The 129642-nt window shown below is 34.0% G+C and overlaps 6 protein-coding genes across 7 annotated transcripts; 3 read left to right on the top strand and 3 right to left on the bottom strand.

The window, feature by feature from the left end:
• Positions 1 to 15739: 15739 nt before the first annotated feature.
• LOC100370044 (ubiquitin carboxyl-terminal hydrolase 32-like) lies at positions 15740 to 72643 on the bottom strand. The gene is made up of 29 exons (XM_006811162.3): positions 72475 to 72643; positions 72185 to 72312; positions 51516 to 51621; positions 45636 to 45754; positions 43700 to 43865; positions 41959 to 42090; positions 40720 to 40827; positions 40213 to 40328; positions 39943 to 40107; positions 39066 to 39233; positions 38175 to 38504; positions 37691 to 37831; positions 36408 to 36534; positions 35778 to 35977; positions 34313 to 34394; positions 32201 to 32420; positions 31924 to 32029; positions 30790 to 30963; positions 29863 to 30037; positions 29047 to 29198; positions 27727 to 27853; positions 26330 to 26604; positions 25090 to 25286; positions 24278 to 24364; positions 23184 to 23304; positions 22463 to 22654; positions 20440 to 21102; positions 19272 to 19364; positions 15740 to 19069 (listed from the first exon to the last, which is right to left on the bottom strand). The coding sequence occupies exons 1-29, from the start codon at positions 72530 to 72532 to the stop codon at positions 18899 to 18901; spliced, it is 4899 nt and encodes a 1632-aa protein (XP_006811225.2). The 5' UTR covers positions 72533 to 72643; the 3' UTR covers positions 15740 to 18898.
• Positions 72644 to 79145: 6502 nt separating this feature from the next.
• Positions 79146 to 90847, bottom strand: LOC100369597 (SAGA-associated factor 29-like). 2 transcript variants are annotated; one of them, XM_085491527.1, is made up of 9 exons: positions 90737 to 90847; positions 89431 to 89596; positions 88543 to 88618; positions 87406 to 87478; positions 84140 to 84328; positions 81669 to 81851; positions 81042 to 81144; positions 80240 to 80308; positions 79146 to 79605 (listed from the first exon to the last, which is right to left on the bottom strand). In XM_085491527.1, exons 2-9 carry the CDS (start codon positions 89593 to 89595, stop codon positions 79489 to 79491), a joined length of 975 nt encoding a protein of 324 aa, XP_085347653.1. In that variant the 5' UTR covers position 89596; positions 90737 to 90847; the 3' UTR covers positions 79146 to 79488. The 2 variants fall into 2 exon arrangements, with proteins under 2 accessions (XP_085347653.1, XP_002730459.1); XM_002730413.3 differs by having other exon boundaries at positions 81051 to 81144.
• A 212-nt stretch (positions 90848 to 91059) lies between these two features.
• LOC102802240 (TLC domain-containing protein 3A-like) lies at positions 91060 to 95731 on the top strand. The gene is made up of 5 exons (XM_006811170.1): positions 91060 to 91190; positions 93236 to 93322; positions 93497 to 93596; positions 94492 to 94587; positions 95420 to 95731. Exons 1-5 carry the CDS (start codon positions 91060 to 91062, stop codon positions 95729 to 95731), a joined length of 726 nt encoding a protein of 241 aa, XP_006811233.1.
• Positions 95732 to 100706: 4975 nt separating this feature from the next.
• LOC102801338 (ceramide synthase-like) lies at positions 100707 to 106746 on the top strand. The gene is made up of 4 exons (XM_006811164.3): positions 100707 to 100768; positions 102719 to 102923; positions 104306 to 104401; positions 106233 to 106746. The coding sequence occupies exons 1-4, from the start codon at positions 100707 to 100709 to the stop codon at positions 106551 to 106553; spliced, it is 684 nt and encodes a 227-aa protein (XP_006811227.3). The 3' UTR covers positions 106554 to 106746.
• An 8057-nt stretch (positions 106747 to 114803) lies between these two features.
• LOC100369747 (malectin-B-like) lies at positions 114804 to 122518 on the bottom strand. Its single transcript, XM_002730414.4, has 4 exons — positions 122090 to 122518; positions 117287 to 117466; positions 115589 to 115646; positions 114804 to 115099 (listed from the first exon to the last, which is right to left on the bottom strand). The coding sequence occupies exons 1-4, from the start codon at positions 122438 to 122440 to the stop codon at positions 114879 to 114881; spliced, it is 810 nt and encodes a 269-aa protein (XP_002730460.1). The 5' UTR covers positions 122441 to 122518; the 3' UTR covers positions 114804 to 114878.
• Positions 122519 to 122756: 238 nt separating this feature from the next.
• LOC100370190 (PAXIP1-associated glutamate-rich protein 1A-like) lies at positions 122757 to 126866 on the top strand. Its single transcript, XM_002730417.4, has 3 exons — positions 122757 to 123444; positions 123775 to 123866; positions 126644 to 126866. The coding sequence occupies exons 1-3, from the start codon at positions 123062 to 123064 to the stop codon at positions 126832 to 126834; spliced, it is 666 nt and encodes a 221-aa protein (XP_002730463.1). The 5' UTR covers positions 122757 to 123061; the 3' UTR covers positions 126835 to 126866.
• Positions 126867 to 129642: the final 2776 nt, after the last annotated feature.

Here is a 129642-nt window from a genome sequence, read left to right as displayed (position 1 = left end):
AGAAAGCTGAATATCGCAGCTGAAAAATTTGTTTAATTGCTGCCTGGATATTTGTTGCTTCCTTCGCCGTTGCTATGGGTCTTTTGCATAAACTATACTTTAATGATGTACGATTTACATTCATTATTATTGTCCTGTTTATTGTTATAAAATAATCAAGGAACCCTTTCGGGGAAAAATACAAGGTATTATATAAAAATGTCATAACAAATGAAGGAAATTAATTGTTTTAAATGTCTAGTCAAGACTTATGTATCCTCGGGGGCGGCGGTTGAGACTCCCCTGGACAGTATAACAAGATTAGCCCTACGTGTGTAACATATTTAAATTTGGTTGTTCAGGATTACTTCAAAGTTGAGTTTGTGTTGTTTTCTCGAATTTGCACCGGCTCTACCGGCGTTCCACAGCAGCGCGAAAAGATCCCATAGAAATGCATGTACAGTGGTGCGCGTCTTAGCAACGTGGAACGCCTTGTGACGTAGCTCCGCCCCGGAGGATAGTGAACCATGTTGAAATATTCCTCATATATGTGGATAGCTGTTCACACCTCTTATTAGCCCCGCAAGGCACCTATGTATTGGAACGACGGATGTCTATAACTATGGTGCATCAGCGGCCACACGGCCTATGTATTACACGGGTCAATTTCTGATCCATGTCCATGCCCTCCCTGAAACGCTTCGACCGACTTTCACGGAAGGTGTCACTAAAACCAATGTTTTTATGGTCAAATAGTCCCTTCTGGTCAAATATTTTTGAAACTGTGTGCCATGTCGTAAACTTGAAATGCTCAGACCGATTTTCACAAAATTCGCTACTGACAACGGAAAGGTGTGTCACTAAAACATACAGATACACGTCAATTTTGGAGAAGGGTCTGTGCATGTCAAGTATGTTTTCTTTGGAACCAAAAAGTGTCATTTGCACCCTATTTTTGGAATAAAAAAACCCACTGGAAATAGACTTTGATTGTAAAATTAAGTCTATCAATATATGTACTGTGTATTACCTGTATGAAATAGGCCAATGCAATGCCAAAGTTGTTGTGAGTTAGCTTTACTTTAGCTATTCACGTTTGAAAACAGCGCTTCTGGATACAAAAATTAAATCCAAAAAGAAATTTTGGCATAATTTTTGACCTATAAACGAGTTGCTTGATTCTGATTCACTACCACGAGTATATTGTCATAAGTTTCAGTCTTTTTGTCTTTTTTTTTTATTTAAAAATAAACATATTTTCCGAGCAGTTAACCCAATTAGACTGGGGAAAAAACAGTAAACACGAAAGTCAAGTCGCACGCAAAAAAAAGACATCTGTTGCCGGTAACCCTGGATCAGATCTATTTCTCAAATTTTTCTTTTTCAAAAATGTCATTATATCTAAAAAAAAAAAAATGATAACACGGAAAAGCTGACGGCATGTTTTTCGCTCCCCGAAATGGGCTCGCGATGATGCAAAAGTAAAACAGATAATACTATTACGGATGCAGTCAAGCTAACGAGCGGATAACATTTATTTATTTATTTATTTATTTATTTATTTATTTATTTATTTATTTATATATATATATATATATATATTTCGGTCCCAAAAATAACAATTACAAGAACCAGACAATTAAATTGAAAGGCAAGATGAATATAATAATAAAAAAGGGCCTTTGTAAAAAAAAAAAACATTATTAACTAAAAAATGTTAAAATAACCAATTAATTTAGATTTAAATTGTGAAATTTGCTAAAAAGATCAATGGCATTATTAATTTTGCTACGAGGACTGTTCTGGGTAAAAATAAATTGTTTCCTAATTTAAGTTCGTGAGTCGATATGACGATAATATTGCCAAACATCTTAAATAACGAGATGATAGGTGAAAGGAAATTTCTGCTACACTGTAAGGTTTTTTGTTATTTAAACATTTGTTAAGAAAATTAAGATCAGATATCTGCCTGCATTTTTCTAGACGATGAAATCGAAAACATAATTTAACATAACATAACATAACATAACATAACATAACATAACATAACATAACATAACATAACATAACATAACATAACATAACATAACATCATAACATAACATAACATAACATAACATAACATAACATAACATAACATAGAAACTTGATAAACCTTTTTCTATACTCGTTTTAACTTTGTGAAAACTCGTATTCTAAATGAGTTGTGGGCGAAGAGAAAAGAAATGGATGATGAAAGCATGATGTAATAGAATTTTCAAACATGTAAACACAGTCGGTGGAATCGACAGTAAATTATATGTAATTTACGTATACTACATCAAAGGCCGGTAGTCGTCGCGCCACGCATGCACAATACATATGGGTCTCATTGAAAAAAGAAAGATGGCAACTTTGACTGTTGCGCAGATCAACGAGTACAAACTGAGATGTTACTAAGCTTTAATTAGATATTTTTAGGTGATTGGAAGGTATCGAAGGAGTCACCAGCAAGGTCAAACCTCATTCTTGTGAAGTCCATGGGAAAATCAATGTTTATCAAATCAAATGTCGCACATTCACAGCGCAACGACCACCGCCCTTTAATATGAATAGGGCATATGCTCAAATAATTGCCTAAGGTAGAAGAGTTTGATTGTTTTGCAGGATATGCCCCCAACGACCCCCAGACGATAAATACCCACCTGGCTTGAAATAGCCTTAGGACAATTTGATTCAGAAATGTTCACAGTTGATTGCTTTTAAGACAATGTTTTACTATATCGTCTTAAAAAGCGAGAAGTGATCACTGCAGCGGTGTTCTCTCACGTACGAAGACGATAAATCACATTTACTAACCTGTGGTTAAACTATATCTAGGAGGAGTTAAACCATCTATACTACCCATAAGACACACTGACTTTGGGAAATGGACTATGAAATACTGTGGATTCAAAGTATATGACGGAAATAAGGTTATTTCGTATGGTGATTTCTAGCTACCAACAATTGACTGATCAATTCTTTCAATTCCTATATTATCAAACATTATTGGAGTATATAGACAGTATTCGACTACATAATTACGCAATTAACCAGCATGCCACAGTAACAAATATGACAAATAATATTCTTGATTCAGTCCTTTCAACTATTGTTTATCTACCTGTTCACACTGCACATTTACATGTCTATTATTTGTTTAGATATTCCGAGAATATATTTGCCACTCGTCGGGAACTCAATAACTTTAAGATGCCCGACCTTCTTCATAATGCCTCTCTTTGGCGCTCTATTATTTCTGACTTTTCGGATAATGATTCCTGCAACCTTTTCTACGATCAATGTTTTGACATTCTTAAAGATCACCTTCCGCTAGATAATTAAGAAACCTGTTTCAGTTTTAAAAGTTTGATAAAGAAGTGTATGACCACAAGGACACCATCCTTAAAAACAAACTATTCTTTGTATAACTGTCAAAGCTTCAATATAAGTCAGAACAATTATAGTTATCATCAATATCTGACAACGTATCCTTTAAACCAAATCGTTTTCGGTCGTTACCTCAATCTCGTAAGCTGTTGTAGGGCATCATTTGGTGATGGTTACCCTTAACAGCGCCGAGGTCTGTTCTGACTAGACTGTTCTGACTGTTCTGACTATGAGAAACATGTTCTGTTCAATACATTTTTGGCTCTGTATTTAAGTATACTTAATTTAGCAGAAGTGAAACATCTGCGCAGTGAGAACGGAACAATTCAAAACGACAATATCAAAATGTTGCGGTCGCATGAGTACAATCTAAGATTTTATGGTATTCAGGAAGACAGGGAAGGCAAAGAATTAGAAAAGAAAAGAGAAATATTTCAAGATAAATTTGGACTGGATCCACACGCCGTTGAAATGCCCACCGGGTTCCGGCATGGCCGCGTAAAATCGACTGTTCAAATCCAGAAAAGTATTAGGTGAATCTGCGATATATGGGAAGGAAGATTGGTGTCAACATGATTACAATAAAAGGCGGGAAATGCTGCCAATTATGTGGAAACCTACAGCGAGGGGAAAAAACCAAGATTTCAGAATGGCACACTATTTATTGATGGGAAACCATATGAAGAACAGAATGACTGAAATCGCTGTTTGAAAGACGTTTAACATGGTTGAAATCAAGAGCACTCCATTACCATGAACTCGCTAAAAAATGTTATAGTTTGGGCAGTAAGACCCTGAGTAACCAATGTTCACGGGACAGGTAACATTAAAGATAATGTATGCTTTGAAAATTTGTTTGATAAACTGGGTTAAAGCAAAGTAGATGTTTACCCTGAAGGGATAAGTTTTGTCTGGGGCTAATGGTGACATTGTTCTGTTTGGATAGCATTTTATGATGTTTATGGGTTTGTTGGTTATGCCTCTGTGGGGTATTCCTAGTCCTTATTATGGTAAGGACTTGCCTTTTAATTTGGGAGGGTTTGTTTTTCCCTTGTCTTTTGGTTAGTTGTTTGGATTCTTGTTAGCATGGAGGTTAAAGTTACCCCCATGTTGTTGGTGCTTATTCTTAATACAAAGAAAAAACAATTTATTATGCAATCAATATCTAACTTGAAAATATTGTCGCTAAATGTGAGGAAATTTGGTAACTACAAAAAAAGGAAGATGGTATTTAGATGGCTAGCTAATATATTATAATGCTACAAGAGACGCATAGTTGTAATAGATGTACAAAATATTGGGATAGAAGAGTAACATAATGTTCCCGCATGGAACTAACAGCACTAGAGGGCTTCTAACAAAATTTAGAAATAGTTATTATGACATACAGAAAGTTTGTGCGGGTCCAGAGGGCAGATACTTGATTATTGAGGCTCATGTAGCAGAGAAACCCTTATACTTGTAAATTCCCAACGACCAAACAAACCATGTGAACTTTCTTAAAGAAATAATTGAAAAACTTAGACCATTTGCTCCTGATCCGGATGCACATATTGTATGGGGTGGTGACCACAATATTGCTCTAGACACTCAATTAGATAGAAGGGGTAGGAATCCTAAACCTTGGACTAAATCCATTGAACTTATGTGAAACAATTGAGGCTTTCGATTTGATCGATGTATGGAGAGTAATAAACATAGATAAGCAAGAATATACGTTTTCACCCAGAAACTATTCAAAGTAGAATATACTGTTTTTAATCAGTGACACATTTCAAGCAGATACCCATAATACAGGTATTGAATCTTGTGCATTCTCAGATCATGCAGCAATAACTTTGGAATTATCTTGGGATGAAACTAAGAGGGAACCATCATATTGGAAAATAAATAACAGTTTGTTACATGATATGTGGAATTAATCAATGGTAATATAATACTTGGGTAACTGAAGGTAGTGATCTGACAGACGATGGAGTGGAATGGGATTGGATCAAATACAAGATCAAACAAGCATCAATTGAGTTTATTAAGAGAAAAGCAAAATAACACGGGTCAAAGGTAGCTCAACTAGAAAAAGAGCTAAGTGAATTGAATCTCATTGTTGACCCAACAACTGTAGATGCCCAAAAATTGAGAGTGTCAGGGATGCATTGCAACACGAGTATAATTATGCTACAGAAGGATGTATTATTAGGTCACGTTCAAATTGGTACGAGCTGGGTGACAAATAATAAATATTTTTTGCAGCTTGAAAAACGTAATCAAAAGAGATCTCAGATCAATAAAATTATTGGAAGCAATAATGAATTAATCAGCAATCCAGCCTTAATTAATAAAGAAATCAGGTTATTTTATGAGCAATTGTATACTTCCACTGTTAAAGATTCCGATTGGGGTGGGTGTAGATTTTCTAATATCCCAAAATTAACAACAGAGAAATCAGATATCTGAGGGTCTCATTATCCAGGATGAGGCATATATTGCACTGAAGTCATTTGCATCTTTCATCAGATTTTTATAAAAAAAAATTGGCCATTGGTTGGTACATATGTTGTCAATTCTCTTAATTTTGCCTTAGAGAAGGGTGAATTTTCACCATCTCAGAAACAGGGTGTGATAACATTGCTGGAAAAATGGTAAAGATAGACAGTTTATAAAAGATTGGAGACCAATATCATTGCTAAATGTTGATTATAAAATTGGCACCAAAACGCATGGAAAAAGTGTTACCATTTATAATTCATAGGACAAAATCTGCATTTGTCAAAAATAGGAATATTCAGGACGTTGTGCGACTCATTGATGGTGTAATGGGCTACACACATAAATGTAATTTAGACCTTTGGAAGCCTTTAACTTTGGTGAAAACTTTATTAAGTGGATAAAAACTCTGTATTCTAATATTATGAGTTGTATTATGAACAAAGGTAGTAGTACAGGTTATTTTGATTTACACAGGGGAATGAGACAAGGGGACTGTATTTCACCAATATTTTTTATTGTAGCACTTGAAATGCTGTTAATTACTGTTAATATTGTTAAGTGAAATATGTGGCTTTTGCGGATGACTTAACATGTCTGGTATAGGATGTTCAGTCAGCAATAAATGTACTAGATTTGATTGAAATATTTTCACTTTCATCAGGTCTAAAGATTAACATGAATAAAAGTGAAGCATTGTGGTTAGGAAAATGTAAGAACAACATGTCAAAACCACTCCCTGTCAGATGGCCAGTTCAGCTAATTAAGATTGTTGGTGTATATTTCTCACGTGAATTGGATGCATCCTTGAAGCTCAATCTAGCCAATGTAATAGAAAATATGAAAAACAGTCTCAACTTTTGGAAATCCAGAGGTCTGACCTTGTTAGGGAAGATACTAATCATTAAAACTATGGCAATGACCAGAATTCAATATACCATGAACGTTATTGATGTACCATCAAAGTATCTCAAAGAGATTAATGCATTGTTATTTAAATTTCTGCCAGAAATACAATTATAGGTAGTTTTGAAAAAGCAGGCTTTCAATGCCTGATATTCATGCTATTTATGCTGCTCAGAGAATATTTGAATTGGCTGAGAAGGCTATGTGACGAAACAGTGATGCATCCATGGAAGGTGTTTCTTACAATAAAACTTAAATCTGTGGGTGACATGACCTTTTTATTGAAATGTAACTTCGATTCCAATTGTTTGCCAGTTAGAATCCCTGGGTATCTTAGAACCATGTTGGATATGTGGACATAACTTGTTTCGGATATATAACCAGCATAAATTACTGAAATTTGTGATCAACTTATATGGAACAACAAAAACATTCTGAATGGTGGTAAATCTGTATACAGGAACTTTGTAATGCAGGACTTTTTTACGTCAAACAAATGTACAGTGAGACCAGTCAGTTATTGTCATGGGAGGATAATTTGGAGAGAGGGGTTCCTAAATAGTATATTGAAAAGGTTTGGTTTGATTGGGTGTGTCCCTCATAACCTCAAGCTTAAATCGAATAATGATGAAATTGTAAACCCATTGGAAGAGCCTTGTAAATTTAAACATGGTATCAATACACTGGACATTAAAAACTGCACAACTAGGAATGTTAGTCAAAGTATAGTGGACTATAAATTTATTTCCCCTCGTCCCGAGACATTTTTCACAGTGTTACTAAATATCTCTAATTTACTAAGCTGGCAGCCTGTGTATCAACTACCTCTTCTGATAACTATAGACACGCGGCTTAGAGAATTCCAGTTCAAGATAATTCACAACATTCTTATCACAGATACTGTGTTACATAAAATGAAACCACCCAGGGCTGATTCTGATCGGTGTACCTTTTGTTCTTCTCATGGTGAGACACTGTTACACCTATTCTGCCAATGTGAAATTGTTGTGGACTTTTGGGAAACTTTTTATATGCTTTGGGGTAGAAATCTAGGTCTTCATGCATCTCCGAATGCACAGCAAATACTACTTGGGGATGAATCTTATACATGCTTATCAAATTTCCTTATTTTGATTGCAAGGCGTTTCATATATATAATAATCAGAATCCAGATTTTATTGCTTACACAAAATATGTACAGTATTTCCAAGAAATTGAGTATAATATAGCTGTTAGAAGAAATAATCTTACTACTCATATTAAGATAATGGGGGAATTTTCTGAAAAAAATTGTCCAGGTCGCTTCATAATTTGTGGATTTTATTTTGCATAAATTTAATGTACAAAGCAGGTAAATGAGATGTGCATTTTTCTTTACGAAGATCCAAATCAATTTTTTTTTTAAATACAAAAAAAAAGTATACTTAATTTAAGATTTTCCCACCATATCGCCAAAAAAACAACAGTTTGTTCCGTGTTAATATTAACGTCAATTAGTTAGAAATGAATTATTTGGTATTTAATCTTGCAAGATAATTAAATCGGCTGTAACGACCTTCCTAGCTTATGTTTGAGGTACTGTGCATGTGAGCTTGTCGTTCCACTCACTATCTTGTTTGCTTGCTCAATTAACAAAGGTGTATTGTCTGATTTGTGGAAATGCGCCAATATTATACCTATTTTCGAAGCAGACCGTCGGTCCACGTTTGTCTAAGATCTTTTAAATAATTGTATACCACTAATTAAGTTACCATGTTCACAATTTTATCTCACCCAGTCAGCACGGCTTTGTGCCAAGTAAATCGTTTGTCACAAATTCATCTACTCCCTTGCATACGTTTATAATTGCTATTACAAAAACAACACAATGTGATATTATTTGAGATAAAATTTGAAAAAAGAAAAAGTTCTTAAATTATTGTACTTGTTATAAGTTGCTTATATCAAAATCAAAACTAGAATATGCATCCATTATTGGAATATCAATAGAAAGAGTACAAGAGAAATGTTTCTTTCTACACAAACGTTGACAAAAAATAGAAGAATAATTTCAAATACAGTATTTTTATATAAATGTTTAAATTTAATATCATTCAGTTTTATGTTTCTAGATTCAAGTACCATTGGGTGAATAATAAATACATAAAGATTCATAGATAAAAAAAAAATACGTTCATTTGATTCAAAGTTATCAAAACAAATACGTGAAAAACAGGCAAGATTTTCTTTAGATAAATCCAAACTCTATAGACTATGCATCATAAAACAAGGGACATAATGGGGTACATTAAACTCTCAAATATTTATTGATAAAATATAACGGATGGGAAGCTGTTTTCGTTCAAACAAAATTGGCACATATCATCTGCTGTTCAGGGCATGAGAACAATGTGAGTGACCGGACATAGTGTAATGCGTTTACTGCATGAACCGTTTTTACTGGAAATGAAAGCCAATTCTAGTCCTGTTGCGCTTGTTGTCAATTCATCAGGAGTTTCTTTCAGTTTATTTTAAACCATGCAAAAAAATGACTATCACAATTTAATTTGATTTATAAATGTATGTTTTTATAACTGTCACCTCCTAGGTAAAACAACAAAAAGTTGCAGAGTTTCGTGTTATGTGTTGTATGCTAATTGCATGATTTGTCTATCCCACCTCATGAGTGAATTACATTGCAAATCATGGATACTAGTCAACAGATGAAGCCGTGAGAAAAAACTGCTTCCCAGTATTCTCAGGCCAGATTTTAAAACAAGAAAACTCAAGAGGGGTTCTCTATTCTAAACATGACTGGATATCCCATGAAATATTCATTTAGAACCACTGGTTTTAATATATTTAAGATTTATCCCTGCTTGTTTGTGTAAATTTCTGAAATCGTCTTTTACCAAAACGAACGATGTCTTGATAGAGGTATTTGTAGAAATCCCTGATTCATTTCAGTATTGGCTGCCATTTATATTTACATATTATTTAGTTGAACATTGCTGCATAAGTATGTTATGTAACATTTATGTGTAGAGTAACAAACGAGTGATAGGGAAAACAACCCACTTGGTACAATCATCAGAATTTGCATGGCTTGGAAGATTGGAGACCAAGTTCAACTCCCGGGTATTTAAATTCAGCATACATTCAGATGATGGCTAGATAGCATTCATGTGGTGACAAGAGAACATTCAGTTGATGGCTAGATAGCATTCATGTGGTGACGAGAACATTCAGATGATGGCTAGATGGCATTCATGTGGTGACAAGAGAACATTCAGATGATGGCTAGATAGCATTTATGTGGTGACAAGAGAACATTCAGATGATGGCTAGATAGCATTCAGGTGGTGACAAGAGAACATTCAGATGATGACTAGATAGCATTCATGTGGTGACAAGAGAACATTCAGATGATGGCTAGATAGCATTCATGTGGTGACAAGAGAACATTCAGATGATGGCTAGATAGCATTCAGGTGGTGACAAGAGAACATTCAGATGATGGCTAGATAGCATTCATGTAGTGACAAGAGAACATTCAGATGATGGCTAGATAGCATTTATGTGGTGACAAGAGAACATTCAGATGATGGCTAGATAGCATTCAGGTGGTGACAAGAGAACATTTAGATGATGGCTAGATAGCATTCAGGTGGTGACAAGAGAACATTCAGATGATGGCTAGATAGCATTCAGGTGGTGACAAGAGAACATTCAGATGATGGCTAGATAGCATTCATGTGCTGAGAAGATAACATTCAGTTGATGACTAAATAGCATCCAGGTGGTGACAAGAGAACATTCAGTTGATGACTAGATAGCATTCAGGTGCTGACAAGAGAACATTCAGATTATGACTAGATAGCATTCAGGTGCTGACAAGAGAACATTCAGATGATGGCTGGTAGCATTCATGTGATGGCTACATAACATTCAGGTAATGACTAGATAGCATTCATGTGCTGACAAGATAGCATTTAGTTGATGGCTAGATAGCATTCATGTGGTGACAAGAGAACATTCAGATGATGACTAGATAGCATTAATGTGCTGACAAGATAGAATTCAGTTGATGGCTAGATAGCATTCATGTGGTGACAAGAGAACATTCAGATGATGGCTAGATAGCATTTTTGTGGTGACAAGAGAACATTCAGATGATGGCTAGATAGCATTCATGTAGTGACAAGAGAACATTCAGATGATGGCTAGATAGCATTTATGTGGTGACAAGAGAACATTCAGATGATGGCTAGATAGCATTCAGGTGGTGACAAGAGAACATTTAGATGATGGCTAGATAGCATTCAGGTGGTGACAAGAGAACATTCAGATGATGGCTAGATAGCATTCAGGTGGTGACAAGAGAACATTCAGATGATGGCTAGATAGCATTCATGTGCTGAGAAGATAACATTCAGTTGATGACTAAATAGCATCCAGGTGGTGACAAGAGAACATTCAGTTGATGACTAGATAGCATTCAGGTGCTGACAAGAGAACATTCAGATTATGACTAGATAGCATTCAGGTGCTGACAAGAGAACATTCAGATGATGGCTGGTAGCATTCATGTGATGGCTACATAACATTCAGGTAATGACTAGATAGCATTCATGTGCTGACAAGATAGCATTTAGTTGATGGCTAGATAGCATTCATGTGGTGACAAGAGAACATTCAGATGATGACTAGATAGCATTAATGTGCTGACAAGATAGAATTCAGTTGATGGCTAGATAGCATTCATGTGGTGACAAGAGAACATTCAGATGATGGCTTATACCATTCATGTGCTGAGAAGAGAACATTCAGATGATGGCTAGATATCATTCATGTGCTGAGAAGAGAACATTCAGATGATGGCTAGATATCATTCATGTGGTGACAAGAGAACATTCAGATGATGGCTAGATAGCATTTTTGTGGTGACAAGAGAACATTCAGATGATGGCTAGATAGCATTCAGGTGGTGACAAGAGAACATTCAGATGATGACTAGATAGCATTCATGTGGTGACAAGAGAACATTCAGATGATGGCTAGATAGCATTCAGGTGGTGACAAGGAAACATTCAGATGATGACTAGATAGCATTAATGTGGTGACAAGAGAACATTCAGATGATGGCTAGATAGCATTCATGTGGTGACAAGAGAACATTCAGATGATGGCTAGATAGCATTCAGGTGGTGACAAGAGAACATTCAGATGATGGCTAGATAGCATTCATGTGGTGACAAGAGAACATTCAGATGATGGCTAGATAGCATTTATGTGGTGACAAGAGAACATTCAGATGATGGCTAGATAGCATTCAGGTGGTGACAAGAGAACATTTAGATGATGGCTAGATAGCATTCAGGTGGTGACAAGAGAACATTCAGATGATGGCTAGATAGCATTCAGGTGGTGACAAGAGAACATTCAGATGATGGCTAGATAGCATTCAGGTGGTGACAAGAGAACATTCAGATGATGGCTAGATAGCATTCATGTGCTGAGAAGATAACATTCAGTTGATGACTAAATAGCATCCAGGTGGTGACAAGAGAACATTCAGTTGATGACTAGATAGCATTCAGGTGCTGACAAGAGAACATTCAGATTATGACTAGATAGCATTCAGGTGCTGACAAGAGAACATTCAGATGATGGCTGGTAGCATTCATGTGATGGCTACATAACATTCAGGTAATGACTAGATAGCATTCATGTGCTGACAAGATAGCATTTAGTTGATGGCTAGATAGCATTCATGTGGTGACAAGAGAACATTCAGATGATGACTAGATAGCATTAATGTGCTGACAAGATAGAATTCAGTTGATGGCTAGATAGCATTCATGTGGTGACAAGAGAACATTCAGATGATGGCTAGATAGCATTTTTGTGGTGACAAGAGAACATTCAGATGATGGCTAGATAGCATTCATGTAGTGACAAGAGAACATTCAGATGATGGCTAGATAGCATTTATGTGGTGACAAGAGAACATTCAGATGATGGCTAGATAGCATTCAGGTGGTGACAAGAGAACATTTAGATGATGGCTAGATAGCATTCAGGTGGTGACAAGAGAACATTCAGATGATGGCTAGATAGCATTCAGGTGGTGACAAGAGAACATTCAGATGATGGCTAGATAGCATTCATGTGCTGAGAAGATAACATTCAGTTGATGACTAAATAGCATCCAGGTGGTGACAAGAGAACATTCAGTTGATGACTAGATAGCATTCAGGTGCTGACAAGAGAACATTCAGATTATGACTAGATAGCATTCAGGTGCTGACAAGAGAACATTCAGATGATGGCTGGTAGCATTCATGTGATGGCTACATAACATTCAGGTAATGACTAGATAGCATTCATGTGCTGACAAGATAGCATTTAGTTGATGGCTAGATAGCATTCATGTGGTGACAAGAGAACATTCAGATGATGACTAGATAGCATTAATGTGCTGACAAGATAGAATTCAGTTGATGGCTAGATAGCATTCATGTGGTGACAAGAGAACATTCAGATGATGGCTTATACCATTCATGTGCTGAGAAGAGAACATTCAGATGATGGCTAGATATCATTCATGTGCTGAGAAGAGAACATTCAGATGATGGCTAGATATCATTCATGTGGTGACAAGAGAACATTCAGATGATGGCTAGATAGCATTTTTGTGGTGACAAGAGAACATTCAGATGATGGCTAGATAGCATTCAGGTGGTGACAAGAGAACATTCAGATGATGACTAGATAGCATTCATGTGGTGACAAGAGAACATTCAGATGATGGCTAGATAGCATTCAGGTGGTGACAAGGAAACATTCAGATGATGACTAGATAGCATTAATGTGGTGACAAGAGAACATTCAGATGATGGCTAGATAGCATTCATGTGGTGACAAGAGAACATTCAGATGATGGCTAGATAGCATTCAGGTGGTGACAAGAGAACATTCAGATGATGGCTAGATAGCATTCATGTGGTGACAAGAGAACATTCAGATGATGGCTAGATAGCATTTATGTGGTGACAAGAGAACATTCAGATGATGGCTAGATAGCATTCAGGTGGTGTCAAGAGAACATTTAGATGATGGCTAGATAGCATTCAGGTGGTGACAAGAGAACATTCAGATGATGGCTAGATAGCATTCAGGTGGTGACACAAGAACATTCAGATGATGGCTAGATAGCATTCATGTGCTGAGAAGATAACATTCAGTTGATGACTAGATAGCATTCATGTGGTGACGAGAACATTCAGATGATAACTAGATAGCATGCACGTGGTGACAAGATAGCATTCAGTTAATGACTAGATAGCATTCATGTGCTGACAAGATAACATTCAGATTATGACTAGATAGCATTCAGGTGCTGACAAGAGAACATTCAGATGATGGCTGGTAGCATTCATGTGGTGGCTACATAACATTCAGGTAATGACTAGATAGCATTCATGTGCTGACAAGATATCATTCAGTTGATGGCTAGATAGCATTCATGTGGTGACAAGAAAACATTCATATGATGACTAGATAGCATTCATGTGCTGACAAGATAGAATTCAGTTGATGGCTAGATAGCATTCATGTGGTGACAAGAGAACATTCAGATGATGGCTTATACCATTCATGTGCTGAGAAGAGAACATTCAGATGATGGCTAGATATCATTCATGTGCTGAGAAGAGAACATTCAGATGATGGCTAGATATCATTCATGTGGTGACAAGAGAACATTCAGATGATGACTAGATAGCATTCATGTGCTGACAAGATAGAATTCAGTTGATGGCTAGATAGCATTCATGTGGTGACAAGAGAACATTCAGATGATGGCTTATACCATTCATGTGCTGAGAAGAGAACATTCAGATGATGGCTAGATATCATTCATGTGCTGAGAAGAGAACATTCAGATGATGGCTAGATATCATTCATGTGGTGACAAGAGAACATTCAGATGATGGCTAGATAGCATTCATGTGGTGACAAGAGAACATTCAGATGATGGGTAGATAGCATTCATGTGGTGACAAGAGAACATTCAGATGATGGCTAGATAGCATTCATGTGCTGAGAAGAGAACATTCAGATGATGGCTAGATAGCATTTATGTGGTGACAAGGGAACATTCAGATGATGGCTAGATAGCATTCAGGTGGTGACAAGAGAACATTCAGATGATGGCTAGATAGCATTCATGTGCTGAGAAGATAACATTCAGTTGATGACTAGATATGATTCAGATGGTGACAAGAGAACATTCAGTTGATGACTAGATAGCATGCACGTGGTGACAAGATAGCATTCAGATAATGACTAGATAGCATTCATGTGCTGACAAGATAACATTCAGATTATGACTAGATAGCATTCAGGTGCTGACAAGAGAACATTCAGATGATGGCTGGTAGCATTCATGTGGTGACTACATAACATTCAGATTATGACTAGATAGCATTCATGTGCTGACAAGATAGCATTCAGTTGATGGCTAGATAGCATTCATGTGGTGACAAGAGAACATTCAGATGATGACTAGATAGCATTCATGTGCTGACAAGATAGCATTCAGTTGATGGCTAGATAGCATTCATGTGGTGACAAGAGAACATTCAGATGATGGCTTATACCATTCATGTGCTGAGAAGAGAACATTCAAATGATGGCTAGATATCATTCATGTGCTGAGAAAAGAACATTCAGATGATGGCTAGATATCATTCATGTGGTGACAAGAGAACATTCAGATGATGGCTAGATAACATTCATGTGGTGACAAGAGAACATTCAGATGATGGCTAGATAGCATTCATGTGCTGAGAAGAGAACATTCAGACAGTTGCTATATAGCATTCAGAGGGCACTATGATGATGTGGTGGTAGGTAACATTTGGAAAATTGCAAGGCAACATTTCAGTGAAAAAATGAATCATTGACAATAACAAAATTTGATTTCCACATTTCACAAAACATCACGTATTTTATTCATTCTCTCACCAAATTACAAGTGTGTACATAATATTCTGAAGACACAATTGACAATACATCATTTGTCCCATCTGGTGAATGAATGATCATGCTGAATCTTGTGTTCACAAAGAAATTCTCTACTAAACACCAAAAAAAAAAAGATAACTGAACCAAAACTTCACGCTGGTTATAGTATTTACATTGTCGTGGTAAATGGAATTAAAAATAGTAATCACACTGTACAAATTTATACAAATTAGAAAAAAAATCACAAAACGTAATCACAATTGACCTCACTCTTAAAAAAAAACAATGTTCTTAGCAACTCAAAGTCATTATTCCGATTTTAATATCCAGCTTAAATACATTGCACTTTATATATGGTTGCTGTTTTCTCACACTCTTGATAATACTCAATACAAAAGTATTCTTTCTGTATATTGATTACATATACATGCTTTGTGTTATTTCCCATACATAACACCTGCACCTCAATGGTCATTTATATCAACAAACATCTTAATACAAAATGTTCTGGACATTATTCTGATTCAGATTGTTGACATAGTAAAATTAAAACATTCTAGAAAGCTGACAGATGAAACCAATAATGAACGTGATATTTTTGCACATTCAGTAAATAAATCTTGAATATTAAAACATGTACAGTTGACAACCATGGTAATCTTGTTTTAATGCATCATTCATGAAAATAATTCGGCTTTTAATAGTTTTTTTTAAGGGAATGTGCAATTTAACCCAATGACCCCCTCAAGCCTCAGCTAATTAGCCATTCCAGGCTACAGCTTGGTATTCCACTCACACCATCAAGATGTTTCAGAGCAATATACTAAAAGAATTCTGAGGGTAAAATCTAGATTCCTTTTTGAAAAAGGCGCTTAAAGATTACTTAAGTTTAATGCAATCTGTTCTTACCATAATTCTGGGGTCCGCAGAAAATAAAAGGCTTTACACTAACTATGACGTTTCAGTCACAAAGCATCTTGGGAAGTATCCAATGAGTAGTGGCATTCAACACAATGTGTTGCAGTATTCCAAGCTTTGGATAAGTAGATATATTCACACATATACCCTGGGACATTTGAATAGTAGTGACTTAACTGATAAGTAGAGACAACTCTACACATACCCTAGCAAATTGTGATAGTGGTGGCTTTCAACAGGCTTCAGACAAGTAGACAACCCGCACATTGTTTCTAGAAACTTGGAAAACTAGTGCCATCCATACAAACATCCTTGGACATTGTGATAGTAGTTGCACTCATCATAGTACCTGGGGCTTCTGAACCCATAAACATACCCTAGGATACTTTGATAGTATTGGCTTTCAACATAGTCCCTTGGACTTCAGACAAGTAGAGGCAATCATATAGAGATGCTGAGGCATTGGGAAACTGGTACCCATACACAAACACTGAGACATTATGATAGGAATTGCTTTCATCAGTCCAAGAGGCATTAGACAAGTAGAGGCACTCGTACAGAGACCCTATTACATTTTGTAGGCAGTAGCTTTCAACATAGTGGTCATTGGAAGTGTGGTGATACCTAGACAGAGTCCATGGATCTTCAGATAAATAGAGCTACAGTTCCTGGGATGCTGCAAGAGTGGTGGTACTCATACAGAGACCCAGGGCCTGCAGAAAGATGAATATACTAACTCAAACATGGGAGCTTAGTGACATTCAATAGTGGCATTCAGCTCAGTTTCAGATAAATAGTAACATGCATAGACGATTTCCAGAACATTGAGTGCACATTTCACAGCATGTAGGGATACATCATGATACTTGGATAGTTTCCTGAGAGAGAAAGGTTTTATTGGCACCCAAAGTCAAAGGATTTTCACTCACAAAAGAACCCAATCTTATGAGAATTAAAGAACAGATTTGCACAATTTTAGTGATTTGTATGGTCGTTTCCTTAGTGACTATTTACATAATTCAAAACATTAGGGATGGGGGAGTAATATAAAACAAAATTAAAAAAAAAGTCAGAAATTAAAATATTGTTCCCGCTGTAAATTGTTGTACTTTAAAGAAAAAGTTTTTTAAACATTATCTGTAAATCTGCTCTTAAAATCCAAGCAGAAAAATTGTACTTCATTAAAAGAAGACTATTTTTCTTCCCCATCGCCTCTACCAAATACTAGTCAATACATACTTCCTGTGGTCAGAATACATTTGTAACTCACTTATTCACAGACACTTAGGGGGCTCATCATGACATATGCAAAATGAACATCTGGGTTTTACTAGCATTGTGCAATCGCAGCACAGGACACAACATACATTGTTTCATCCAGGACTCACTTATTAAATATCAGGGCTGGTAATCTTAACTTTTTCATGGAATTTTAACTCTGTGAAAACACAAGTTTTATTGTTCTTATCAAATTCTCAGTATTCTAGTCATTTGTTTGTTCGATAATTTCAAAACCAAACAGAAGAAATAGTCTTTTCTGCCTGTAAGCATAACTCATGGAAAAACAGATATTGCAATTATATAAGAGAGGTTTTGATTGGTTGCCAAACCCAATAAACAAGCAATGCAAAGTTTGGATAGCCAATCAATGACAATATTGTATACTATATAAAAGATATTGAAGAATGCTGGTGATGAAAATAAATGTTAGAAACAGCATTCCAGGTTAACAATTTGCATATATGTAAATAAGCTCTTTTACAATACAGTGTGAGAACATATGTACACCAGTTAAGACTTGCAAACCAAAATCCAAGTCACATTGACTAGCTAATTGAGAATCCAGTCACAATAATGAAGCATTTCAAATCTGGCAATGCTAAGAATGATACATGGCATAGGACTTGATTGAAGTGCATTACATCAATTCCAATTTGTCGATCACACTCACGCAGATAAATATGCCAATTGGGAACATAGTTAATTTACATGTAAGAATATTTCTCTACGCCCTCGTGAGAAAATCAGTGATATGAATACAATTCTGAGAATTCCCTTTCTGTACACAACTAGCCATGAAAAGGCTGGTAAAAAATAGAAACAGAAGTGTCAATTATGCTGTCGCTAATCAGAATCACGTAGGTGACATCTTCACTGACATGAGTGAGCCACCACATTGCCGATAAACCATTTACTGAATATTGCAAACTTTCTTAAAATCTGATTCAAACTCGTCATCAATACTGCTCGTATCTGGTTCTTTGTCGGAGACATCAGGAAGGAAATCAGAGTAATTTAGTCCCTGTCTTTCATAGAACAGCATGTAAGCATTGTCTGTATCGATTAGTTCTTCCTTAATTTCCTGGGAAAAATAAACACAGTGTGTGAGAAATCAAAGATGTGCTGTTAGGTATGTCAAGAAACTGTGTTTTCTAACAATTTACAGTTTATTGCCACAATTTTTGTGATAATGCTTAGAATGCAAATTGACTTGTGATTGGTTAATTCCAGATGTTATGTAAACTGTAAACAGCCAATGGGAGACAGTGTAACATATTACTCACTTTGCAGGTACTGTCATTGTAAATATACCAGTTGTCATTTGGGTTGATAGCATAAGCGACATAATGCCCACCACCAAGGATTCCAGTATGGCACTGTAAAAATAAATAAAAGTTTCAAGTTAAGAATACAATTAGGTTACATTTTTCTGCATTTATATATCGGTACTGTAAAATATTTTATTTTTGCTATTTTCGCTGAAGGAATGATTGAGTGAAAATAAAATCCAGCGAATATACCTTTTTTTCTTATATTTTACATACAACACATCAGAAATTAGTGAAAATAATTTCCATACAAAAAGTCTTTTCAGCGGAAATTAATTCCAGCTAAATAAAAGTATTTTACAGTATATTGTCCATCTTTAAGGTTGTTCAATACAGTTTCCTGAACGTGGATAAGAAAATATTCTATAAATATTGTATCAGCAGCAGAGTGCGAATTACTAAAAAACAGCTGTATCTTTACAAATACTTCCCTAAAAGCATTTTTTTATTTTTCAAAAATATACTTCAAGACACATTGTTTCATTATTTTATGTTTTAAAAATTTGCCAAGAAAGGTTTTACTTTTTTCCTTGTAAAGTTCAAAGTATTAACACCGACGAAACTTAACATTGTAATCTGCATGAAGTAATAAAATATCACTATAAAATTTGATCCAAAATTTCTGACTTATACATTGTTTCAAAATATGGATTCTGATGTGAGACGACGACACGAGTGCGAACGTGGTAGAAACCATGGCAGTGTGTTCTTTTGTTTTAATTTTTATATTCATCCAATTAGAAGCTTCCCCACTAATTTTCAATGTATATCAAGGGCATACTGTAAGTTCTGTGTCATTCTTACAATTTGTGTTATATCACGTTGTAAGTCTCCAGATTGCCAGCAGGCTTTCTGTTAGTAAATAAATCCTGAGTTTATTACAAATCTTTCTACTGTGGTGATTGGTGCTGCTTGTGTAACAGATAATTTTGCATACTAATTTGTCGTTAGTTTGTATAATCGCAACGTATCGTCCCCCACATATGACTTTGTAGAACAGTAAAATATGAAAAAAATATCCAAAGACATTTACGAAACTGTACTGAGTAGCCTTTCTCATCATTTGACTGCTGCACTGTCGGTAATAAGGAAAGAGCAGAGAAATAATAAGCCCGATACTTACAGACAGAGAATACAGGTTGTAAATAGGTTTACTGAGATCTTCAATATCAGTATTACCAGCTGCAACTGGCAACAATGAACTGTCCAGAGGGTGGGACGCCGTAGGACTCAATGTCTTACTGTCTGATGTATTGTCTGTTTTTTCAGAATTTAGGGAATTTGTACTCAAAGTACTGCTTCCGTTTGATTGTTGGCTAATGTTGCTTGCAGTGCTGCCCCGCCCATTTACAACTTCCAGACTGTCCCTGCTACTCTTTTTCGGTGGGAGCGGGCTCACAGAGTTGTGTTTCCTTGTTGGCAAAGGACTGATGGAATTTTTTCGTATCCGCTTCGTCTTTGGTGAATCTTTGCACAGTTTGTTCTTGACATTTTCAGCGCTACCTTTCGTATTATCGATTTTGACAGCTGACAAACTGCTTGTGTTGGTTTCAGAGTTCACTTTATTCGATTCAGACAGTTCATCATCTACCGTCTGCACTGCGATTCCGTTCGGCACTGGCTGCTTCATGATTGGTGTGTTCTTGCATGAGGGTATTGTAAGATCAGTTGGGGCATTTTTAGCTATAAAACGACTTGGATCGAATTTTCTCTTGGGAAATTTGACAATCTTCTGCGACTTCACCCATCGTCCATTCACATATTGGAATCTTTTCATTTGAATAATCTACAAATAGTTATAAAAAAAAACATGTGTAAATTCGTGAAGTACCAGAATGTGTGACCTTTGACCACACATATACAATGTATGGTCACATATCTTGGTACTTTACACATGCAGTAATATGAGGTTATTACGAGGATATCGCAAAGTATGCATGAAGACCGTAGTTTCAAATTTGCATTTTCTAATATGGTAGGATGAAAATATCCAGTGCAATACCACAAATATACGGCACACTGTAACTTATGGCATGACAATGACAGATGTATAATAATAAACAATACTGAAGACACAAATAGAGAAGGTACATTCAAAAATACATACAGCTGTTTAGGTAAGGACACCATGAATATAATATTTCTGTGTATTTGTGTAAATGAGTGCATATTATCCTGCTGTGCACACATTGTTTTTATCGCAACAGCATTTTTTTTAGAACACCATTTTGTTCTTCCCAGACCTGGCATGCTATCAAAAATATCTACAAAAGAATGCGTTGTTGTTGATGACAATCTTTTTCTCACTGCAGCTGCTGTGAGGCAAAAGATCGTTGATGGATTGTGTGTGTGGCAAAAGGTGAGAAAACAAGACGTCTTTCACCAACAAGTTAAAGAGCAATATTTTAAAAAGGAATTGAGAGCCAAGGCATGGTGTCAACAATATCTAAAAATGAATGATGAATCTACGTCACTTTCATGGTCCGCAATTGCTGTGTTAGTGAAAAGATTTTTCTGATCGTGATTGATACATTCACGCTCACACAATTTGTGTTAATGGAGGGCACACCGCTAATTATACATAAAAAGTGATTTTTACCCATAATGCATTAATGATCTCGCATCACGCATATATCGAGTCCAAACTTAGCTGCGGTGCAACATTTGTGTTGATAAACATTAATTTTCCCACAATCCAATGCGCTCTTCTAATGAAAATCACAAATGCGAGTTTTGACCTGGGCGCGACTAGCACTAATTACCGCCAGTGACTCCTTCGATACCTTCACCTAAAAAATATCTAATTAAAGCTTCGTAACATCTCAATTTGTACTCGTTGATCTGCACAAGAGTCAAAGTCGCCATCTTTGTTTATATGAGACCCATATATCTCGCGCATGCGTGGCGTGACGACTACCGTCCTTTAAGCCGACATCAGGTTTAGGATTTTGTGTTACTATAAAATAATAAAAACAGTAAATCAAGAATTTTTCTCTTTGGATCAACAAAACTTACTGATTATCATTTTAGTAAATCTTGTTTATTTATTAGTATCTGTTACCATTTATTTTTACATATTCTACACACGACAAGCTATGTATATTAATCGCATCTTTGTAAGTACATCATTTCATCCACAAACTCACCAGTATGGGAGGAAGCCTCCAAAGTGCTAATTTCTTGGTGGCCTGTCGATGTTCTTTGCACTTAGAGCAGAACCACAGTTCATCTTCACCGAGTTCTTCCTCTTTGGTAAAGGCTTTCAGACACGTATCTAAGTCTATCGGTTCTGTCTGGAGCTTTCGACTCACTTCTACGCTGTCATGGTCCGCAACCACCTGTAAAAGGTGCACGTATAAGAGCTTAATTATAATTAGACTATCTGCCTGCGCAGGTCATGGCATAGCAGAGCAGACATCATATAAACTACTGTAAATTACATTAATTTCGCTTCGAATTCATTTTCGCTGAAGGAATGATTCAGTGAAAATAAAATTCCAGCGAATATACCTTTTTTTTCTATATTTTACATTCAACACGTCAGAAATCACTGAAAATAAATTTCATACAAAACTCCCAAAATGTCTTTTCAGCGAAAATTAATTCCAGCTAAAATAAAGTACTTTACAGTAACACAGTTTGTTCACAATAAAATGTTCTTGCTTTTCACAAATAATCCAATGTCAGTGTAACCACTTGTTAGTGTTAGCTAAAAATACTGTATCCTTTTTTTATGAAAACTTTATCAACTATGCATTCTACATCAAAAACAATTTTGTTTTATTTCATCAAATAAACACAAGTCATTAGTCAGGCTTTCACGCTATCCAAAGCATCTATGAAACGAATTAACAATGGGATACGTACTCTTTCCTGCGATGACTGATATCTGAGATGCAGCGCTGTCGGGTCCCAGTCTATCGCAATATATGCACTGCCGACTGCAAAGTCATCGTCAACACAATCAATTTTACAACCTCGACAAAACCTAAAGAAGAGCACAAGCATAACATAATTATAAACAGACAAAATAAAACAATAAACATGATTATCACTGCATCACATTTCAGTCCAGTAAGCCTTATGACAAACTCATTCAAATCAACAATTGGGGACACATAACAATTTTATTTCTACAGATATATGTACATACACACATATTTAATACACCGATTTAATCTCGCGAGAGACAACTGTTTGTAAATTTCAAGAAAAGTAAAGAAAAGAAATAATAAAACTGTACAATATATCAGAAGAGATGCTAACTTCCAGCCTCTGATGAGATCTCACATGGAGTGAGTTTACAATTTTTTAATCATGCGACATATATAATACATTACTGAGTCTGAGCAGATTGCAAAATGTTTTTAAACTGTAAAACCACAGTCCCCTATCTCAGGTATACCAGTAATCTAACAAATTAATTTTAGTTTCTGCAAAGATGTTACTTGCACAAAAGTACAAACGACTATTCTAGATCGGTGACATGCGTCTGTCAATCAATATTTCATTGGTACTGTAGTAACATTGAATCGCAGTGACTTTTGTGAAATCTGGTTCTTACAAAAACTTAAAAATAATCAAATCGCAAACAATTTCAGTGGTGAAAAAGCATGCAGAATTTCCCAGGGAAGGTTAAATATTTTATCCAGTCTATGAATGCTGATGAATTCCTGTGTTTATTTTTATCCTCGTGGTATAAAATACCCATGCTGTGGAATTAACAAACTATGCCTGGCCACAAAGCCACCAATATATTCTCAGAAGGAAATTCAGAAAAAAATTCAGATAATGTCAAGTTGATCAACCAACAGTAATAAAATTAAAATTATAAAAAAAATGCACCATAATGTATCATTCTACGAAAGCAGTAAAGTATTTCAGTAAACAAGTGAAACAATAAAAAGCAAATAATCAGGACAAAGGTAACATATGTAATGGATAGCATGTTGGAAACTCACCGATACCACGGACACCATGCGCATGTAATTCCATCTCGTTGTACAGCTTTAAGTACAAACGGATATTCATAACCCAGGCTATCATCACTGTAAACAAAACACATAAATAATGTAATACAAAGATTCCACAGACATGATATAAATAACTGTGACATCTGCTCAAGGTCACCTCGACCTAGACTATGTGGTCATTCATACATGTGGATCATAAAAACCAACACTTATGGTTCAATCACTCAAAAAAATATTATTTCAATTTTTCTTCCAATATCAATTCAATCACCTCCGAGAGAAATGTCCATTATTTATTATGCGCATATTTAATACATAAAATATTGCATTTGTTGTTTTCTTTAGTGCGACAACTACTCAAGGTCATCTCGACCTACATGTATATGATGAGGTTATTCAACGTCATACATGTAACACTTCAATAAGCCGGATTATTTTACGAGTGCTATCATTGGATTTTGTTAAAAATATAAAACCTACTTTAATAACTCAACAACCCAATTAACTGTCAATGTCAAATTAACGGAAGAATTATTGTAAAAACATATCAATGTATTTCAACTAAAATTACAGTATTTGTTTATTCTTTACTGCTATCATTTTCTTTATCAAGCTGTAGATTACAAGGACTCACTATCGATTACTGTTGTATATAGACATACATCCAAAGTCTTGTCAAAAAATCTACCGGTAATACACTGAAATTTAATATGTATGACAGAAAAAATGCTGCGTCTGCCTCATCCTGAAATTGTAGCATTTCAATCCACCCTTAATAATGATTGGAATAACCCACTCACCAGTCTTGTGCATGGTTCTTGGCACTTGCGCCATTCTCTGATGGGGGTAGTGGACTGACAAGCCTGGATACTTGGGTCCACACAGCTTTATAGAGATCGGACTGTCTGGTGGCGACGGTGCATGGTAGAATAAGTGGAGTCCCGAAAAGGCTTGGTCGTGTCTTTTGTGATGATAAAAAGTAGACGTCCATTCGCATCTATAATTATAAACAAAGTCGAATTAGCCCATTCCTGTTAATATTGAAAACTCACCACTGAGGGCGCCCTTTGACCAAGACACTTACATGCATTTTACATACATCAGTACAAAATTTGGCTAGTGCTGAATTTTACAATCAAAATTGTGTTGAAACTATTACTAGTAAAAAAAGTGTCTGAAAATGATCCAAGCACAAGAACAACTTCCAAAAACAATAAAACCTGACAAAAAATTTTGATTTTTGCTTTGAGAGGTGACAAAAGTAGAATTTTGTGATCAAAGGATAAAACATTAATGAAATTTAAAGTGAAGGGGTTAATTGAGTCCTTAACAATGATTAACAACAAACACTAAAATGCAAAGATTCACTACGTTCAATTACCCAACACAGACTCCGATCAGTCAAAATGACTATTTTGAACTGTACACATTAATCAGCGATTCAGCCAATGACGGAGAGATTATATCTTAGACCACAGTCCCTCTTGTGGAGCATCTACGTCTAAGCACAGTCCCTCTTGTGGAGGGACTGTGCTTAGACGTAGATGCTTATTTGTAAACAACAACACGCTACGGCGATCTACTGCAGCTTAAACAGATCAGACTGTCCAGTGACCACCATGTACAGTAGATGACAATGGCACCTTTGAATAGTGTAACTCACAAATTTGGCAATAAAGTAAACAAAAACTGGAGTAACAACAGACATATTTCTAACTATTGAAAAACATAGCCAAATACTCAGAGATTTACAAGTTCTTTATCATCAGCACAAGTTGTTTAGGCTTGATCTGCTGCATATAATGAACAACAACGAATGATTACATCAGTTCTATTTACAGTAAGATTCGGTAATCGTAACAAACGCTATTCATTATTACGATCTCATGAGACGTGGAGATCGTAATGAAGTCAAATAAATTAAAATTGCAATCATGCAAAAGGGAAACCATTCTTACAATAACGATCACTTTTTGTGAAGAATTTCGTCAATAAAAAGCTGGCATACTGAAAGACGCCAACTTGGAAAAGGAGACTCACCATTTTTCTGTGCATAGCTATAACGAATCCATCAAATGCATTACCAAGGTATGGCGTGGTATGGAGTCCACCATTGCTACTACTACTAGTAGTGTTAGGTACTTTGGTGTCTGTACTACCCGTGGTGACAATACCGCCATTGACCTTCTGCGTTCTATGCAGACTGCTCGTCTTTGCCGCATAATTGAGGTCTTCAGCATCTATCTCAGGAGGTGTTAAACCATTCACTGGGGTGAGAGGTTCCACATGAGGCTTTTGGCTGGAGTTACTTAACACTGGGATTTAAAACAAATGCAATGACTGATTAGAAACTAGCTATTTTGTCTGATTTGTTGTTGTTGTCTGAAAAATTATTTATAATCAATACAAGACAAGTACAAGCAGCCTGACAGCTGAGATAGCTCTGCTGTTAGCAATGCACATTTCAATGAAAGAACAGAAGATATCATTAGAAAATGAACAATATGTATAGTATCAAAGCAATGGGACTTGCTGTTTTCAACAAGAATTTAAAAATATCACTTTTCACCAAAAATGACAAAAACTTTCATCAAAATTACATAATTGAAGATATCACCACAAAATTATCAAATCTGAAAGTATTACATGTAGGACCTATATATGTAATATAAAAACAATCAGACTTGCGATTTTCAACAAGAAGTCGAAAATATCACTTTTTACCAAAAATGACAAAAATATTCATCAAAATTAGAGAATTGAAAATATCATCATGAAATGAACAAATCTCAGAGTGGTCCACATGTAGTACCTATATATGTAATATCAAAGCAATTGGACTTGTAGTTTTTAACAAGAAGTCGAAAATATCACTTTTTACTAAAAATGACAAAAATATTCACCAAAGTTAGAGAACTGAAGATATCATTACAAAATGAACAAATCTGAGAGAGGTCCACATGTAGTACCTATATATGTAATATCAAAGCAATTGGACTTGCGGTTTTTAACAAGAAGTCGAAAATATCACTTTTTACTAAAAATGACAAAAATATTCACCAAAATTAGAGAATTGAAGATATCATCACAAAATGAACAAATCTGAGAGGTCCACATGTAGTACCTATATATGTAATATCAAAGCAATTGGACTTGCGGTTTTTAACAAGAAGTCGAAAATATCACTTTTTACTAAAAATGACAAAAATATTCACCAAAGTTAGAGAACTGAAGATATCATTACAAAATGAACAAATCTGAGAGAGGTCTACCCAAGGTACATATACACCAAGTATCAAAGCATTCAGGCTTATAGTTTTCAAAAAGATGTCAAAGAAGTAAAACATTGACACGGACGACGACGGACAATCACTCATATGATAAGCTCCGCTCGACAAAGTCGACAGCAGAGCTAAAAAGCAGGCAAACACAGGTACCTGTGGTTTCAGATGAAATTATCTTTGGATGCGTTGACATCGTCAGCTGGGGAGGCGGTGGAATTTCGTAAGCATAAAGATACCCTCCCAGTGCTGTCCGAACTTTTTGACCATCAGAAGGTAGACTCTGTAAAAGGCATAAACATAAAGAAGTCAAATAAATACACAGCATCACTGTGACAACAGAACATTCGTTGCCATGACTATCACTATTTTCATACTATTTCTCTGTAAAGTAATTATTAATCAAAACACTTCAGTTAGTACGAGTTGATTTGACGCAATACTGTAATTGACAAATATTTGCCGCTACCAGTTACGAGGATTTCAACGATCAAAGAACAATTTAATATGAGATCACAATTTTATAAAAGTCACTGTCCCTCGGCCTCTCAAAGAATAAAGTCACATTTTTACAGCCACAAATTTATTTGAGACCCCCTCTCCCTGAGTCTCATTATTCAAATTTTGCCAGAAAATTTAAAGGAAGTCCCTACCTAGTTAATAAAGTTATCACTTAAATGAAGTTATTAACACAACTGAAATGTAGACAAAGTAGGTTAATAATATTTGAAAGACAATTTTACTATGGAGGACAAATTTAATTTTAACTACTGTAGAATACTTTATTTTCGCTTGGAATTTATTTTCGCTATTTTCGCTGAAGGGATGATTCCGTGAAAATAAAATCCAGCGAATATACCTTTTTTCCTATATTTCACATTAAACTCATCAAAAATCAGTGAAAATAAATTCCATACAAAACGTCCAAAAAGCCTTTTCAGCGAAAATTAATTCCAGCGAAAATAAAGTATTCCACAGTATTAGGCAGTCAATTTCTGTCACCTTTCTCAAAACCTGCATACTTGGTATAAAATATTAATCAAAACTTGCAATCAATCAAAAATTATAACAAACTGTATAATGCAAAATGTTTCATCAAGACTATGTAGAGAGCAGAACAAAATATGGCATTCAAAAGGTAAAAAAAAAAAAAAACTTTATTAACCAACCAGGGTCTCAAAATGGAGGACAGATCAACTCAGGGTAAGGGAAGAGTGACAGAACAATAACAGTCTTAAGGGAGTAAGAAATCAACATCCAGGGATTTTTTTTAAACAAGGGAACATCTGATCTGATAGTAATTTTGGCACCAAGGAAGCCATAGAATGCTCCATTTTAACTTAGAATTATCAAAAACTCCATACCCTGGTAGAGAGAACCCTATCTCCCCCACTTGGTGGCGCTGCTGAATTGCAGTGCTCCTCCCTCTTGCAGTGTTTTTTCTAGAAAAACCCCTGATATCACAAAGATATTTACCCTTATCATTGCACCAAAGACTTCAACCAGCAGTAACTGTTGTGGCGTTAAGTCACAGAGTTCACTCAGATACTGCTTTAAGTCTTTATATTTGTCTTCCATATTAAGTCTCAAGCCATACTTCATTGGTACTGTACCATCTAGTCTAATAACTGAAATATAATTATGCAAATTACTACATTAGTATTCACATAGCCACAAATGTATTATGCAAATTCATTCATCAGCAACACTCAGCAATGTTTATGTACTTCATTTATATTCATATTCAAATAACATAGTGGCGTCTGTATTATGCAAATGCTTTTATTAATATGAAACTCTCTGCAGTGGAAAGTATCATACTGTAGAATACTTTATTTTAGATGGAATTAATTTTCGCTGAAAAGATTTTTTGGGTGTTTAATTTGTATGGAATTATTTTCACTGATTTCTGATGAGTTGAAGGTAAAATATAAGGAAAAAGAGTATATTTGCTGAATTTTATTTTCACTGAATCATTCTTTCAGCAAAAATAGCGAAAATTAATTCCAAGCGAAAATGAAAAATTTTACAGGAGTATTAATTACTTCATTAATATGCAGCCCACAGCTGTGAAAAAGCAAGTATCATAGTAATTATATGACAATTACACAAATGACGATCAGGAAAATTATTGTAAACATTGTTTTTATCCTAATCACGTTTTCCCATATTAAAACAAGACAAAGCTATCAAGACACACAACCACAGACCATATTGACCACCAAACCACAAGTTTGTTTCATAGCTTACTCCTCACCAAAGTGGTTGATAGTTTGTTGATTGATTACTCACCTACAATTTCTAGGTGCATGGAATTATCTAAAGGTAAAGGTAATGACAGATATGTAAATGGATCAAAACGAACACTTTCGTTACCACACTCTTTGCAGCAGACTAGCGAGCGTAGCTGGCCGTGAAATAAATCGACAATAACTGATCGATTTCTAAGCATATGGTTTTCCCATGCCTGAAATAAAACAATATTAAAACACTGCCATCAGATATGTCTAAGTAGTAACATAGTATTCATTAGTATTATGGAAAGTATCCTCACAAAATGAACAAAATAAACACCAACAGATGCAATAGTGCTGATAGTTTTCAAGAAGAATTTAAGTATAATGTTGACTACAGACAATCACAAATACAAACCATATAATGTATTTGCTCTATTAGAATTTCATCTTTATTAGAATTATTATATACTTGATTATTAAGACACACTAACAGAGCAACAAGTCATTCATGAAAACAGTAAACAAAACTGAAATGATTTGGCCATTTTGAATCAAAACTTGAAATAAATGCATGTTAACATGTTTGGCATGGTGTATATCGTAATTGTAAAGTTTAATTCCAATCCGTCAAGGCATGTCAGAGATTATGGCTCTGTAATATCATTTGTAAATGCAATATGGCTGTCAGTTGGCCATTATGAATTAGATTCAAAAAACAGAACAATGTGCATCAATGTACATTTGTATGTGCCAAGTAGAATCCATCCATGCATATTTTGGTTCCAAAATGGCAGAAAAGCCCAATTTTGATGAATTTTATCATAAAAAAAAACAAAAAACAGTTTTATAGATGGTATTCTTAATCGACTAGAACATGGTCACATTGACCTTCACTATACAGAAATACTAAATAGAGTATTCTTTAAAATATCCACAGAATGTCAGCATTTACAAGAGTAGTAAACACTTGTTTGTTTCTTACCTCATCAGCGACTTCTTCGTCGGGTCTGCCATCACTGTCCTTCAACTCAACATAAGGTTTGTTTTGTACCCTGTTTAAATCTTCATGTAAGCCGTCTAGAAGGAACGCTAGCAATTCTTGTGAATCATGTTGTTGGAATCCGTTAAAACGAGGAGCATATTTCCCTATTGTCCACTGAAAAAAATAAAATACATCGTTATATTGAGTTTTAAAAAATACTGTAAAAGACTTTATTTTTGCTATTTCACTGAAGGAATGATTCAGTGAAAATAAAATCCAGCCAATATCTTTTTTCCTATATTTTACATTCAATTTGTCAAAAATCAGTGAAACTAAATTCCATACAAAACACTCAAAAAGTCTTTTCAGCGAAAATTATTTCCAGCTAAAAATAAAGTATTTTACAGTAGATGGATTTTTAGGATACAACATTAGGATGAAATCATGACCAGTTGAATATTTAATGTCAAATTGTTTTATTATAAATTTTGGCTTCATTTGCTGCTTAAGAAGAAAAAAGTCTGGTTCCTGGTAAAACAGAACACATGACACTGTTTACTGTGTGAATTGCGACTGTTATAATCATAAAGTTGTTGAAAATGAATCTTTTTTTTGTCTTATAAAACTGCTAATCACTTCTCTAACAAAAATTTCACATTTGCCACAGTGTGGAAAAATATGAAGTTACGTAGATCCATTTATTGTGTGGTAGGCATCAAAATTTGACCTTAGTTCCTCTGCAAGTAAGACTCCTGTATTACTTCGTTGTTGTGTTGCAGAAGCCATTGACTGTCGTCCAATAATACATCCTGGAACTGTGAGTTATCACCAATGCACACTTCCCTAAGCAATCCCCTATTTTAGTGACTTTATTCATTGTATTTTTCTGTGCCTATTTCTTGTAATTATTTTGAGAGGTATTAAAACCAGGAGCTTTAACTCGATATTTTGGTGTATGTGTATTTCATTTCCAGTACTATTGTCTTGTCTACCCCATACTAGCAGTGAAAGAACCCCCTGTCCAGTGTGAGTTCTGTGGCCAGGCCTTACACTGTGACAGTCAAAGGTCAATAAGTTGATACAGATGGTGAGGGTAAGTTTAACAAAAACATTGCAAAAAAAAAAAAGACTTACCCTAAGTTTAAGAGGTGCTATACTTTTTGACGTACCACTCCACAAATCTTGAACTAAATCGCCATACCTTTTTGCTATATGACCCTTCATTCCAAGGGGGTTGGTTCTGGAAAAAGTAACGTTAAAATGAAAGTCAAACCAGTGTTGGGAAAATATGCTTTATATGCTAGGACCCTAGTCTCCAAAATCAACTGATAAAGAGGTAATCTGTTTTTACATCATGACAAGTTGAGATAATTTCAACAAGTTGAATTAGAACATATTGAGGTGAACTCACTTGTTGAATTCGTACTGATGCATATTATCGTTGAAATACTTCGTTAGCGGTTTGGTGTTGCTAATACACTGCAGGGCAGAGTTCATGAAACACGTGTTGCCAAGGTTACTCAGCCCAGTAGCACCCTTGTCAGTAGGAACCTGATTCTTTTTCTTGTCTGTTTTATTCTTCAAAGCAAGTGAGGACATCTCTTCCGGCCAGCTCATGTCTTTATTTCGAACTGAAAGCAATTTATAATTAAAGTTGAAGTTTTTTGTCATAATAAGATGGCAATTGTGAGGTACTGTACCTTTAAATTTTTGTTGCTAGGAATGTTTAAGATTTGGTAATTTAAAGGTGCTTGTAATACAAGTTTATTTGTGAAGAGGCTCTGTGACTCCCTAGTACCCCAGTGAAAGTCATGTCGTTGCCCTAGAACCAAAGTGCAAGACACTGCGACTCCCTAGGACTCACCAAAATCTCAGTAAAAGTTCAGTGTCTCCCTAGGAACCCAATGAAAGTCACTGTGTCCCCCTAGTATTCCAGTAAAGGTCACTGTAATTCAATAGAACCCCAGTGAAATCCATTTAGACTCTCAGGGTTCCAGTGAAAGTTATTTTGACTCCCTAGGTATGCAGTGAAAGAAAATGTTAATCCCAAGGACCCCAGTAAAAATACAGTTGATAACTACAAAATTTCATAATTTTGCCAGACTTGTGAAAAAATGTTTTTATGTAAAGTACTTTATAGCTTCCAATGTTGTCACTATACATTTCGGTAATTTGGTGATTTTAAGGGCAATTTTATGACAACATTTTGCGATTGATCACAGCAACTTTTCATCTCAAGAATCAAATTACGATTTTCCTGATTATAAATGTATATATCTATTCTGTATTTAATTTGAAAATGAAATGTGCCTTTAAGGTATTTTGTATATATTTATTCTGTATTTAATTTGTATTTAATTTTAATTAGGCATGTCGAGTAGTAACATTGAATTCAAAGTATTTGGCCAACCTCATGGTAACACCAAATTCAAAGCATTTTTGGCATATATCATGTGACAACACAGAATTGATGTAAAAATAGACAGATTGCAAACTATGCAGAAATTTCCAAACCAGAAATAAGTAAATAGATAGTCAATAAAGCTTCAGCATAAAGTATTTAGCATCACATGATTACTCCTACACTGTTTACATCTAATACTACGTCAGATGTTTGACGTCAATGGCTGCTGGATCATCATCCCCCTCACTGGGACAGATATAGTAACAACTATGATATGAAAAGCACGCATGCTCGACTGCTGCTAGGGTGGACATCTCACAGGGATGCATATAGAGTTTTCAATAAAATACTACACTACTGAAAGATGTGATAAACTGTGTAAATTTATTTTGAAATGCTGAGGGAATTGAAGCGGTTGCTGGGTTACAAGCTATATTTCGGTACTCCCAGGGCAGTGGTTTTGAAAAAAAGTACGAGATTTTCCACTATGAAATGCAGGTGTTATTGTTATTGGCTTATTTTGATGAAACATAATTGGTTTCCGATTTTAGTCGCAAATTAGGAGCGAACAAACCAGGCATAGTAAAAGTGAAGATGGTTGGCAACGTCCCCGAAAATGAAGCAGTTATGATTAATGCAATTATGGTAACAGTTGACAACGCTATAAACTGTATGTGACATACGGTACTGATTATCTCTTCATGGTCATTAATGTGTTTAATTTTAATAATGTGGTTAAATTTAGAACAATCCTCTTATGTAACTGTTGATAATCAAAATAATCACTTAGAAATGCAAGCAGTGATGCATTAGTGGTCACTTTCGCAACCCATTGAACATCAAGGTCACAAAATAAACCTGCATAATATTTTCCAATTTTTTTCCCCCCAAATATTTTGAGTAAGACCTGCAGCCCATGGCGAATTTTGCTCTTTTGATCCAAAATTAACAACAAAATTATAGAAAAATGCATAAATATATGCCAAATCTTGAACCTAAATTTTGGTGGAAAAAATGTATGGTGTTCAGGGGGGGTTAAAAAATTTGCTTTAAATATTATGCTTGGTCTTATTTTGACTTTGGTACATTGTAATCCACACAGATGAAAGTCAATCTTACCTTCTATCAGAACTTGCTGGTTGTCCTGAATTGACAAATGTTCCAACGTGTGGTTCTCTTCTTCCAACAAGACAGGGTTATTCTACAAAAATTAAATAAAAATAGAGCAACCGTAAAAAAAAGAGTGAACAAACATGATACTAATGTTGACATTCAACAAAAAGATTCGTTATTACCTCTTCATCTTCGCTATCGTCATCATCGTCATCATCACTATCAGTGTCCATATCATCATTTAGAATATGTGAGAGCTTGTCGTGTAATTGTCTGAAAATGCTCTTACTCGACATCTTGCTAATTTTTTTATAAGTTCACATTATACACTGTTTCTAAACAGAAATTCCAACAAAAGACGAGAGTTTGCTAAAGATATCACAAAATGGAATGAAAGACAAACACACTGGAATTATTATCAATATGCATATGCGTTAGTGGTTAAAAATAGTTCCTAATACCAGTATGACATAGGTAGCAATACAGCAGTGATTAAAGTAAATCCTTTCGCATGGTGGAGGAGGTCAAAACAACATTTCATTTTTTTAAAAACTGTATTCAAATTTACCGCTACGGAATAACATTATCAAGGAGAAGAAAACAAAAACAATCTGAGGCGTTGTTTTGTTTCAATCCATGAGTAATTAACAAGGTGTCAATTTAAAATGGCCTCTTTCGGTTACCATGACAACATGGGGAGCCCACAATGGCCACTTAGTTTGCAAAAAAGCCGAAATGCGTTGCCATAAAATTACTGAGGTTAAGGACTGTGGGGGGTGTCTGTGGTTGTGGGAGGGGGGGTTCTGTATAAACCATAGGACTGTCAACGTATCATCATTGATACACTACAAACAAATTTGTAATAAATAAATAATTTTTTAACACCCTTCAACTATGAATTTCCAGCTACATTGTATTATATAAATCAAATACGAATGCCAAACGACTCTGTGCTTCAGAATGTTGTCAATCATTTTTTTGGATGTTTATGTTTTTTGAACGACCTATTTTATTGTACACTAATTATATTTTCATACTGACTCCTGAAAAGGGTTCATAACTGAATTGAGAATACAACTGCAAAGAAAATATGGCAACAAAAAACACAAGCTTGACTTTGATCTCGCGTTTACTCGGCAAATATCAAAAAAATGTCTGTACAAATGTACAGGAATTGTACAAGTCAGATTAAATCATGTTATATTGTAGACATGAAGATTACGCTTTTTTTTGTGAAATTGTGTCTTGCAATTAACTCTCAAACACTGAAATCTTGCAGGGCAGGAAATTTAACATTTCACAAAATGTTATTTCTTAAATAGAAGTTTTTGCTATCATCTCTAAGTGGAAATATTTTTCAAAATTCTTTCTATAAAAATAAATTCTGGCTGAACTAATGTCACACACAGTATTCTGCAGATGGAATGAACCATTTGTGGAAAGGGGTGAAAGCTACAATATTTGCACTCACCTCATCCTTGAGGTCCCATAGTCGCATGTCTTCGTTTCGTATCCTGAGTCGTTGGCATAGGAAATCATACACTTGTTGTATCGTGTGCATTTTACTAAACGCTGCGACGTATGCAAGATAGCGTTTAGGAGGCGCGGGAGTGTTGTTCGTGTGTGAGCTCGTACCTACGTAGGAACCTGCACCAAAGGAAAAACCACCGACTAGAAAGCAAAGACATGAAAAATTGAGTGAGACTGATTCAATGTGGGAAACTGCATCAAACAGTACCATAACTGAGAGAAAAAGATTTGCTTGGCAATTGACTGCTTCCTATGTCAGTCAATTGACACTGCTACTGTCAGTGAGTAGGCACCAGTATTGACTACCACTCGAATTCAAAAATGGTAAAATTACTCGAAGTTTATGTTCATTCGTTGTTGATCTTAAGTCATTTTTTGGGTCTTGAAGACTATTCTTTGAAGTATTTGAAGGTCTGATTTGCCAAAAATAACATTCTAATCACAATGAATTACGATGCATCTAACATTGGCGTTCATTACAGCTTCCTGCTTGATTGTGTAATCAAATTTCCTTTTCTAATTCAATTATGCATCGTGTCAAACATTAGGATTAGTAAATCGTAATACATACCAATTCCCATGCTGACGGCATTCCATGTGTTTTGCCTTGGCTGGTTCGCTTGATGCCTCAACAGTCGAACACTGAGAGGGTAAAGCTCTAATTCCGGGGTGGGATCCCCATTGGACGGGATAATCACCTGTGTCAATTAGAATACAAAATATTGTAGATATCAGTGAAGTGGATAATAATAAAATAAAACAAACTCTGAACTAAATAATTCTAAATAATAATAAACAATTCACGTCATTCTACATGATGCAGACACGTTCATTTATTCTCTATGTTTGCTAACTTTCATGATCAATTCTGATACTGATAAGGGTCAGTACCTGAAATGTCTGGTGGTATAGAATAATAAGTAAGGAATAACAACTTCCCCATTGTTTACATGTTATTTATCAGTCCTAGCATTTTTTTTACCAATTACCAACATTTTTTTGAAACAATGTTTCTTCAAAAATCCAAATTGTGGTCCAGAATAAATTATTTTAAATGGAATATCACAGAACTATAAGACTTAACTTTTGTAGATTACAATACTAGTATCAATGTGAGCAACGAGAAACACTGAGTGAGGCACATGGTGAATATCACAAAAGAAGAGTTTTTTGTTTAATGACTACCGGTACCTCATTATTAAGCAAAGTCTTCTGAAGTAAATACTGATACTGTAAAATACTTTATTTTCGCTATTTTCGCTGAAGGAATGACTCAGTGAAAATAAAATCCAGCGAATATACCTTTTTTCTTATATTTTACATGTAATTACACTCATCAGAAATCAGTGAAAATAAATTCCACACAAAACACTTAAAAAATCTTTTCAGTGGAAATTAATTCCAGCTAAAATAAAGTATTTTACAGTAAATGAATTGAATCGCAAGAGGCATCATTATGAGTCCTGATAACAACCATGTACATGTACACGTACTAATGATAATATGCGAACGTTTGTGTTTTTGAATATATATATACACGACGACCCCCCCTCCCAGGATATGTAACTACCAACAAAGACGAATACAATGATCCCAATGGCTCAATCAAACTACAATGACTACAACTTGACAGATTAAGACAGTACTGTAAAATCTGTATTAGAAACCACGGCTTCTATTAAAATGGTACAGTGCAACAGAGGGATTGCGAATTCTATTAAAACATCTATACATATGAGAAATGGTCAATTTTTGGTTCTCAATTACTCAAAAAGAATGGATGCGACTTCTATTAGGGATGCGGCTTCAAATACAGATTTAAAGTACTACATGTACATCATAATAAACACTTACATTTCTTGGCAATGCTGGAGAACCACCGTACCATGACAACAGCGCCTTCCACACAGGTTCAGGAAGAATTTCAAAATCTCGGCCACGTACTAACGTTGCGTTTTTTCGCAACCGACCTCCTTCATTGGTTAGCATCATCACCTGAACAGTATCACAAATTTAACATGAATACATTATTTTCCAAATTTTGAATAAGAATCAGCGAAAAAACTAATTTCTGCAGATGAAATGATGCTTCAAAGATAGTGTTATTTCATTTTTCATAAGTAATGCTTTGTGATGACTGTAGGAAATATCAGTACGCTGTTTATTCTTTTCTAGAAATGTTTTACCAATCTGTGTAATTTTTTCTGATTTCAGAATTAATTTTGAAGTGAACAGAATAATGCTGGGGGACTTTTCTCAAAGACTAAGGATAAGGTTCGAACAGAAGTAGTTTGCAGAAAAGGGTTAACTGCAGTAAATATTAGAAATCAACACATACCTTTCTAGTTTCTGGCATAATCAACGTTGTATTATCTATTGGTCCGGGTTTCTGAGGTACGACTGGAATAGTGACACTTGGCTGACTATTTCTTTTGCCAGTATGTGCAGGACTTCGTCCATATGGAGGGACATCTTGAGAGAAGCTATTTACTGCTTTCTTGGGAGATCCTGAAGGGGTGGAGTTGTTCGAGAAATTGGCTTCCCTCGGTGAAGATGGTTGGCTCAATGAGCGGTCGGTGCCCCAGGCTTGTCCTGTCTGGCTTGTAGTTTTCCGCGGAAGTGATTTACTTTTGCTTTGTGCTGATATGACTTGATTCGATGACGTCATCTGCAATATGAATATTTTTTTTTGCAATATTGTTGTTTAAAAACATAAGAATTAAGTTATTCATAATAATAAGTGTCAGCAAGTGTCGGCGGTTGGAATGTCTCACTATATGGATATCGCGGTGGGCTCGAAATAGAAAGAATTTATTTATTTCTCCAACAACAGAAGAATAGTTTTCATGACAGAAATACAATAGCTGTGATGAAAGATGGTAAAAAATTTGACAGTCTTCGGCGTGACATTGCAAAATTACTGGCCCCAGTTATGGATTTGCAAGCTGCTACCAAATATTCTATATACCCAAAATAGCGTGATTTCAACCACGCTCCCAGGTACGGGTTGTTACAAGATTGCAGCATTGGTTTCATTGTAGATAACGCTAAAGCTGGACATGACCTCAATTTCTTTATTGTATAAAAATGGGGGGGGGGGGGTGCTTACCTGGATAAATATGTTATTTCTAAAACCAGAACTTTCTGCAGTATTAGGTTTTTTGACACACTCCATACAACAACAAATGATGCCTGTCCATATAGTATTTTAGAATAGATTTGCCCATACCTTATAAAAGACATAGTCTTTCCATGACTTCCACCATACCATACTTATAAGATACCACGTCAATCCTTGCTGTAAACCTTTCCTGCTTTCCCGGTCTACCCAACCCATTATGATGTCTCCTTCCTCATGCCGTGTAGTGGTCCTCAATCCAAGCACAATGTGGCAGATCTGGATAGTAAAACATAACGCTTATGACCAAATATGAACCACATGGTTATTACGACCATCAAGTTCCAATTCATCAAAAACAATAGTAGATGACAGTGTGATGTTTTGGGGACTACTTTATTGCATGCGGTAGAAAACATACTTTTGTAATAGCATTATTTGTCACCTTATCACCCGAGTGTATTGATATGTAAAAAGTAGTGCCATTGGTGTAACTGAAAAAGGCAGAATAAACAAGTTAAACTTGAAAGCTCTCTGGTTTCTTTGATGTTTTGTGTATAATTCTTGAGTCAACACATGACTGAAAGAAAGAGCAAGTTCCAAAGAATAATGTTAGTTGTAAAAATAAGCTCTGTCATCAATAGACCTGTCATCAATAGACCTGACACACACAAAAACACAGAGAGCGTGCTGACAGCAAGAGAACCACATGACTGGTTTTCACCCTCAAACAGTGTTTCATTCTCTCCTTTCGATCCTTTCTACTGTTCTCCAATGATATACGTAACCATGATATTTGAAACACAAAAAGGCACAAAACGGGGACAAGAATGGAACATTAGTTGAGGGGCGGAAACAAGTCGCATGGCTCTCTCGCTCTAAGCAATCTCTGCAGCCATTTTCTCCAAAGAACAATAAACAATCATTTTGAGAGAGCTAAGGCCACCGAGTAGAATCTCACTACATCTCACTGAACCCCCTAACTCACCTGAAATAATAGACTGAGAAACTCTGTTGGTAGTGCACTCTTGACACTCCATATTTGGTATTCTTCTAACGTTATAGCGCTGTCATTATCGCTATCATGCGATGCTAAAATATCGTCTACAACACTAGAGATGTTATCTTCTGCGTCCTGTAACGTGTCGGCCTCCTGTCAATCAAACAAACAAATAAATAAATAATGAAGCTGTAACAATAAATGAGGTGCAAGATACAAGACAATACACGAAACCGCTAAACATCTGTCTTTACTTACCACGTGTTTCGGCGGTCTGTTTTCGGATCTGACTTGTACAAGGACAGCAACCATGTCTTCTAATTCTTTCCTGGACAATAGTCCATCATGGTCTTTGTCAAAAATTTTAAAACAAACTAAAAACAGAGACGAAAAAAAATATGAATTTTTGTTTTGCCTCCTTTAAAGTTGGTGTAAGATTTAAGTTGATGATTAAATAAAAACAGAAATATTATAAAACCGTATTTTTAATGATATTTTTAATAAACAATTCAGTGTTTACTATAGTAATGATATACAATGTAAACCTAAACTAAAAACTACAATTATTAAATGCTGGATCATTGAAATATGACTTTTATTGACCATATAAACAACTCCATCATTTACCTAAACACATGCACTACTAATAGAGCAAATATGATGTATGAGCATAGATCACCAGAAGACAAGAGATACGAGTGAGTTGACCATAGAGGGCGCTCTCACATATCTAAACAGTATTCAAGTTGAGACTGTCATACTCACATTTTTGTCTTTCTACCACTGGCCCCCTACAGCATGCCGAGAGTCCGCATGCCATCTCTTTGAAATCTATGTGATTGTCACGATTCTCATCAAATGCATAGAATAAACCTGGAATACAAAAATTTTCAACATTAAACTATGATGACCTTTTTAAAATGAAGGTGTTATACCCCTGATCCCAACACATGCATTTACACTTCTTCATATTTTTCATTTTTTTCTGATTTGTTTTATATTTTTAATATAAATTAAATACTGTAAAATACTTTATTTTAACAGGAATTAATTTGGGTGTTTTGTATGGAATTTAATTTTACTGATTTTTGATGAGTTGAATGTAAAATATAGGAAAAAAGGTATATTTGCTAGATTTTATTTCCACTGACTCGTTTCCTTCAGCGAAAATTAATTCCAAGTGAAAATAAAGTATTTTACAGTATCTATAGCAATATTAACAGATGAACTTAATTAATTGTTCACATTACAGTGAAAATTGAGGTTGCAACAAGCAAACACTATTATTTGAATTGCCACGTAAAAAAATCTAAATTATGTTTTTTGAGTGGTTGTGGCAACATGGTTGCAAAATTGAATATTTCAACGGAATTCTTTTCAGTAAGAACATATAAGTGAAACATAGAAACACACAGGACTCAAAAGTGTCACTAGTTTTATTTCTTGTCAATAAAGAGTGTTGTTGAAATGCTGGAGAAAAATGATCATTTTAGAAAACTTAAATGAGATGTTTAACTAGTAATAATCAACAATACTTAAACAGTGTATCAGGGATTTTTTAAACAAGGGAACAGGTGTGCAGCGCCCTCATGGCATGGCCATGCGCCCCCTTACCCTGGGGAGCAGATCCTCTGGCAACCTTAAAATTCTGATTGACCAGGGATCACATGTGGCCACAGTCTTCAACTGTGACCTGTCTGATAGTAATTTAGGCCCCAAGGAAGGCATAGAATGCCCCATTCATTGTAACTTAGAATTATCAAAAAATCCACACTCTGGGAGGGAGAACCCTATCTCCCCAATTGGTGGCGGCACTGAATTGCAGTGTTCCCTCTTGCTTTTTTTTTTCTAGGAAAACCCCTGGTGTATAAACACATAACATACTGGACAACGTGCGCATATGAAAACAATACTCAGAATGCGTTATTATGTTTTGGCTTTGATCACCTCCTTGTTAACACCAAAAGACATTATATTTGTCAGTACCAGGCTGTTAGTACTTACCTTCACATAGATTTCTTGGCACTGGTGGAGACACCATCGGTATGAATGTTTCTAGATCAAATCTGCCAGTCTTTGATAGCGCTTTCAACTGCCAGTAACGTTTCTCCAGCTCTATGATATCAGCTTCCTCCACTGTGGAGAACACAAACAAAAAAAAGAATTTCAAAGATGTTTTAAACTAATCTCAAAGGGGGTTTCCCTAAGAAACTTACTACAATGTATACCATGCATTTAGTAAAATTATGAATTATAAAAGCTAGACTGTTATTAGAAATTGCTTTTATTTTTTTGTGAATAGAAACAGTGTCAGTTGGTAGCACAGCATAATCCACAGGCAAACTTTTAACAACCAATATACCGGTATGTCAAAAAACAACCAGATGGAATTGTGGGTAATCACTGGCACTGTGTGGTGGCGCCCTTCTGCATGCATGCTTTTAAATTATGGGAATACTGTGAAATACTTTATTTTAGCTGGAATTAATTTTCGCAGCAAAAGCTTTTTGGGTGTTTTGTATGGAATTTATTTTCACTGATTTTTGATGAGTTGAATGTGCGACATAAGAAAACATGCAGCCTCTCGGCTGAGATAGCTCCGCTGTTAGCAATGCACATTTCAATTAAAGAACAGAAGATATCATTCAGAAAATGAACAATATGCATAGTATCAATGCAATGGGACTTGCTGTTTTCAACAAGAATTCAAAAATATCATTTTTCACCATAAATGATTGTGGTTTTTAACAAGAAAATATCACTTTTTACCAAAAATTACAAAAATATTCACCAAAATTAGAAAATTAAAGATATCATCATGAAATGAACAAATTTGAGAGTGGTCCACATGTAGTACCTATATATGTAATATCAAAGCAATTGGACTTGCGGTTTTTAACAAGAAGTCAAAAATATCACTTTTTACCAAAAATGACAAAAATATTCACCAAAATTAGAGAATTAAAGATATCATCACGAAATGAACAAATCTCAGAAAGGTCAACATGTAGCATCTATATATGCAATATCAAAGCAATTGGACTTGCAGTTTTTAACAAGAAGTCAAAAATATCGCTTTTTACCAAAAATGACAAAAATATTCACCAAAATTAGAGAATTGAAGATATCATCATGAAATAAACAAATCTGAGAAAGGTCCACATGTAGCATCTATATATGCAATATCAAAGCAATTGGACTTGCAGTTTTTAACAAGAAGTCAAAAATATCACTTTTTACCAAAAATGACAAAAATATTCACCAAAATTAGAGAATTGAAGATATCATCATGAAATGAACAAATCTAAGAGAGGTCTACCCCAGGTACATACACACCAAGTATCAAAGCATTCAGGCTTGTAGTTTTCAAGAAGAAGTCGAAAAAGTAAAACATTGACACGGACGACGGACGCCGACGGACAATCACTCATATGATAAGCTCCGCTCGACAAAGTCAACAGCGGAGCTAAAAAGTATATTCGCTGGATTTTATTTTCTCTGAAGCATCCCTTCAGCGAAAATAAATTCCTAGCAAAAATAAAGTATTCTACAATACTCGGAGCTAAATCTAGAATACTTCATTACTGTACCTATTACTTTTCTTATTCAACAGAATATTTCTTTCCAACATTTTGCATTTTTGTTTATTTTCAAATTAATAATAGTAACAGAAAGATGCCATCATTCCATTTTAACTTCTTCAGTTCATGCCTGATGATTTGATGGAAAAAACAAAACAACTTACGATGCGTAACACCAGCTAGCGTCTGGTAGAATGTGGGTGTGTCGCTTTCATCCGATAATCTAATACCCATTGCACCGCCGTCTTGTAGCAACCACCTTGTAATGGTTGTAGCATCAAAATTAACTGTGACCCACTGATGAAACTGTTCATATGTAGCTCTATCCGACTAGAAACATAAATATGTAATAATACATTAGGCTGATTAGGAGTCAATATGAACTTTGGTTCTAACATCAGTGTATAAATCTGTATTTTCCGTGCTTCATTCTCTATCTGTGTCACAAATGTTTCATTTTAGCCAAATGTTAGTCAAATTGAACTTGAACTTTTATAGTGATTGGCAAGATATCCAAGATTGAAGATGATCATATGGAAATTATTTGATTCATTGAAACCACAAGAAGACACCAGTTTTAATCTTTTCACCACCACAAATTCACAAAATAGTCTGCTTTATTGTCTGAACTTCCGTCACAAGATTGAGACAAAAATAGCTGAATTGTTTTGAATAAAAACTGATAATTGACTCAAATTTTGTCTGTTGGCTCCAAAATTATAATTCACTTCCAGAAATGTAAGAAGAAAGTACAGAAAAATTGGGGCGAGAAAGTCTCTTGGTGAAAGAGTTAAGTTGCATTTTCTCCAGCATCTTGAAAAATATATGCACAAGAAATGTCAATATCGAACATGGCTGAAAAGTTTATGCCACTGAATTAACGAGACATACTGATAAAAACAATTAATGCATTTCTGGTGAGAGGGCAATAGCATCAGAGAAGACATTACCAGAATATCATTGGAATCATGTTCCTGATTGAATTCAATGTCCCTTTCCATTCTTGCACAAAAACCTACACCTTTTCCTTATCTACTTTAACCAAATTGCTGTAAATGGGGTCAATGACTGACTTGAGTCTTTTTCCCATTAGCAGTAGCTTCAGTTACATTTACACCTCAGAAACGAAGTCACGACATTTTAGAATTAAAACAGTCAGTCTATGATAAGCTAATGTGTTTGATCTTAGTAGTGTCTAGAATGAGAGTTATCACCGAGTCACAACAGTACCGTATATCATCACACTCAGACAGCATTATCAGAGTACTTTAGTGTACGTGTGTCAACCCAACAAGCTAAACATCACAGATATCAACTATGAAAGAGTAAAACAGCAGGAAAGACCAAGATGAATGCCCAGATACAAGCCTTTTTTTTCTCTCATACCACAACGTATTATAAATGCCAAAGAAGTTTCATGATTAAAAGGCCAAAAGGTCTATGTTGCAAGCACTGTTTTCTATGCAAATCTAAATTTTAAAAGTTATGTTTCATATTTTAATCCCAATACTGATATGAGCAGTTAACTGATTGTAAAACTTATCTTCTTTTTTTTTATTATATGAACACACCAAACTGTTAACAGTGAAATAAGATAGATAACATGAAAATTACTAAAATATAAATCTCAGCACGGAGTATTCCTCTCACACAAATCCAATTCATTCCAGCATGGAATAAAACTGCTTTGACACAATTGGGAAAATAGCCTCATATTAACTCCCCACCCCACTTAGTCCCCTTATTAATTTACTTTACAATTGTCTTCCTCAGGATTCCAACCCCACAAATACCACACCCCCAAAATTCCCAGCAAACATTGTAATCCCCCATTTTAAAGATGTACAAGCTTGTTTCCCCCAAAACACAATAAATCCGGCGGGAGAGAGAATTGATGCAAATACTATATATGCAAAATACTAGTTACCATGGAAACCAACTTGTCGCTTACTGACACTTATTTGATGCAGTTCATTGAATATTCATGTAAACATGAAATGCAAAAAAAAAATTTTTTTTGTTATATTTTTTTTAATATTTGTCCAATTTGTCTCTAGAGTTGCGAGGTAAGTGTTAAAAGTTTAGGACAACGATACTTACATCAAAAAATAGTGCAGGAAGAGATTGTGGAAGGTGTGAATCTGACGCCATAATGAGAGACTCAAGCTCGTCTTTATGTACCAAGCCACTGGAATCATTACTGTAGATACTGTATACAACTGAAATAAAAAAAACATAGCACAACTATTATAACCTTGCACATTGTAAATGCGAGACATTAAAGTCACACTTTTTAGAACATTCCTAAAGTTTTATTGCGGTCGTGGGACTATAATGTGAAGCATAGGCAATCTAACTCTGATGTAGTTTGTTTATGTTTTTGCGAACCACCATGCAAATGTCTTTTAGCGTATGTTACTCTATGACGACGTGCTGTGACAACATTGACCTTAAGTTGTTTTATTACTGTAAAAAGGTTAATTATTCACTGTGTTTTAATTTTGCTGACTGGAAAATGCGCTAAATTAAAACCCAGTGAATATGTAAAATTTAGCATAGAACACATTATCTAAATGATAAAACCGTGAATTTAAAACCCACTGAATATGCCTGAAATGGTAAATCAGCAAAATTTAAACCCAGTGAAAATTAGTCATTTTACAGTAACAAGAACACATACATCTGTTATTTTATCTATAGGAGCAAACGACTGGTTCTTTCTGACCAGTTACTATGCACATATAGTCACGCAAAAAAATAAATAAGTCTGATGGTCTATTGGTCTAAATTTGTTCACACTGTAGAATAAAGATTCATGTGGCCTAGTGTATTTCAGAACAGAAACAAATCTTTGTGAATCCATTTGTGTTGCAACACTAGTCAAAAGCAAAGGAAATTTGAACGTGAAATCAACTGGAAAGGCGAGCAAAATTAACATCAGCATCATATATTTCCCACACAATTTGAACAAAATCATACTCCAATGAAGCCGTATGGATGCAGAAACCCTTGCGATTAAATCACCCCTAAAGGTCATGCACACACACATCTTGGGGGTGATGTCCAAAACAGTGATAATTTTAAATATCATACATCAAATTTTGCCATGTTGAATTGTTTTTGAACTTCAACAAAAACTGCTTGAATTTTTGAAAAACAAATAATTGAGAACTTCCTGTGAGTTTGTCCATTAAAAAGTACCAGGATGTGTGTCCTTTGGTACCAGGACGTGTGACCTTTGGTACCAGGATGTGTGACCTTTGATACCAGGATGTGTGATCTTCATGGGTTTACGACTGTATCATTATTTCAGCAATGTTATCAGTCAGGCCTCTTCACACCTACAATGTGTACCCCCTACTCAAATGCCCATAGATACATTGTACATGCACACATTGCATGCAAAATCATATCCTCTGAATAACTGAATTATGCTTTTAAGAGCACAGACGACATCACGGTTTACTTGTACGTATTAAAGCTCACACAATCACTAGATTACTCTCTCGGTACAAATATTTTTAATGTCATAAAAAACAATGATGTTTTATCATGAAATGCATCGGTTCTTATCAAACCCAGAAGGAAATCTTAATATGCGTGCAAAAGTTTTTTTTGAGAATATACATATATTGCAGTTTTGCGGGTATGGATCACTGAACTGATGGATCAACGGCTTCCTTGAATCTAATCACACTATCAAATTATCCAGTGTAGGCACTTTGATGTATTCACGCACACGCTACAGTCAGTTTGTTCCTCAGCGAAGCAGAGAAATATGATCCCGGTCTAACAGCACGAAAACACGTTTCCATGGAGATGGCTATATATTGTAAATCAATAGACCCTTTTTTTATTCATACATGTACTTTTTGTAACAGAGTGGGTGGGGGGGTTATAGGTGCGACGGTGATTTGTAGACCATTCGAAGAAGGATTAAGACGCTATTGTGGGATTATTGTTTGTGAATTACTGGTACAAGCTCACTGCATCGTCTAGGTAACAACAAAAGAAAAACTGAATCCATAAACGTTATTTTTAACAGCTATAATAATCTATCATTATGCACAATGCCGTGTATACATTCTACATACATAATATCAAGCAATATATACCGTAGATATTGACATTTCGATGAGTTGACATTTATTACAATGATTTGATTTGCAACAAATCTGGCTATTAAAATGAATTATATTTGTATTCATAACTAAAAACTAAAATACTGATTTATACTTCTGAGTTTGCGCATGAATATAACAATTATTTATTCTGGTTTTTTGATAAAAGCAGTTTGGTTTTTATCAGATTGAATTTGACATAGCCACTGAACCGTAAGACACTATTTTTATTTTCCAATGGTGCATGGACTAGGTATTCATGACCATGAATCGCTTCTACATTTTGTATATATGATTGGGACTCCAGGGAAGCCTAGTGACCGGAATTATTTACGAAACCACAGACGCCTTGACATCCTAATGCTTGATCGCTTGATTTATATTCAAAGTTCAAGATAAGAATTAGACATGTACCAAAGTGAACAAGATTGAAGCGTGATGAATGCAAAACTACTTAATTTTGAAATGCAAATTTCATGAAATATCGATAAACACCAAAACCGCACAAGTGAACATCTTACAAGTATTAGTATTACTTGGGGCAACAGTCACGAAACAACTGCCTTTTGAATAACTTCAAAAAACAATATTGTATAAATCAAAACAAAAAAATATAGGCATGTGAAAGTGTACATGTTTGAGTCAGGAAAGTGGATGAGAGGATGAAAGACAATTTCTTTTGTACGAGTACTGCAACCAATCAACAGCTGTCATAGGAATGAAATGGATGTAATTGGTGGTGATAGTAATGTGAAATACAACAGGCCTTCATGCATGACCCCTAAAGGTCAAACATCCTGGTACTTTCTGAGTAACATACAACCAATGAAAATCTGTCAACAAAATTTCAAAACCTGGCAACATCTGAGGTATAATATAGGGAATTATTGCTGTTCCTGAACAATAATACATCTCTCCCATCCCCACCCCCATGAAATATCAGGATGTGTAACCTTTAGGGAAATCATAAGCCAATTTTATGACACTTTGCCTCCAAAAGTTGTAAATTTCAGTTCAGTTCAAGTTCACATCTGTTAGAGTACAAGACTGATTTCAAGAATGATTTCAAACATAGCACATTAACAGCATTTCTTAAATCATCGGTACAACTTGAAATCGACAGTCAGTCTGTTCTGCATTACAGTACTGATGTGTAGTCCCGATAGAGCACTGTTAGTGTGCTTGATACATTGCGATAGTAAAACTCGTTAATATGACTAACAAGTCAATGCTTATCACAATCGGTTTAATCTATAACTCATCTCAATACTGCGGGGAGGGGAGATAGCAGGGGCTTAGAGGGGCACTAAAAAACCAAAAGCCATGGAAATGTCCAAAATCTATGTAAAAATGCCAGAGAATAAACAGCTTCAGCAACAAGAGCAGACATGTACGATGGAAAGGGTCTTTTATTTCTGTCTTAGCATCAGACACTCTATACATACAAATCGCTAGATTGGCAAAAGCCATGAATGATAAAGAGAAAAACAATCACAGCCATAGCATGATGCTACGACACTGCTTTTTTTTGTCGACAGCACATTCAATCTCATCTCTGATTGAAAAACAATTGTTGAATCAGGATGAAAATTAGTTCGGCGACCCAATGGTATAAATTAGACAGCCTAACTATGTCAAATGTATTAGAATTTACAACACTGCAGTAAAAAGAAACACCATATATTGAAATGGAATGTGAAGTCCAGAATCGTACATTGTATATGATTGTACATGTATATGCATTTAACACATGTTTTGACAACAAACAAAACATAAAAATAATATTAATAGAAACCCAGATATTATGTCATCCTGAAATTTACAGTGAATTTGTTTTGCATGTATAAAATTCCTTCATATCTTAATATTTTTTTAAAACATTTCAAATCATTGATATTTGATTTCTTTGAGAATCCAATAGTCTTTCATTATATACAATGGGAAGTTCTCTTCTGCTAATCCATTGAACCATACACACAGTAATATGCTCAATAGTGTGCAATTGGAATTTGAGACCTTAAGATTTTTAAGAGAACCCTGACGAACACTGCTGGAAAGTAATGGGTTTCATTTGACATTGAAGATTAAAAAAAAAAAAAAAACGCTACAAAATATATTACATGGTGATCAGCAGAATAGCCATGATAAACTAAGTAAGATATTGTTTAATTGTGGGTAAATGACTCAGTATGGATTCTCAGTCAAACTAAGAACATATACATGTACAAGACAATGAGTAACTGAGTTTGGAAACCCTACGACAGTACACTGATATGATGTATGATCTACGATAGTATAAAACTAAAACCGCAAATTGGAATCCTACTAAGTACTATGGAACTAGAAAGTCATTTTTATTCAAACCGTATACACACATGCCCTACATCTGCGGTAGATTAAGACAGTGGAAACATTTGTATGCAAAGTTAAGTGCAATCTTCGTACTGCCTTTATGCACACTTTGCCGATTTTTCGCAATAATGAAAACATTCAAGCCTGTGACAAGATTCTACCTTCGTCACATACTGCTATAACTGTTTCATGCGATGAAAACAAACGAAATGAACGTGACATAATTAATCAAGCTTGATTCGATGCTCGTGACGTATTTTACCAATAAATATAGAAAATGTTGATGATGTACAAATATGTAAATTGTAATCAACTGTAAATTGAATGTTTACAGTGCTAGATGGATAATAATTGATTGTATTTGGAAAATCACATTTAAAAAAAAACCATTAAGTTGTGTACATACATTTTCTAAACAGCAGGAAATTTTCAATTGAAAGATGGCAATTTGTTGAAATTTAGCGTTGAATAGATTGTTTAACCTGATATAAAAGTCCTGTCTCGTGCGACACATGGCTGGCTAAAAGCATGATGAAGAACTAAGAAAGTCAGTTTATAGGGACTGTTTTGAGTATATATATATATTAAGACCAGAAACATGAATATATATATATAAATACGAAGACCAGGAACATGAATATATATACGTGAAGACCTGAAAAATGAGTATATAAATGCGAAGACCAGGAACATGAATATATACATGTATACATTGTACATGATGACCTGAAAAATGAGTATATAAATGCGAAGACCAGGAACATGAATATATATACGTGAAGACCTGAAAAATGAGTATATAAATGCGAAGACCAGGAACATGAATATATATACGTGAAGATCTGAAAAATGAGTATATAAATGCGAAGACCAGGAACATGAATATATACATGTATACATTGTACATGATGACCTGAAAAATGAGTATATAAATGCGAAGACCAGGAACATGAATATATATACGTGAAGACCTGAAAAATGAGTATATAAATGCGAAGACCAGGAACATGAATATATACATGTATACATTGTACATGATGACCTGAAAAATGAGTATATAAATGCGAAGACCAGGAACATGAATATATATACGTGAAGACCTGAAAAATGAGTATATAAATGCGAAGACCAGGAACATGAATATATATATATATATGCAATAACCAGAAACATGAATATATATATATGCAATGACCAGAAACATGAATCTATAATTTTATTTTTAGGACAATGATTTGTTGGAATGGGGATCAAGAAACTCTACTCTACTCTAAAGAACTCTGACATGACAAGCCGGTTTGATGAAGAAAGAGAACCTTCAGCGAACAGAAAATAAACAGAGAATGCAATTATCACATAATCTTGCAACCATGCAATTTAAACACACACGATGAGGAGTTGTATCTTAGAGGCATAAAGTCTTTCACCGGTGGCTATAAATACATCTGTCAACATCTTTATTTAGTCAACTATTTCCCTTTACGCCGGAGGGTGTAGCTTCACTTACGTTTTATTTTCTCTTCTCGTTTGCCACGTGTCAGTAAGACCAATCCGCAAAATAGATCTTTGAAAGCAAGTCCTTTCGTGTTTCCGCCAAACGCTTGAAATATATGCTGCAGATAAAAAGATATAAATAGCATTATTATTTTTAATCATCACAATTAAATAGTCATGTAATTCTCTTTAATTATAACAAGTCATTGAAAATGACACAGTCCCGGTAAAAGGTTTTGAAAGTTCTCTTTGTGCTCGTTATATTAAAGCAGAGGGGTTGTCGCGAGCGTGTCCTTGAAACTTGAGTTCCAAGTGGCGTATACAACAGATTGTTTATTTACATTAAAACACGTGTTCCGGCCAAAAATAAAAACAGTCGTTATTCGGCCATCTTTGATCTGATTATAAAACACATTGATATGTATGATGTATGTGCCAAATACGAATGAAAATGGTACATAAATTGTGGAAATATAGTAGTAAGGCCAAAAAGTGAGATGGCTGTCAATCGGCCATCCTTGACCAGATTTTGAAACAAATTGTCATGGACATGCATCCTAACATGTATAAAGTACATGTATGTGCCAAATTTGAATAAAAACTGACAGAGCATGTCTTAAATACAACATTTTTAAAAAACAAGATGGCTGCCAGTCAGCCATTTTGAATCTAATTGCTAAACCACTGCATGTGCATATGTCCCACATAAGGTACTAGGCACATGCAAAGAATAAACCGAATCGGTCCACAGGATTCTGAAATATGACTCTGGACAGACTGACGCACGGAAGAACGGACAGACGGACAGACTCAGGAACTCACGGACGGTCGGGGACATGTATCTTAACATGTATGATCTATGTACTAAATTTGAATGTAAACTGACAAAGCATGTCCAAAATAAAACATTTTCAAAAAACAAGACGGCTGCCAGTCGGCCATCTTTGATCCAATTGTGAAATAAATCGTCATGAACATGTATCCTAACATGCATAATCTATGTACCAAGTTTGAATGAAAACTGATAAAGCATGTCCAAAATACAACATTTTCAAAAAACAAGATGGTTGCCAGTCAGCCATTTTGAATCAAATCGCTAAACCACTGCATGTGCATATGTCCCACATAAAGTACTAGGCACATGCAAAGAATGAAAAGAATTGGTCCAAGGGATTCTGAGATATGACTCCGGACGGGCGGACGGACGCACAGACGGAGACTGAATTATAAGTCCTCGTTTTCGGACGATAATAATGCTAGTACAGAACAGTGGCGTTGTGTAAGATATTTTATGTGCACAATGCCTCTCTTTCTACTTTTAAATCTTGCGGTTCATTGAGTCATTGGGAATGCCACAGTTCCTTTATTCATGTACTTATGTGACAAATGAATAGTCAACATTAGTTTTTGTTTCAGTTCTATACTGTTAACTAAATGTCTTGGATTGCAAGACAGCTGAACACATTGCCTACAATAGTCTTTTTTTTTTTCTCATCGATTTTAGTATGTCTGTGGAGCCTCCACAGGAGATGTGTTCACATGTTGTCAGCAAAATGTAAAAGAAAATGGCTGCCAGTCATCCATTTTTTATTTCACTGATGTGCGAGAACACATGTGATGTACAAGTAGTACCTAATTGAACAGAGTCAAGAATTGAGAAGATGGTGAAAACAATCAAATTGCATCTCTGGGAAATGTTACAGTACATCTGTCCCAAGTTTGATTAAACTTAGTGATGGGCAAAAATGATTAAATAAGTACTGTGAAATACTTTATTTCAGCTATAATTATTTTTTGCTGAAAAGACTTTTTGGGTGTTTTTTATGGATCTTATTTTCACTGATTGTTGACGAGTTGAATGTGTAATATACAAAAAAAAAAGTATATTCGCTGGATTTTATTTTTACTGAATCATTCCTTCAATGAAAATAGCAAAAATTAATTCCAAGCGAAAAGTATTTTACAGTAAGTATTCTGACATACAAAATGGCTTCCAGCCAGCCAATTTCAAACAACAATTCTGTGTCTACTGTATTTTCAGGTATTGTATTTGCTTTCTTGGAAGACATGCGCTTTTGATCTTGGGAGCCCATATACTTTTGATTATTTTAGCTGGAATTAATTTTCATTGAAAGGTTTATGCGGTATTTTTTATTGAGCTTATTTTTACTAATATTTGATGAGTTGATTGTAAAATATCTAAAAAACATTATACTTGCTGGATTTTTTTTCACTGAATCACCCCCTTCAGCGAATTACAAGTGAAAATAAAGTATTTTACTCTATTTTGATGACCCAATATACAATAAATGCAATTTTTAGTTTAAGTGCGTTTATATTGGAAACACACTACTAGTGGAGTAAATATGGTATTGGTTCTTTCAAGCTGAAACTTGTTCACTAGTATGCAAATTAGATGCAGTTTTGAACCAAAAATTGAAGAGGACTATTGATTATTCCAAAGCATACATTTTTTTAGCATGTTCACTGTAATCTTGCGTGTTTCCGGCGATATTGTTGGATCAGACATACAAATACGTCTTTTGCATACTAAATTATTTCAACTTATTTTGATCGGTACAAGTAATATCCTCTACATGCATACCATGCAGTAACATAAGTAGTCTTAACCCCCTGCTGTGTCTATATTTAACAACTTCATGCAGTCTTTGCTGCCTAACCAAACTGCAGCCCTCACTGCAGCAACATCCAAGTTGAGCAGTCACTATCTCCTACTGTGTATCTTCATGCAGTCTTTGCTGTCCAACTACCTGCAGCTTTCGCTACGTCTACGGCTAACCCTCAATTAACATTTAATTAGTTGCATAATTTAGTATTCAGTTATTTTCTAATTTTATAGTATAACTCGGTCTCACGCTTTCTGGGGGTTCACTGTAGAGCATGTTACTTTAATCCTGTTTTATCTTGTCCACAATGCCCTCCGCGTTCAAAGAATAAATAAAATTATACATGTATACTGTACATTGGTTTTGTGTCATAAATGTGATTTATTTTTGTTACAGAGCTACTAACAGAGTAAATATGGTACATGTTTTGGAACACACAGTCAAAACAACGCTGTCACAAATCACTTGGTTTTAATAATACAAGTGTAAGCTAAGGATTAAATTATGTGACAGAAATTTATTAATATTTAACATATTTGAAATATACCACTTACAACTGAATGCATTTATTCACAAGGTATTGTAACAAATCAAGTGAATATATTTCCTCACAATTCTATGACATGATCGCAGGTCTGTTTGTCTCAAAACATGTACAAAGTTTTGTATGTAAACAGTTAAACTTTTGAGGTTTGGTCAAATATTATTTTAATACTAAAATAATTATTTCCATGACTTCACTTTTTTTTTTCTTTCTTTTAAAATGTTGATCAAAACAGATAACCAACTGTAAACTGTGTCAAAAATTTACAAAAAAATTACAAAAAAACACACCAAAATTCATCAATTTTTGGCAGCAAAATTTTTGTTGAAAAAATTGCAATGTTCAAAAAGTTAAACAATTTACCTTATCTCTCAGTGTGGCTAGGATAATAAGCTAAGTATATAATATTATCTCTTAATTAAAATCCACCCACACACTAACTCACGCAGTGTGAAGCTTATATATTGTACACTGTCTTACATTTGAAAGCCGCAGAGGAAACCTGACCCGCAGAAAAGAAAATGAACAACGCCGACCTAAAATCAAACATTTTAAAATTTTAAACCGTTCACTAGATGATGAATCAACAGAAGCTGCTGGCTGTTTGTACAGTGTTGAAGTTTCATTATATATCACCTTGTTTTCCATCAATGTTATCTCCCATTTTTTTTTGCTACTTTTTTTTCGTATGGAGCGTGATTGAGTGCGTATACATTAAAAATATGGTAATCTAGAACTGTCATAAGAGACCAACATTGTTGAAGATGAAAATGACATCTGGGTGATCGTACAGCGATTGCCATGTTCACCTCATATCATAGAGGTTGTGAGTTCAACTCCCGAAGCTTACTTAAATAATCAGTACCGTTAGTACAAATCAGAGTACAGTCTGCCCTGCCTGATAATACAAATACACAGTACTGGCATTAGGGAGGCCATTGCAATAAGCACCAAAACAACAAAAAAGACGTCAAAGGAAACAGCAAGAGACTTTACTGTCCGGGAAAGACACGTGGGGCAAACATATTCAATAATAAATCTTAAAAAATAAAAATAAAAAAAATTATGTTTAATTGGCAACATCAGGTGTAATAATAATAATCCATGTGGGTGAATAAAGCGACTTAGAGTACGTTACGTAAGTTATAAAAACAGCATATTTGATCTTTGTGATAGAATTAAAATAATGGTCATAACGATACAAGTGTTGATCTTATTATACTGACAATCCAACAATCAATTGAAATAGTATTTCAATTTGGTGGATAATTGGACAATTTCATGAACAATTTTATGCCTGCCGGAATTGTTCATGTTGAATTTTTGATGACTGATGCCAGCTTATCACGGACAACACCTAACAAAATATTGGTTGTATTTTAACATGTGATACCGGCAAACAATATCAGCCCTGTTTTTCAGAGATTAAATAAAACAGAATATTAAGTACATATATGTATTATGAATGCTTGAGCAAATTATAATAATGCAGTAGGGGATCACATGTACATGTACGGCCGCATACTTCAGAATTTTTTCAATGTGATGCCTAATTAACATTTTGCCTCATTATTTTGTGTCATGAAATGAAAACGAGTCATTTGCGACATCGTCGAGTCTTTTGCAATCACCAAATGCACAACAGAGACAGTTAAATTGATGTATTTCTATTTTTAAAACATGGTTTTATTACAGAATAAAAAAGTAGGCAAACTTCTTATGATTCAGGTATCAATCAATTTAATTTAAAGCGATTAAAACAATAAATTAGTCATCAGAGAAGTAATTCTTAATGTCATACTCTTAAATATAAATATGTGTTCACGCTATTTTCATAAAATTGTGCCATTTTTGCCACTAGAAATGTTAACAATTTTTTAATTTAAAATAATTGACTTTAGACGGATATGACCAGAGATTTTGCCGAGAACGAGAAAGCTGCATGACTTGTTTTCGTCCATCCAATAAAACACCATTCTCTCTCACCACCCTGTCCACTGTACCAATTACCATGGTTACAAACGTCAAGGAAACAGTGGAAACAATACTAGTATCAGGAAAGAATAGAACACTATTTGAGTGTATGGTTGCCTACTCTCAATGATATTTCGGCTGCTCTTGGATTCCTGTGAAATGTTCACAGCTACTATATATCATTTCTCTTTTTGACTTGCTAAATTTGCAAAACATTAGTCTTTCACAAAATTACTTAAAATCTATTTTTGTCACCACATATATATTAGATTTTACGTTTAAATATGATCTGAAATTTTTTGTCAAATTTACAACCAATATTTTCAGTTATATTGAAAAAAAAATCAAGGCCACTTAAATAATTTGTCAAAATAAGTTTATTTAAATTTAATGAGAAATTTTCAATTTTAAAGCAGTTCAATCATTATTTCTAATGACAAAGATTTTTCACAATATCTGAAAACTTTCACAGAGCATATGATAAATAAGTATGTGTGAATTTTGCGAAGGATTCTATTATGACATATTTATGTATATAGGATTACTGTGAAACAATTGATTTTCAATGGCATTTTTTAATTTCACTGTTTTGAAGGTTTGAGCAATTTCGCTAGGTTTTAAATTCATGACCATACCAGGGAGTTCCATTGTTATTTTACACATTCATGTGAAATTAATTTAGCAAATTTTACTTATCGCTGAAAATAGCAAAATTAAAAACCAGAAAATAAATAATGTGTTTACAGTAATCTACTGTAAACCCATTATGGTTAATTTGCATAAAATAAACTTTCTAATTTGCATACAAAATTGTCAAATAAATTCCTTCACAATTTCAATCAAGCATTATTAAACTCTCTGCCATTTAAATTTCAAAATTCAAATCCTCTGATTCAGTATTTTGAGTTTTGAATGTATGTGTGTTTGTAGAGATGCGCTTTTAATAGAGTACTATATATACAATGTATGGTAAAGCATGTGATTCAATGTTAAACTAAAAATTTAATACTGGTTGCATGAAACACAATCCCTGAAATACTGTAAACTGTTTAATTTTCGTGATTTGTTGATTTTTGTGAATCATAAAATTAAAGTGTTTTACAGTATATTAATCTCTGGCAAAGAAGGATCCAAACACACTCAATAAATTCCCAGCAAATATGTGTACAAGACACTACATTTTCATTTTCTCAATTTTTCACAACAGTGGATGTGATGTCACACTTTACCCACAATCCTTTGCTGGAGAATCAAGATGGCGGACTACATAATACCGGTACTGATGAAAAGTTGAATATCTAGCGAATGAAAAGTGATATAAAAAAACTGTAAATTGCATTCACCTACATTTGTGCAGGTCTTTCTTTAGGGAACATTATGTTGTTTGGCTTGAATTCCTCTTTAACCTCAATAACACCTATTATGCAGTCACATTTTAACAAAAAATCGTGCATGCCGTATTTACCTACTTATAAGCATGTGTGTTCATACATGTATATGTGTCATCACAAAGTAGTATATTCTAGGTTGGTGAAATGACAGTTACTACATGTCTTTTAGAGTTGTGTTTTTAATAAATCAAGTATTATTTTTGGCACATTGTGATAAGTATCATACCAATTTCCATCTGGCATATTTGTTCTATTATTAGCGTACGCGCTTGTGTAAATGCCAGAGATAAAGTTCATATTCAAATAATCCAGCATAATAATTTTAATAAAAAGCATTTTTGGTTTGAGTATGCTAAAAAGAAGTAAATACAGTAGAGAGTTTCTTAAATTTAAAAAAAAAAAAATACTGTAAATGCATTAATTATTCACTGGGTTTTAATTTCACTATTTTCGTAAAATTTGGTAAATAAATTCATGGGAACATGTATTATTACATTTGAAGTCATTATTATGCTGGCAAATCAATAAAATAAAAACCCAGAAAATATGTTTAAAATGTCAAAATAGTGAAATTAAATGACAGCAAAGTTTTTTTCAGTGCATATTCTGCATAGGACACACATAGAAAATGAGACGGTATAGTATCGGAGTGGCTTTGACATAACAGATGAGGCAAGGTTTCACGAAAACTAAGTACTGTATTTGTTCTATTAGAAGCACATCTCCAACAGACACTTGCAAACAAACAATTGCATATACTGGATCATTCAAATAAGACTTTCTATGACCATAGATCATATACCTCTGTCATTTATAAAGCAGTTGCACGACTAAGAGATCAATTACAGAACATTTTGATACCATGTACTTAAAACTTGCAATTATACGTCATCACAAACCACTTAGTTTTATAGTACCTTATGATTCACCATATTTGGCAGAAATTTTTAAAATTTTTAAAGTGAGTCAACAGAAATACACTGCTACTATAAGATGCATTTATTTAAAATATATCATAAATATTCGATACAGATAAAAAAAAAAAAAAAATCTGAATATAAGAGCATTTCAAATAGAGCAACTGGTGTTCTTCCCAGGCCCTTGAAAGCATTAGACATAATGTAAATGCTTGACTTTTTGAGTGATTTTCAGGCGCAAATCAGCAAGAATGCTTGATCATTTTGCCCAAGAGAACCATGCCAAACTACTGTCAAACGACAAAATCCAATTGTCATTCGTATCAAACATGTAGCACATATACATAGTAAAACTGACAGCATACTGTCAACACGCTACAAATATACAAATCAAAATTAATGACCACTTCTCAATCTGTACTCAGTTAAGAGACAATCAAGTGGGTTTTTTTTAAGTAGGATAGAATTGATTAGAGTCGTGCCATAACTATTACTACTATTATTAATTATACATGGAATTTATCGAAATCAAAATTTCCCAATGATCATGGATACACCTGTAATCTGTAAAACTGTTATCAGTTGCAAATTACATTTGAACTTTACATACATGTGGTATTACAATGTACTTCGAAACATATTAATTATTCACTATTACCGGATTCTGCCATAAACTCGCCCTGGGTCGTTAAATGACAGTTTGAGTTTTAAAAAAATAACATAGTTGAACTCTGGTGACCTTGCCCTTTGTTATATAATATAATTCCCTTTATCATAGTTTGTTTCAATATAAATATGCATTGTTATAATTAATTTTGAATACAAACAAGTTTTGGGGTTGAACCAACAGTGGGGAATCGGTCTACCGAATGTCCTTTAAAGATGTAAATATCTTACAAAAACATTGGTGCCTTATTTGTTTAATTATTTTAAGGGACATAATTTCCAGCTTTATTCAAAGAAATTCAGATATTTTAGTATAAAAACAAATGCCTCATCGCAAAAAAAAAAGTGCTGCATTTAGACGTAAATAGATTCATAAAACATGCAAGATAACAGAAAATCTTAGCTGGCTTTTGTCCAAGTATTTTGTACAGGTCTCTGTCAAAAATTAATGATTCACCGAGACAAATATGAACTGCCTCATTGTGTGACTACTGTATTATATGAAAAGTAAAAAAAAAACACTCAGCTCTGGTTTGTCTGCAAATCAACTTAAATAGTTAGTTGGTGTCCAGTGGAGGGAGAAGTCAACAGTACTGTTGCCTCCTGAGAATCTACATCTTCAAACACTGCAATCTTTGAAGTGCGTTTTTAAACCAGTATTATAAAAACTCTATCATTCTGTTCTACTAGCTGAAACATATTCCTGTGAGTTTTCATTTGTCGAATGAACTGTTTGTCAAATACAGAATACATATATTTTAGAACAATTTTCTTTTTAAAATGTGGATGAAATGTTTTGCTTTTTATGTATTTTTTATGTATTGTTTTTGATTTGATAACTTTGAACTAAACAGATTTTCTATTAGCTTCAGATCTTGATCAAAGTTTGGCACCCAGTTCATAGGAGTGCTTATATTGATTTTCTGACATCTTGTTTTCTGTAAAGATTTTATTGGTAGGTTTGCAAATGTGTATCAGACTGTGCAATCTCTCCATGAGTTGGTTTTGAAACCCAGTATGGGATTCTGAGATACATTACCAAGGATATTATTACAAGATAAATCATTTGCTTCATTGAACACATACAACAATGCATATTTCCACTGAGATCAGTGACCTTTGATGTGTATCACCAGTGATCAGTCAAGTAGAAACAGTCAAAATATTTTATTAGATTTTCTAAATTTTTGCATGATATTTTCATATAGGACATCTGTTGTTCAAACTCAGGGAAGACTTTATACTGATGAATAAGGTGACCAAGTTTGATGAAGTTTGGAATAAAATTAGTAAAGTTATTATGCACACAATAACAATTATTAACGACGACGACAGCGACAACAACAACAACGACAACGCCGAACAAAATTTTTCCCTTAATATACTTTTCCCTTCCATCTTTGATGGTACGGGCAAGGTAAAAATGGGATCAAGAAATTGCCCAGGGCATTTTTTCGGTAGTAATAGTATAATTTAAGTTTTACCGTAGTCGTTGACGCCTATTCAAGTGTATGTTTATTGTGACGAGCATGAATGGGTAAGCTTCGTTTCTACAATGAGTTGTTATCACTGTAAACAATGTTAAATTATTCTTCAAATGCTCAGTTATCTCTTGAAAACAACTAATTTATTTATTTAGAAAAAAATCATGCCATTTTTCTCATCAAAATGCAAGACAAAAGATCGTACAACAACATCGGCAAATATCTTACGTATTGCGTTCACAAACATCAACATATTTAAATGAGCTATGCTAATTTAAACACTTCATCATCCATTATTTTGATTGGTTAATTAGCAATTTGACCTATCAGGTGACTGGTCAAGGAACACAGTCCCAGGTCAAAACATGGCTGATATTCACCAGCATCGAGCACTTAATATGTGACCGGAATCATTCGTTTACTCTTTGTTGAAAAGTAGAGAATTAGTAAACCATTACACTTTAATAATTTCAAAATGCTTAACCATTAAATGTACATAATGTATTCATTGTCCAGTTAATAAGTGAAATGTACACGTATTAGTTTGTATTAAAATATTTTAATAGTTATTTACCAATAACCTATTGAGCTCTGATAATATTCTTTTTTCATTTAAACCATACACTTTTAAACTTTCCGGTTATGTTTCTATTTAAATGTTGAATAAGTCGCTTATGAGAACCACATGGTGCAACAACCAATGTGGTGCAACAACGCTTTTTAAATTGAACTCTTATTCTTTGTTGAACTTTTGACCACAGTCATTCTTTTACCAACCAACATTTTGCTAAATAACATTTTCTATTTTTTCAATAATTTCTTTTTTTTATTTATATAGATTAAATTGTCATGATTTCTCAAAGCTATTGATCTTGATCAAAATGCATTTCGGAAACATTTTAATAAATGTGTTTATTTTGTGGAAAGAAACAGTATCCGTCATCAATATTCAACGAATTCAACTGCATCTGGTAATAATCAGTAAACAATTAATTTCTTATTATTTTATTTACTCAATGTCTGATCAAACTATAGAACAATATAATGATCTTCACAGAGATGATATCCCAACCTGTACCACATTCTTGGTTTTTAATTAGCAAAGTATTTTAAGAATCAATGGCCAAGTGATTCAACATGCGATTATTTAAAGTTATGCATTCTGTAAATATAATTACATATTCATACTAAAAGGAAGACTGACCATCAATGATTAACACAGCCCTTATAACAGGGGTCAGTGACACATTCTGTAGTATCAAATTTCCAAACCTAGCAACAGCTGACTTATAAAAAAGACTGCATCATCATAAAATACACAACTGATGATGATCAAATATTTAGCTAATAAAACTACTGTATAATTTAATAAGTTATTAATTTCTTTTTATACGATAATTAAAAAAGTGATTCCAGCTATCAAATTATGTAGATTACCTTTGTTTGTTTGTTTAGTATTTATTTTCACTGTTGCTATACAACTGTTACCCTCCTTGTATTAAATATTGCAAAAATGGTAAAAATAGAAACGTCATTTATTTTTTAATGATTCAGTATATACAACACGCCATCATTGGTTTATATGTACTTTTAATAGACGCACTTTTAAACAGAGAAGAAACATACCGTATTTACTCTATTAGAAGCACACACAAACCAAAGATGACATGTCATATAAAATGAATCATTAAAAGCTGACTCATAGACCCACCTCTGTAATGTACATAAGCGCAACTCAACTATTCATACTAACACGTCATTCATCTACGTCAAACGCTTCTAATATTAAACTGATATCGATACGCTTTAGAAAAAAATGATCAGATTTAGACGAGAGTGAGAGAGCCACAAAGAATTGTTTTTGACTTGCAAATAGTATTCCATTCTCTTCCAGAATCGCATTGTTTCAAATTACTGGGTATTAAGAAAACTTCATTATCATGTCATTTTGTTGAATATTATCTTGACCTTGATGTTGTTATAGAGTGTTCGTTTTGTTAAGTTTCATTTATGGATATCCCAATATGCATGTTTCACCCGATGACATAACATTTCACCCACCCGATTCCACCCCACCAAACATGCCAGATAACAAAAGCAAGTCATTGAAAAAACACTATAAATCATTCACTCTGGAAGATCGGCTTCTGGTGACCTTTGACATTTCAAACTCTTGATTGCATCTGAAAATGTTGTGGCATGTACTATTACTATGAATTATTCATGCCTGCATGACGGTTGTTAAAACAACATTAGCTCATGAGATATACATGACCTACTTCTATCTTGGCCAAGGTTTGAATAGATTTATACTGGTTAAATTCTATTCAAACAAATCTAGATTCTAATCAAATCTATTCTATTCTATAACACATTCAAATCTATTCAAAATTCTTTTCAAATCTACCCTGTTTTATATTACAATTTACACAGAATCTATTATATTCTATTGTAGATTCAATTCAAATCTATTCTATTCTAGATTCTATCTACATACTGTACGTTTCAGTAAATATGGCAAAGCAGTCTTGTGCGTAACCATGGTAACAAATACAGCTTGATGCCAGTGATTATATGTTGAATATTACATAGAGATATATACAATGTACATGTAACCTCTGACTCAACATATACAATATGCATATATAGAGATCCAAAAATGAAACCTGTGTGTTAGGTGACAGCAAATGACTAACTGAATTTATATAACTTATGCATCCACACTGGGCCAGTCTACTCCAGGAACATCCACACAAAATGTGTCGCATTCAAAGCTAGTAACCATATAGTCACTAAAGTCAATGTCATTGTCACAATATCTTGAATCCAATAGGCAGTGTTCTCAATACCAACTACCATGGAAATCAGCTGCTACCATGGTGATTGATGTAATAATCAGTTGCTACCATGGCGATAAATAAAATAATCAGGTGCTACCATGGTGATTGATGTAATAATCTGTTGCTACCATGGTGATTGATACAGTATAATGATCATAACTACATAGATGTTGAAAGTGACACATATATGTATCACTGGTCTGGGTCAGTAATTATTTGTTGCTCTTCTATTACATAACACCTCAAACATTATTATGTCCAGCCGTCCACTATCACAGACTGGTCAGTAATTATTTATTGCTCTTCTATTACATAACACCTCAAACATACATCAAACATTATTATGTCTAGCCGTCCATTATCACAGACAGGTCAGTAATTATTTATTGCTCTTCTAATACATAACACTTCAAACATACATCAAACTTTATTATGTTATTTATTGTCCTTCTTTAGCACAACACCTCAAACATACATCAAACATTATTATGTCTAGCCGTCCATTATCACAGACAGGTCAGTAATTATTTATTCCTCTTCTAATACATAACACCTCAAACATACATCAAACTTTATTATGTCTAGCCGTCCATTATCACAGACAGGTCAGTAATTATTTATTGCTCTTCTAATACATAACACCTCAAACATACATCAAACTTTATTATGTCTAGCCGTCCATTATCACAGACAGGTCAGTAATTATTTATTGCTCTTCTAATACATAACACTTCAAACATACATCAAACATTATTATGTTATTTATTGTCCTTCTTTAGCACAACACCTCAAACATACATCAAACATTATTATGTCTAGCCGTCCATTATCACAGACAGGTCAGTAATTATTTATTCCTCTTCTAATACATAACACCTCAAACATACATCAAACTTTATTATGTCTAGCCGTCCATTATCACAGACAGGTCAGTAATTATTTATTGCTCTTCTAATACATAACACCTCAAACATACATCAAACTTTATTATGTCTAGCCGTCCATTATCACAGACAGGTCAGTAATTATTTATTGCTCTTCTAATACATAACACTTCAAACATACATCAAACATTATTATGTCTAGCCGTCCATTATCACAGACAGGTCAGTAATTATTTATTGCTCTTCTATTACATAAAACCTCAAACATACATCAAACATTATTATGTCCAGCCGTCCATTATCACAGACAGGTCAGTAATTATTTATTGCTCTTCTATTACATAAAACCTCAAACATACATCAAACATTATTATGTCCAGCCGTCCATTATCACAGACTGGTCAGTAATTATTTATTGTCCTTATGCAAAACACCTCAAACATAAATCAAACATTATTATGTCTAGCCGTCCATTATCACAGACTGGTCAGTAATTATTTATTGCTCTTCTATTACATAACACCTCAAACATACATTAAACATTATTATGTCTAGACGTCCATTATCACAGACTGGTCAGTAATTATTTATTGCCCTTCTATTACATAACACCTCAAAGACACATCAAATAATATTGTGTCTGGCAGTCAATTATCACTGGACACTAATTATTAATTACCTTTTCTAAAATAACACCTAATAAGCACAACGAACATTATCGTAGTTTGCTCTGTTAAAAGCGCATCTCCAATAAAAGTACATACATATATAAACCAAAATATGACTATTTTTAACCACAGGAAGCCCAGGAACTATAATCAACTATACGCAGTCTCTATGGTTTGGAGGGTTGGGTTGGGGGTGGTGGTATGAAATGAAAAATAAAAAAAAACAAATTTAGCATAGAAACTCCTCTGTAATTTATGAGAACATATGCGTACTAATAGCAAAAAAACGGTACAATTTTTTTAAGGTTACATAACCCCTGATGTACACATTAACAACATTACCTCGGGAAGTCAATTAACAATGGTCAGTAATTATTCATAGCAGTTCTCTTACATAACAACACTTCAATATCATATCTAACAGAAAAGAGTGTGTCAGTGTACATCCTTCTTTTATCTACCAATATACTGACACAAACATACACAAAGTTAGGGTTCAGTAGTAGTGCAAAGGTTTTGTAGAGAAGTAATTCACAAAACACATTCAGTCATACAGTACATAATTGTGAAATACTATTGAGAAACAGACACTGGTACACGCGAAGTCCTTGGTAGATCAATTGTCTTGTTGACCACCATTGTCATATTATAACACAGGCCACAGTAGTAAGCACAAAAACAATCTTTTACACTATATATATTAGCTGCTGGCCTTTTTGTTTTGAGAAACGATTTGGTTCGTAGCCAACTTGACTGGATTGAACAGAAAAATATTAACTATAGCTACAACAATAGTATAGTTGTAATCAATATCTAATATTTAAACATCTGCATACTCAAGTATAACTGGTAATATGTACAAGTATTACAATAATGAACACTCAAGACCTGATCAGACAGGTAGTTTATTATTTAATAACTTCATTAAGTAAACTTAGTATTCTTTTTTAGATCTGTTGTCTTTATTATCTTGTATTCTATTACAATGTAATAAAGATGATGTAATGAAGATATTATTATTATTATTATTAATATTAATATTATATACCCTACTAGCAAAACTGAAACATACACATCAAACTATACACTGACTATTTTATTATGGTTCAGGAAAAAAGAATAGTATATTCAGGCAAAACAAATAGCATACTGGAATATTGCCCCAGGTCATCATCTGGTCATTTTAATGGAGAAAAATCAAACATATACCCCGGTAGATGAGATGGTAAAGTCCACTTTTGTTACCTTCCACAAAATAAACTTGCTTACATAATTAATTATTTAAAAAAAATATTGAGCAAGATCTGCAGTAAATTTATAATTGTGTTTATTTTGTTCAAAGTTATGGAAAGAAATTAGATAAAAAAACAACCTAGAAACGTACAAAATACTAGTATTGCAAAAACATTTTCAATGGAATAATGTACTAGAGACAGAAAAATGAAGATGAATTGCTAACTCTGTATTCATTATCGTGAGTAATTACTACCTGTATATAAAAAGACAGCATGGTGGAAGTAAAACACAGACACATATGATCATAAATCAGCGTTCTGTCATTTTCCCCTTACAATTGTATAATGGTGGTGGCGGCAAAGGGTGCTATTTTGAAACATCCACCATTTTGGAAATTTCAAGTCATTTTTATAATTTTTGATATGGAGTTTTCATTTTCTAATAAGATATGATTAACAGGTCGATAATTCAAAATTGTTGCATGTATTAATGATATCATACTCAATGTTACATTCACATGGTTAGACAAAAGATTTACGTAACTGTTCTCAGCCTTGAGCAAGCTTTATATTAAACATGCAAGTAGGGTGTTACATAATGTTTAAAATAGGCTGTTACGTAATGTGTTTTAATGGCCACTAATTTATACACTGATACACTGCTATTAATAGGGTATCTAGCTACATGTTTCATGCTTCTTTTTTTAATTCACTGCCTGTCAGAAAACATTGGGAAATTCCTCTAATTCCATATAGCAGTATATAAAGAGAAAAAAAACATTTGAAAATAAAAATCTATATAAATCCAAACACCAATTCAAATTTGCTACCACCTTTATTGCCACAGGGTAGCTTTAATGGCATTTTACAACCGTGTAGATTACATACAGTACAGGTGAGTCATAGCCATTCTGCTGCGCTATATTAGTTCATTCAGTTGACCCATTCAAAGGTTCTGAGTAGGCGATCAGTTTTAAGGCTTCCATTGTCAATGAAGCATAAGCAATACTCATAATGTCAAGTTGGCTATTTGTAGAGTATTAATAATGCGTGCACATTTACATGTGAACACTTTATAATTATATATCAGCGTGGGAGAACACTGAATGCGTTGAAACTATGATATTGATGTAAATGTTAAAGCAATTTAGGACTTTTGTTCTATTAAGATGCGTATCTCCAATTGAAGTGAATGTAAGCCAACACTTGTGTACATGTATATTGTAAACTGGATTATTAAAATATGATATATTCTCACCACACACGTACATATATTGTTTGCCTAAGCGGATACGCTTTTAATGGAGCAAATACGATATTATGTAAACTTGTATGCAATATGCTGGCCAGCATTTACGGAACTGTGGCAATGAATATTACGATGATGTTACCAAAAATGCTCAGTACATACAGTTGCAACACAAATAATAATAAATTCATTACTATGCTAACAAGCAATAACAGCCGAAAAATAACAAAACCAGCAAGCTACATCTATAATTGTTTTAGTGCCCGAGAAAAGCATTTCAAAAAATTACCAGCCCCTAAATAAATAAACTACATTGTATTTCTTTTTTTATATATATTCTTTTCTATTTTAGCGCTTCCATTTTGCTACGAAGTCAGTTTTTCGTCTTTATTGTAATTTTCTTTTTCTGAGTCAATATCCAAATAAGGATACAATTATGCATTAAAGATTATTATTATTATTATTATTATTATTATTATTATTATTATTACATACGACTATTCTGAGGAATTCAAATGTGAATCAAGTAGTTCAATGGTCCACCCTTGTTCAAACACCGCCGCACGACCATTATGACAACATACAGGTAATCATGTAATTTATCAAACAATGTAGTTACCGTAGTTTTTATATGATAATAGTCTTCATTCTAATATTATTTTCTTGGTTTAGAAACATGATGAACATGACTGATTCAAAATGCGGGCTTCTTGTTATCTACCAGGTAGTTTGTCCCTATCTGGCCACAACCATCGCATAAAAACAGAAGGGTCATATGTAGGGACGGTCACGAATACATGTATAAGGCCATGGATTGTCATTGCAGACTTTGAACTGTCTGTATTTTTCCAATGAATGCTCATGGCAAAAACAAAAAACAATAACAAAGCTTGCCATGTATTTTATACGCACAGGTTGTTAGCTTGGACTGCCAACATTGCTGAGAAGAACACAGATCATTAGTCACACATGACAGACTGTATCTACTGGCCATCTAAAGCTGTCAAGTGGAAAAGTATGGATTCCTGCATTAACAGATGTACATGGCAAGTGTTGTGTCACAACAAATGACACCATCATAGTGACGCACCTCTCTGTACAGGTATAACTCACGTATTTGCTCTATAAGAAGCGCATGTAAACCACCCAACGTACGTTACTAATATGACACTTATTTAGGCTAGATTACTCTGCACAAATGAGATATCTGCAGGTTTTAAAAACAAGCTAAGCCAGTTTAAATCTTGCTAAATGTTACACTAAATCTGTACTGTATGATAAGTTTACAGGGCAGCATTTTACCAGAGCCAAACTATTATCTCTCCTACCAATTAACAGATAATTATCTCTTATACATTTATAGGGGTGAGGCCAAATGTGGTTCGAAGTTTGACCCAGAACAGTGTTGTTGACTGAGGGGGGTCTCATTTAGATTGTCAGGCCATATCAGACTCAGTCCTATTGGTTTTTTGGGGGCTCGAACTGAATGTTCATTTCTGCTGTGACGAGCCCACTCAAGTCATTGGGCTTTGATAAAATGATGTCATGTAAACAAGGTCACAGACACATCTGTCAGATCTATGCAGGTGCCTAAAGTGCGAATACGATATACGGTACAAGATAAGAATTAACCTAATAGACCATATGACATTTGTATGACATGTAGGTATACCTCAAATGTTGTTGCTACATTTTGCCTACTTTTATATATTTTCCCACAATTTTTCGATAGTTTTGAACTAAACAAACATAATTTTCTATTTTTGATCAACATTTTAAAAATAATACAAAAAAAAACTTATTTTTATTTTGTGAATAATGACAAAAGTTGATTTTTGTAAATGTTAATAAAGTTAATAACATGGATATGTTTACAATTTTGTTTTGGTATCAGCTTGGTTTGTTTGTTACTGCTGAAAAGGCATTAATCCCACTTAAATTCAATTTTCACTATTTTCAGCTCTATTCACTGGATTTTAAATTCATGGATTTATCTGCCAATAAGACAGTGAGTTCTATTTGACATGTTCGTTTGCATTCAATTTAGCCGATTTAACTTATAAGCAGAAACTGCAAAACTAAAACTCTGTGAATAAGCAATGAGTGCACAGTGTACTTTTTACCATTGAATGTACGGTTGAATATTTCAGAGAAAAGTTTAGGTATGATGCATTGTGGGAGTTAGAAACGCAGCTTCTTTGCATGTGCAGTGCTTCATCACTAAAATTTTATTAACTCACACACATAATTTTGTATGTATTCCTTCAATTAGTTTAAAGAGGCTAATCACAGATGCCCACAATTCATGGAAAAAAATTAAATCGCTTACTTCCTCTTTAATTTTTCAAACCTTGTTTGATCACCAACCAATCTGGATCCTTGGTACATAGATAGATAAGATGAAACCATATAGAAATGATGACATTTCTAGTTTGGTACATAAAATAACAAAGTTGATTTTAAACAATACTAGAAAGATTCATTTTGATCATTGTAATCATGAGAATATTTTTTGTTTATTTACAATTTTTTGTTGTTTTTTGATTGAATTATTAGTTTGAATTGCTTGTTCTTTCCTGTTTCTTTAAAATTTGAGTTTATAACATCGATGACAATTAAAAAAAAACACAATGTTTCCCTTTGCTTTGTATATAAATTGAACTGACGTACTTTATTTGATTTACTTTATTTTACATACTTTATTTTCAATCATATAACAATGAAAGAGCTATAGTCCATCTGCCACTGGTGGGTTGGATCGTTTGTTGTGTACTCTCACAATTACCGTACTTGTATATATGGCAGCAGATTCTTAACTGCATCACTTACTTGATGTCATGTCTGTTGTGTCGTCTACAGTATTGCATTTCTTTACGTTTGAGGTATACATTTCTATAGAATTTATTAACATGCTGTATGTGTATAATTACCCACAAGTAGTTTGTAGGGAGCAGTCTGTCAAGGAAAACCTTTGAAGTTCCTTATGTGATGTGGTTATATGTGACCCAGTTTTGAAACAAAGTGAAACAGAATGCAAACAAAGCCTAACCACATATCAGATTTTAATCTGATTGAAACATTTGATTCTTGAGTTTACATACTGTTAAATTTTCTGACTAAATTTTGAGAGATTTACAGCCACTTCCTGCTCAGAGTACTGTAGGGAAATGTTCAATGATACAAAATTTCGTAATTTTTCCCCAGACTTCCCAAATTGGCAAAAGTAAATTTTGGGGTCATATTTGGGGCAATCTCCTTGAGCAACTATTCAGACTTTCCTCATCAACTTTATAGAAATACATACTGTAGGCTAAAATAATCATTAAAGAGTAAACCTTAAATTTCAAGAGAACACCAGGGTAATACACTGAAGTCAACTAAGGTATGTATTGTACGTTATAAATTATTCATAAACCTAAATATTTATAAACTCAGACAGCAGTTACACATTGTATGATGGAGCTTCGTTGAATGGAGATGTGTACTGACTGAGCCATTCCAATCCAATCAATTTTTATAAGGATATTCAAGTATAAACATGCCGTTGTCGCAGTATAAATGTTAGGTAGATTCAGTCAGTGATATTCTTTTTGAGGATTCAAATTGGGGGGGGGGGGTAAATATTAGTCTTGCATTATTTTCAATAAATGTAAATATAATTCTATTGTAGATCATATTTATATCAGAACTACAATCTGAAACAACCACCAGACCTTGGTAGAATTATTCTACTACCGATAAAATCTGAAACTTGATAAAAATAAGAAACAAATTTATCCCTTGTTTCTTAAGTTGATTTTCTAAAACTAGTGATATTTACAAGTTGAACCCACAAATATTAATAATAATAAAATTAATAATAACAAATAATACCCTGGGGATACATGCGATTGTAAATTAACTAATGAAATCATGATTACGGTCTGATATACATAGAATATTTTAATTGTACGTGTAAACCAGACATGAGATAATATTCATCTAATTGGTCAATAATTAACAAAATGCCAATGTTGTCATTTCCAGAACGTCATACGGGCTGCGACATCGTGACGGGCCAGCTATTGCTCCTCAATCATTCTTGGCCAACCAACCACGAGCATTTAGCTCGATCCTCGGGGTTTATTTTCTTCATACTATATTATTCTAATTTTCGCAAACACTCAATCAACTAGCACGAGTCGTCAAAGGGAAAATACTCACATCTGCAAGTTTTGGGGGCACGCCTTCGCCAAGGACTTCTCGCACAAACATCTGCTTGTTCATATAGCCGGCCATGCTGGCAGTGCGCTTGAACGCCTCCTTGAGACGTTTCAACTCATCGTCGGTAACTGGAAAAAGTGTGAGAATGAAGTGAGTATAACTCAAGTACCGTTAATACATCCAGTGTTACTGAGACTGGGAATCGTACCAGCATTTATCAAAGTGATCACCTCACAACATACTCAGGCCGACTGATCGCCGCAAAGATAAGCTCCTTGTGGACAACTTACCTCTTTTGACAGCCTCCTCGTATGGTAAAACCGTAGCTTTCGATTCTTTACCCCCCATTTTCGCAAACTTGCCGACTTAATCAAGATTAGCCAGAAGATAACGATATAAAATTGTCAGTGAAGTTATGATAGTCGCAGAAAATTTAGTGTCGCCATCTTTGATGATAAGTCACATGACTTAAGTATAGAACCCCTAACTTATCATAAAACGTATTCTTATTTACCTCTCGTTTAAAGTTAGCTTACTCGCGGAATCCGTTATACGTGATCGACTGACTGTTTAATATTGTCTTTCAGAACATGTTACTTTGTTCTGATATCTCGCTATTGGGAACTTGATACTGAAAAAAGAACATCGAACGAATAAGTATTTTTTGTATTTATATCGACCTAGGTGGTCATAATAGGGTGACATGACACGGATAGGGAATAGTGCATTGCCGTCGTCAGGGAACTTCAAGTTGTGTTTTGTGTGGGAGGTTCCTGGTCAGGTTCAATGGAACCTCTATCCGTAGTAGAATGGGTAGACCACGGTCGTTGCGGGTATAGTGTAAATTGTTTTTGTTGCTAGATGGAACTAGCTTGTAGTTGTTTTTTTACCAGAAATGTTGGCAGGGGAGTTTGTGGTGTTATGTTTATTGAGTTCTTATGATAGAATTCACGGATCAAGTACGGAAATTCGAGGAAATTTGCATTGTATCTGCATAACAATGGCTTGAATAGAAATAAAAATACAATATTCACTCTTCACTAGTTTAGTCGGTGTTTTAATGTGTTAAAAACCATTGTTCTCTTCCCTTTTGCAAAGTAACATTCTATTTTTATTTTCCGATTCGTCGCCAGCAAAACCACAACATCGGAAAATTGAGTAATATAAGACAAAGGCTGGAACCGAGATAATTTATTCAGGATCTAACAACCTTTGAGCTCCAACATGTTTCCCCATTCTCGCCCAGAATGTTTGTTAACGCAGTGGTATAAAAAAGATGACGCAGAATTTCATTCGGTCCCTTACAAAATATGCACGAAGGGATAGTATTTTTTGTTTTTGTTTTCAACAATACAAGTGAATGTTCAATTTGTAAATATATATATCCGACGACCTATTACATATGTTTTTAGAATCTCCACGGCTCAATTCACTTCTCACATCTGTTTTTAACCTAGCAAAAGCAATCGCAAATACTGACGGTATAACGCCTGGCATGATTCTTGTTCGGCCCTCCTTATGAGAAAGCAAGGAAGTCTGACTGCCAGCTGATTAACTATATTTTTATCACTGCTAAGATTGTTATACATATTACTCATTTTAATAGTTTTACCATCGCGACACATTGTGACATTCTTGACATTTTTATGGAAAATCAAGAAGCGCATTTTACTTGAATTTCAATATGCAAAATTGTGTCATAAACTGGACACATTCGATATATTTTGGTGTAAAAATGACGTCTTATGTAAACTGGAGACCGAGGAATTGCGGTTTATTGCGGGCACTGCTAATTTCATATCTATTTTTATACTATAAATATATATATATATATATATATATATATATATATATATATATATATATATATATATATACATTTTATTTTATTTCATTTGTTCTGCAATTCGCCTTTTTACTTTTATGTAATGTAATAATATTTATTATTTAATGTCATCCAGAATAAATGTCATCTGTTAAAATAAAAACAATGTTGTTTTGTCATCATCTTTAATATTTTAATGTTTTTTTTTTATCATTTCCCTGTCAGATTGTTAGTTGTTCTAATTAAATTTTAATAAACCATGCCCAGAGTTTCTAATACCCAACTACTCCACTACAATATTTTTCAGGTACATGAACTAGTTCATTATCCAAGTCACATTGAAATGACAAGGCATAATATTCCGGCCAAGTGCCTCCCGGAAGAGGAATTTCCGGCGAGCGGGTGACGTATCCACATCAAATAGGTTAACTCGTGTAGCTTCATTTAAAACGCTCAAAATGAACCCCAAAGGGAATGAAATGGTTACATAACATGGTATAGTGATACCACCCGCATTAATTAGCCCGAATAAGCATATTCATTGTGTATATTTCAAATAGTTATTAATAATCGTAACAGAACTACGCAAAAATAAACATTGTTCCCGAACGTAAACATAATCGCAAAAACATAAAGCTCTTTCAAAAGAAATATTGGGGTTGATATAAACACATACAACATCGTACATTTTTACATAATATTACCATCAAATATGAATATTACGCAAAATATCCCACTCAGAATAACAATAGAGGATTTGCATAATCCTACATCTAAATTCTCCATATATTATACTGCATCACAACATAGTACCCCAAGCCCACCTTTGAGTATTTTACGTGTGTTTATAGTCTGTATGTGGGGGATTAGAAACTGCTGAAAACAATGTTTTATTATTGTTTGCGTTGAGTGTATATTCGTAAACTAGTTTTAAGAATGTATACATTCTAATATACGAGTAGTCAAGGTAATGGGAGTAATGTATCTCTATTACAGTGACGTAGAATGTATCATGGCTTCGGACAATCCAATAAAAGTTGTGTATAAACTAGTGGCTATTATTTTTTTTTTATTTATTGTATTATTTTTTAAGACCCCACAAAGGATATTATTTCAATAAAGATTTTATAAGTATTCAATGTATAAAACTGTTGAGTATCTTGATTACATTTTAAAGGGCGGTGGTCGTTGCGCTGCGCATGTGCGACATTTGTGTTGATAAACATCGATTTTCCCATAATCCATTGCGCTCTTCTAATGGAAATCACAAGTTTGAGGTTTGACCTGGGCGCGACTTGCACTGATTATTGCCGGTTGACTCTTTCGACTCTGATATCTTCCAGTCACTAAAAAAATACCTAATTAAAGCTTGGTAACGTCTCAGTTTGTACTCGTTGTTCTGCGCAACAGTCGAAGTCACCATTTTTGTTTATATGAGACCCCTACATCTCGCGCATGCGTGGCGCGACGACTGCCGCCTTTTAATTTATGTAAATTTTCCACATTCAATTAATAATATTCTACAAAATCATTCAAGATACTTTCAAAGCTATAAACTTTGGTGCCAATGAGAAAACTCAGTTTTGACATGGAGTGATAATCTTAAATTAGATAATGTGAAAGTAATTTTATAAAAAAAAATACCAAATGATGTGAGCCACAATACGAGTCTATAGAGCAAAATGCATACACACAATCTTATCCAAGTTACAAAGCGGAGGTACCGAAAATCAGTATTTCGTCGAAACCTTCGTTTCGATGATTCTATTTTTTTTTCTACAAAAGAAAAAGCCATTTATTTATACCAACACGTAAATACATGTTTACGAAGATGTGGTAGCGTTTCAAATGTTCTACATATATTGTGTTCACCATATGAATACTACACGCTCAGCAATAAGGTATTCCGTTTGTAGTGATTAAGGTACATTCATTCATAGAAAGTAATACCTAACCTAAGGGGTGTTGACAAAGTCACAAATACTGGTAGACATTGTACTTGGACAAGTTATAGAGTATATTTTTCCAATAAGGAAAGACACGTTTGTAATTTGTGTTGTGCGTTTTTCGTTTTGTATACACCCTTGAGGAGTCATCTGCATATCATTAAATCCGTCATGTTCACATTGTGTGAAATGTTATTCACTGATGATTTTTGCAAAAGGGTTTGCTTTATCGTCAGGTCGCTTTACACGCGCGGATTTAGGGGGCGCCAGGCCAGCCCGCAAACCCAGCCCACCGGAGGTCTACTTCGGCCACAACAATAGGTGCGCGCGCCCCCTTACCGAATTTCTGGACCAACCAGTGCTTTAAGCGTGGAACTACAAACCACGGTTTTGAAGTTGAAAGTTACGGTTGAAATTATACAGCACATGTTGAGTACACTAGGGTGTAGTTTATTATTGATGAATTACAAGGGAAATCAACACATTGAGCTGTGGCTATTAATAATCTAAATGTAAAATGCAAATAGCTATAATATATTGAATTTATAATAATGAATACAACAATACATTAAAATAAAATTTTGAGACATCTACATTATTTGTATGCTTTTCTAGATCTGCATTCTGCCCTCTACGGCATGTGCTTGCGATCGTGTTGTTTACGAACACCACGTGACTTCTACCGGTAACGTACGTTATCTTATGAACTTATGAATATTATTCAGGTTATTCAGACTTCTACGATTTTTACACCTGGGTTTTATTTCATGTTGTTGTTCACAAGAACAAAACAAAACATTTTTTACTTTTCACGTAAAAATGGTTAAAAACCATGGTGATGTTTGAGCTATTTTACTATGATTTTAACAGGAAAAAGATATCATGTCCAGTGATATATTGTAAAAAAATAATACAGTATGTTGTTATAAGATTGGTAATTCTGAATTATGATGAGAACCTGGGGAATACTATTTACTTTTCATTGGCTCCTTCAAGTTCAGCAATTGTTTCAAAATTGCCCATTTTGTCACACGTTTTTTTTCTTCCTGAAACCATGATTTGTACTGGGTAGTAAGAACGCCCCAAAAATTATTGTACATGTCACAATTTATAGTTGAGTAGCACTTAAATCAAACTAAATTTTGTGAGGGGTTTATCAGGAGGATTCACTCTCACCTGCACGTTTTTTATCTCAACACTAGAAACCATTTCAATTGAAGTTTAATTGCCGCACCTACTCATCCTCATATTCATAGTTTTATGGCTAGTGATGAAGAACTAAAATGTAATATCGTAAGTTATCGGATGAAATCTTTGCCGAAAAATGTTACATGTACTTGAAATATTTTCTAATGTATCAGGTCTGAGAATACACTTGGAAACAAGAGATGCTTTTTAATTTGTTTGGCCAATGGCCTCAGAAATAAATATTGGCAAAGCAAACAAAACATTATTTGGTATAAAATAGCCTGAAGAGCCAACTAAAAAGATGGCAAGACTGGCTTGTTAAATTTTGATAAGCCTCTAGAGAAATTCGACACTATCCTTAATTTCTGAAAATGACATCTTACATTGCTAAGCGGGATTCTTGCCACTGTCTCCAAGTTGTTTGTTTTTTTGCATATGAGTATGATCTTGAATATTGTGTACAGGAATTTTTCATTCAATTCGAAGAGAGAATGAGAAACTTTGAAATCGCACAAATTACCATGAGAGCTGCTTTTGAAAATGGTGGCCTTACAGCCCTGATACACGTATTACATTGATTAATGCGTATCCCTTGGTTTAAAAGATATCGGAGTAGCAAAACATGCATAGAAATACTAATGGGGGTAACTTCCGTCATTAATCAACAATTAAGTTTTATTCAAAATAGTAAGATTTCAAGCAAATACTGTAAAACAGGACTTTTTAGCTAGCATGTTATTTTAGCTAATTTAGCTAATCTGTAATTTCGTTATTAAATTCAAGATGTCGCTAATTTAACATAAAGTATATTCTCACAATGAGTTTGTTGACACTTTAGCTAAATTAAGATTCAGTTATTTCATGTATTGAGTCAAATTTGCTAAAATGGCATGTAGCTACGGTATTTAAACATGTTTCACAGTAACTTGTGTGAAAATCAAACATGAAAATGGTACATTTGAACAGAGAGAATTTGATTACTAGTAGAGAACTTCAAGCACCTGTCAATGAAGCTGGGTTTGAACAACTAGATTTAGCCAGAACCAATAGCTATGTTGTGAAGTAAAGGTCTGTGAGTAATTATTCATTTTAAGTGTTGCTTGTTGGCCACCAAGTGCAGTGCTTGCAGGTTCATGTTAGCAACAGATTGTGCTCATTGTTAATAAGTGTGATTGTGTTGTTGATCAGAACAGAATAATATTGATGAAACTGTAGCACCAAAATGATTACTCTTAATTTATGACTAGTATAATAATGACTTTATTACGAGAATACCTCAAAGTATGCACTAAGACGGTACAACGTAAGTAACGGCCAACGCGAAGCGGAGGTCGATGCAACGGCGTACTGTCTGAGTGCATACTTTAAGGTATCCTCGTAATAACCTTATTATTATACATCTTTTCCTTCCAAGGATACATCATGGGAATGCCAAAATCCAAAAAGTTTAGAAAAGAATCAGCGAACTTCTTTGTATGGAGTCCATTCAAACCCGGTGGCAGCCATGTTTAATTTTATTATTAGAGGATGCTTACATATTTGGAATTTTCTTATATGGTAGGATGAAAATACCATATTTTTCTTTGTCATGTTGATATAGTGTAAATAAGCACTACAAGTTGGTGCTACCGGTAGTCTTTATATGAAAATCAAAGCTTCTGTTGGGGGCATGTAGACAGATTTCACCTTGGGACTGTGTTAACACTTTCTCACAAGGGTGTTATCAGAATTAATATTAAAGGGCGGCAGTCATCATGCCACATCCGATTCGATATGGGACTCATAGCGACGTATCCAACGCGTGTGAAATACATTGTTTATTTACATGAAATTCAAAAACGTGCTGTGCGACGATCACAGCGCTTTAACACAGTCCTGATACATGTATCAATTAACTTCCATATAACCATGGTTACTTATTTGAGTAACCGTGATACCGGTATAACTGTTTTGAATGAAACTGAGAAATTAACATACACACACAATCATTTGTTGCACATGCTTTGTTTATGATAAATATTTGTTTATTACTTAATGTTGTTAAAACAAAGATAAAATCATCTTGAACTCAAATTCTTGTTCATCGTTCAACTTATACTGCTATAAGGACTTGATCAAGTATATTTTCGTGATCAATGAGAAAATGGATGACATCACTGTGATGATCAATGTCAACAGCCTTATATGTCCAGTTATGTTTATGGCTATTAAGTCACAGAATGACCTCAATCTTATGGCTAAGAACATATACATGTATGTTAGATCAGCAATAGGTGTTGTGTAACGTACATTGTTTGTTTACACAATTTGATCGAATGCCGCATAATGCCTAATTCTGTTTTGTTTCATCTTTTTCTTGACTCTTTGACGGCGACAACGTATCTCTGTGCCACATTCAGTGGGGGTGAATATCCATCTGCATAAGAAGTGTCTTCAAATAATACAGAATAGTCGTCTTGTGGCTGTGAGATAAATTAGAAAGGTTAGAATAAATGGCACTGGCACTGGGGGCATGCATGATTTCACTGATATTGCTTTGGTTGAGTACTTGTTGTTTATAATTCAGACAAGTTTGATTACATCAAAGGATGGTGGTCATTATGTGTTCAATGTGGTTTTGATACTATGCTTAACACGTCTGGGGACATGTGTAGGTCGAATCATTTGGTTTACACAAAATCTGGACAAACATGTCCGCTGCTACAGCACAATTTACTATATTACAACTAAGGGCCTAAGAAAATAATGTCAAGAGAAGGGAAAAAGGGGGAAAAAATGCTTGGTGTGAAACAGGTCATTTTAATAGCGCATCACTGCATAGCACCAACTACCCTCTTGCATTCTGACAGGATTTAGAAGCGATAGCAGTGAATGTGCTAAATAGGTTGTGAAGTACCTTCACTGTGTACCTGTACAGCACTGTACTATTAAAGTACATCTCCATTATGCACTGGTAAAGTACATTTCAACACATTCACACACTGGGCTTCCCTGTGTTGCAGTTGTTGTTCATTTCATTCATTAACTCAAGACAATTTCCGAGACTACACAGCACTGAAAATTATTCTTAGTACAACAGTTCCTGGACACACTTACCTTGGCTGGGGGTTCATAGATGAGGGCTCTATAGAAACAAGTGGTTTGCGGGTACAATGCAAGAACCAGCTGAAATAACACAAACGTAAAAAGTCATTTCAACACTGAAACACATTGTACCATTTTAACGAATTTACTAAAAATTATGACTGGACTGCCCAATGGTATACTTGCCAGGACAGAGTAAACAATGTAATCAATATTCAAGAAATAATATTTGAAAAAAAAGCCAATAGATGAGTTTGAGTTCCCTGGTTGAGCTTCCAAGTTGATATGCTACTGAGCATGCTCAGGAAAGAAAGGAAGTAGATTTTACAACCAGTCATTTGTTGGCCCTATTCGCCTCAGTTTTATAGACCACCCGCATGCACGAAAGACTGTAAAATACTTTATTTTAGCTGGAATTAATTTTCGTTGAAAAGACATTTTGGGTGTTTTGTATGGAATTTATTTGCAGTGATTTTTGATGAGTTGAATGTAAAATATAGGAAAAAAAAGTTATATTCGCTGGATTTTATTTTTATCGATTTATTCCTTCAGCGAACATAGGGAAAATTAATTCCAAGCGAAAATAAAGTATTCTACAGTAGCTAAGTAATTTGAGAACCAAAAACTCTATTATTCAGTTAAAATGTTTACACTGATATCATTACATGAGATTACTATTCTGTCATGCTGAGAAATGCAAATAATAATGTAATGTCACATGATGTAATGTCAATTTTGAGATCACAGTGTTTCTTGTGAATGGACTATTATAAAAGGCATTAGGTGCCATTCAAGGAAGTATTTCATATTATACCTTGCTTACCTGTCCTTTTTGAAATAATGCTTCTGGGTTATTTTCTGGATCTGCTTTCATGAGTGGCAGTGGAATAACTCTTCTCCTCGATAAAAAATGTCTCCTGAAAAAAAATTAATGTTCAGAGATTGTGTTAACGTAAAAATATGGGACCAGGACGCAACAATTATAAAAGTAATGCATTAAAACACGTATGTAAAAACACACACAAATTAATTTAATAAATAAATGCTGCTCGGACTGATAAATATGATATACAGTAGACAATATTTGGTAATCGTAGTCCTAAGTAACTATTAAAAATAGCTCGACGTTTTGAGCAATGGCTCTTTATTGATAGCATCTATGCTATACATGAAGAGCCATTGCTCGAAATGTCTAGCTATTTTTAATAGTTACTTAGGACTACGATTACCAAATATTATCTTGACACATCAAAATAATGAAATATGCTTGGATACATTCACAACTAGGCACGATTGTACATACAATGCTAACACGAATAACATTGAATAAATTTCTAGTTTTGGAACCAACTGGTGAATGACCTAGCGATGACAAAAAGAATGCCTTTATTTCACATTTTCGTGCAGGAAATGCAAACATAGACAACACTTATTAACTTACTCTTTTCCTTCTTCGTCAATATCATCAACTTCGTACTTGTTGGAGTTTGCATTGAATGATACAACCTCTGCCAATATCCAGGTCTCGTCGCCATCAATGCCTTTCACTCTAGCAGCAACTTTGTTACCAGGCTTTGCAATGTAATTTGACTCGGCTGGTACAGCACCACACAGTGGGGGAGGACTACAGAGAAAAACAAGAAACGGTTCATGGTGGTAAGCTGGTTAGTACTTGCTGCTGATATAAACCAGTGTATTTAAGACTTGATAGACAGGGAGATTACTTTCACCATATGGAATTGTGGTGTTCATATAAGAACGTTAAATGTTCATCAAGTGCTTTTTATACATAAAACATAGTAAAACATTTGACGCCTTGCCTATGCCTTATGTCCTTTGATTTTTATTAATCCATTTTATTTAAACAATAATGTACTCCCCGATGGCTCATAATGTACGAAAGCACACTTTGCACGACATAATGTACGAGGAAAAAGCCGAGCACAGTGCAAAGTGTGCTTGAGTTATATGATGTGTCGATGGATTGAAGCTCGTAAACCAGACAGCGACAGCTTGCTGTACTGCACCCCATCTTGTTTGCGAGCTAAAGCGTAAAATTCCCGCAGCAAATCGGCGAGCTCAACGACATAAATGATTTCAAAATTGGTGGCGCATGCCCCTTGTGTTCAAGCCATTCTAGGAAGAAAACACGTACTCCCAATTTACTCCCCCATTTAGCTGTGAAGTATTTTCGAGCATATTTAACTGGGATTCATTGACATCGATAAAATGGGCCATCGCGTTTGTCTTTGGTGAGCTACGTTTATTTACGCGTTGGGCATCGGTACCCGAAGTTGCGATTGGCCAGACGACGATTTGTGTTTGTCGTTATGGCGGGAATGACATTTTTCATGTAAACTAAGAAGTAATAAATATTTTTCATATAGCTCAGAGTTATTCATTTTCAGTTTTGATTTTAATCGTTTTCACCCCATAATTACCCTTATTATAATGCCCGTCTCTATTTGTTTTTCGAACTCAACATTCTATTCCTATGCATGGAACGGGGCCTTGATGCTCAATAATGCAATAAATTATCGCGAATACCGTTAAAGTCCTATTATAAACCGCGGTTTATATTACAATGTATCAATTTAAAAATTGGGATCAAAAGCTCAAGTTCGGGGTGCGGTTTCTATTACGTACATATTGCAATCACTAAATGGGCGTGGTCATTTTTTGTCCACAACACATGCACAAAACAAACAATACACTGTACAATCTCTTGAATAGGCGTCGGGGAAGAGTGGAAGGCCTTATTTTGGTTCTAAAATAGGCGTTACGAAATGTTGAAAAATTACAATCAAAAAAAAATTCTACATGATACAAAAAATACTCAGTATTTTTAATGTAATATGCATTTATTTTTTTTAATTTTCTTGGTAACGAAAAGTATATTCTAACAGAAGTTTCAAATAAAAACACGAATGCACTGCTTAGTAGCAAATGATCACATAACGGTAGCTCGATCGGGCCATGCTGCTGGTCTCAAGTGAATAACTTACTTGTTTTCGAAGTGTTGATATTGGTGATTATTATTTAGTAGTGATTACAATAACGCACGAAAAATAAATTCGTTGAATTGTTATAAAATGCAAGTAAAATTCAACTTAGTTTCCCCGTAAGCGAATGATTTCAGTCACATGTAAACAGCCGATACGATATCCGCCATGCTTTTGAATGCTCACGTGACGTATTATTGACCCAGATAGGTCAAGTCGCTAATTAACCAATCAAAATGCTGGATGGTGCCCACGTGTCTAAATTACATAGCTCATTTAAATATGTTAATGACAGTTCAGCGACCTCATGGTGAACGCAACACGGAAGAGATTTACCGATAATGTAGTGCGATCTTTTGCCTTTGATTTCCATGGGAAAACGGCATGATTTTTTTTAAATCAAGAAATTATTTGTTTTCGAAAGACAAATTATTCTTCAATGCTCAGTTTAACACTTTTACGGTGATAAAAGCTCATTGTCTAAAACTTACGAAACACAGACGTATTCAGAAAGAGTATTGACAGAGGTCGCCGCCAGAACAAAAGCAGTTTCATTGCCTGTCTGACATCTTATCACCGCTGAACAATAAATAGGTGTGAATATTTTTAGGCATGTTGTCGAAACAAAGAATAGGATTAGGAACAATGCCGTTTTGGAACAGCTGGTTGAAACAATGAAGACAGTCACGGTCTTGTTGAATTGGGGGTGCGGTTAGTAATAGGTACTTTTCAAGTTTTCAATTTTTGTTAAGAACTCTTTAACCCCGAAGCCGGAATTGGGGGTGCGGTTACTATTACGTATGCGGTTTATATTAGGACTTTAACGGTAATCTGTGGCAATAACGTCATAAAATTTGCTAGTATTGACAATGCTATAATATAATAAGGTTTAAAATGTATTATGACGTACCTTTCTCCAGGTTTACCAATCCACAATGGTAATGTAAGCGCCGACTGTTGCAACATTGTCATCAACACGCCTCTACGCATTGTCTTTCGTGGCGCTTCTTCACTATAACCAACAGACCTGGCTGCTATTCTTCTATCGTTTCTCACTGTCTTAATCTGTGATATTTTATCGAGGCATTTCCGAAGCATGCTGGGGAATGAAAGTAAAATTGGATGATGACGCAAATGAACATTTTTAGAAGAAGAAGATGAAATGTAAAGAACAATTTTTTTTCAGTCGCTTTTTCAGCAATACATTTTTAAACTTTCAGTGTTAAGGTAGAGATGCAGTTTAATTGTGAATCTCAATCAAAAATAGTTTTTTTCGTTTTTTATATAGATTTTTATCTAAAGAACATTCTGTGAAAATTTGACCAATGAATTGTTATTGGAACACCGTTAAAATTGCTGTTTATTTTCTGGTTAAAAATAAAAAACACTCACACGTGGCAATGTTTATGTCCAATTGCCTAATTTGCATGAGTAACCAAATAACAGGACCTTTGATTGACAATATGCAAATCGAGATTGTACGGGTCATAGTTCATTCAATTCACGCGCATGTGCAATTATTCTCAAATCAGTTCTCGCTCGCTAGCAAACCAAACGTTATATTTCCTCAGTGTTTTTTCCTAATTTTTATCATTACATTATGCGTGGTGTGAAAAGAGAGGTAGAAAGAAGATTCAGATGATTTCTATGTCGGAAGAGGCAAAAGCTATACTGAAGGCATCAGCCCACCGAACGAAAAACAAAATTGATGTGAGCGTCCAAACATGACTTTCCCTGAAGGCATGAATCCGAGTTTCTGATTGACTGAGAGATTTTATTTTTAAATAATTGTTCTCAAAAAATAAACTGAGCATGTGAAGAATAATTTAACATTGTTTACAGTGATAACTGCTCATTGTCGAAACGAAGCTTACCCATTCACGCTAGTCACAATAAACATCATACTCTTGAATAGGCGTCAATGACTACGGTAAAACTTAGACTCTATTTTAGGCATCAGGAATGATTGAAATATCCGAAAATGATGCCAAAATACACCTTAAAAGTCCCATTTTATTTTTTTTCTAAATCCCATCCAGAATTTACGGCAGAATCTGGTCCCTCATACACACGTGAGCTTTGATTCTAACCAGATATATTGCACTGGGTCGGGGAGATACAAACTTTTGTGTATCTTTTGTCCATAGGATACCTCTACTACGATCATTCGCAAGTTTTGCTAGGTGGTGCGAGATAGCTTTGTTTGTAACCGGACGAACTCAGTTTAATTCAATGAAGCAAACAACTGACAATGCTAAAATAAATTGCAGAGGCACGCTAAAATTAATTGAAAACAACCAAATAATTTCAATGAAAAATAAATCACAGAGAGAGGTAACTTGATACATTACGGTAACAACTCTTTTGATGCGCTGACCGCTTCTCCGCGTCTGATGTTTTGTTTTCCTTGTCATAATACTTACTGATTGATGATTTTGTTTTGATTTTTGAGTTTTTTAGCCTGCAACTCGGCCACGACCTTTGCTTTTTCCGTGAAAAATGGGGAAGTTTACGTCAATTTGACGGACATTCCATTTTTTTTAAAACTAACGAAGCACACTGTTTAGCACTCCTATTTTTTTCATTTGCCGATTTCTATTCAGAAAAATTCGACCGCTCGCAAATGCACCTTAATTTTGCACTCTTAAAACATGTCAGATTTCCAACACTTAATTATTTAAAACCGGTCGAAATTTTAAAACTTTTACGTTAGGAGCTGGAGCTCTCTTCTTACAGGCGACCGTCGCCGGTAGTACAACAGCATGTTTTGTACGTACATCCGTGCGCTGATTGTCTGCGACTGTCTTAGAAAATCCCTGAATAAGGCGTTGCCAAAATCGGAAAAATAAAAAAATGCCTCCTTCAAAAACGAACATAATTTAAATATTTCTTTTAACAAATATGTTGCAGTGGGAAAAATGGGATTGGAAAGGATGAACAAAACTTCTGTGCCTCGTGTTTCGATTCTAGGATTACGCGATTATTCATTATTGTGTGTTCGCTTCCTGGAGTTGGTTCTCAATACTACATAAAAATCATCAAGGATAAATAATTTAATATCCCACTTTGTACTCTTCACGGTAAACCATAGCCTCTGAAATACTCGTAGATTTTTTATTGAAAATACATCGAAGAGAAGCCATGATGTTTTGATCATGATAAAAGGTCACCTTCCTAGGACCGCCCCCTGTTTAATAATTCATGAGATGACGTCATATTTACTGGGCATTGCCACGTGTTTTTACCGACCCCATCAAAACACTGGTATGAATGACGTGTTTCTGATTTATATCTTCAAGAGCAGTTGTTCTGGTTCAACGATTTTACATAAAATGTCTATGTCTATACGTCAACTTTCAATTTCAATAGTCTAGAAAGTATGACAAAGCAGTAATTCCCGGTTTAACGCGCAAATATGCAAATTAGCCTTTTTCTCGTCTTCTATTTTTGGTGAATTCTTGGGTTTTAAATTAAAATAGCTGATAGACGCTTTGGCCATTTGCCTCGAAATTTTCACACATTATTGACAAGGTGTTCCCCCTTTAAAATGCGTCCGGACAGTTTATTACGGCGAGTGGAACAAAAATAACAAGTCCGCAATTAACATGGATATATAAATTATGCAAAAATAGAAAAGAGTGAACTTTGAGGTCATGCTGTGCGACTTTGAAAGTCGTTAGAGAGATGAGTGGACGCATTTGAATTAGTAGTATACCAAGGTATCCAGTGATGTAATTTTACCCACAAACGGACTTGAACTTTTTAAGCTAATTTTTTTTAAACCACTTTTGTCCAAAAAAGCATATTTTTGACCCAAAATCAGAAACGCATTCTGGATATTTAAAATAAAGACAAGTTTTACAAAGTTTGTATAATAAGCTTTCAGAAAATATATAACATGTTGGATATATAATACCATCTTCATTGTCTAATTACTCAATTAAAAAGCAAGCCAAATAAACTGCATCTCTACCTTAAAACCACAAAGAACCTGATGCAGATTGTCATTGTCACTATTCATCCATGTTTTGAAATGCTTTTAATATCTGAATGACATCACACGCTGTTTGTCTGGTGATGTGCTACAGTGGTTTGCATGTTCACTGAGAATCAGGTGTGCCGTAGGTTCTATCTATGTGTATGGTGTTACATTGAAAAATAAACAATCATGCTTACTCAGCTTCACTCTCAGCATCTGCCATGGCAGTATTATAAAGTCCTCTCAGTTTCTGTTTAAAATATGGTGATACTGCAAGAAAACAGTCATAATATTATTATATTGGCCTACCATACAAAGGAAGAAACAAGCACACTTTACAAAAATCATCATACACCAAAGACAGATGTGTTGTAATCATAACGTACTTATAAATGAAGTTACACACTGTATGAGCATGTGCATTGAGGTAGGCTGTTGTAATAAATTCTAATTTATGGAATAAAAAAAGATGACTTGCTGGCTATCGTTTCATTTTGCTTTGTTTCAATTTGAATGAAAATGAAAATGTAAACAGTTGGACTTATAAAGTGTATTTCTAAGTATAAACATGCTTTACCTGTTTTCAGTGTAAAATGTTGATTAGGCAAGACTTTTATTATTCCTTGTTTCGCGAATGAACAGGAGCCGAAAATGAAATAAAAATAAAAGTTTATTTCAGCGTAATTTCTCGTGCCCGCTGACTTGTAAGTGCAATTATTGCCAAAAAAATTTATTTTTATCTTCATTTTTTTTCGCCCGCAGTCTAACAAATCCAAGTTGCATTTTCATGGGAGTATCATGATCAAAGTACCAAAGTGCAAATCTATACTTTATGCGCGTCAGTTGACAGTGAATCTTGGGTTTTGACCTCACTGCGTGCTGCTTGAGACTACCGTACTACGGCATGAAACTCTGCCGTCAAAAACTGAGAAATCCCTCATTAATGCTGAAAATTGTGCCACAATTGGTGACATTGCCAACCAGATTATACATGAAATAAAATTGTATTTCATTTCTTTTCTCCGATCAATGATCTCACTTACAATTCTTTGAGAATCACACAAATCTAATGGAAAAAAAGAATTAATTTTATTTTATTTTCGCCCTCCTCAAAAAATTTTTATTATAAAAACTCGAGAAACAAGAAATAAAAAAAGTCTGGCCTTAAAATAAATAGTCAACATTCACTTTTTTCAACCATGAGTGATTTTTTTAATTATGTTATTGTGGTAAGCTTTCTTACTCTAGATTTACTTAAAATTTGATCAAAGTTCAAATTTTGAAATGAGTTCAACTGAAAGAGAAGGCACTCTTACTGTATATGGTGTGTTTACCTTTCTGCTCATACTGCATTCGTTCATGAGTCTTGGCTATATTGGATAAATTGTGTTCCCCTTTGGCTCTTTCTTCCTATCAAACAAACAAACAAGGACAGTATGAGGGCGTGAACTTCAATTGAGATATCAAGGGCAACTGCCTCATCCCTAAATAGTAGAGCTATTCACTATACATTATTTCTATATTATATAGCAGTAATTTCATCAAAATTTGACAATTGGGTGCCATCTATGTTTCCAAGTTCACACAAAGAGTATAACTTGCGAACGTACCATAACTATTTTTTTTATTGAGACTGTGGTTTAATTTGTAAAGTCATGGAGATTTGGTTTTATTAAACTTTTTAAAAACTATTGGTTTTATTGCTCATGGAACACATGTTTCTGTGCTTGGAAAAATCAAGCAATTTAGTAATATTTCTCCGGTGTCATTAAAACAGGGAGTCACAGTGAAAAAACAAATTCATGTAAATTTTATTAGTGTTTACAAGCACAGAATTAAAAAAAAGAACCACAGTTATTTAGATTACAAGCTGCTTAGTTATTTTATTTTCACATACATTTCATAAGGGTGAGCGTAAATTTCAATTATTGAGTATGAAGCTTCATTTTCTCCAATCTCAATTACCGTAACAACTAATGTACTGCATTGCACAAAGATAAATCAAATTATTCAGAGCATGCCACCTGAAGGATAGGATTGTGACTAGTATATCATTATTTATTCACTATAATTCAAATGTTACTGAGATGCAGAGTTTTTTTTTCATTGTTGTATATTAGCATAGGTTTTCCCAAAATTGTACACATTTTGTAGAGTCGTGGGAATCGATGTTTTTATGTTGGATTTCCCGACTTGTAGAAAAATTTACAGTAGGTACTAACCTGTGTTTGTATTATCAGTTGATGTAGTTCTTTCAACATCTCTCTAACACTTGATTCAGATGTGGTAGATGGTGGTGGTGGAGGTAATGAGGTAGCCATAACTGAACTCTGACTGGACGGTGGTATGACAGACATAGAATTTATATCAAAGGTTTCTCTTTTCATTCTATAAAATTAAAATAATCATAAATGCCAGCATTGTACATGTGTATTTTGTCTTCTCTGTATCAAAGAGGAACAAAGTCACTTCCATGACATATTTAGCGATAGTCAACAAAACTATAAACCAGCCAGGTATTTTAATGATGTATCACTCATGTGCAAAATTTGATTAAAACTGCATGGTTTTGGAATGGCAGAAATGTTTTGTTTTGATGATTTTTCCATTTTACAATATTTGTCTATCTTGCATGCAAGTGCATGTGTGACATGGTGTATGAAGCATGTGTGAAGTATGAATATGATCAATCAAGGCATGTCAGAGATACAACTCTAGAACAGCATTCATTGAAAAAAATGGTCGCCAGTCAGCCATTTTGAATCCAAATACCAAACAAAGTGATGTGCATTAATGTCACGTAATGTTAATGTACCACTTTTGAATGAAATCTGTCCATACACAACATAGATCTTGTTCTTGAAACATAGAACTTGGATGAATTGTTCACTATCTTGAACAGCTCACAAAATAATAATATCTTTGTTGTATCCTTGGAAATACAAACATGAAATACAAACAACAAATGACATATGTGTGACATTTGAATGTGATTGGTCCAGGCATGTCATGTGCATGAGATACAGATGTTTACAGATGGACGAATCCATGCATGCACACTCGTGAAATTATAAGTCCTTCTAAAAAAAGTTTTCCATTTAAAATCTTGATATTTTTTTTTTACTTTTACGTTATGCAATCGTTTAATGTTTTGGACTTTTCCGTCACAACTCTTTTTTCAACAAATACCCCCCCTGTTTTTAAATGGCGGACCCCTTAGACATTAGGATACTTTTCAGTGCTCGCGATCATTCCATTTTCTATCCACAATGATTTTGTAAAAAATGTATCCCAGGAAATTGAGCAGTTTATCTTTCAAAGAAAAATACTAATAATTTTGTTAATACATCGGTAATAATTTAAAAGCATGTGGATAGAAAATGGAATGGGCCATTCTTTTTGGTACACAACCACAATGTTCAAACACAAACAACAAAGGCATGTAAAGCTCCAGTAACTCGACGGTAAATTGCCTTCACGAGGCTCAGCTTAATAAACATGTCTTTCACATTAACTTGCGTTTCTTACCAATATCCCATCAATTCCAGACGTTTGAGAACATCCAGTAAAACATCGTAAAAAGTTGCGTGCGGTTGTTGTGTATTTCCTTTGTTTTGGACTACTTCCGGTTTGTATGTTTGCTTACTAATGTTTACTCCAATTGTCTTACTTTTTCACTCATATTTTTGGTTACATCTCCGGAAAAAAATAGATGCATTTTTCAGTTATATGACTGATATACATTCCTACATATATGGGTTTGTTTCTGAGCTATTTTTCAAACAAATGTTTTAATTTTTCGTATGAACTTTGACCTGAATGCGAAATATTTAATGTAGTCTGCTCAAACGATGTTGTTGTCGTGTTTCCTAGTTGGAAGCGCGTTTTTCCCGGGACGTTTCTACCTATGCAGGAATGTACTAATGAACCTGTCAAAGTCTGTCGATAACAACAACCTGATCAACAACACAATCGCCGTTAAGTAAGTAATTACCGACTAAAGTGTCACTTCGCTGTCGACAATATTCGCGGTAAAACTAAAATCCTGAATCATGGCGATGGCATGCAGGGCAAGAGTACTATTAACCAGCTATGAACAACAGTATATCATCTCTGTTCTATTGGGTATTACTAAAATATATTTAAAAAAAGAGCTACATTAGGCAAAATGGCTGTAAAAGGAACTTGAAGTATATCCCGGAAATTACTATATATATGGGTGTTGCCCTGGCCATAGCCACTGATGTACCACAGTCCCTCTATATAGACTATAGGGTGACCGCCCTATGTTCCGAAATCCCTATGTTCCGAAATCCTTATGTTCCGAAAGCCCTATGTTCCGAAATCCCTATGTTCCGAAATCTAATGTACTAAATGGTTCCTGTATTAGTGTTCCGACACTCAGGGCAGCGGGGAGGTAAAGCTAACGTTGCAAATGTCTCATGAATAAGCGCCATTTGATGACCATTTCTGGTGCAATAACTTTGCAAATTTTATCAATGTGAGCTTTCCATATTCTGGTCAATAGAGACGCTGAGGTAATGACGACATATACGCCCTCTATCGGTGGCCCGTTAATATCCAGTCTGCCCTCAGTAGTGACCGATCGTTGTGGTTTTTTAATTATCATGTAATTTTTTTTTTTTTTTTCATTTTTCGGAACATAGGGATTTCGGAACATAGGGATTTCGGAACATGGGGATTTCGAAACATAGGGTATGAACCTACTATAGAGGGGCTGTGGATGTAAACTGATTTCGATTTGAAACGGTTTTTGACAATTTTTATAGCAGTTGGTAAATAACATTTTTTTAATTTTTTCGTGAAAATAGTACCAGAGAGACTGCTCTAAAACACGGAAACAGAACTATTTTGAGTAATATGTCTTGGCATTAGGTTTAGGGTTTATGTTGTATACGAATGTCAAGACCTGTTGAATTTTGTTGAACTACATTAAATTTTAGTTAATTTAAGTAAATTGTAATTAAATTGCATTCCTATATATAGGATTGTAATTTAAGTGAGTTGCTCTGCAGATTTTGGTTCCACGTTTCACTGACAAACAACAGTAATGTATGCTTTCTATTTTTATTTAAATTTAAAAAAAAAAATTGTGTATCTCTACTTTTTTCAAGAAAGTTTTATTTTCATTTGTTTGGTTCAAATCCTGACCAAAACAAATCTTTAAAAAAAGACATTAACACATATGCAATTATCAATAATACTGTGGAATACTTTATTTTCGCTGGAATTAATTTTCGCTGAAAAGGATTTTGGGGCATTTTGTATGGAATTTATTTTCACTGATTTTTGATGAGTTTAATGTGAAATAAATGAAAAAAAGTATATTCGCTGGATTTTATTTTCACGGAATATTCTCTTCAGCGAAAATAAATTCCAAGCGAAAATAAAATTTCATTATTTTTGGCTGTGAGGGAAAGCATTACCTGATACCGGTATATCAATATTACTGGTAGGGAACTAGGAGATTATTAAAAAGTGGAGGCCCTGTATGCAAATCTACTTTATAATTTGCTGGGCTTTGGCTAACAATTTGGCAACAACAAATGATGCTACCTTCTACACTCAACAGTAAAAACTAATATAATTTTAAACTAACCAGAATTATTGAGAGCAAATGGTTAATAAAAGAATTGTTCAATTCACTTCAAAACCAGGTAAGTATTAGGATTACAATTTTTTTATTTCATCAGATATTATTCACTTTGTGCTAGCTTGCAGTAAAGACAGTTAGACTTCCAAATTTGGCCAAAATTCTGGATAATAAATTCAGATTCATCAAGTCCCATTAATATGTTACATGATTTTGCAAACAATTTTCATGTTTTGCTCTAAATAAAAACAATTTGTAGTAAACTTCTTATGGTGTATTGGATAGTAGAAGCATTGTAATAAATTATTTTTGGTAGATTGTTTTCTACAATATATATTTGTAATTATTTTTTTTACATTGTCTTGCTTTGCCTCAGTATTTTCAATTATTTATATTTTTTGCTTTTTTTGTAGGTGTGTATCTGGTATACAGGCAACATTAGCTTCGATATCTGGCTTAGTAATTGCAAATGCTTGTCAAGATGATGTCTTGTACCAGAGGTACGTCTATGCATGAAAATCAACAAACCAAAATATTTACATGTGGATTTCATAATCATAAATACATAACTAAAGTATTTTTATAAAAATAACTCATACTGCAGCCAGAAACCAACAACTAGACTATATATATATACACATCATTGCATGCAGCTATCTTATTTAATATTTCAGACACTGGTTAACCAACTGTTATGCTGCATTTGCAGCACCGTATATGCTGTATGATATTTACGCCATGTTTATCATCCACACATCTAAGTATCCTCATCTGGTAAAGACCACTGGATTATCGTCTACCATATTTCACTATATACGGAATAATGTATTGATAGTCACTCATCATTTGGCATTAGTTTTCATTGCGTTTCCAATTCTTCTTGTAAGTACCGGGTATACACGTATAAGCTCCTCCTCTATGTCAGAGATCAAAAATAAGGTCTGTCCACCTATCCCAGACATGAATATTGTATCTGACACAGGTAAATACTGTGAAATTATTTATTTTCACTGGAATTAATTTTCTCTGAAAAGACTTTCTGGGGTATTTTGGTATGGAATTTATTTTCACTGATTTTTGACGAGTTGAATGTGAAATATAGGAAAAAAGGTTTATTTGCTGGATTTTATTTTAACTGAATCACTCTTTCAGTGAAGATAGCAAAAATTAATTCCAAGCGAAAATAAAGATTTGACAGTATAGAAATTGGTTGTCCCTATGGATAGGTAAATAAAGATATCAAGTTTTTAATATCTTGCCAAATGTGGTAGACCAAATATGCTAATTTTGTCCCCATGTAATCAATATAATGAACCAAAAATGTAAATTTGATTTCAACTGATGTATGTATTTATTAATCTTGCTAAGGAAGCCAAATTTATTCCACAGTGGAAATACAACTTTAATTTTTAATTTCAACCCCTGTAGGTGGACTGATAAGTACAGGAATATGTACCTCAATATTTTCTTCTCAGAAAAAAATTTAAAAGAAATGGTAAACTTAGATGTAGAGGGTGCTCTTTCATTGTTTGTCAAATATTGTTCTTGATCTGCATGTTATATTCATCAAACTTTATGTATATCATTGTAGGATAATATTTTATTTCATTTTTATTCTAGTTTGAGTTTTGTGTTGTACTTACAATTATGTGATTTTAATTATTTTTAGTATCCAAGAAATGACAAAGGTGATTTCTTTGTTGGATGTTTCTACACTATGGAGTTGGCCAACCCATTTCTTTGCCTTAGAGCTGTCTTGAATGTGGTAAGTGGATTCGAGATTTGCATGATTTTAGCTTTGGCTTTGGATTCTCTATTTCTCGTTTCATGGAAATTTTAAAATGAGGCGATGAGGCATTTTTTTTTTTTTTTTGAATACTGAGCTAAAGTGAGGGAAATTTGAGACAAGTGCGAGTACAAGCGCATTTTGGAATGCTTTAGAAAGTAAAGAAAACATCCGAGGTGCATAGTTCAAAATGATGTGCGCGGAAACAAGAAACAGATAATTTTTTTCTTAGCTTTATATGTAAAGCCTACAGTATTGGAACCTATTTGTTAACTACGAGTATTTAAAGTAAGAAAATAAGTAAGCTAAATAATCCTAAATTTTACATCATTATTTTAATATAGCTAATCCATAATTCAAGATGTCGCTAATTCAAAATAAAGTTGTTGTTAATTCATGCATTGAGTCAAATTTGCTAAAATGGAATGTGGCTATTTTGAATTTACAAAAATGTCTTTATAGTCTGCACTTTCCTTTAAAAGATAGAAACAAAATAGCCAAATATTTTGAGTAAAAGCTGAAAATTTACTCAAATTGTGCCTGTTGGCTCTAAAATTAGGGTTCGTTTTCAGAAATATTGAAGAAAATTAAAAAAAAGTGCAGACAAATTTGGACGAGAAAGTCTGGTGGTAAAAAGGTGATGTGTTGACATCAAAGAAACCAGTGCTCTCATGATTATTTTATTGTTTATTCTGATGTGTCAATCAATCAAATAGTTCTCAAATTGTAACATCAGTAATACACATGTAATATTTTTAGGATTTATTACTATACTTGTTTTTATAATCATAATGTTGTTTTTTCTCCACAGCTTGGACGGACAAAAAACAACCTATATTTGATCAATGGAATCACAATACTCATCACATATTTTATCTGTCGAATTTTAATTTTTCCATATATCTATTACATATATGGACATGGTCGCAACCTTTCTGTGTGGCAAGTACCTAGCAGCATTCCTCTACATTGCAATATTGGATGCATGCTCATATTATCATTCCAAGTTTTTTGGTATTCAATGATTATAAAAGCTGCTTCCCGGACACTCCGAAACATAAACCAGTCTGTGGCATCTTCTGGTAACAAAAATCAATCAGACAGTCTTTTGAAAACACGTTAAGTTGTATCTAGTTATAGTTTTCACAGTGCGGATGTGAAACAAATATTCCTGATCAGTATAATTCTTGGAGCATTGGAATATTCCTACTAAAATGGCAATAGACCATTTTCCGTTCACTGGGAGAATCACGCGTTATGCGTGAAATCTAACGTAAAAACAGGACAAACAAAGGTCATAGCGCCGTAGTGGCGTCAAACATCGCGTGGGATTCAACAAACGCGAAAGTATTTTGGGGGACATTTCCATGCTTAATTATGTGCTGTCCACATTTGATGATAGGCAATTTCGATTAAGTGAGGGTATTTCATGCATTTCAGGTAGAGATGCAGTTTACCTGACAGGTATTTTAAATAGTCAAATAGGAAACCAAGATGACCTCCCTTGTCCACAAAACTATATATTTTCGGAAAGCAATGCCCTGACGGTGTTATGAAGATAAACACATTGTCAATCATTTGTGAAATTTTCAAAACAAAAGGTCAAAGCGTCTAGGAGCTATTTTTTTTAAAGTTCTAGGATGTGCACTGAAAAGAAGCACAGATAATTGCTAATTTGCATAACAATTCACTCAATAAGAATGCTCATAATTAAAATGGGTGTAACAGTTTCAAATTTAAATGTATTATCATTTTGTTAAAAGTTAAATATAGTGCATAATATGGAGATCCTGTCATTTCTTTTTTTCACCATGTTTCTTTTTTATTATTTATGTACAGCCTTGCTAAATGTATTTTGTATAAGATGGTGTATAAAACATCCATTATGAAGTGCAATACATTCTAGATCTTAAGTAGAGTTTTGCTTTCAAGTTAGAGCTTTTTCTTTGTGTGAAAACATAAATGTGATGACTCAACAGAGGTTCATTCAATTTATTTTATTTAACTTATTTCGTCTGCATTAACTAATGAATTTTCACAAATATTGAGTGCAATGTTTATTTTTTACAATATAGTTTGAAATAATTAGTTAAAAGTTGTTTGAAAAAGACATATAGGTAATGGTTGACATCAGTTGAAAACTTAAAATATTCATTTACAATTCTAATTAAGGATTGTTTTCATAATACGATGCACCATGGCAGTACCACTCAAGTACATAAGACTTTGCGTTTTCTAGTTACTATGCTGCTTGTTTGTGTTGGGGGTTGCTGCAGCTTTTTCCAAATTGAATAGACGTACTTAGATGTTCAAACACTAAGATCATGTCTAACTTCCTTGTGTGCGTATTATTATACTTTGAATCAGGCCTTAAGATCCATAGCAAGAACAGAACAAATAAAAATAATAATAAAATGTAATAACTAGTGAAGTAGCTTATTCCAAAGTTGGAGTTGTAAAGAATTATTATATTGGTATATATATTTCCGGTATATGAAAAGGATTTGTGGCTGCCTACAAAACAGAATCAAACTGAACAAAATTGATACTGATGTATATTAAATATATACTTGTATATTAAATATATGCCTATTTCTTTTATCTGATGGTGAATCAAAAAAATCCCACCACCCACTGTGCATCTAGTAGCTAAGCAACCAGGGAACCCAGACCCAGTGTATAGATAGCTTGAGGTATATATGCAGTGTTCTCATCAGACATGAAACAATTGTCTCATTATGGGTTAATTTTTTGTCTCATGTTTTTTGTCTCACATAAATGAAAGAAAATACAAGTGACAATTCATGAGTGTAGAATAAAAATCAAACATAATAAACATTTGAGTACACTGTCTCCACTATAAAGGGAACAAAACGTACTCATTCTTTTTGAACAATTTGCATTGTATTGTAATACAAATTTTACAGTACTTAATATATGTCTCTAGTTCCATATAGCTGAATAATTATCTCATAATAATAGAACTTGCAAACAATGTACACGGAATGAAATGGAAGATGAACTGTACTTTGTTATGATATGCTCACAATATAAATTAATACGCCAACAAATCATTACGTTTCCACATGAAACACAGGATGATCTCCAGAAATTTAATTTCTTGATGACTTCAAAAGATGATAGACATATGATGTAATAATAAAAAGATAGGCATATATTCATATTCATAACGCATTTCAACCAAGAAAGGAAAATGCCATTTGATATGTAACACTTGCTTTATCTCATTATCACAACTAATAATTATTGCTATTACATGATAGAAACATTGTACAGTATTTTTAAGGATGCAATAAAGTTATTATTATTATTATAATTTCAATTCCCCATATTTAATTCCTGGTGAGAACACTGTATATGTAATATTTCTTTTATTGAGGAAGCATTATTGCCTACAACCATGAGTTAAACCATTACAGCATTGAATTTAAGTGTGAACTACTGTGATTAATACTTTTAGCATAATTTGATGGTTTATATATTTTATTGTGGTCCAAAGAGTAGCAATTTTTTCATATTCAGAGTACAACCTAGAACTATAAATCAAATTTGAGTAATATAGATTGTGATAATACATGTATACAACTTTTTTGACAGATTTGTTTGTGAACAAAGTTGTATTCATAAACTAAATATTCTTTTAACCATGTATTACAATACATGACTTCTGGGTCTCAGTACATGCATGTAATATTTCTAGAAAAACATGTATTTTATATTGATACTGTTTCCTTTTTTTTTAAAACCTGTTTACTGTTTGTAAATATATTGTAAAACTGATAAACAATAAAAAATTTTCCTACTTTTTTGTACTGTCTGAATGCCTACTTTGCAGTATCTTTGTGATAACCTTATTACATCTTTTCCAGAATACATCTTGGGAATGTCAAAATATATAAAATTTAAAAAATATTCAGCAGTTTTGAATTGGATTGGTAGTAGGGTCATTTGCTCAAGCCAGAGTATGTTTTCCACGCAATGAAAAGGGGATGATGCAGTTACAAGGAGCTGCCAATAGGATAGAAGTACAAAGAGATATCAGTAATTCTGATTGTTCATAAAACTACAGCAAAATAGTCTATATCTGTATGTAGCTTTGGGTTTGTTGTACTCGTAACACTAGAGGTGTACCTGTCTTACATGGAATTCATACTCGAGGTATATCTTGATTATTCAATTAAATTTACATAGTACAATCAAGATAACATTTCCAGATATTTGTGGACCCTTGAAACACTGGAAAGGTAACCTAACAACTGCTTGGGTGGATTTCTCTTAGAATTGTTTATTTCCTAAGAATAAAGTGAAGATAAAGCTGAACGAGTTTCAAGAAGTCAAAATTAACATTTTTATTTTATCAAAGAAGAGAATAATATTCACTAATTTTAGAGAATTGGAATTAACTACTGTACAATGGTTGGCAAAGTGGTCGGCTGGGTAGTGGGATTTCAAGAATGAAGGTATAAACTATACCAAAAATGATTTGGCTATAAGAAAAAATATAACTGTAACTTATTTAATTTCATCAGTTACGGAAAATCGCGAAATTTGGTAAACAGCAATTAATTAAAATTGTATATACTGTAAAGTAAAATACTTGTCTGTATAGGGTGCATCGAATGAAAGATTTCTATCGAGCTGTCACTAGAGGGCATACACGACAGAGTGCACAATCAACCGGCGCGGCGTACATACAATTTCGTATTTTTTGATCCTGAAACAGAAGTCTGATTGTCATGTGACTTCCCATGTGTTTTACTTGCATACGATGTCGGAACTATGGTTACCCTTCTTGGTAGGGTGTTTGTTTTTTCCAGGAATCTATGTTTCTCTCAAGACGGCATTACATCCGTTTTGCGAAAGGTTTTACGCTAATAGCAAATTAGTTTCTGCCATTATTTCCGAAAAGTGAGTAATTTACGTCAGTTTGCGGTAACTTTGTTCGATTATATCTGTTCACTTTGTTTAGGAAGCTGTGGTCTGAATAAATGCCATGATTTCGGTGAGAATATCACGGATGCCCCGCTATCATGCATAGTTTATTTTGTATTGTGGCTTACATACTTGTGACCTTGTGGACATTGTATGTTATAATGCTCTGGCTGCATTCTATCAGTGGTCTGAAATTCTATGCTGATAAAAAAAAAAAAACACCATGGATGTCCCGCTATTGAGCATAGTTTATTTTGTATTGTGTTTTACATTCTGAGGACCTTGTTGACTGATGCTTGAGCATACAATACTTAAATATGAAGAACTTTTTCTGTTAACTTGTGGTCTTTATGCGAGAGAAAGAAAAAAACTTTATCAGCTGTTATCACCCCCACATTCAGCAAAAAATAAAGACAAACTAAAATATGTTTTAAATAATAAAGATAAGAAAACAATAATACAAATAGCAACATGGAGACTTGTTTCAAAACAAGAGAAGAAAAACTGAAAACAATATAGTTAGCTATCTCAAGATAGCTATCTCAAGGTCATGTACATGCATTAGTAAACCAAATATTCACCAACACAAATATGGAAAACAATCTAATTTATTTTACTACCGGGTATTATATTTATTTTTTTCTACCCTAATTTGCTCATCATTTTTTTTTATTTTCTTGTGTTTTTTTGTTTGTCTTTCTTCACATCTGTATTGCATTTTATTCAAAATCCTAATAGGGATACAAAAGCAATAAAGATAATTATATATGAAATGCCGTCAACTCAAAAAATTGATAAAGCTTCTACATGGGTATATAATTCCATGGATGCATCATAGACCATAGTCAAATTGTTTTCAACCATAATTTGAAATATGTAAAATACTTTTACTAGTACATGTTTATATTGTTGTGCTTCTACAACCTTACATTCTTCAAAAATAGGTGTTACAAACAACAGTGTGTCAACTTGCATACACAAAAAAAAATGTCCAAAAAAAATTCAATGTCCAAAACTGTCGCCTGCCACAAAAACATTTATTAAAAAAAAAAAAAAAAAACTGTGATCATGCATTTCCCAATTGATAATTAAATTTGTGTACCAATATTGTTTATTACAGATGTGTGTCCATTATACAAGCCATAATGGCAATCCCATGTGGTATAATTATTGCAATGTCATGTTCACAAGATATCCTCTATGACAGGTAAGACAATCACGGTAACTGCTAAACTGGCCATAACTTTAAATTGTATAGCACATTCATAATGTATTTTGGGTGGTATGTATTTGGTATGTGGATGGTAGTGGTTGATTTCCTGCATCTACAGCTGTGAACATAATAAGTTGTTTACTTGTAAACATGATATACCGGTACTGTAAAAAACTTTATTTTTGCTGGAATTAATTTTCGCTGAAAAGACATTTTGGGTGTTTTGTATGGAATTTATTTTCACTGATATTTGAGGAGTTGAATGTAAAATATAGGAAAAAAATGGTGTATATTCGCTGGATTTTATTTTCACTGAATCATTCCTTCGGGTAAAATAGCGAAAATTAATTCCAAGCGAAAATAAAGTATTCTACAATGGGAGGATGAGCTTGTTTACTTGATTTATCACTAGCTAAAGTTCTGAAGCTCTAGGTTCTACTGTGGGTTTTTTTATCGTTGGTACAGTTATTTCATCCATCATTTCCTGATTATCCAGCTATTAATGAAATAACCTTAATAAGAATTAAAAGAACTCTCCGAACTTACAGTAAAACCAAGAGCTACAATATTGCAGCTACCAATCGACCACTAGAGTTACAATTCTAACATTTTCAGAAACTCTGTCTGTATTGTATCAGTGGTTTTAGGTCACCACCTACCTATAGGGTGCCATTGTTTACTAACAAGCGTCTACCCATGAGCCTTTGTGTTGTTATCGTCGCTTGGGTCTCAATTCACGCAGGTGCGCAGGTGACGACTCTCTCGCATTGATCATTTGTGGATCAGTAATGAATGATTTATGATAACGCAGGATGGCATGTATAGTGTGCATGTGTTTGGCAAATGCACTTAATGCATGGATCTGATCCTAATGAAAAATACCTATTAATACATGATGTCAATATAATAGATAGTAACTTTTCATTTTATACACTAAAGTCCACAAAGCCGTGTTATAAAATATACAGTGTATGGAAGAAACCTGTGGACATTTTTAACGCTTTATAACATTTTATGAATTCATGTGGCTGTTGAATTTCAAATCGACCAATCCAGCAATGGTGTTGTGATATCGTAGTGAGTATAAATTAAATATATACTAAAGAGTTAGTTAGACATCATCCAATCAGCAAACACTTCAATTTAAATAAATAGATGATTGCTGGAACTACGGTACGTCACGTTCGTATATGATTGAAGGTGTGTGCATGCAGTACTGTATGGGTGTAGAAATAATGCACTCTTGAGCCAATCACATTTACATATTTGAATTTCACTTGTCTTGTTGTCATGTTGTGTCTTATTATTTTGTCTTATCAGTTGTCTTGTCGTATTTTGTCTCAGAATATCTTATTTTAATTTATTATTAAAGCATGGTAGTCGTCGCACAGCGCATGTTCGAATTTCATGTAAATAAACTATGTATTTTACACGCGTTGTATACGTCGCTATGAGTCCCATATCGAACAGGACGCGGCACTACGACTAAGTATGTGTTGTATGTTTGTCAATAGAACGAACAATTATTAATACGACAAATGTATCGGTTCAGTCCGTCAACACCTTGTCTTCTTCTACTGCAAAATACTTTATTTTCACTTGGAATTCATTTTTGCTATTTTCGCTGAAGGAATGATTCAGTGAAAATAGATAAAATCCAGCGAATATACCTTTTTTCCTGTATTTTACATTCAACTCGTAAAAAACAGTGAAAATTAAATCCATACAAAACACCCAAAAAGTCTTTTCAGCGAAAAATTAATTCCAGCTAAAATAAAGTATTTTACAGTATATCTTTCTTATGTTGAAGGTGCACAATTCAACTGAAGCAAGATACTGACTGAATATTTTTTTTCTGTTTAAGTGCAATATGCTACAGTTGGTCACAGAAACCCATTCTGTACAATTATCACTAACGATTTATATGTTTGTTTGTTTTTACAGTCATTGGCTAGTAAACACTTACATTTCGTTTGGGTTGCCGTACATGCTTTATGATATTTATGCGATGTATGTAGTACATTATCACCAGAATCCTCATATTTGGAGTCAAGGAGCACTGACTAAAATCATGCATTATGTTAAAACTCAACCAGCTATGATTTTACATCACCTGGCTCTTGCATGCCTGGGATATCCAATAGTAATGGTAAGTACTGTCTGGTTGAGATAAAAAGTCATGGTGGCATTCACAATAGTAATGGTAGATAATTGGTTGTTTATAATGGTTATGCCATGGAAGTATTATCAATAATAATGGTAATGATAAGTATTATCTGGTTAAGATAAATATGTCATGGTGGCATTCACAATAGTAATGGTAGATAATTGCTTGTTTGTGATGGTTATGCCATAGAAGTATTATCAATAATAATGGTAATGGTAAGTACTGTCTGATTAAGATAAATATGTCATAGTGGCATTCACAATAGTAATGGTAGATAATTGCTTGTTTGTGATGGTTATGCCATAGAAGTATTATCAATAATAATGGTAATGGTAAGTACTGTCTGGTTAAGATAAATATGTCATAGTGGCATTCACAATAGTAATGGTAGATAATTGCTTGTTTATGATGGTTATGCCATGGAAGTATTATCAATAATAATGGTAATGGTAAGTACTGTCTGGTTAAAATAAAAAGTCATGGTGGCATTCACAATAGTAATGGTAGATAATTGCTTGTTTATGATGGTTATGCCATGGTAGTATTATCAATAATAATGATAATGGTAAGTACTGTCTGGTTAAGATAAATATATCATAGTGGCATTCATAAAAGTAATGGTAGATAATTGCTTGTTTATGATGGTTATGCCATGGTAGTATTATCAATAATAATGATAATGGTAAGTACTGTCTGGTTAAGATAAATATGTCATAGTGGCATTCACAATAGTAATGGTAGATAATTGCTTGTTTATGATGGTTATGCCATGGTAGTATTATCAATAATAATGATAATGGTAAGTACTGTCTGGTTAAGATAAATATATCATAGTGGCATTCACAAAAGTAATGGTAGATAATTGCTTGTTTATGATGGTTATGCCATGGTAGTATTATCAATAATAATGATAATGGTAAGTACTGTCTGGTTAAGATAAATATATCATAGTGGCATTCACAAAAGTAATGGTAGATAATTGCTTGTTTATGATGGTTATGCCATGGTAGTATTATCAATAATAATGATAATGGTAAGTACTGTCTGGTTAAGATAAATATATCATAGTGGCATTCACAAAAGTAATGGTAGATAATTGCTTGTTTATGATGGTTATGCCATGGTAGTATTATCAATAATAATGATAATGGTAAGTACTGTCTGGTTAAGATAAATATGTCATAATAATAATTGCTTATTTATAATGGTTATGCCATGGTAGTATTACCGATAATAATGGTAATGGTAAGTATTATCTGGTTATATCATAATTTGAATTTGTAGAGACTGATCTTATTCATCAGTGAGTTTATTAAATGTTTAGAGAACAGTATTTGTTTATTTATGACTTTTTCATCATTTAGTTTTATAGGAATGGTAAAGGTGATTTCTTTGTTGGTTGTTTTTTCTCCACTGAATTGGCTAATCCATTCATTCACTTGAGGGCTATATTCAAACAGGTAAGTCCTGCACATGTAGCTACTGTAGAATACTTTATTTTAGCTGGAATTAATTTTCGCTGCAAAGACTTTTTGAGTGTTTTGTATGAAATTTTATTTTCACTGATTTTTGACAAATTGAATGTAAAATATAGGAAAAAAGGTATATACACTGGATTTTATTTTCACTGAACTATTCTATTAGCGAAAATAGCGAAAATTAATTCCAAGTGAAAATAAAGTATTCTACAGTATATCCCACCAGATTTTCTCGCCCAAATTGTTCTGTACTTTTTTCTTGTATTCTTCAATAATTCCTGGAAATGAACCCTAATTTTTGAGCTAACAGACAAAATTTAGGTCGATTTTCAGTTTTTACTCAAAAGATTTTGCTAATTTTGTTTTAAACTTCTTAAGGAAAGTGCAGACTATAAACGGGACTATTTTGTGAAATTGTGATGAAAAAGGGCAATTGGGAGTTCAAACGGATATGCTTTGTGTTCTGGAATTTTTGTTGCTATGCTACTATATGCAATCGTGGATTTGTTGTGCAACAAGGCCAGCATTGTTTCTGGTCATGATATTATTAATCAGCTGAGTAAACAATGAGCAAACAATGTTAAGAATCATTTCCATCTGTGCTCCTCTACAGTCAAACATTCAGAACATACATGTGTTAGATATACCTGTTTAGGGAATAGTGACAACAAATAATGACTTGAATATAATCTGATTAAATCTGGTGTATTCTTTTTATTAGTCCCCGTTCGGACAAAGTCCGAAAACTATTAATATGGGTTCTGTCCGTCCATCCGTCTGTGTGTCCGAGTGTCCATCCGGAGCCATTTCTCGGACTGATCTCGTTCAAACTTTGTATGGCGATCATGCATATTGGGTTATAGTTGCACGTCACTATTATTTAAGATTCGGTCCAAGATGGCCAACTGGCGGCCATTTTGGTTTTTTTCAGTTCAAAGTTTGTACATAGGTACTACACTTCAAGACACTAACACAACACCATGTTTTGTTTTGAGATTTGATCAAATTTGTCAAAATGGCGACCATTTTGTTTAATATCTTGAAATCAGTCTGTAACGTGTCTGGAACTGTTTCTCAGGGCTGAATAGGGCGATTTCAATCAAAACTATGTATGATGATCATGTATATTTGGTTACACATGCACGTCATATTTTTTTTAAACTTTGGACCAAGGTGGCCAACTGGCGGCCATTTTTTTCCCCATTTTTTTTGTGCCGATTCTTCTGAAAGATATGGCCTGATTCACTTGAAAGTTTGTACATAGGTAGTATACTGCAAGGTAACACAACATCATGTTTTGTCTTGAGATTTGATCAAATTTGTCGAAATGGTAGCCATTTTGTCAAAAAAACGTGAAATATCATTCTGTCACATGTCCGGAACTGTTTCTTGGAGCTGGGCGATATGGCTTGATTCAGTTCAAAGTTGAATAGGGCATTTTCAATCAAACTTTGTATGATGACCTTACATATTAGGTTACGGTGCAAGTCATACTTCTTTTCGAAATACTTTTGAAGATACAATACCCGACTGGCTGCGTTTGTCTTTCATGCTATTTCCTCTGTAAGATATAGTCGATTTCAGTTCAAAGTTTTCACGTAGGTACTATACTGACAGTAACACAATCTATAATCTGTGTTAGTGTTAACAAAATAATTGATCTTTCCATCTACTACTAATACTTAACGGGGACTATGCATTATCAATGCTTGTTTTTATGTATTTTATTTTGTTTTTCATCATATATTGTATAACCCACCTCACTTTTCAATGTTCCACCCCTTAAGCACATAATCTATATTTTCATCCACAGATCGGATGGCAGAAAACAAAACTCGAAATCCTCAATGGAATTTTACTTCTTATCACTTTTTTCGTGGGTCGTCTTTTATTATTTCCCATTATGTATCACATATACGGTAGAAGTAAAGACCTAACTCTGTGGGAAGTGCCGTTCAACATACCAATGCATTGCAACATTGGATGTGCTACTATTTTAAGTTTTCAAATCTACTGGTTGTATCTCATTGTTGGAGCTACCAAGAGAACTCTCAAATCCTTATTCTCGAAAGATGATAAAGCTATAAATGTAAATTCAGAGGGGAATGTTGTAATGTCAGTAAAGCAGGACTGACCGTCATTACGAGGGTTGACAAAATTGGTTGTATGATCTTCTCAATTGTTTTTAGATTTCCATTAAATTTAACCAGTCGGCAGCCATTTGTACTAAAAAAGAACATAAATGTCAAATCCCCATCATTGAATAAAAAATGCATGGCTTTAGATATCATGAATAACTAAATACAGTTGATATTTTTAGCGCCGCAGTTGACTGTCGTCTGTGTCAACTTTTTACTTTTTTGACTTCTTGGAAACTACAAGTCTGAATGCTTTGATATTTGTTGTATATGTACCTCTCTTAGATTTGTTCATTTCATGATGATATCTTTAGTTCTCTAATTGACTCCCGTGTGCGAAGCACAAAAGGGAGTCTTTGCAGTTACCCTGTCTGTATGTCTGTATGTATGTATGTATGTATGTATGTCACTTTTTTTGTTCCATCGTTATCTCAAGAACCACTAATCAGATTTTGGTGAAACTTGGTACATAGATGCTCTGGGATAATGCACAGAGCTGATTAGGTTTTGGTAAAAATCTATGAATATTAATTACCTAATTTGCATGATAATTAGCTAATTTTTAGCTGTTCCAAGACTGTTCCACAGATATCGGAAGAACCACTCATTGGATTTTGATGAAACTTGGCACATGGATGCTCTGAACTAGTGCGCAGATTTGATTAGTTTGGGGTAAAAATCTGTTAATATTATTAATTACCTAATTTACATAATGATTAATCAATTTTCGGCTTTTCCACTATCTCAAGTACTAATCATAACATTTCAATAAAACTTGGTACATAGATGTCATATGACACTGCACAGACCTAATAGTTTTTAGGGTAATATCAGTACATATTAATTACCTAATTTGCATAATTAATTAATTTTCAGGTTTTGATATTTCGAGTAATAATGATCACGTTTCAATGAAACTTGGTACATAGTTACTTGAGGACTGTGCAGAGACCTAATTAGTTTTGGTAAATATTTGTGCATATTAATCACCTTATTAGCATAATTAGTTAATTTTCAGCTTTTCACCTGATATCTCAAGTACTAATCATCACATTTCAATGAGACTTGCGACATAGATATTCTAGGACTATGCAGAGACCTGATTAATTTTGGGATAAATAATTGTGCCTATTAATTACCTAATTTGCATAATTAGTTAATTTTTTGCTGTTCTATGGCTGTTGCACTGATGTCTAAAAACCACTCATTGGATTTCAACGAAACTTTTCAAGAGTACCTGTCACATTTCAATGAACCTAGGACTATACACCATATTAGTTTTTGGTAAATATTTATGCTTCTTAATCACTTAATTAACATAATTAATTAATACTGTATATCTCAAGTATTGATCATCACATTTGAATAAAACTTGGTACATCAATGGTCTAGGACAATAGACAGCCTGATTAATTTTGGGTTAAAATCTGTTCATATTAATTCTCTAATTAGCATAATAATTAATATTTTTTTGGTTCTAATCACATTTCAATGAAACTTGGTACATTGTGCAGACCTTATTAGTTTTACACTTAAATCTGTTCGTTACCTTATTTGCATAATTCATTTTCAGCTATTCCATCAACATCTCAAGTTCAAGTAATTTTGAATTAATTTTTAATGTGTCTCCAATACTCTCAGCACACGGGAGTTCTTTCTAAGCTTTCTTTGATTTTAATAATTATTTTTGTCTTTTTTTGGTAAAAAGTGATATTTTTGACTTCTTGTTAAAAATCGCAAGTCTGATTGCTTTGATACTATACATATAGGTACCTCAGGTAAACCTCTCTCAGACTTGTTCATTTCGTGATGATATCTTCAATTATCTAATTTTAATGATTATTTTTGTCATTTTTGGTAAAAAGTGATATTTTCGAATTCTTGTTGAAAACAGCAAGTCCGATTGCTTTGATACTATACATATTGTTTATTTTCTAATGATATCTTCAGTTCTTTAATTGAAATTTGTATTGCTAACATCGGAGCTATCTCAGCCGACAGGTTGCTTGTGATTATATTGTATCACTCAAAAAATAAGTTTTATTCGTATGGAATTTGCCCAGTCTACATATAGGACTGGTTGTTAAATGCAGTGCATTTAAATATTGGAGGAGAATCCTACATTGAATGTAAGTAGAAATATTCACATCATTTGTTCTTGCATCTCTGAAATACAAAAGATGCATCAATTTTGAATGAAATCGCGATAAGACAACACCAAGTTTGAATGAAATTGGTCAATGCATGCAGTTTGCAGTAATTAAGTCATGGGCAAGTTGCAATAAATCAGAGATACTATAGAAAACCTTAATTTTCCACCAGAACGTGTTTCCACTGAAGGAATAAATCTTGATTCCGGTGAAAATAAAGTATTTCATAGTGATTTAAGTAATTACCTTCGCTGCTATGTGATTACTGTAAAATGACTAATTTTCACTGGGTTTAAATTTCGCTGATTTACCATTTCAGGCATATTCTGTGAGTTTTAAATTCACGGTTTTATCATTTAGATAATGTGTTTTATGCTCAATTTTACATATTCACCAGGTTTTAATTTAGCGCATTTTCCAGTCAGCGAAGTAAGCAAAATTAAAACCCAGTGAATAATTAATCCTTTTACAGTATATTGTATTTATTTGTAATTTTTTGTAATATTTTCGAGTTGGGCAACAGTTCCCTATATTGAATGTCTGCACTGTTGTCTCTCCTGAAATTTCAAGAGCTGACTGTAAATAGTGCATTTTGAAACAGAAAACCAGATTTACCCCAGTAGTACAACATGACATATATGTGCGTGATCATCCTACTATCCTGGCACACTCACTGAGGGCTGGTAGACTATTTTGGTGTTCATGTTTAGTCACTGGTAGGAGTTGAACTTGGGCCACCAACCACTACACTACCAGTGTGACATTACCTACATTTTATAATCTGATGAATTTTGAGATTGAGATGTTACAGCTTTATTTTTTAACATGAAATCAGTATATATATTTTTAAAAGATTTAAGATATTTGACTCGTATCATATCAACTTGAAATTGTGAATGGCTCTTTGTGACACACACAGATATATTAACTGGCTGATTAAATCTATTCTATTTTATTGTGAGTGTGTATTATTTTACTACTTTGCACCATATTTGCACCAGCACCTGGACAGTACTCTTTACCTCAACCATTTCAAATTTTTCCCGCAAGCATGCAGGCGACCGAAAACTGTTTAAAGAATGAATCATCTATCAAAGCAAAGGAAGCTTCTACGTCGCCTTTGGTAGCCTGTTATTTCAGTTTTACTTTTCTTTTTTTTTTAAATTGTGAACTGAACTGAAGTTCAGATTCTTTGCACATGGAACCATTTTCTGTCTTGGACAAGCGGCCATTTTAACACAAGCTTAGTGTCACCTCAAAATAGAAACGCTGTGTAAAGCAATGCGAAATGGCAGGATTGGAAATCAGTGGATTCACAAACTGATAATTGCTGGTTGCTGGACAAATTGGTTGCATGATCAAGCGAATGAGGATCAGTCTTGGGGTCGACAAAGATTTCCTGGTCGTTTCCATGGTAACTGAGAGTAGAGCTAATATTGTAAGGAAAATCTGAATAATCAGATTTCTAATGCCTCAATTGTTGAGGAAAATTGTTGCAATATATTACCTCCTCTGTCTGCTCCAGATTTTATTGGGCAGATTGTCACATCGGCGACTGTACATCCGGCAGACCAAATGATGTGGGCTATATTGATTTTTAAAGGAACATTTCTGAAATCAATTTCACCGTTAAAAACTGCATATTGATTGGATGCATGCTATCCTATTACGGGTGATGACATCACCACTGAGGGCGCTGGCACACCAAGACCTCTAGCCAGTGTTCTGTGAAGTGTTATTCTATTCTAGCAAAGAGTGCATAGCTGCAGTGGCACTGGGGTGTTACAACACATTACCGTAGAAAAATGTTTGAATGAAAATGAGCCTGGGTCTCATAAAAAGTTACTAGTCATAAAAAGTTGTTTTCTATGAATATTGTTTGTGTTATAATGTTTTGCATAATGACATAACGACTGTATTATCTCTTATAAAGAAGGAAGTTGATAATTTTCCTGGAACAACAGAGCCATCTACTTCAGAGTTTGAATATCATAAACACTGTTGTTACTCAAATACAGTTAAGCAGACATTTCCCAACTTAGGAGAGTTGCTCGCAAATCAGAAAAAAAACATTCCTGGGAACCAGTGACTTGAACAAGCCCAACTCAGTTTGGTCCAGCACTTGCAAAACAATAGGTGATTTTCCGTACAATTGCGAGATCTCACGAGATGCATGAAAGACGCACGTCGAACGTCTGCCGCAAAAATCGAACGATTTGATTTTGAACTAGAATTTCTTTATTTCGTAGCTCACATCGACCGGCCGATCTTCGACAGAGGAATATTGCTTCCGAATACCCTTACTTAATCGAATTGCCTATCATCAAATTTGGACAGCACATTATTAAGCATGGAAATGTCCCCGAAAATACTTTCGCGTTTGTCGAATCCTACGCGATGTTTGACTCCACTACGACGCTATGACCTTTGTTTGTCTTGTTTTTTACGTTCGATTTCACGCATAATGCGGGATTCTCGCAGTGAACGGAAAATGGTCTATTAGCCTCTGAGAGAACTTGTACTGAGGTGGCCGAGTTCTATGCTATAATCAAGATAACCAACATGTACAAAAGTGCTTGTATTCTGATAAGGCGAGATCTTAGTTTGGCAATCAGAAAGCAGGTTGGAGCCTTGGTTTTCTCCAGTACAGGCAATTAACACACAATTTTTTCCTGGCTAAGGGTTGGGGTGCTGGTGGAAAATCCCAGAGAACCCATCGATTAAACAGTCACATGCGAGGGCACCATCTAAGTAATTTTGAAGGCGAGCTTTCCGGGAAGGACAACAATTTATAGGCAACACCATGAAAGCATTTTACAAAAACAGTTGGCAAAAGGGGGGGGGATCCCTATATAGTGACAAACAACTTTCCAGCTTGGTACTCTCACAGTGCCAGAAAGCACAAAGGAAGGTGACCTATCATAGATCTTAGGCAAGTCAATCGGTAAACCTCGGCAGAAACTTTCTCAAAATGGAAACTCTAGCCTTTGTGTACTGTTGATAATTTAGATTTCATAGCATCAATCAATCTAAAAGAGGGATATCTGTATTAACCTGTTTTATGATTAATGACGCAAAGGCTCATGGGTAGATACTTGTTTATAAACAATGACAAGCTATGGCCATCTGACACATGTGCAGATGACGACTCCCCCACTTTAAGACAAGGTAATTTTCAAACTAGATATTTTCACATTTTGAAGAAGCTTCAAGAATTGGGACGAGCTTAGTTTTCAACTAAGTGAGCAAGAACAGTAGGAGCATCTAGGAATATCAAACAAAACACCAAAATCAAACTTTATAAAACAAATAGTTACAATAAATTTTTTTTATTTGGTGGGGAGAATATACATACAACAAAACAGAGACAAATCTTGAATTTCAGAAATAAAAAAAAAAAAATAACGATAAGCATAAATAGAACCTCCCACATGTATCTAAAACCCTGTTACCATGGCAACAAACATAAATGTGGAATAAGTTACGTAAAAATATACAAATATGAGGATGTGTATTATATTTAATACGCAAGGTTATGTGGTCTTTCTGAATTGACCTTTATACATACATTTTTTTATCCCAAATGTTGGTGCAACATATTGTATTTTTCTACAATTTGTTAATTTTCACCCAGACAGACAAACTTTTACTATTGTCTGTTTTTTGAACAAATTGAGGGGGGGGGGGTTATTTTGTAAAACGTAACAAGTTTAATTTGGGGTTCAAGCACACATGAACGATAATAAAATTTTGGTTAGTTAATAATCAAGGTATTGGCAAAGTGAAAAATTTCATTTTCATATAACCACTTTATTATGACCATGCAGACACAGTTCAAATGATGAGAAAGTCAGAAATTTCCTCGAGATTAAAAACCATTGAATCGATTTGGTAAAAGTATTGTAGTGATACCAAATATAAAGTCTCATGTTGTTAAGTGATATTTTCACAAAATTTATTCCCAAGATGGAATGCACAGGATTTTGTAAGCAGTGAGCATTTCACTGTGACCTTTCTTCAGACGTGGTAGTTCTGTGACATATTGTTCACACAAACTGCAAAAATTAAAATTCAACATTGTTGATCTATTGCACAGCACCTTAACTTGCCTACTGTAGAATACTTTATTTTCGCTTGGAATTAATTTCCGCTATTTTCACTGAAGGAATGATTCAGTGAAAATAGAATACAGCGAATATACCGTTGTTCCTATATTTTACATTCAACTCGTCAAAAATCAGTGAAAATAAATTCCATACAAAACACCCAAAAAATCTATTCAACGAAAATTAATTCCAGTTAAAATAAACTATTTTACAGTATTATAAAGTGTTTATTTTTACAGTTTAAATTTGGTTCGAGAGTTGACAGTTATTTCATCATATGCATCTATTGAGTCTGGGACATAGCTGAAAGTACCAGTGGGCAATTTGTTTGTCAACAGGTTTTTTTAACATATCTAATCTCGTCTGTCCCTGCCACCTCTCGATGTTGAAAGTCATGAGGGCCCAATATCCATTATCCACTGCAGATTATCTTCTGCTTCAATGTTTACTATATTATCTTTGAAGTTTCTGCATTTTGTACATGGTACCAAGAACATTCATGAGGAGTGTAAACGTTTAAATTTTTCGACAAAAAAAGAAAACAAATTATTCGCTCTTCTCTTCCAAGAAAAAAAAATTAAAAAGATGAATTAAAAAAAAATTTGGTTATTCAACAAAAAGAACAGTAATTAAAACATTCATTGCATTTGACTTTTAAATCTTGTTTTTGAAAAGTATTTCAGTTAAAACTTATTTGAATATATTACTTCTGGTTAAAAATTAACAGACTGGAAAAACCTAATTGTCATAATCATTTTCAACATTAACATATTTTTGGGTTCTCTGGATTGAATTTGGCACTGGTTAAGATTTGGGAGAAAGGGGAGCAAACAAGCATTTTATGTATTGTCTGACAATACATTGACGCTGTGACTAGGTTTTTCAGGAGAGAAAGTTGCAATCAGTGACTCCCTTCAACAATATTTGGTTGCTGCGATGTATAAGTCGGGGAACAGCATATGACAAGCATTGTTGAGTCCTCTCAATGCCAAGACGCAGTAGACAAAATATTTGCTATGACCAAATTTGTTGATATGTCAATTTGTTGATATGACCAAATAGATTTGAATCCATATCGACCATCGCAAGATACCTCATTTTAAAATCGTAAAAAAAAAACATTGCTCAAAACGCTCAAATTATTACTACCAGTAAAATCTTTATTTTTCACTGCGTGTCTCATCATTGTCACAGTTCTCATTAAATATTTTGGTTTTAGTTTAAATGAACCGAAAATATATTACAGAATGTCAAAATGTACAGTTTTTTTTGAATTTTCTTTAACCTTTTCAACACCAGTTGTCTGTTTTCATCACAAATTTCCAAAATAGTCCTGTTCATAGTCTGCACATTCCGTCAGAAAATTAGGACAATAATAGCTAAAATTTTTGAGCAAAAACTGGAAATTGACTCAAATTTTGTCTGTTGGCTCCAAAATTAGGGTTAATTTCCAGAAATTGAAGAATATAAGAAAAATAGTGCAAGGAAGTCTGGTGGTGAAAAGATTCATTAAATCCAGTGCGCAATTTTGAAATTGTCTGAAATAAATATCCAACATAAAATAAAACAAATGCTTGTAGAATTCATACAAGCAATATGCCATAGTAATATCAATGCTCATTTTTGCCAACGGAAGTTGTAGCAACTTCCTTTGCAGGAGTTCTAGTCACTGTGAACAAAGTCTAAGCCTGGAAACCAGATCACCATTTAGCTGGTTACCAGTTCTCCATTGATGACATGAAAATGATCAATATCGCTGTTTTTGCATTTTCCCTAAAGTAACGGCCAATTTTGATGAATTTAATGTACGAATGCTCACTTGGTTTTCAATAATCCATGTAAATTTCCCATGTGGTTTGCACCGACAACCCCAACAAGTTGAGAAACATAATTTAAAAATTCTAAAATACATGATATGCACAGAAGACAAGTACAACTCAACCATAGTGTGCAACATAACTTGGAACCACAAAATATTCACGGAGAGAAAAAAAGTTCATTCTGTTTTTTTTTCTTAAAAAATATACACACCTGGACAAATTTTTTTTTATAGAAATATAAATACCTATAATCTACATAGACAAAAAAGTGTTGGAATAAATACACCAATTGCAATAACAATAGGGAACATCATACTGCTCTCGTCTGCCGCGTAAGGATCTACTGTTTTGGGGCCTGAAGTTTTCCTGCCTGCTTTGGGTTTCATTGGTTTGTCCTCTTCCAAGTCTTCCTCTGGTTCTTCCTCGTCTAAGTCGAGCCCAGGAATTGGTGGTAATTTTGGAACATCTGAAAATTAACATATTTAAATCAGCAAAAATATTGTTCCTTTTACAAGTAGTAATTATCAAGATTATAGGACTTGAATCAAGAGACATTTTTAATCGATCTTATTCTAGATACGTCAGGTGACCATATGGGAGTCAGGTTGGTGTCATGTGACTAACTGCCCAATAAAGTCAACTAAATTGTATTCTATCATGTATTTACAAAAATGGGTGGCTAATGAGTAATTATGGACAAAAGTAGAAGACTGATAAGCCTGCAGCCACCTTCCATGGAACTACTGAGACATTTTGAGGTGAATAATTTGTAAGGGAGGATGATTCCACAATAAACTCTTTGAAACTGTCTTCATGATAGAACGGCAAGCATCCTGCTACTGTGGGACCAATAAAGAAAAGATGCAAGCCATTGTCAGCAAAAAGTTCAACTTTTTCTCTTGGCAAAACATAAGAATAAATGCGAGGTCATGCCTAATTTGTGTAAGCTACTTACCATTCATTGTGCCTTTCATGAGATACATGGCATTTATCTTCGGATTGTCTCTATAACCCTGTCAAATATACAATCAGACAACGACAACGTGTGATTTATGGACATCTTTCTAAAATTATTCAATACTGTAAAATATTTTATTTTAGCTGGAATTAATTTTCGCTGAAAACGCTTTTGGGTGTTTTGTATGGAATTTATTTTCACTGATTTTTGATGAGTTGCATGTGAAATATAGGAAAAAGGTAATATTCGCTAGATTTTATTTTCGCTGAATCGTCTTCTTTTCAGTATTTTACAGTTTACCGATATTATTTAAATATTATTATATAGGGATAAGGATTTGTAAAGGATTTTGATTCTTATCAATGCACATGTCAGTTTGAAACTTGCAACTCATGCATGCCAGTGAACTGCGCCACATGAAGTAGAAAGGAGAAATGTTTATTTTTTTTATTTTTCAGACAGGGCTCAAAAATTGAAAAATCAGGGAAGCCTGAGACGGCAATCAAGCCAGTAGCCAGACAATATTGTCCATCAGTGGGTGAAGCCATGCACACAATTGTGTATACAAGTACATCAAAATAACAAACCCACTTGGTGCTAGAAAACACATATTTTGTCCATTTGGGCTACTAATTTTGGTAATTGTTAGCGCCTGACTCAAGTATTTTTGAGTCCGTCAGCGGATGCTTTATCAATTCAAATTAATCTTTAATGTATGTATTGAAAATATATCATGTACTGTAAAAACTTTATTTTAGCTGGAAATAATTTTCGCTGAAAAGACATTTTGGGTGTTTTGTATGGAATTTATTTTCACTGATGTTTGGTGAGTCAAATGGAAAATATAGTTATATTCGCCAGATTTTATTTTCACTAAAATCATTCCTCCAGCGAAAATTAATTCCAAGCGAACTAAAGTATTTTACAGTAAAAAATATTAAAATTGCATTATTAAATCATTTTTTCAATTTTCTCTGGGACGAGGAGCAAAACCTTTTTTCTTGGATATAACATCTGACAATGAATCACACCCAAGGAATGAAAACAATTTAAAACAAACAAACTCAGTTCTTGGAGTAAATATATAACATGCATACATACATACATATATGCATACATTATTTTATGAAGCTTTCATGCGAGTGTGAAGACAAGTGTTTGGTTTGATTCACGTTCGATTCATGTACGATTAAAACGTCCATTGAAATACATGTACCTATAAATTCACTCAAATTTTGATATATAGCAACTTCAGCTAATTTAACAATATTTTTGTGCGGGACAAATAGAGATCAATTTAGTATTTTCTGAGAATATCAAGGCTATAAATAATTTCATAGTGTTCCTTGACGCGTCTGCAAATGTGCAGAAAGGAATAACATAATCAATGTCCTTGTTTCAAAGATTTTATTTGTTTTTTAAATTGAGTGCTGATAATTTGAGACTATATAATACATATGATTCATTTTCTTTTAAACATATTTATGCGTTACCAGTACTCATTTGTTTCTAGGCTATTTTATACTTGTTTAAACATTACTTCCTATTTTTCCTACACAAAATTGGCTATATACATGTATAAACTTTTGTGTAAATTATATGTGAATTGTTTGTCAATCGAATGCAAATCGTACGAGAATCGAACGGGAATCGTCTTCATACTCATCGCTCTTATTAACGTTGTTACTCTTTTACCTTTAGAAACTCCACATTTAATGTGCCACTAAACGTCGACACCTCGCCATTCACTTTAAGTTTTCCACGAGTAATTGTGAAAGGAACCATCTCGTCATGTGCTGTACCTCTCCCAACTTTGTCGTAAATATCTAGTTCAGGTACAACTGTGTGTTGCTCATTGATAACTATGTCAAATACCTGCAAAACAAAAACAAATATGAACGATCAAAGGCTTGGTACTGATGTATTTCTTGGTAAAAAACTTATGTGCTAAGACTAAACTGTCATTTCGGTTTAACTGGCATGGACATCGAAAAAAAAAAAATGGCCACTAGAAAAAATAAAAACATGTACCTGCAATTCCAAAGCATAATCATCATATAAAAATCGCCTTAGCAACAACCTTAGAAACAGCCTCTGACTCATTTGTGTACTGTCTTTGATTAATTAGAAGTGCACCCCAAATAGAATCATATATAAAAACATCAAATACATTAATTGTGTCCTATATCATCCAAATATTACATATACAGAAAATGTTGCGTCTAAAATGGCCACCAGTCGGCCATTTTTCTTGGATCATTTCGGTAAACAACTTGTCATGCATATGTACATTGTGTATGCTAATTATGTATTCGGTTTTATGTCAACAGCACAAGTGATTTTAGTTTTGTATCAATATCCTGGTTATTTCTGAGGAAACAAATTTATATATATCAATGCCAATTTCACAATTCCAAAAGTTGTTGTCCCTGTTGCCTTCATGTATGCCATAAAACTCCGAAAATGCAAAATCTAAACTAATTTGCATAATATTTGCATATAATTTGCATATTAATTTGCATGTCATTTGAGTATCTGTTTCAAGCATTCAATAGTAAAGCAATACTAGTAATTTGAATGCAGGCTGTTATCATCATTTTTTTTTTTTAACTATTATATTTACATGTATATGATATTTCTACTATGTGGAAAACTATATTTAGCTGAACTGCTGATGTAAAAGTAAAGAATAATACATTACTGCTGGTACATTCTATTTGTTTGCAAATCTGATATATCTGTACACAAATGCCTTATGTTATTTTGTCCATTCTGTATGTTCTGTGATTTTAAATCCCAACCGAATATTATTATCGTTACTCGGAACATGTAAACACTTTCTTCAAATGATGGAACAAGACTTGTATTCAGTAAATCAATGGAAGCAGCACAAAACATTCTATGTACAATGAAAAAAAAAATTCTATAAATCAGGAAACTTACAAGAATCAGGAAAAATTATCGGACTCAAGATAAATAATATGGAACTGAACAGGAAAAATTACTGGAATCAGGAAAATTATGAGCATCAGTAAAATTTTCAGTATAATTTTTCATCTATTAGAAGAATGATAACTCATAGAGTCTTTAAAATATTAGAATTATTATATCATGAATACGACTATGAAAATACTATGAGTTTATTTTCACTGAATGTAAATTATAGGAAAAAATGTATATTCGCTGGATTTTGTTTTCACTGTATCATCCCTTGCAGCGAAAATAACAAAAATAAATTCCAAGCGTAAATAAAGTATTCTACAGTATATCACTGAAAAAGAAATGTGTATTGTCTATTTCAGAGGATGTTTTGTTGATTCAAATCAAACATTTATTACATATTTTTGAAAGCATTAAACATTGTTCATATAACTCCTTCATATGTATTTTGTTTTCCCAATGTAAACTATAGAGGTATGATTACTGCAAAAGAAAGTTATGACTATATATTTAATTTGTTTCATGTTCAGTGTTTAAAATTAGTTTCCAAATTCACATTTTTAATTTAATCAATACAAACAAGCATATTTTCATTTATTCCCATTATCATTATTCCCATGTTACATATATCCGTTGACAAATTTGTGTACTGTTTGTTTGTTTGCACTTTTTTTCTTATATTCTTCAATAAAGTGGTCATCATTTGATATAATTTAGCAACTCAAAAACAATGTGTGGAATTTATACAAAACAGAAAATAGTGTGAAGAATGGTATTCTAATGTTCAATAGTAGACCGGGGAATTGACGTAATGTATTTAACCACTTATCCATACTTGATACTGTCAATGTAATGGGTTAGTGAGAACTGATAACGATCTAACAGGTGATATCCAAATAACCCACTTGTTGGAGCCTGTTCAACTCAATTGCCATTCAACCAAAACGATAATTATCGGTCAATCAGGGAATGGAGACTTTATTTTGATACCTAACAACCAAAGATCGCCTGTCACATCATTCTTCTCGGCAACACTTTAAACGTTAATGGAAGTCAGGAGTAAACGTTATGAAAACAAATAACTTAGGGTATGCCAATCATTTTTGAGTGAGGGCACAAATTGTATGATTTTCTTATTGGTACATCTTTGTTAATAAAGAAAATACGCTTCATTTTTTTTTTTATCATTGTAACAGTATGTAAGAATCAATTTTTAATGTTTTGGTAACACGCATTAAATATTCAATATTTCAATATTTCTGGAAATGAATCCTAATTTTAGAGCCAACAAACAAAATTTGAGTCAATAATCAGTTTTTACTAAAAAAAAATTGGTTAATTTTGTTCCAATCTTTTGAAGGAACTATAAAATATTTTGTGAATTTGTGAGGAAAAGAGGGTGGTAGAGAAAGAGTTAAAGACACATGGCATTTCCCTTTTAGAATTTAGACTGGTAGAAGAAAACATGACAAAGCCAGAGCAGTATTTGTGGTGATTTGTACAAGAATAAGAATATGTTAAATCACATGTTTTCTTGTTATGATTTTTTTATTTTATTATTATTAACATGTTATTGTTTTTTATTCTAGTTTGTGATTGGCAAAATGTTTTACATGTGTTTATGAAAACTATTTGAAATATTTAAATGAATATTTGTACGATACTAAAGTATCACTTTCACTATAGTAACAACAGTGATATGTTACCATACTATCCTCACACTGAGCACTAGACAATATATTTAAATGTCGGGAATTAGTTGATTTATAATTAATTAGTGTGAATGCTCATCAAATATTTTAAATGTGTCACACTGTATACATAAATAAAATATAACACATGCATGCAACAAACATGCCTAGATGATAACCACTCTTCATCTTGCCCACTTGTATTGATAACATAATTATTACTATTTAAGCAAGAAAAAAATGACTAATATGTTACCCTTCTGAGGTCACACATCCTGGTACTTTGTGGAGATTTCACTATAGTATCACAGAAAAATACACACAAAAATGTGCTAGTCATTCACTGCAAGTGCATAGAAAGGAGTACTGTAAAAGAATTAATTATTCACTGGGTTTTAATTTGGCTTATTTTGCTGACTGGAAAATGCGCTAAATTAAAACCCAGTGAATATGTAAAATTTAGCATAGAACACATTATCTAAATGATAAAACCGTGAATTTAAAACCCACTGAATATGCCTGAGATGGTAAATCAGTGAAATTTAAACCCAGTGACAATTAGTCATTTTACAGTAAATGAAACAAAACAAAAAATACAACATTGGAGTTATAAACCATAGCTGATTTGCATGGATATTGGTGGGGTTACCAGAAATACAAATTTGGCCTAATAATAATTTAATGCTGTTGAGAGCAAACATTTTACAATACCCCTGAAAATACAAGGATGTGTGACCTTAAGAGGTCATGCAAAAGGCATTTAGCTGTTTTCAACCAGACATGTATCCCTGCTGGAATACAGTAATCCAGCTTACATACATTGCATATGTATTTGAATTAAAATACCGCAACACTAGTGTGTAAGGCAATCATTACACAACAAGCTATTTATACTGGTAAATATAAACAGACACCTGCTAGATCATGCATGGCTGCTGCTATTATATAAATTATCAACATATATCAACCTTAGAAAATTACCATTACTATGGTAACCAAAAATTGCACAGTAGCTCCCCTTTTTAGATATATAATTCATTACTATAATCGAGAAATAATCTTGGCAACCAATTTACATTTCCAGCAGAACAACCAATCAGAAGTGACAGAGTGGCGTGGATTGAGGGCATTCAGATGCGCCATTGAGAAAATAAAAAAAATGAACTTTGACCCCATGTTATACACGAGAAGTGCATGGGCAATGAAGCACACATTTTAATTGTGTGAAGACACTCTTTTATTTGGCTCGTTTGAGTGAATCTATTGTCTCGAGACAACGGGTTGCAACAATGAATGAGAGAGACAATGACCTAAGTTTGCGTTTCAGGAAATATATTTTTGTATTTGCAGAAAAATATTTAAATAAAGTTTTAAACATAATTTTAAGATTGTAATGTGCATTTCATACTTTGATGACAATGATAAACAAGTTAAAAACGGTTTGCCGAAATATTTGTATTATTTAAATTGTATATTAGTTGGTCATAAAAATTATGAAATGCCACAAATACAGAACATTTTTTTAAATTATTTAAATATTAATAAAATTCTTTTACAGAATATTACTAAAGGTTTTTTTCTATGAGTTTCCAAAAAAAACAAATGTTAAAATGGACACGTATAATATATTGCATTGTTTAACTCGACAGTATTTTGGGCAAACGGACAATTGATAACGGCCAACCTGTATAATTATACTCTGAAAAAATAGGTATGAATCGACTAAAAAAACAACAACTACCAAATCGCAACAGGAGTGCATGTAACGCGATCCATATTGGTGGGAAATGTTCAGACAGAAAGCCTATTAAATGTGCTTCCGCATTTGCCTTCGGGGTTGAAATGCGTTTTATTTGTACTCGCTCACCTTTTGGTTTGAAGCCGTGAAGTACACTTCGGAAAATTTCATAACAAGGACGTAATCGCCGTCTTCTTCTATTGGGATTTCATAGCCAAAACTGTCCAAGTCGTACCTCTCCGTCTGGTACAGAAGCTGGTCCTGCTGAGGCACTCGACTGATGTGTAACGATTTACCGAAATCCGACGCGATTCCCTGTATTCCTTGCAAAGGATCAGCTTGATAATGTATTCCATACGAGTCTATGTGCTCTTCTCCGCCCGAATTCACACCCCATATCACCTCACCTAGGGCATCACAAATTACAGCAACCCCAAGAATAAACAAAATGCTGAAAATAATATGCAGTAATAATTTCATAATGGGCTAAATCGTTAAGATAGATGTACAACAACACAGGTGACAGCGTGGTCTACAGCTGGTCGGCAATTCAAAACTATCGCCTCGTTTCTAGTATCAACTTACGGCAAGCCATAATTATCCCACTTTAGGGTAAAATGTAGATAATTGACAATTTAAAAGTTTTACGACGATATTCATATCAAAATTCATATTTCCAAATTAAATTTCAAACATTGTATTTTCTGTGTTTACACATAACCTCATCTTACGAATTTACAGTTGCAAATTCCTCTTTATGCATCAAGAATCAAAGATGGCGGCTGTGAATGCTAAACAACTGTCGGCAACTTCCACTTATTTGGCCTAATTAGAACGACGTTTGGACGAGTATTGTACATGGTATGGTCAGTGTGAGGAACTAGATAAACTGAGGATTTCTGATGTTGAAAAGAGCTGGGTGAATTTGTAAAGTTACATATCTGTGAAGGAAAACAACGCCTTGCCATCTAATTCAAGTATTTGTTTTGTTGAGTGAGGTTGTTGTGGTTTCGTTTTGGTTTTTGTTCGTCCAGGGTCACGTTCACAGGTGACACCGCCCTCTGGTGGCTAATAATCTTATTCCCCACATCCTCGCCAGATATGATCGACAGACTTGTTGCTATGGACGCAGAATCGTCGGAGAAGGATGCAACGGGAACTGGATCCCCTATTGAGGCAATGCAAACGCAACAGACAGAGTCAAGTAACCGAGAAGACGTCGGCACCGGTGATTTTGAAGTGCTATGTAGTGACAGTGAGGAGGACAAGGAGAAAGCCGACAAATGTAAAGACAGGCGCACATGGGAGCCGCCTCCCAGTGTTATCGTAGCTTTATACGAAAAACTTGATAAAGTTGGGACTTTAGAATTGGACTGGGTATGTCCTAAAAGAAAACTACCGGACGACGAAGAGGAAAAACATGATGACGTAGAGGCTGCCCAGAACTCGGATGAAGGCAGAGATGAGCAGGAAGTAAATGCACAGTAAGTGTTTGAAATGAAATTGTATTAAATGTCCTATTAGTATGGGTGTAAATTGTACCTGTTTTTCCATGCTTTCATTTATTTACTTATTCCCAATAATACTGGTATATGTAGTATACATATACACATGAGTAAATTCTACAACTAAGGTAAGCTGAATGAAAAAACAACAACAAAAAAACATCTTTTTATATTGTTGTCATGTTATAGCAATATTATTCACATCACACCAATTGTATCATTCTAACTAAACATCTGCTTTGGTGTGTGGTAGATTTACTGATTAATTAAACCAGGCTTAAAATATAGTTTATTTTATCTTTTTTTTAGGACAGAGGAACCCACAGAGTTTGACGATTTTGATGAGTTAAATGCAGATATGGATAATACTTCACTACATGTAACACCGAGGAGAACTCCAGGTTTGTTTTAAATTTCCTGTTTAGCTCACTATTTTTGTGTCTGCTTGTCCAGTGATTCCACCAAGCACATGTGGGTGTGCTAGGAGGTACACAAAAAAAGTAGACTTGATGATTTTCACACTTTTAATAGACACAGGAAGAGACCCTTACTAGCCGAACTGATTGCCTTTGTGTTTGTGTATATACTATTGTCTTGACCAAGGATATTATTGTCTTTATTAGTGCATTCATTACAGCAAACACTATTGACATTTGGCAAAAGAAAACATTCTTGTGTATAACTGAGACAGTGAATATAAAATGTTCTTCTTGAAAGCTAATGTATTCTTTTTCAAATGTGTCGAAATCTGGCTATTGTTGGATGAGTTTACTATAGCAACAGGGATTCCTATACAATGTGTGCCCTATTCATTAACTTCTCAGAAACACAGTATACAATAACCCCGATGCTTGCAAAAAACAACTTTGTAATTTACCATTGAATTACTTCCACTTGTTGAAGTGTTACTGTATTTTAATTAAAACATAAACTTTGTTAAACTTCTGATTTTTAATTGACCTAGAAGAAAAATGATCACAATGTCACTAATAAGAGGAGACGTCTCTGACAAGTTTTTAAAACCAAGACTAGAAATTGAAACAGATACAGAAATTCTTATCAGCATTATAAAAAAAACAAATTATCAACACAGTGTGATTGATCTCAGTCAATTAAGAAGTAACACTTCTAGTCTTAACCCTTTGGGTGTCTTCATTTCCCATCAAAATTTTGATGTAGGATTTTTGTTGCTTTTATGCATTTTTCTACAATTTTTTTTTTGGATGTTTTGGCAAACTATTTTCAACTTTGAAAGTTACAGCATGACTTATCAACCAAAGTCAACATTTCTATAACACGATTGAAGCACTTTATAATCCATTTGCACTGTAGATTCAGATTTCTAGACATCTCGACCCAAAAATGTCTCGACCCATGACACTTCGACCCAAATTGGACATCTCGACCCAGACACCCTGGGCATCTCGACCCACCGCATCGACCCGACCCTATCTAAGTGTGGCGACGCGAACCTCTATCTAGTTCAACGTTGATAATGTTGCTCTTTGATAACTTAAAATTCTCGCGATATTGCGTATATGAATATGAATGCTGTGTTTGAATGAACGACATTTAATAATTCGAAACATTGAAAACAGGGAACATGATCGAACCGAACCTTAAACGCAAATCGACCGCCATCTTTGGTTCTACCATTTAACGCGGTGGGTAGGTGTATATAACGTAACATCGATGTGACACACGTCGACACGGCAAGAATACATTTCCTCAGTACGGCATTTTTTATTTTGTACAGCAAAAATATATATAAGGCGGCGGGTCGTCCAAAATAGGTGGGTCGAGATGTCTAGGGGTCCTGGGTCGAGTTGTCCAATGAAAAATGGGTCGAGTTGTCCAGCACCCTAGATTCACAACAAAACTGGTATGAAGCTTTACAGAAACCGAAAATATTAAAGATAAATGAAAATATAATAGAAACTTTGTTTAAAGTAGTAGTAGTAATCGTGCTTATAGGACGTTTAAAATAAAAAAATTGCAATGTAATATATAAATGACAGTTAAAATATAAGAATAAATTGCAATGTAATTATATAAAATAAAACTAAAAACTAAAAAATACTATATAAATGAAAATATAAAAAGATGAATGATGATAAGATAATGTACAGCAATAGAACAAAAACATTAAATTCTAATTACAGTTTAAATAAATTTGAAGAACATTGCAATGCGATATATATAAAATAAAATAGAGAACAAAGATACGAAAATAAATGATTTTTACACATATGCCTTGGAAAAAAAACCATACATAGGATCCTCTGCTACCCAAGTCATACACCAATGTCTGTATCAACTGCATAACTTCTTTATACTAGTAATCTACTCCTATGTGTCATGTATGAACAAACATGGGACTCAGGATAGCTGTTTTACAAAACAAATTAATCACCCATCATCAGCTTGCTATCGACACATCATGGTTGTGATTAGGTGGCTATAGGTTAAAATAAACCCCAAGTTGCATAGGACCATAAATCAATGTCAGCTCAAATATTGCGACTTCAAAAGACTCTCTAGTGGTATTCACATTACAGATCTTGATCCCAATAGAGAGTCAGGAACAAAATTTGCTGCCAAAATCATGCCCTTGGTGGTGAATTTAAGAAAACATATACTGATTCATACTACCGGTAGTATGACATGACAATGGAGGGAAATGCAGCTATATATGTTTGGATGCTGTAGTAATGAATAAAATGAACCCAGAATGTTGTCTATGATGCAAGCAGCATATTTATGTGCTGCTGCAACTGGTTTCAGCTTGCAATGCTCTATCAACATAGACAAAAATAACTGTTCTTCAAATCCTTCTTTGTCGTTAATGTACCCAATGATTATTCCTATAAATACAATAACAGCAAATGAATGTGATTTCAAGTCATCATATGTATGATTTTGCACATGCTGAATGGGTCCCGAGTGGGTCCCGACTAACATGAGCGCAATTGCTGTAATCCCTCTGCAAACTCACAGGATTACAAATTTCCTGGTTACAATTTTAGAGAAATTATGAATAACTGGGTTTAAAATTTGTGGAAAGTGACAAAATTTGTTGTATTTATCTAGATCTCAAATAAAAATATGATTTCAATAAAATATGTATTGAAACTTGTTGATTTTGTCTTTCTTAATTGTGCACTTTAATCCATTGTAGGGAGTGGTGGACAAGGCAGCAGTCGGAAGAAAGTAGCTAGAATGGATAGAGTTATAACAGACATGATACGACACAAGAAAATGGACGATGACGGTGATCAGCTTCCAGAGGATGAAAGTAAAGATAAATCTACGCCACATCGGACACCATCCAGACCATTCAGAATAAGGACACATGATTTCAATCTCTAGTTGATACTAACTAGTACAATGGACAAAAATAACATTTTTCTACTTTCATTGTATTATGGTTCAGTCGTCTTTGAAAGCTTATGTATTTATGTTTATTACATAGTAAATCATATGTTATGTAGACTAGGGCTTTCAGTGACATGCAATATATGATATTTAAACTTTATGCAAGGAACTGATTATGATTAACTAACATTTCCATGCATATAGAATTTATAATTTATCCGAAAGTATATGTTCATGAGTACCGGTATTTAATTTCTGTATTTTGATTCTTGCCAGTACTTGGGATTGTGCTGTCAATATATTCTATTAGTTTGTAGTTTCTTATCAAGCGTATTACCGATAGTAGTATACGCTACATAAATTTTTTACATTCATTCTTATATTTATCTACTGAGTTCACACTTATATTCAAGGTGTTATTTTATAATGTGTGAGTGTGAACACTTAGCACAGGATAAGAAACGCTGAGTATGGATTTTATTTGGCCGGTTTTTAAGACCCTGTCTAGAGCCTTAGTACAGGTTAACAAAGTGTGCTAAATGTGCAAAATGCCAATGTATTCAATGTTCATTTGGAAGATTTACTATTATATTCATAACTATTCATTTTGGTAATGCCATTTCACATGCAAACATACAAGATTATCGGTAGCTTAAATCTTAGCCCATATTTTGTGAAGCCTGAACACTACAAATGTGGACATGGCTTATGCTCATTTTTGTTTCACTGTGATCAGTAAAACTTTAAAAAGGTTTGCCTTGTGTTCCATTAAACATTTTCTGAAACAGAAGACGAACATTTCCCACCACATGTGGTGTAGTTCACCGGCAAGCGAAATTGCGAATGAAAATGACTGACATGCATGATGACAAGAAGCAAAACTTTCTTTTTTGTAGTCTGAGGGGATAGCCGTAGTAGCATATCCTGGCATAGTCTGCATCGGTGGTGTCTGCTATTTCATTATAGTGATTAGAAATACTACCAGTATATGTGCTTAATTGCGCATATACTTACACGGACAACAGAGGCCTGTCTGTGGTCAACATAAAACCACATTTCAATGACCAGTATACAGTAAATGTAATTTTTGGTTTAGGTGTAATTAATGTTTCTAATAAGAGCAATTACAATAGGTGTATTGTGATTGTTGCGTTTTTTGCCCAAAATGACAATAGCGTGTGACATTTCCCAGAATACATTGCTGTAATCTGTATCAATAAATACAGATATTTGAAAATATTTTTTTTTTAAATTGTATGAACAATTTTAATTTTACTTTTTTTTTTATAAATTTTATCTGTTAGTTGATAAAAAGTATAAAAGATGGTTTCTTCAAGTATCTTGTATACAATGAATCTATTCACTGTAAAATACTTGGTATATAATATATCATGGAATATGTTTTAATGTATAATATACACTGCCTTAAACAAATATTCCTGTCTATTTTTATGTGGAATTTTTAAATAAATAACTGTTGACCCCCTAAGCTGTTAAAAACGTTTCATTTTTTTATACCAAGTTACTTAAATCACAGCTCCACTATCCCCAGGATTGCACCAATGCATAATGGGAAATGTAATTTGAATGTCTGCCTATTATTTTACTATGGATACTAAAGTTACTGAATGTGTTCATAACATGTGCTAACATCTTGCCTACACTGTCGCCAAGTTTGGATTAACACTGTGATTTGAATAAACCTGTGATTGACTTATCATTTCAAAGACTTTCATGGGATGAAAGCATAACTTCTCATTCACTTTCAAAGCGAGACGGTGTAACCTGTACACACGCAGGAATTGAGTCCTAAGCAACGATAACAACACACTCTAAAAATACAAAGGCTCATGGGTAGACGCTTGTTTGTAAACAATGTCACGCTATGGCCATCGAACGCATTGGCAGGTGGTGACTCCTTCGCCTTAAGTTACCGTAGAATTGTGTTTAAAGGGTGGTGGTCATTGCGCCTGTTCGATATGGGACTTATAGCGTTGTACACATCTCATTTAAAATACATTGTTTACATGAAATTCGTGATGACCACCGTCCTTTAAATCTTACCTACCCCCGGTAACTGGTAAACCAACATCAAAATTGTATTCTACAAATAATCATGATTGTAAATGACAAAAAAACAATGCAAGTACTCAATGCATTCTGATAATCACAAAGAATGATTTCGTGAAGCACTCCGACCAAATATTCTTTCATTATTCACGATCATCATAATAAAAACTAGTCTTCATCTAACTATTATTTCTGGTTTGGTAGCTGAGTTTCATTGTCATTTCTGTGCAGATCCATTGTGATGCAGTGATCATTAAAATAGTGAGTCCAAATAACTATTTCCATCATGTCCTCCATATTGTTCATTCTAGTTCGTTGCACAATAACCACTGAAATAGTCATATCTATCATGCTATGGATTGACAGGTAAATGCTTGCATTTAAATGCTACAATATTTTTTTACTTCTGTGTGCAAAGCACACAAAGGGAGTCTTTGCGGTTACTATGTCTGTATGTATGTCTGTTTCATCAGTATCTCAAGAACTTCTGTTCGGATTTTGATTGTGTGTATAGATACTCTAGAATAATGCACTGACCTGATTAGTTTTTTGTGCATATTAATGACCTCATTTGCTTAATAATATCGGTAAGCCAAATTTTAGCTGTTCCACTGATTTCTAAGGAACTGTTCAACAGATGCATTGGGAAAATGCACAGACAGATTATGGTAGAAATCTTTGCTTATTTATTACCTAATTTGCATAAAAATTATACAATTTTAGCTGTTTATT

The sequence above is a fragment of the Saccoglossus kowalevskii genome, chromosome 16 (assembly GCF_978046115.1).
Source record: "Saccoglossus kowalevskii chromosome 16, keSacKowa6.1, whole genome shotgun sequence".
NCBI classification, from domain to species: domain Eukaryota; kingdom Metazoa; phylum Hemichordata; class Enteropneusta; family Harrimaniidae; genus Saccoglossus; species Saccoglossus kowalevskii.
The sequence above is the reverse complement of the archived record's forward strand: the minus strand, read 5'-3'. Positions and strand labels throughout refer to the sequence as shown.

Excerpts from the sequence above, each read along its gene's own strand:
- LOC102802240 (XM_006811170.1), top strand. The coding sequence starts at position 91,060 with ATGTTGTTGTCGTGTTTCCTAGTTGGAAGCGCGTTTTTCCCGGGACGT. Across the intron at positions 91,191-93,235 it reads AACAACACAATCGCCGTTAA|GTGTGTATCTGGTATACAGG; the intron begins GTAAGTAATTAC and ends CTTTTTTTGTAG. Across the intron at positions 93,323-93,496 it reads GATGATGTCTTGTACCAGAG|ACACTGGTTAACCAACTGTT; the intron begins GTACGTCTATGC and ends TTAATATTTCAG.
- LOC100370190 (XM_002730417.4), top strand. The coding sequence starts at position 123,062 with ATGATCGACAGACTTGTTGCTATGGACGCAGAATCGTCGGAGAAGGAT. Across the intron at positions 123,445-123,774 it reads GAGCAGGAAGTAAATGCACA|GACAGAGGAACCCACAGAGT; the intron begins GTAAGTGTTTGA and ends TCTTTTTTTTAG. Across the intron at positions 123,867-126,643 it reads AACACCGAGGAGAACTCCAG|GGAGTGGTGGACAAGGCAGC; the intron begins GTTTGTTTTAAA and ends AATCCATTGTAG.
- LOC100369747 (XM_002730414.4), bottom strand. The coding sequence starts at position 122,440 with ATGAAATTATTACTGCATATTATTTTCAGCATTTTGTTTATTCTTGGG. Across the intron at positions 117,467-122,089 it reads TCACGGCTTCAAACCAAAAG|GTATTTGACATAGTTATCAA; the intron begins GTGAGCGAGTAC and ends TTTGTTTTGCAG. Across the intron at positions 115,100-115,588 it reads CATGAAAGGCACAATGAATG|ATGTTCCAAAATTACCACCA; the intron begins GTAAGTAGCTTA and ends GTTAATTTTCAG.
- LOC100370044 (XM_006811162.3), bottom strand. The coding sequence starts at position 72,532 with ATGGGGGGTAAAGAATCGAAAGCTACGGTTTTACCATACGAGGAGGCT. Across the intron at positions 72,313-72,474 it reads CGAGGAGGCTGTCAAAAGAG|TTACCGACGATGAGTTGAAA; the intron begins GTAAGTTGTCCA and ends CACTTTTTCCAG. Across the intron at positions 27,854-29,046 it reads TCTTTGGTGCAATGATAAGG|AGTCTACCTTCTGATGGTCA; the intron begins GTAAATATCTTT and ends TGCCTTTTACAG.
- LOC100369597 (XM_085491527.1), bottom strand. The coding sequence starts at position 89,595 with ATGAAAAGAGAAACCTTTGATATAAATTCTATGTCTGTCATACCACCG. Across the intron at positions 88,619-89,430 it reads AACTGATAATACAAACACAG|GAAGAAAGAGCCAAAGGGGA; the intron begins GTTAGTACCTAC and ends TTTGTTTGATAG. Across the intron at positions 79,606-80,239 it reads TCTATGAACCCCCAGCCAAG|CCACAAGACGACTATTCTGT; the intron begins GTAAGTGTGTCC and ends TTTATCTCACAG.
- LOC102801338 (XM_006811164.3), top strand. The coding sequence starts at position 100,707 with ATGGCAATCCCATGTGGTATAATTATTGCAATGTCATGTTCACAAGAT. Across the intron at positions 100,769-102,718 it reads CAAGATATCCTCTATGACAG|TCATTGGCTAGTAAACACTT; the intron begins GTAAGACAATCA and ends TTGTTTTTACAG. Across the intron at positions 102,924-104,305 it reads TGGGATATCCAATAGTAATG|TTTTATAGGAATGGTAAAGG; the intron begins GTAAGTACTGTC and ends TTCATCATTTAG.